General features: G+C 37.9%; 11 protein-coding genes and 1 long non-coding RNA gene across 18 annotated transcripts in view; 5 read left to right on the top strand and 7 right to left on the bottom strand.

Moving 5' to 3' along the window:
* Positions 1-3,984, top strand: part of fam89a (family with sequence similarity 89 member A) — a 7,996-nt gene extending 4,012 nt beyond the window's left edge. The window contains exon 2 of the mRNA XM_041064230.1: positions 1-3,984. This exon is cut by the window's left edge and continues 1,966 nt beyond it. The gene's annotated coding sequence lies outside the window, so the exon portion shown is untranslated.
* A 3,640-nt stretch (positions 3,985-7,624) lies between these two features.
* arv1 (ARV1 homolog, fatty acid homeostasis modulator) lies at positions 7,625-10,126 on the bottom strand. Its single transcript, XM_041064229.1, has 5 exons — positions 9,985-10,126; positions 9,566-9,685; positions 9,178-9,331; positions 8,864-9,088; positions 7,625-8,176 (listed from the first exon to the last, which is right to left on the bottom strand). Exons 1-5 carry the CDS (start codon positions 10,096-10,098, stop codon positions 8,049-8,051), a joined length of 741 nt encoding a protein of 246 aa, XP_040920163.1. The 5' UTR covers positions 10,099-10,126; the 3' UTR covers positions 7,625-8,048.
* A 445-nt stretch (positions 10,127-10,571) lies between these two features.
* ttc13 (tetratricopeptide repeat domain 13) lies at positions 10,572-26,163 on the top strand. The gene is made up of 23 exons (XM_041064222.1): positions 10,572-10,740; positions 11,782-11,876; positions 13,041-13,116; positions 13,224-13,294; positions 13,461-13,526; positions 13,918-14,010; positions 14,498-14,614; positions 14,709-14,819; positions 17,100-17,182; positions 17,328-17,469; positions 17,590-17,764; positions 18,132-18,288; positions 18,808-18,938; positions 19,029-19,161; positions 20,034-20,126; positions 20,352-20,435; positions 20,929-21,013; positions 21,213-21,322; positions 21,509-21,644; positions 22,118-22,197; positions 22,988-23,066; positions 23,402-23,481; positions 23,568-26,163. The coding sequence occupies exons 1-23, from the start codon at positions 10,572-10,574 to the stop codon at positions 23,680-23,682; spliced, it is 2,481 nt and encodes an 826-aa protein (XP_040920156.1). The 3' UTR covers positions 23,683-26,163.
* Positions 26,164-26,377: 214 nt separating this feature from the next.
* On the top strand, positions 26,378-31,493 carry selenol (selenoprotein L). Its single transcript, XM_041064224.1, has 9 exons — positions 26,378-26,523; positions 27,646-27,724; positions 27,874-27,927; positions 28,087-28,132; positions 28,427-28,554; positions 28,687-28,801; positions 29,589-29,711; positions 30,266-30,403; positions 30,701-31,493. Exons 1-9 carry the CDS (start codon positions 26,424-26,426, stop codon positions 30,866-30,868), a joined length of 951 nt encoding a protein of 316 aa, XP_040920158.1. The 5' UTR covers positions 26,378-26,423; the 3' UTR covers positions 30,869-31,493.
* Positions 31,494-31,621: 128 nt separating this feature from the next.
* On the bottom strand, positions 31,622-36,344 carry clec11a (C-type lectin domain containing 11A). Of its 3 annotated transcripts, none has more exons than XM_041064228.1 (5): positions 35,955-36,344; positions 35,541-35,655; positions 35,158-35,265; positions 34,568-34,651; positions 31,622-32,877 (listed from the first exon to the last, which is right to left on the bottom strand). In XM_041064228.1, the coding sequence occupies exons 1-5, from the start codon at positions 36,027-36,029 to the stop codon at positions 32,465-32,467; spliced, it is 795 nt and encodes a 264-aa protein (XP_040920162.1). In that variant the 5' UTR covers positions 36,030-36,344; the 3' UTR covers positions 31,622-32,464. The 3 variants fall into 3 exon arrangements, with proteins under 3 accessions (XP_040920162.1, XP_040920159.1, XP_040920160.1); XM_041064225.1 differs by having other exon boundaries at positions 35,966-36,344; XM_041064226.1 differs by having other exon boundaries at positions 35,975-36,340.
* On the top strand, positions 33,352-41,604 carry LOC121199495. Its single transcript, XR_005896453.1, has 4 exons — positions 33,352-33,428; positions 37,374-37,500; positions 38,882-39,301; positions 41,471-41,604. It is a non-coding gene; the product is annotated as an uncharacterized LOC121199495 (long non-coding RNA).
* Positions 39,299-44,484, bottom strand: c19h1orf198 (chromosome 19 C1orf198 homolog). The gene is made up of 6 exons (XM_041064223.1): positions 44,135-44,484; positions 43,158-43,208; positions 42,840-42,950; positions 42,417-42,584; positions 41,497-41,856; positions 39,299-41,175 (listed from the first exon to the last, which is right to left on the bottom strand). The coding sequence occupies exons 1-6, from the start codon at positions 44,438-44,440 to the stop codon at positions 41,119-41,121; spliced, it is 1,053 nt and encodes a 350-aa protein (XP_040920157.1). The 5' UTR covers positions 44,441-44,484; the 3' UTR covers positions 39,299-41,118.
* Positions 44,485-72,985: 28,501 nt separating this feature from the next.
* On the bottom strand, positions 72,986-75,788 carry LOC121200018 (gap junction Cx32.2 protein-like). Of its 2 annotated transcripts, XM_041065047.1 has the most exons (4): positions 75,654-75,788; positions 75,501-75,538; positions 74,370-74,508; positions 72,986-73,723 (listed from the first exon to the last, which is right to left on the bottom strand). In XM_041065047.1, exons 3-4 carry the CDS (start codon positions 74,496-74,498, stop codon positions 73,064-73,066), a joined length of 789 nt encoding a protein of 262 aa, XP_040920981.1. In that variant the 5' UTR covers positions 74,499-74,508; positions 75,501-75,538; positions 75,654-75,788; the 3' UTR covers positions 72,986-73,063. The 2 variants fall into 2 exon arrangements, with proteins under 2 accessions (XP_040920981.1, XP_040920982.1); XM_041065048.1 differs by lacking the exon at positions 75,501-75,538 and having other exon boundaries at positions 75,654-75,785.
* A 1,025-nt stretch (positions 75,789-76,813) lies between these two features.
* On the bottom strand, positions 76,814-78,769 carry gja13.2 (gap junction protein alpha 13.2). The gene is made up of 2 exons (XM_041065059.1): positions 78,640-78,769; positions 76,814-78,157 (listed from the first exon to the last, which is right to left on the bottom strand). The coding sequence occupies exon 2, from the start codon at positions 78,128-78,130 to the stop codon at positions 77,270-77,272; it is 861 nt and encodes a 286-aa protein (XP_040920993.1). The 5' UTR covers positions 78,131-78,157; positions 78,640-78,769; the 3' UTR covers positions 76,814-77,269.
* A 925-nt stretch (positions 78,770-79,694) lies between these two features.
* On the bottom strand, positions 79,695-82,126 carry LOC121199551 (gap junction Cx32.7 protein). The gene is made up of 4 exons (XM_041064342.1): positions 82,067-82,126; positions 81,160-81,312; positions 80,830-81,015; positions 79,695-80,306 (listed from the first exon to the last, which is right to left on the bottom strand). Exons 2-4 carry the CDS (start codon positions 81,286-81,288, stop codon positions 79,695-79,697), a joined length of 927 nt encoding a protein of 308 aa, XP_040920276.1. The 5' UTR covers positions 81,289-81,312; positions 82,067-82,126.
* Positions 82,127-83,181: 1,055 nt separating this feature from the next.
* On the bottom strand, positions 83,182-86,133 carry hsdl1 (hydroxysteroid dehydrogenase like 1). The gene is made up of 5 exons (XM_041064507.1): positions 85,701-86,133; positions 85,132-85,577; positions 84,739-84,822; positions 84,241-84,393; positions 83,182-84,083 (listed from the first exon to the last, which is right to left on the bottom strand). The coding sequence occupies exons 1-5, from the start codon at positions 85,918-85,920 to the stop codon at positions 84,012-84,014; spliced, it is 975 nt and encodes a 324-aa protein (XP_040920441.1). The 5' UTR covers positions 85,921-86,133; the 3' UTR covers positions 83,182-84,011.
* A 1,265-nt stretch (positions 86,134-87,398) lies between these two features.
* On the top strand, positions 87,399-140,481 carry tbc1d32 (TBC1 domain family, member 32). Of its 4 annotated transcripts, none has more exons than XM_041064540.1 (34): positions 87,399-87,553; positions 87,717-87,881; positions 88,329-88,506; positions 88,720-88,791; positions 88,947-89,072; positions 89,451-89,529; positions 89,895-89,998; positions 90,093-90,154; positions 90,382-90,532; positions 90,663-90,722; positions 91,197-91,296; positions 91,860-91,865; positions 93,004-93,135; positions 94,253-94,342; positions 95,079-95,221; positions 95,863-95,990; positions 96,482-96,683; positions 97,576-97,655; positions 98,536-98,674; positions 100,494-100,581; positions 101,180-101,298; positions 102,360-102,479; positions 102,752-102,840; positions 110,330-110,452; positions 112,648-112,756; positions 114,690-114,783; positions 114,867-114,992; positions 118,243-118,326; positions 124,826-124,895; positions 125,946-126,061; positions 128,164-128,318; positions 129,452-129,592; positions 133,289-133,477; positions 139,366-140,481. In XM_041064540.1, the coding sequence occupies exons 1-34, from the start codon at positions 87,399-87,401 to the stop codon at positions 139,483-139,485; spliced, it is 3,915 nt and encodes a 1,304-aa protein (XP_040920474.1). In that variant the 3' UTR covers positions 139,486-140,481. The 4 variants fall into 4 exon arrangements, with proteins under 4 accessions (XP_040920474.1, XP_040920473.1, XP_040920469.1 ...); XM_041064539.1 differs by lacking the exon at positions 91,860-91,865 and adding an exon at positions 91,500-91,509 and having other exon boundaries at positions 91,197-91,300; positions 93,009-93,135; XM_041064535.1 differs by lacking the exon at positions 91,860-91,865 and having other exon boundaries at positions 91,197-91,291; positions 92,978-93,135.
* The last annotated feature ends 372 nt before the right edge of the window (positions 140,482-140,853 follow it).

Below are 140,853 nucleotides of genomic sequence, written 5' to 3'. Positions count from 1 at the left end.
TGCTCTGTATCCTGCATAAAGATCTTAACCAATCTCATCCTAACGACACACGCTGGAGTTTCTCTGTACAGGCTCCAGCTCCAGCTGAATTATTTAAGACATGGCAGATGAATAGAATGGATATTATGTCAGTGTTTGATCATATCTGCAAACCACAAGGTTTTGCGTAACTATCTGAGCCTCATCCTGAAACTGAAGTAGTGTGGATTTTGCATTACTACTCAGTACTGGTCACTAACAAGATTGTAACAGCAAATGAGTTTTTTTTGTCTGTTTTGTTTAACGTAGGCATGTGAACAACACAGACAAGAACCTTCCAGCACACGGACATGATGCTGTACTGACAGATCTCTTCTTGCAGTCTGAAGAGTGTTTCCATTCACGTTATTTAACAGAAATACTCCACAGACGCAGCCTTACTTTAACCTTGAGGTATCTATTTTTGCTTTTGTCCTGCGCTGTGTAGGTTATCCTACGCCAGGCAAAGACATTTGGATGTGCAAATATTCTTACTCCTAATTCTCATACGAATGGTCTGTGCAGTCTTCCTTAATATCTGAACTCTCCAGCAAAGGTCTCAGCTGAAACTGTAGCACGTGACACCACAGCTCAATACTCAGCAACTGCTCCGGCACTCAAACGGCAATACTCTCAACGCCCACCATCACTTTGACAAGATGTAGAAAGTTGATATTTTCAGTCATGTGTAGATATTGTGTCTGTATAGATCATATGACGTCATCTGTTTGTAGACTGGTCCCACTACCTGTGTACTTATGGAACACAAACCAAAGAAAATACAGCACTCCGAAATGAAATGTATTTGGTTTAAGGTGCTGAAGAAGAAAACTTACTTATCATGAATGGTTACATTTCACTGAAAAGCTACAGTGCATAGCGATATCTGATGTCTTGAAGAATGTCTTCACAAGTCATTGTGTAGCTGAGTCGGACACTGACTATAAACACGCTGTCTCCGTCCTGTAGGGCGATCATTGTTGGAGTGGTAGCTATGCCTTGAACCCGGTCATAGAAACACTGACGTTTTCAGTTAGATAACACAAAATGTTTGATTTCTACTCACACGGTTATTGTGAAATTGATGTCACCGGCTGACGTACGAAAGTCTGAAAGATTCATTTTGTGCTGAACACCGTCACAAAGGTGTGATAACTTTAACTGTACAAAACATACAGAAGTTACTGCACAGACGTTACAGCCGTGTAATGTTTGACATTTTGGGGAATGTGCTTACTCGCCTTTTTGCTGAGTTAGGTTGATACCAGAGTCATGTCTGTACAGTAGATACGAATCCACCTCCAGCAGCTGGCAGGCTTAGCTTAGCACAGTGAAGGGAAACGGTTAACCTCACTCTGTCCAGTGGGGAAAAAAAAGGCCTCCTCCCAGCACTTCCAGAGCCCGCTAATTAACATGTTTCATCTCAGTGTTTAAATCTGTACAAACGTCATGGTTTGACTGGAAGCTATGTGAAGAACTAGATGAAGGAAAGACGGCTGGAGGGCGAATGAGCATATTTCACAAAATGTCAAATTATTCCTTCTTCAGTTTGATCATTTCTATCAGAAGTTTCCCTGTTCACATCCATAATGCATCTTCAAGTTTCTGAATACAACTACAAAACTAGCTAGTGGCCTCCATAGAATACAGTGTTTTATTATCTAATAAGCTGGAATTGAATGTCTGCCCTCTTTCTTCTACTCCTTTAAGGGCCACAGTTTATGAAACCTAACATTTTGTCTGTACAGTGAACCTGGATCTGAATCAGGATCAGCTAAACACACCTGCTTTATCGCTACGATCTGTGGCTAATCTGAAGCTCAGAGCACATTTGATCAATCAAACTGATGCCGTTTAAAACGTTTCAAAAAAATCTTCACCCAGGCTTTTTATTGGATGTCTACACAATTAGTGCCTTTAGACACCTTCAGGTCCCAGACCCTGTGGTTTTCAGTTCGAGGTGGAGATGAGAATTTACCATAAACTGTTCATCCTTTGACTTGCTTGACATGCACTTGGTTCTTAAAGCTGCTACATGTAGTGTCTCAGATTTGACGACTTTAGCGGCCCTCGAAAATCCTTGGTGGTGATGTTGTACGTCACTGAGATGACTCAATGTCTTTGTTATGCTCCAACTACAAATCCAGAAAAATCCCAGGAAGAGCTGATTAACAGGTGTGCTGAGAGGCTTGGCTGAATGCGTGTTCAGCCAAATGTGTCTGGATTTTTCCAGGCTCTGTTGTTTTTTTTTTGTTGTTGTGTTTTTGATGCTCCTTCTCTCGGTTCTCTTCCTGTCTTGGCTGATGCTTGCCGGATATAGAATAGAATAGGAGGCGATGGCTTCAGTTTCCTACAACATTCACTCTGTCAAATGATCAGTGTTAAGCTTCTACATGTCGCAGCTTTAACCTCCTAAACTTTTTTAACAGCCTTAAAAAAAATAATCAGTCATGTCATTTGCAGAATAAGCTACGTGGTGCACTCCTCACTTGTGTCAGCTGTGGTTTTGCACTTGTCTGTTTGTGGCTGTTATGTGCTCAATCCCCCCCGAAAACTACAACTACCTGATCCTCTTCGAGTCGGTCTTTCTTACACAGGCACACGGTGCTCCTTGTTCGCGAACACTACTGTAACTAAATCCAGCACAAAAGAGTTTGAAAGGAGCTTTAAATTAATCACCAGCAAACTGTGCCCGATATCGTTCCGTTAGCAATCGAATAGTGTGTGTTTTCTACTTTTACATCTCCCCCTCCCTCCTTTTCTTGAGATTACTGGATGTGAAATGTGGTGATGCCTTCTCAGGGTAAACTCGTGGGAAATTGTTGTTTCTGTTGTTGGCTCCTTAAAACAACTGATCGACATGTCTTCACCTTGGAGGGACAAAAAAATTCTTAAAACATTTCAACACAATTGTAATGTGACACTGTGTTATCCAGTTGTGTTTTTTGTGTGATGCCCCGCCCCCCCCCCCCGCTTTACTAAAACCACACAAACTACAATGGATTTATTCCTGTGGAATTCCTGTGTAAAGCAGTTTTCTGGAAGTTTCTTCTTTCCAGAGCCGCCATTTTACACCTAATTTGAACAATCACATGGATAATTTTTATACTTCAAGTGGCCTCAAAGGACCAGAATGCAATGCAACCACAAAGACACAATGTGTTTTGACTAAAGTGGAGGTATTGCTGTAATCAGACGTGCCTCAGCGTTCACACCCCTGCTTTAGTGGTTCTTCGGAAGTATTCTGGGAAATGTGGGAAGGATGTGGAAGTGGGTGCACCAAAAATAGAAAATCGAGACACTTCAACACAAAATAACTTGATCAGAGATGATGATATTTAACGAGTGGGTGTCACAAGGGAGATTTAGTCATATAACATGTTGATCTATGCTCAGAGGCGCCATGTTTCAGCCACTGAATAACTTTTTTTGCCTCCATAAAAAGCCTCAAATGTATTAAAAACACATAAAAAGTTCATTGAATCACAAGCTTCTTCCACAGCTGACTAAAACTGGCATATGTTGAGACATCAGTGTAATTTTAGCACATGAATCAGCCTAGAAAAACACGACACATGCAGCCAATTGTTAGCGTTGACAAACCGAATATAAAGATTATAATCTACTTTTTGTGTGTCCTGGCTGTAGCTGTTAAATTGGTTTGAATCTATCGTTGGTAACTTAATGGGAGACCAGAAACATTAAACGTCTGACTTCATATTTACACTGTATATCATAATCATTCATTAAATTACTATAGTTAAAACAGGTTGTTGTATTTTGTGTTGCATAGACAAATGTTATTCAGAAAACGTGTGTGAAGGCTGTGTTGTTACCATCCATCATTACTCCTGTTGTTTAATCCATGAGTTACAATACTACTGTTTCTTTCTGGACAATAGTCTCAATGCTTTTCCTCTCCTAATTATTATACTGATATTAATTTAATAAAGTGATTCAATACTTTTCAGGTTTGGAGTTTTTAAACTCAAGCGTTAAGTCTTGGTAGAAATGAGTTAGAGCCATATTTTGGGTAGAAATTGACCATAAATCAGCTCAGAGTTTGTCCTTGACAAGAGGAACTTTCTATAGGATGTAGAAAGGTTGTTTTCTTTGCACATTTCTTCTGCTTTAAATATTACAATTGAAGTGCAGTCTTCTTCTTCTTCCTCTCTCTGCTGCCCTACTTCTTTCCTTTTCCCGAATGCATCTCACTCTGACCTGCATCTTAATGCACCGATCTGCATTTTGGTCTTGAGAGGCTGCCACGCTGGTGCATTCCCAGTTTAACTGATCATTTCTGCAGCAGGACGTGTTGGCTTTGATGTAGCAGATCCTCGTGCTGTGAGGCTCTGATGAATTACTGACGCTGTTTATGTTTTCATGTTCAGAGACTGTATTTAAATTCTCACAGACCTCCCTGAGAGACTGAAGAAATGGGTCATGCAACAATCATTTCAAATCCATGTGCGGAGCACGTTCACTGGTGTTTTTGTCCACTGTGACAATCAGCTTTGAAATATTAGAGTCTGGCAGTGCAAAAGTCAGAAAGGTGACAAACCAGTTCAGCAGTGAGCAGATGGCTGATGAGGACAGTTAACTCTGTTGTTCACAGAGCAGAACGTACTGGGCGTTTTCACTGCCTGTTGGTAGCAGTGCTTTCCCTGATTGTGCTGAACACTGTCGTCTTTTGAATGATTTCCGAGGTTTAAATGAATGTTTGAAGTGAAATGAATTGACCAGTGCTGTAACTCGGTATCCACGGCACATTTACAGGTCAATGTTGTACATTTCATTCCACTACAGTCACCTGACAGATGCAGACAAATCAAAACAGATGTGGTTTTGATATTTTCTTTGTATAAAGGCCTTCTGCACAGATAGATCTTCAGTGTGCATCATCTGAGGCGAAGGCCATGTTGTCTCTCTCCGCTCTGTGCTCTGGTCTCGTGCTGCCTGTCTGAGCGTCTGTTAGGAGATTAGAGCAGATTAACATAATCTTGACTGAGGGAGCGAATCCAAGGTGCACATCACTCTCTCCACAGGGGACAGATTGCCAGAGCAGAGCTGGGCTGTGGGAACCAGCAGAAGGCCTGTCCATCACAGTAACATGTATATGCATGAAAGCTGTGCTTCTGCTGAGTGAGGTGGGACACTGGTGGATGTTTTTTTTACACTGAAAATGTCTGTTTTTCTCTATCTGACGCCCGTGAGTTCAGTCCTTTTTCTTGTCTCTCTCTGTTTCTGTTTGTGTGCTTCTTTTCTTTCCCATGATGCCAGTGAAGCCAGGTCATCACACACTGTACCTATCTGAGCTTCAGATTCTGCATGGACCCGTGACCACTAGTTAATGTGCAACTTATTTCCTGGCAATTTTAATAATTCATCACTTGATGAACAAATATTGAATATATTACATTATGACTCAACTGCACTGGAACAGCTTTCAGTACATTCTTTATAGCTCGTCCATTTCAGGTTGGTCTTATCGTCCAGCTCCAGTCCTCGGCCCGCACACTGATCAGGACCTGCTAAATGGCTGTGAGGTGACTGCTGTTACAGTAATCTGATTAGTCAGACTCAGATTAAACCGCTGCATGCCACAGTAATTGACCAACACTGTCCAGACTCCACATTTAGAAATTCTCTCAGAGGTTTGTTCCCAAAGATTTTGCCCAGGAGAATCAACACTGTTGTAAAACAACAGTGTTTTGTTTTACAAGTTACATGAGTAAAACAAAACTTGATTCCTATCTTTATTTACACTTTTGTGACTCGAGTTCCAGAGTGTGAGATTTTTCTTTTTTTTTCCAAAATTTCCACCAGCATTCTGCTGTGGATCACTGGTGAAATTACCAGTTCATCTTGGGCAGAATGAGATGATGATATGTGACATTTTTGCATTAGGAACTCTCCACAGAGACTGTATCACAGATCCACCCAGGGTGAGGACACCTAACAAACATTCCACATTCGCCTGCTGTCTCCTCAGCTATTCACAGACCTGTAATAACATGCAGCAGCAGCAGCGGCAGCACACACACACGCACAAAATCAAATAATCACATCCAAATCTGAGCAACTACGTAAAAATACATTTTATTCTCCCTTTTTATACCTTTGTGCAATAGACAGTTGAAACTGCGTATGCTGCAGTATTCATCTGCTTCTCTGCAGCCTGTGGCAACTCACTCAAAGTTTGTTTTACATAATTCATCACAGAAGCATATGTCCCTCCCAGATGTCATGGGCTGATCTATGGTAGAAAGCCACATTTTCATTTTTCAGTTTATATCTTTTTCAACATTTGTAGAAAGTAGAAAATCACAAAATATTCTCTGTGATATGAGCCTTTTTTTTTAATTCATCAAAGGACAGTTTGAAAGTGCTGTTTTAAAAACAACACCCCAACAACAAGAGGGCGCTATTCCTACAGCACAGAGATCTGACTCTGTGGTGATGGCAGATGACAGATAATAGCACTGATGGAACAGATAATTTGTTTATGGGGATTATGCCAAGATGTAAGTATTAATTTGACAATATACTGATGATAAATGCAGCAAATTTGTGAATGTACATCACATTTATCTCTGACAGTGTGTGAGAGATTATCACCACATCTCACAGGGTGAGTCCTCCGGCAGCGGCCACAGATGGTTTCGTTCAGCAGGAATTCGGCCTCACCTCTCGTCACGTGTCAAACTTTGCTGCTGCTGGGGGTGAGGCAGGTTCAGCTGTCCCTCCGTACTGTAGGTAAGTACAGTGAATACATTCCCCTCATTCCACAGACAGCTGGTCTGCTTTGGACGTTTGTTTTACTCACTGAATACTGTTCTGTTTACAGACACATTATCCACATTCCAGGGACAGTAGGTGGAGGTTTTGTAAAGTTTACCTACTGCAGCCAGTCAACATGTTTCCCAACGATTATTGTAAATCTGCTGCTGTTCAGTGTTTGATGATTTTACTCAGTATTCTGCAACAAATAAACCCCTCTGGCTGCCTTAACTTGCACATGACCAACTTAATGGTTAATTTCAAAATTAATCAACAACAGTTTTGATATTCCAAAAATCATTTAAGTCAAGCAAAAATGGATAAGATTTACAGGTCCCAATCTCTCAAAAGTGATCATTTTCTTCTTTTATTTGTTTCATAATATAGTAAATTACATATTTTGGAGAATCAGACTGTTGGTCAGATAAAACACAAATTTCCTGATGTTAATTTCTGGCATGTGTCCATTCCTGTTTTTGTTGTGGCCCATCCGATGGTTTACAATAGTAATTAAGACAAAAGTTATATAAATCATATAAGTGTGTGTTTACTCACACACACACACACACACACACACACTTATTTCATATAAGCGTGTGTGTGTGAGTAAAGATAAGCATTTCACCAATAAGCTACAGAATGTGAAGTGTGTTGTCTGGGTCTTGTCCAAACAGAGAAGTAGTTATTGTCAAATGACAACCTCAGGGTCTGTGTTTGTGTCATTCCAGTGGCCCTGGAATTAGAACATGTTTAACAGTAATTTAGATCACAGGATGTTCCCATGTAGTGGCTCCTCTCCAGGGCTGCAGACTTTTTGTTCAGTAGATTGTAAAAGAGTAAAACCACAGTCTCTCTTTATTTGACATGTGTATTGCAAGTTAACAAAAAGCCATCAGCATTTTCTGAGAAGTAAATTTCTCTTCTCCTGCTCTGTCTCCGACTGAGCAGCGTAACACTACCTCAATCTGTAGCCAGTTCATTAAGGCATTTGCACTGGGTGTCTCTGCCACACAGGAAGCAATGCTTCTCATGTTTCTAGCTGTTTTGAAATTAACAGAACTGACTGGTTGGCATGAGCAGCAAAAGAAAAAACAAAACAATAAAAAGGGAACTTGAAGAAAAACCACTTCTTCTCCAGCCCCGTGTGCAGAAGGTCCATCAAAAACTCCCTCATGCTGCCACAGCTTGGCATCCACGATCACTTGTTCATCCCTGAGATAAGTGACTTTCATCTCAGTCACAGCAGATGTTCATTCGAATGCCAACATGTCCTGGATGCTCCATGGAAGCTTTTTACAGGCCTGAGCCACACAGATCTCTGACAGCAGGCCTAAACACACAGCCATCAGTGATAGACGTCTACTGCTGTTCAGGATCACTGCAGAGAAGATGGAGGATAGAGAAAAGATAAGAAAATTATAAATACGCACACGTTTTCCATAGACAGTTTTTGTTTTTGCAATAGTTACAGTACCTCTGAAAAATCTAAAGACATACAGAGAACGAAAATTTAGAGGACTCAAAGCAGGGAAAAGGCTGAATTGGCTACTTCATTTGCACTTGGCATCAGTAATACTGTAACCGGTTCTTATTAATGTGACGTACAGAAACACCTCATCGGGGCAGCAGCCTATAAATCACTCAACAACATCTCATTGTTCTCATTGCTCACAAGCTAGCTTCCAAATACAATGAGCAGATTTATGTTTGCAGAGCTGCTGCTGCTGCTGAAGAAATAACTACACAACACAAGAAACGTTGACCCAAACCTTTCTGTTATGTAACACATTTATCTTCAATGTCTGAGTCTCTCTGTAGTGCAGAGCACAGGAGCAGGGTGATTTTCAAACAAAGGGAGGGTTAGTTGCCACCTGCTGGTGCTTTAAAATGTTTCTGAAGAATGAAGTACTGTTGCATCCCTGATGTCTTGCAAAGCACAAGCTGTTCTACTTTGGAACTGAGTAACTCATCAAACTAAAAAGATATTCCTACTTTATCTTAAACTGTTATTTTCTGGTCAGAGTTGGGTGAACATCCACAGTAACAGCGATGTGTGTTCTCCTACCTCTGATGGCCTGTGAGTTTGAAGTGAGCACAAACAGTTTGATGAGGCCCAGACAGAGCGGGGAGTAGTCATGCTCCCAGATGACAGCAGGTATGAGGAGGACCTTCCCGTAGCAGGACAGCAGCAGGGCTCTGATGACCAGGCTGAACTCTAGGTTCCCACCCTGCAGATGGCACACCACCACCCAAAGGACCCACAGTACAGTGCCACAGAACGCTGACAGCTCTATAGGACCAACATGAAGACTGATCAGTGTCTCAGAAACCATGTCAAATAGCATAGACAGACTGGTTTGTGTTATCATAGTGTCTTACCGAGGGCGGCTAATCCAAACATGCCGTAAAACTCCCACTCCTTGGTGTACCTGATAATGTCAGCAGGGTCACTGCTCTGCTCAGAGCCATGGAGCAGAGACCACCTGAGGTAAGCCTCACACAGCAGGCAGAACACACACAACTTCCAGTGGATCTAGAGATGTGGACAAGATGTACAAATATCACATGAAGACAGACACTCAGGATAGCACGTGGATGACAAAGCTGGGTATAAGCCCAGTGATCTAAACATAACAAAACAGATAGAATAAGACACAATATTCGTTCGCTTTTTCATAAGTTAAGACGTGCATACATCTGTACAAAGTTGTGTTACCCATGTCACAAAAGTACATTACCACAAACTAAAATAGTTGATGTTACTTACATTCAAGCTTGTGTTGAACAAAATGTGTCTGAAAGCCTGCGTCTTGCACAAAATGGCATCAATCAAGATGATTACAAGGTCATATTCTATGTACTTGTCCACTGGCTTCTGGCAGGACTCCTGGGGACACAAAGACAGGCGATGGTAACCTTTTTATCAGTCTGTTATTTATATGTTGTGGCCTGAGGATAATACTAATTAAGGGGGTTCACAGAAAAGCCGTCGTTTCTTTGTAATTTGTTAGCAGTTCAGAGTTAGTTCAGCTCTGTCGCCACATCCAACCAAAACAACCAGCCCTGGTGAGACACACAGGTGCACCTGTAAGGAATATCGCTACTCCTCGTTAGCTAGCATCCTCGTCATAAACAGTAACGTTAAACAAAACTACGTCAAATCTCAGAAGTTGATAGTTAACGCACACATATAGTTATCTTCAGGATCCCGTTACTGTAATCCCGGTGCAGCTCCGTTGCTTTTTCATTACATTCAACACACCTATAGACACTTTTGCCCATTCTTTCCTCTGTAAACATCTACGAAAAGCGGCTAACGTGAGACGATATCACAGGAAGTAGGGCGGATCCATACAGCTATCCCTTCAAAATAAAAGTTCAGACTTGTCAGCATTTGAAGGCTTGAAAAGAGCTTATATTTAAAAAAAATCCCATCTGCAATTCAGTTTATTTATCATGTTGGGGATTTGCACAATTTAATACTGTTTATGCTTCTATTACACTGCATTTCAGGGGGATTTTTTTTTTTTTACTCCATTGCATTTATTAGTGCAGTTTTAATTTAAAAAGTGTAACGGAAAACCGTTTTTGTTTGGTGACTTGACTTGAAGCTGGAGGAACCTGGGGGACCGGTTTGACAGCCGCGGAGCATGTCGGGACTTGTAGTGTAGTTGCCCTGCGGTTCTCTATGGTTCCCGCAGGCCGAGGGGGGCGTGTTGGGTCCAACAGCAGCAGCTTCCGCTCGCTGGCGTCACGCATGTAGTGAGTGCAACATGGCCCCTGCTAGCCGGGCTGTTGTTTTGGTAGCGTTCTCACTACTCTACCTGTGTCGGGCGATCATCTCCACCGAGTATTTCTCCACCCTGACTCTGTTCAACAATGAGCTCCACAAGCAGGGATGCAGCTCGCTGTCCGACTGGGAAGAGTACGCGGCAGACTGCGGTAAAGTCTCTCTTTTCGCTGTTACTTTGCCACGTCCTCCCCAGGTGCAACTGTCACTGTGTAACCCGGCTAGCTTAACCGTTTGTAAGCTAACGTTAAAGAGGCTAATAACAACAAGCTGTGACAGCCCAAAAGAGATTACTAAAATGAGCTCTTGCTCTTACTGCCGTGGAGGTCAAGTGGGATTTCAAGCCAAAGATCGAAAAAGGAGAGTAGTGAAAGTGTGTTAATGTGTACACAACAGCAGGGAAAACTCAGAATGTACTCACTTCACAAACTGTATATTTTAGGTTAACCGAAGAGGTCTCCACCAGACTCCAGTCAAAAAACGCGCAAATTTGGTGTTGCCTTGCCTGACAGTAAAATTACATATTTAACAGAGAAAAACTGAAACATTTTCTGTTGGTACTGAGCATCTGGTGAATTCTGCACATGCATTCAATTTGCATTTTAGCAGGAACACCCAGCTAAAAGTAATGTAGTCTGAATACAGCCGCCCTGCAACAAATCCTACCTTCAAAGCGGTTATAATGTCCCGATTGTGTTGGAACTGTTTAAGGGTGGTGGCGATTCAGCTTTATGCCCTTGTATTGTGTTGTACATACAGGTGTCCACCTCAGCAGAATAGAACTGGTTTGTGGTTATCTCTATAGCATGATCAAAATGTTTTTTTTTAATGTTCAAAAGGTGCAGTACAAAACTGTCAAAGAATTCTACAACACCTGAATTAAATCAGTTACCCTGTCATTCATTGCCATTTGGTCTAAGAAACGAGGCCTACATGGTGTTATTCAAACTTCATTGCTTACATGCCTTGTTGATTGAGAATCCGGTCTGAGTGGGGTGAGGCCTGCTCGACATCTCAGATATTTATGCAACTTGCAAGAGTAGTGGTTTGGCAGGATGGTGGCACTTTGCAACTGCAGATGTTAAAACTGATTAATCCATTTACATGTATTTAGATGTCTGAAATACATACATATAGTCGTACTTGTGTTAAGTGCTCCTGATGGTTACTGATTTGAATGTTTGTCTTTTCAGAGTCCTCAATTTTACAGTTGGAAGACCCCGACTGTGATGAGGGAAGCAACCCATCCTGCGAGTCGGTCTTCTCACTTAACGCAGAGAAGATCCTGGTGAGATCTCTCACATACACGCTAATCAGACCTAGAACAGCCTTTGTCTGTAACGGTTTGCTTTAGACAAAAAAATTGTGGTTTCCAGTTGAGTCTAAACCCCTTGATTTTATCAACACCACAACCCGCCACTGTGCCCTAAATGTCTGTGTGACAAGCCATCCGCTATTTCATTTCCAAATCAACGGAGACAGTTTGCAGGCTGTTTATTTTCCCTGTTGTTGAATAATGTTTGAAAAAACTTCACTATCTTGTGGTAATGTAGCATTACACTCCGGTTCAGTGGTTGGTTTGTGGTTTGATATTCTGATGTTTTGAGCTGTACCTGAATGACAAAAATTGTGACTCTCAGCATCTCTTTATTTCTGACCAAAAAAATATTAGTGCAAACAAAGTGACTGCCGGCATTTCAAAGATAAATAAGCTGAGACTACACCACCATCACTGGAGGTTATGGTTAGGTGTGATCAGAAGTCTGTTGTACTTGTAACTAGGTGAGCAAAAACAATACATTGAGCTGGTGTTTAAAAAATTGTAAAGTACATGTCAGAGCATTCAGGCAAATCGACCTCTGATATTTGACCATTTGTCTGTGGTTGATTTGGTAATTTTGATGATGTAGCTAATGTTACTATTGTTATCTGTCTCATGGTCTAAATTTTGCAAGGCTTTGTCTTGCCACTTGTCTTGTTCCTTTATTTGGTAAACCAGAATGGTGCCACAGCAACATTTGCATGTTGACAAATTTGCATCTGCTAATGGTGTTCTGGGATGTGTTGCTTGGCAGTAGTAAGCATCACTGACATTTGAGTGGGGTCTTTTTCACTGTCCTGTAGACTTTAATTGCTGAGTATAACCTTGAGAGAAGCTTTAAAAAAAACCTTTAATGTGCAAAAATGTCCCTGATAAATGTTTTAATTCACAGCTGTGCTTCTTTTCTGCTAGTGTCACTAGATATTAACTCTTTCAAAGAAAGAGAAAACATACGTTTTTAGCTTTTCCACCTTAGAGACTTACAGTGTTATGCTGTGTTTAACCTCCATTCTTTCAATTTGTCACTGGCTTCACACAGGAAATCATTATTTTGTTATTTCCTTAGCTTTGTGTTTCTGTGCTGTCTCCTTTACATGAACTTGTGCTGTTATTTTTCTCCATCTCTCACAGAACCAGGCCAAGTTGTTCATAGAACAGAAAAAAATCCCCTTCCCTGTAGATAACCACAACACAAACGAAGAACTTGGTAAGTTGGAGCGTTGTTCTAAATAGAAACCATATTTATCCTGAAGTGAACTATATGATTTTGCCAAGTTTGCCAGTTATTCATTATCATTTGTTCTCTCATTGCAGCTATAGGATATGTTCTGATAGGCAACGGCCTTTATGATGAAGCGATTAAACATTTCTCACTCTTATTACAGGTTTGTTTGCATCCATTTACGTTATTAAACCTGCCTCCTCCCAAATATTCACTCTTAATACACCTATCAGGAATAAAGCATGTTGCTATTTTTCTGTCAGAGCTAGAAATAAAACTTTGGGTTCAAACCAATAATATTTTCTTGACGTGTTTTGCCTTTGACACAGGGTGACCCAGAGCTGGTTAGTGCCATTTATGGGAGGGGGATAGCTTATGGAAAAAAAAGTCTACAGGTGAGTGATAGTTGTGGAATGTAACTGCACTGTGTGTCTGTAATAAAACACAACAGCTTTATTTTTTTTAAATAATAACACTGCTATGAGGCTGCATAGGGAGTTTTTGTCTAAATGCACCTTAGGTTTTTTTTCTCTTAAACTAAAAGGAATCCTGAATTTTGGTGACAGCAGCAGTTTCAGGTAAACGCAGAATGACTCAGTGTGACATTCAGTGAGTGCAAATTCAATCTGCCGGGACTCTGCGGTTATGGAAGTGTTCCACCAGAGAAAAGTTGGCAGTTTTTGCATTTTTAGCTGGTTGTGGTGTAATTCATCCTTTTGCTCACTATATATTAAGCTTTATGTCAATGAAATGTAACAGCCTCCCCCTCCTTTTTCTCCTTGCCAGGATATAAAGAATGCTGACTTGGCATTGTACGAGCTCAACCGAGTCATCACCCTCGAGCCAAACTGGCCGGAGGTCTACGAACAGAGAGCAGAGGTGAGGTCAAAAGAGGGAGTGACTTAGTGCCAAAACCCATCTATTCAGTGTAGTCTGCCCTCTGAAGTTCCTCCAGTATTATATAAAGTATGCTGAATGCTCCAGTAGAGTAGTTCTTAATTAGCAAAACACCTTTTTATGGTCTCCAGCTCTTGGCACCAATTCATCTGATTTTGAGTCCTTCCTGAAATCCTGTTCTTTGAGCTCCTACCTGTTCACTTTGAAAAAGCTGCCTCCACTTTTTTCCTGTGGAAGAAAAGTCACCCTCTCTAAAAAAACTGTAAGAAGTAAGAAATCTTTTCTCTGGTCTTTCGTGGGAAAGAGGAACATCAGAATGAAATTCCTCAAAAGGGACCACAAATGTATTTTCTAGCTGTAGTGAGCAAACCAGCTTTGAGCAAGTAAAGCTGTGTGATCTTCAGAAAGCGTTTCTTAATATGCACTTCTCATACATTACCGTTATGCGTGTTGATGTGTGCGTCTTTAGATCCTGTCTCCTCTGGGTCGTATCAGCGAGGCTCTGGGCGATCTGACCAAAGCCATCCAGCTGCAGCCCTCAGCTCGTCTCTACAGACACAGAGGAACGCTGCTTTTCATTTCAGAGGTTCGATGATCAAATGTTGTGTATGTGCGTATGTACTGTGCATACATGCCTGTGTGCACCACAGTGCTGACCCTGTGTTACACCTTCCCACCAGGACTACGTGGCAGCTATGGAAGACTTCCAGCAGTCTTTGGAGCTGAAGAAGAATCAGCCTATCGCCATGCTTTACAAAGGCCTCACTTTCTTCCACAGAGGCATGCTCAAGGTAAGTTGTTCACTGGCTCATTATATAAATGTCCACCCTGTTTAATATTGATTTTTTTTTCTTACCTAGAGGAACCCTAGTGCATAATCAGCACCTCATTTGTGCTTTCTTTATCTGTTTGTGTTCACTTTTTGTTACCAGAAGTGTTTTTAACAGAACAAGAGGCCTTTGTTTGCTGTAAATTGCCGTGGCCTGTATCATCTTTCCACTGGAAACATGACAGCTTTGGGTGGATAGAGCCATAAATCTTCATGAAAATCGTTTGTGAACAAGCTGCACCTTAAATGTTTTGGGGTGAAAGGAGCCATATGACTGTTATACTTACAACATACAGTATTAGGACAGTATCAGAAGCTCATTGGGTTGAATGCATATTATATGTTTAAGCTTATCTACTATTTCTAATTTGTATAGATTTAAATCATATATGAGCAGCTGCAAGGAATTGTTTGGTTTGGTAAAATTCTGTGTTTGGGTTTGTTTGTAAGTCTGAACCGAGTTTTCAGAGGTGACCACATCACACCAGCTGCTGCTTTTATGTGCTTTGCTCTCTCTGGCGGAAGTGGTTGCTGTTTTTCATGCCAGAGCTTCCTGGCGCTGTCTGCTGTAGCTGTCGGTGGTCTCCCTCCTTCAAATGTCATAAGAAACTAACAATTTAGTGAACTAAAGCCTCAGAGACCCCTCAGAGTGTTATTTCTCAAAGGAAAAGGCCACACTTATACTGTGTTGTGTTATTTTTCAGTAAATTGATGACAAAAGCAGATGCTTCTCTTAGCACTGGGGCTGCCAGCTACATGTTGACTTCTCACCTCTGTCTGGACTGTTCTTCCTTTGACAAAAATATTTTTTTTATATATCGCAGCAGTTCAAATAAAACTAAAGATGTTGCCCTGTGCATTATGATGAAATATAAAATTATAAATCTCTCCAATTCTCCCTTTAAAGGAAACTCTGACATAAAATACTACCTAACAGTTAATTCACAGTTTTCATTGTTTCTTCAGTCCCAGCCTAGTTTCACAGCACACTCACAGTGTTTCTCACATGATAAACTTATGTCAGATCAAGCTATTTGGTCTAGGTTTAGGTTTTCAGCTGCAAGGCTCGTCTGTTCTCTGCACAGTTCCTCTCGCTGCAATGCTTCTGTGTGTACAGAGATTTTTGGTAGTGTTTACCACCTCTGCCAAGCAGTTTCCTGGGGAAAATCCCTTTATAGCATCTTCATTCAGCTGACAGCTGACAACAGCAAAACATAATATACCAAACTGAGAGCCAATGTTACATTTAATACTAGCTGCTTGTCTGATTGTAAGGAGTACTATAGTGTACTGCTGAGTGTGAGGGTTGCTTTTTCATGATCGTTGAACCTGTGGCAGCAAGTCCTCATGGGAACAAAGTCTATATCTGCGTTTTATCAGCACAAACCTTTACTGAGGCAGTGCCTTTTCACAGAGGAAGAAAAATAATATGAATGTGCCATTTGTCTGCCGATTCAGTAGGTGCCCATGGTTCACTTCATGAAAAGATCATATAGTATCACTTTACTTACAGTGCACATTCTTTGATACTTCTGCTTGCAAAGAGTCAGTCTGGAAATTTTTTACTTTCACAGAGAAATATCTTAGCAACTACTAGAGTGATTGGCTTCAGATTTTGCACAGACATTTGTTTTTTATTGAAATATCTATATAATATCACTATACTGCAGGTTTGTTTTCCAGTAACAATATTTTTGATGGTATTGAGGTCTGGTCTTTAAGACAAAGAGCAAAAGGTCAAAGGCAATATAAAAAGAGAAAGTTGTGAAGCTTATAACAAGTTGATTGGCAGTGTCAGGCATCTCTCCAGTGCTCTGCTATCTCAAAAACATCTGCTGCAGAGGTGGAAATATCCCTAACACAGTTGATTTGCATTTGCCAAACAGCTCAGGTTTTTTGAAGTTCCTGCTCAGGGGGAGGCACCACATAGACTATTCTCTATCTGTGTGGCCAACCACCAACTGGCATTTTCTCTGTGTCACAGTATCTGCAGCTTCCCATACATGATATGAAGTGCGAGCATAGAAGTGAAATCCTGTGTGCGGTGGTCACTTGGGCAGCGTTTGAGTCACATTTTGATGATGAGCTTCAAATTATAGTCAAAATCTAGATTATGTCAGAGCCAAGGTCTGAATGATCTGCTGAGTCAGAATTTTAGGTCTATCCACATGATGCCTACTGCAATTTCCTGTTAACTCTGTGTTGCCACTGTGTGAAAGGTTGCTGTGTTTTCTCTCACCAGGAAGCCATTGAGACATTCAAAGAGGCACTGAAGCTGAAGTCTGACTTTATAGATGCGTATAAGAGCCTAGGACAGGCCTACAGGTACAGCAACCCTGTGGTATTATTTCTTTGAGCTGAATTCAGTGTGTCCTTTTTATTTAGGGAATTGAGAGTCCCCTACCTTCCCCTCTGCTTTGCTAACAGTATGTCAACTGTTGCTCTGTTGGTATCTTCTTCCTCCGCTCAGAGAGCTGGGTGATTTTGAGTCGGCAATGGAAAGTTTCCAGAAAGCCCTCATGCTGAACCAGAACCACATCCAGTCTCTCCAGCTCCGAGGCATGATGCTGTACCACCATGGCTCACTGCAGGAGGCCATAGGCAACTTCAAGGTAGAGGAATCCACATGATTCAGCCACATTTGAACAAAATAGCTTGGTCCTCCACCCCTCTGCCTGGGTGTAATATACAGTGCCCTCCTCATGTTTTCCTCTCGTTCTGTTGTCCTCCAGAGATGTCTTCAGTTGGAGCCCTATAATGAGGTGTGTCAGTACATGAAGGGGTTGAGCCACGTGGCCATGGGACAGTTCTACGAGGGCATCAAAGCACAGACTAAAGTCATGTTGAACGATCCTCTGCTGGGACAGAAGGCCAGCTCCGAATACCTCAAAGTGAAATACCTCAGAGGTTGGTGTGCCTTCATACATGCATGAATGAGCAAACACATTCGTATGAGGTTCCGTAATAGACTTTAAATTTTACTGAATTCCTTTCACTAATGTGCTTTAAATGCTCTGTGTTTATTTTTGGTTCTAAATCATGTGCATCATCTGCTCTATTAAAATGCTGTTATAACCTAATCTACTCCAATTGTGTTAACAAGTTTATACCATTGGCACCTTAAAATAAGCGATGATCCCCAAGTCAAAAGGAAATTGGATACTGTATTTTGGAAATGAAATCTTATCTCTAAACATTAACTTCTAAAATAAACCCATGCGGGTTGTTTTAGATTATATCATATTCTCTCTGTGCCAACTTGCTTTTCTTCCAGAGTACTCACGCTACCTGCACTCCCACCTGGATATTCCCGTAGCTGAATACAACGTGGACCAGGATTTACCAGGGAACTTCAAGAATCACTGGGCCAAGAACCTCCCTTTTTTAATAGAAGACTATGAGGAACAGCCGGGCCTGCAGCCACATATCAAGTAGGTCTGATGGGCAACAGCTGATTCATAGCTGAAACAAAAACTGTGACCATAACCTTTATTTACAGAACATCTTACAGCCTGCAAACAAAGCTGCTGGCAGACAAGATTCATTCATAAATTTGGTTTTATTTGAAATTAATATTGGGTGTCCTGCTCTTCACCTCAAGTGTGTCATCATGAGGAAATCTGTGAGATCAGGATCCAGCACCAGCCTAATTTCCTGAGCTGCAGTTGTTGCAGGTGTTAGCAATTCCTACGAGCTCAGAGCTGAGGCAGACAGTGTTTTGTGGTTGAAAGCTAACACCTGCCATCTTTTCCATATGACATGAAAGCTGGGAGATGTTTTTGTGCCTGTGTCAGCAGAGTGAAACTCGTTTCTTCTGTTTCATAAAGACTTTTCAGAAGTTTGACAGGTAGCCACAGTACGGTCCAGAAAAAATAAAGTCTGCACACGTTATGGAAGCTTTGATCGTGGTCATCCTCCATGTCTCCCTCCTCCCTCTCTGTGGTTTACAGGGACGTGCTGCCGCAGAACTTTGACAGCTACAGCAGTGAAGTTCAGAAGCTGATATGCACAGCCGACCATCTGGGGGCGCTAATGCAATATGACACTCCTGGTTTCTTACCAAACAGGAGAATACACAGAGGTACCAGTGACAAATGCTGTTGCTCATAAAGATTATTTCACTTTTAATAACAGTAGTAAAAAAAAATAAGAGTTGCTTGTACTTTTTCAGCCATGGGTTTAGCAACTCTGGAGGTCATGCAGGCCATGCATCGAACATGGAGCAACTCCAAAGTGCGAGTCAATGGCAAGACCAGGCAAATGCAGTGGAGAGACATGTTCGACATAGCTGTCAAATGGAGGAGGTGAGAGCATCTTAACATTGCCTAAAGCTTGAACACGCCACAGATTTCACATATTTAGAAAATGCCTCCAGACTCAGACTTTGGGGGAGAACATGACGTATTCAAAGCTTTGGTGTACCAGGTAATGTGATAGATTTTTCACAGATTCTTGGGTGGTCTAGACGACAGAATTACTGGATTTTCTTTGGAAAAGGGCAAATAATCTTTTGTTGTCATGAACTGTACAGACTAGAGTCAAATGAATACAGTGATTGTCATTTACTGAGTCAAAAAAGAAACTTTAGTTTTGAGTTACTGTTAAAGCATCCAAGTGTAACTTTGGTTTGGCTAGGTAAGATCAATGACCATAACACGCAAAAATTTGTGCCTCCATCATATTCCAAGAGAAATCGCAGTTCAGGAAAAACTGTGGAATCCTAATCATCTCCAGGAAATAACCCTAAAACTCAAGGGATTAAGGGAATAAAAAGAAGACAGATGTTGATACATGATAGTTACCAGTTCCTCAAGCTTCAACGGTCTTACATAACTAAATAAAGTCTAGACTCACAGAGCTCTAGAGCTCATATTGAGCTGTTTTTATTTGGTTTTACTGTGTGAGAACCAGAAAAGTAAAATTACAGTACAGCTAACTGAGAGGTCAGTCACTAAAATCCCCAAAAACAGTTTCATTTCACTCACTTCTGTTTACACGTCATGGTTTGTTTACATGGTGAAATGAAACAGACCAAATACAGAAATACAACCAAGTAAACTTTTCCTCTGTCCTTTTGACCAATTCAGACAAATCCCGTTCCACCAAAGAGTCTTTGGCCCTTAGCTGATTGGATTTCAGTGTTGACAGACTAAACAGGCTTCTTCTGTGCTCCTAGGATCGCGGATCCAGACCAGCCAGTTCTGTGGTTAGACCAGATGCCTGCCAGGAGTCTCAGTCGAGGCTTCAACAATCATATCAATCTCATCAGGTAACAGGCTGGCCCCAAAGATGGTGTCAGACACTCTCATGAGTCCCTTGAGTGACTTGAATTTCCATGTGACCTCGCTTAAGGTGTTTCTCAGCTTTGTAGTGCAAAAACATGTATGACCACACTTCTTCAGATTTTCACTGTGGCCTTGGTTCTGATGAGCTCACTGAAAACACTTTTATGCCAAAATGTTGAAATTCCTTTTTTCTTTCTTTAATTCTTCAGGGGACAGATCATCAACATCAGATACCTGGCTTACTTTGACAACATCCTTGACTTCATCAAAGACAGAATACTGGTGTACCATGGGTAAATTACACCAAAACATCCTTGAGTTCCTGTACACCACATTATTTTTCAAGTCTTTCTTTGCTTTTCATCACTAACTCTCTGTATCCACTGAAAAAAAAACAAAAATTTGATTCAAAGAAATCCAGGTCACCTCAGATTCTTCACCAGTCAGCCCAGCCTGAACCCAGTGATAGCTGCGTCTTTGTGGCTAGCATCAGCATGTCTCACCTGAATTATTTGACAGCCGTTATTTTAATATGCTTGCCAACTGAATGCTTCCTACAAAGCTGAATTATGCAAATTATTTTTTCCTCTGGGCTAGATTCATTTTGCAAGAGAATGTTGGGGAAGTATCTTATGCATATATATATATATATATATATATATATATATATATATATATATATATATATATATATATATATATATATAAAATTTCCCCCCCCTATCTGATGTTTCCTCAGTTTTCTTGCTGTTTCTTGAACTCATATGTTCTCATTTTCTGTCTCAGGGCCTACAACCCCAGAGGCTTACTGGAAGTCCGTCAGGCTCTTGAAAATGTCAACAAAGTCGAAGATCTTCTTCCTATAATGAAGGTAAAGAGTGGGAGAGGACAGGGACAACAGAGACAAAACTGGTTAAGAAATAATGAAATAAGTTATCAACTGATCATATTTTTCCATGTAAAATATGTAAAGGTGTAAGTGACTCTTGAAACAGCAAAGCATCTCCATCTCCATCAGCCGTTCAGCAGTGAAAACCCAGGAGGTTTGTCTGTGTGTTTATTTCCTGAAGCAGTTCAACAGTAAAACCAGAGATGGCTTCACAGTCAACTCCAAGGTGCCGAGCATGAAGGATCCTGGGAAGGAGTACGATGGTTTTACCATCACCATCACTGGAGACAGGTTCGATTTGTGCAGTAACACTTCCTTCAACACTGAGCCTCATTTTAAATGAATATGTGTTGAATTTGCCAGATGTCTTTTCTTGTGCAGAAGCTTTCCAGTCAGTTTGGATTATAATGACTGACGAAGGCCAAGCGATCACTGCTTTGTTTGATTTTTACCTCTGAATTGTTTTCTGTATTTTAGGGTGGGCAACATGTTATTCTCAGTAGAGACCCAGACGACAGAAGAGAGGACGCAGCAGTACCAGTCGGAGATAGAGTCCATCTACAAAGACCTCACCGCCAAAGGAAAGGCATTAATGCTGTCCACTGAACTAGGGGTAAGATTAATCTTTGCAGTTCGCTGGAGAATATCTCAGTAATTTTACAAATTTATGCAGAATGAATTTGTAGAATTCATGTTTGTAGATGTCTGTTAGTCTGAGCTGCAGAGAAAAACAGACTTTTACACCTTAGAGAAATATTATCACACCATGACAAAGCATTTTAACTTCATAAATCTTTGCTTTCCCTTTCCTTGGTTTATACTGATAACCCAACAATGTCCCTGTTGTTGTAACTACTAGACAATGTTATTCACTTTCTTCTGAAACTGATACCTGGAACCAAATGAACATTCCTCTTGTGTTTTGACTCTTGGTTGTTTTTATTATGTCTGCAGCCCTCTCCACTTTCACTCTGTCTAGATTAACTGTAGATGAAGACAATACACAGTGAAGATCGTTTAAAACCAACAGCCCTTTACCTGCTAACGACCGTCCTGTTGACCATGTGATTAATTTTGTTCTTTCAGGATGCAGATGCCTTGTGTAACCTGATCCTCTCCTTGGTTTATTACTTCTGCAACCTCATGCCCCTCTCAAGAGGATCCAGGTAATCTCTACATCGAAACAGCCTGCAGGTGTAATGTTAAATGTTGAATATGATATATATATGTATTATGATGTGCTGGGGCAGGGTTAATTATTGTGTTAGTAACTGTTGTTGTGGTTCCCGGCAAGGATATTTTACCTAGAGACAGCTGACTCATGTCCTATGACCCAGGTATCAGACAGGTTTCCATATTCTACATAAGCAGTTTAACGCTGAGTCAGAGCTTGCTTAGGAAACCTAAGATTGACTGAGGGGAACCAGCTTGGTTCTGTCAGGTCTCTCAGGCCACAGTGTCAGAGCCTCTCCTGATTCAACATGGCAGCCATCTTACTACAGCACTCACTGTTCTCACCTACCCCGTCAGTTTCAGGTTCACAGGGAACTGACTGTATTTGTTGGATTCCCCTTGCTTCTAAGAGTTGGATTACATTTGGATTTCTGAAATGTCTCCCATTATTCATCCTTAGGGACCTGACAGTGGGATGTTGGATCAGCAGCTGTGCAGTTCTCATAGGAAAAATGCTGGAATGAACTGTTGCATCAGTTTATGTTTACATTCAGATCTCCTTTGGCAGAAACATCTGAAACGCCTAAAAATACAAATAGAAACAGTTCACATCAAAAGACTGGCAGACGAAACAACATGAATAATATTACTAGAAAAAACATTACATGATAGCATTATGAGAAATTCAGCATGTGTATTGGAGGCCTCTGATCCTCAGACCTTGTGGATGTTTCATAGTTATTGAAGAAGTCAGTAACAGATCCCTGGTGTGTTTCTCCTCAGTGTGGTGGCCTACTCAGTCGTGATGGGGGCACTGATGGCCAGTGGGAAGGAGGTCATCGGCAGGATCCCTAAAGGAAAGGTAAAGATAAAGCTCCTTCAGACGTGCACCTCTTTACATAAATGTGATTTTACATTTTCGGTTTCATGGCTGAATAAGAGCCTGAGACACTTTAACGTAAAACTCACAAGGGAAATCTCACCAGGTCGGACCAAGTAATGTTTCTGCAGCGCTTCCAACACAGCACAAGTCTGAATTGAATTCTGTTATTTTAAAGTAAAGACCACAGACAAATTAGTCTTCCAGGTCTGATTAAGCTAAATCTAAGTATCTTGTCCTGTTCTTGAAGAAAACATTATTGTGTGTAATGTACAGTAAACGTCCTCTAAACTATGCTTATGTTAATACTGCTTCAGCTGGTGGATTTTGAAGCCATGACCACACCGAGTCCAGACAGCTTCAGTAAAACAGCGAAGACCTGGATGAATCTTAAGAGGTAGGAAGACAAAACATGTTCTATGTTTGTTGTTCGTCTGCTTTGCAGAAACGAGACCCTTATCTGTAACTGTTCTGTCTCCCCAGTTTACCAAACTGGTACCAGAGTCTTCCATCTGTAGCAGAGACCTTCCCGTCTACCAGAACGATGATAGAGGTTCTTAATACAGACTCGTCTTCACACTGTCCAAAGAAGTCTTAACGCAGCTTCTACGCAGGAGAGAAATCTGTTCAATAAAGTCTTAATAATAGAGCTTCTACACTGGGCAGAACAAAAGGGACTGTCTTCTTCTGCAGCCCAAACAAAACTGGACTAAGTTCTCCAGAATCATCTCAGCTTTAATGTTTATAGTTTAAATTTTAAGAAAGAAAATCATAGAGCTGCTTGACACATTTGGGAAACAGTCTCTTTCCCTACGTCCCCATTAAAGGTGAGCTGATAGTGATAACAAAGAGGCTTTTCCTCTGAGGTGATTTAGTTTTCCCAAAACTATCATTTATTTTATTTTGATACCAAAACACTTTTCCAGATCCTGCTTTGTTCTCTGTCATCTTTCCTTCAATACGTTTCACACACGTTTCCTCTCATCAGCTCTGATAGGTACCAGTATTTGTCTCCTGGTACCGCTTTGTCAACCTGTTAAATATCGAATCAGTCAGCAACAAAGTGTTGAGCTTTTCTTGCTGTGAATTCGTCCCTGTGTTTCCACACTCCACTTATTTTGGAGAAATGACAGAGAACATCACAGCAGGATATTTCAGTTAGTTTGGGATGCAGAAGTGATTCTGTCCACCCTCTCTCTTTCTCTGCTTCATAGGCCTCGTGCTGAAACACCCAAAGCACAAAATGCATCTCAAGAACCATCAGCATGAACAATCTTTTTGCTGCATAGACATAGACATGCCAAAATCACTAGATTTAGATTACATAGAATGTTAAATTGGATCTTAATTTGTTAACGATTGTTTGTTAAGTGTTGGATTGACACTGTTATGTTAAAAAAAAACTTTTTATTTAACATTGAAGATTGTAATTGGCACTTTAAACTTTACTTTAACCACTGCTGTGCTCAGGCACAGTCCAGCCTATCAGCAGAGAAGGAGCGCAGGGATTTTAAAGATATGAAACAAACCTTCAGGGCTATTGAATTCCACTTGGGATACTTGAAGCAGTTTCTTTTATTTTGTTTTCTCAACACTTGCAGGTAGTGTCACTTCTCTTTTCGGGTATTGAACCCCGCTTTCTTTTAATGTGACCAATAATAGGTTGGTTTAAAGACGGGTTGGCTGCTGAACTAAAACGAGAGGAACAGTCAGAGATTTTAGAGAATGATCAGAGACCTAATTGTTGGTTTACACTGAAAAGATTAGTCAGTTAATAAGTTAGTCAGTCAACAGAAAATTAAACCAGTTAGAAAAACAAGCTTAATCATTTAAATGATTTATCAAACAAAAACAGATATTTCTGCTTTTCTCTCCTATGATTTAAATATTTTATGGAGTTTTCTTTAAAGTTTCTTTGACATTTGCAATTTGACAGAAATGAAGAAAGCATCAGATTATTGGTTCAGATAATGCAGATTCATAACAATATTACCAGGCCATGTTACCTCAGGCTGTACTTTATGAAGAGAGAAAGAGCAAGGAGAGAAGGAGCAACAAAATTATTTTCTTTTTTTTGGATCTCACCTTTAAAATATAAGAAGCAGAAATCCAAACTACAAAGTTAAGGCTCCTGAATGTTCTCTGATATCTCTGACTGTTGGATCTTGTTGAGGATTAATCGTAGATGAGGAAAAGCACACCTCATACTGTTGTTTCCTTTGCTATCATTCCTTAAGCTTGCATTGAATGGCATCTGTGTCTCTCATATTTCTTTTATTTGGATTTCTGTAATATCTATTGTTATGTTTCCTTGTATAAGCTGTTCTTTATTTTACACCTCAGCAATAGTTTGGGAGAAAAGAGCTCTTGTCCCCTTTTTTCTCTTCAGGCTTGACAAGATTGAATTCTGGGCTGCACAAAATGAATGATTTAGTAAATGATTAGGTTTTCATAGATATCGAACATTGTTTTATTCTGGTAAATGGGGTGATCCTGTGAGGGAAGTTATGATGTGATGTTTACATGCAGCAGCCTTATGAAACTAAAGACTTGAGTGTCAGATATTGAGACTACGTTAGTGTGTATGCAGCTGCTGTCTGTGGTGTTTTTTAATGACTCATCAATGTGAGTTTAAGCACAAGGATAAAAAGGGGTCAGCAGATAATTCACCTGGAATGATCTAAAAATATCGAGTGGTTTGAACAAATTTTTAGCAGCGCTCATTTTTAAAATTGCAACTTTTATGATTTAGAGGCCTTTAAAATACCATCAGTGAATGTCCGGTTTGCTAATTTTGTCATTCAATCAGTTCATTTCCCACATTACTGACATCTGACAGCCTACACTCGTTTTGCTTTGTGTCACCTTTTCTTTTTCATATCGATGATTGTGCAGACTGGTTGTCATTTTATTTTTTTGCACTCTGTGACCCAGTCATTAAGTGCTACGGTGGGCTTTGGAGTGAGGAGTGCACGACCTGTCTTAAAGCTTAAAACTTGAAAGGAGGGATTTTTTTTTTTTTTTTTTAAATGAATGAGTGAATTGAATGTTCAGCAGTCAATAAAACTGGTTGACAGTTTTAACAGGCTCTCCTGTTGTTTATTTGGGTTAGGGTTAGGTTAAATTTAACTTTGAATTTTTTTTCTTTTTTTTTTATTTAAAATAAAGTCTAAAGAAAACTTCTTTAACCACTTCCAAACTTAAATCACGCTCTTGCAAATTGCAGAAAAACCGAAAACTTTGTCACATGATCTTTGTCACGTGGTCAGACGGATTTCGCTCACATGGTTCTTGATTTACTACCGGGTGTGTGTGGACCTGAGTCCGGAGACGGTGATCATGGCTGAAGATACGACAGTGGAGACACTAACAAGTGGCCTGAGTCTGTTGGTCAACTTGGGCAAAGTTCTTCTTCAGCAAGCCAAGCAAGATGCAGAAGGTAGGACTGATGTAGAAGAAAGATGACGGACTTCACTGAAAATCCCAAAGTTTTAATGCGCTTTGCTGCAGAGGAAGGTGGACGCAAGTTAGAAAACGACTTCTGTGTTGAGTGAATTTGCTTTGGTCTTATGAGTAATTCGGCATAGAGAAAATACAAATGAACACTTACTATTTCAGCTTTAGGATTTGCTATTAATTTTGCGCAGGTACGTTACGGGTTTAAAGTGCGTAGCAACACGGAAAAATACTGTAGTGAGCCAGTAATAAAAGGCAAGATTTTTCTTTTATTAGATTATATGTACGCCGAATTGAAGAGGAGATTGAATTGATCCAAAGATTATGTTTATTTTTGTTTTGCAATCAATATTTTGTTCAAAAGAAGCAGTAGAGTGTCAAAACATGAATGGAGTGTGGGGCTGACTAATTCATTGTCTAGGATGACAACATATTACCAAGCTGCAGGTGCATGTGCTTATGAACTCTCAGCTTTGATATTGCTCAGGTGCAGCATTGCTTTGCTGTTCGTTACGGATTTAATTGCTTGTTTAGATGGAAGAAGATGGGACATTTTACGTCAAATCATGCTCCTGAACAGATTGTATTAATGCCGAACTGAATAAGACATTAGATTAATTCAGAATCAATGGAATCAAGGAATCAATTTAATTTCGTTGTATAATGTACATCTTGTTCCCAGTAACCAAACAAGTACCAAAATAGCAGAAATTAGAATAGAGTCTGGGGTTGCATTTGTACTATGTAGGATTAAACGTCAGATCCAGTATAAAAAAAGTGAGTGACACTCTACTAACTTGCACCTGCATCTGCTTTTTCTCTGTTCACCCATTTCATCAGGCTGGGTTTAAACGTGAACCATGTTTATCGCGGTTACCATGTCATTTGCATGTAGTTCACAGATCTCCTTTTGAATATTTCACAACCTGGCTACAGAAGAACCTTTTTGTGCCTTGTTGAAGCAGATCATTGTGATCAAGTCACTGGATTAAAAGGCCCGCTGGCAATAAAGTGGTGTAATGTAATCCCTGTCATGCTCATTGCCAACATAATGGCATTGCGCAAATGAGCTCAGCCAATAATAAAGCCCTTTGTTCTCACACAGCCTCCCTGGAGAACTTAGTCCCATATAAGATCACCACTTTATTTGGCCTGATAACAGCTGGCACAGACTTCTATAAAAGGTAGGTGGGCTCTCAACACCTGCAGAAACACAGAAGCATTTGACTCTGTCTTTGGATTAAGTGTAACTAAGCCAATCAGCTGTTTTAATCACAATATTCACATATTTTTATGTTATTAAGTAATTTTGTGTTTTGTTATTGTTGAGCAGCATCGGAGTGAAGACGAAGAATGAGGCAGAGGCCATTTGGCAGAAGCACTATCAGTAAGTATGGGTATTTAACAACAACAACAATAATAATAATGATGTTAGCAAGTACAATAAATAGATAACCTATCATTGAACATGCAGTTGATCCAACATATTCTGCAGTCGATGCCCCTGTCGATGCCCCTTTATTGCACAATATTTTTGTTTTTCCAGCCATGAAGCAGTGAGAGAGCAGGTGGAGGAGCTTCTGCAGCTGGAGGTTTGTATGTGTGATTTATTTTCAAATTTGCATTTTTAAATCTTCAAATTATTTTTTGAATTTGCATTTATTTTATTTATTTTATAGACACGTTTACCCCTGCCTGCTGTTCTGGCAACATTTAACACTACATACAGTAAAGGTCCAAGTCCACACTTACATTATATTTCCTAAACAATTGATTAAAGTTTAATCGATAAAGAAAGCATTTTGTGTGTGTGTGTGTGTGTGTGTGTGTGTGTGTGTGTGTGTGTGTGTGTGTGTGTGTGTGTGTGTGTGTGTGTGTGTGCGCAGTGTGAGTGGGACTCCTTCCTGGAGAGCGTGGACAGAGGTCTACAGACAACAGATGGACAACTCGCAGGAGTAAAGGCTGCAGACAGTCTGAGCCCTGACACTCCATTTACTCATGGACGGAGTGGAAAGTGAGTTCACACACTGCTGGTCTTAGGTGGTGTTTGTTGTGTTTTTGTTGTATCAGACGCACGTATTTCTTTAAATCAGGTTTTCTCGTGTCCCTGTTGTTTCTCAGGCTGTTGTTGTGTTGTGTGTTTAAGGAGTGTGACTCTGGGTGAGTATCTGGGTCAGGGTCAGAAGCTGCTGCTGGTTCTCATCAGACATTTTGGATGACTGCCATGACGAGACCACGTGGCCGAGCTGGAGGCCAGTCAGGTCAGTTTACCTTTGATCGAGCTGTGATTATTTATTTTATTTTTAGGAGAAGTCAGTCAGTCTGTTACTGCGTCATCGCATTGCTCTGCAAAACTGCAGCCTGTGTGGATTAACAAAAGCAGTTTATAGCATAAGGTCAGAGGTTACATGGGGTCATAAGATAAATCTGAACGACTGAATACAGCAGTGGTTTTAGATTTTTCCACATGGGAGACATTTTTTCATGGGATTTCAGGTCAGGAACAGCCTCTACACAACCAGCACGTCCACTGTGTAGTATTACCCCACAGAGCGGGAGCCAGTCCTGGATGCTGTCAGAGTTTAGGATAACATCAGCGGCTCCTTATTGTATTAGGGAAAGTTAATACTCCCCAACCCTGAACAACATTACCTGAGATAGCATACATTTACCAAATTCATCAGTTAGTTCTCATCTCAAAAGCTTTTTCTCTTGCAATGTTAAAATTAAAATACATACAGCGATATATCCTGCTACCAATTGTTGTCGTTTCAGCTATCTGGGGACCCACTACTTCAAAAGTTATTATAGATTTTGAGTCGTAAACTTTTTTTTCTCCGCTCTGGCTACAAAGGGTTCCAACATTTTTTCCAGAGTGACTTGCGTTCACTCAGCCTTTCAGCCACTGCCCATTTACTTTTATATAAATAAGTTCCAGGCATTTAAACAAAAATGTGGAAAAGTAGGTCTAACAGATCCTGAAGTATTCTTAGGGTGGCTTGTAATTAGTGGTTATATTTCATCTTTTTTCATTTTGTTTCTCTGCAGGCTCTCCGCGAGGCTCGGTCACTGCGGGTCCTGGTAGTTGCGTACGGCAGTTTGGAGGGGGCTCAGCTGTGGCTGCAGCAGACTGGATGTACCTTCGACATGCTGCTGGATCCACAGAGAAAGGTCGGGATGGGTCTTTTTCACGCTAATCAACTTCTTAAAACCTGTTAAATTTGAATAACATGATGAGGAAATTAAGGGAATTCTTTAAATAAAATAGGAAAATTAAAATAATATTGTTAATATATCTGTATTCAGTGCTGGTGGGCAGGTGCATGAAAATGAAAGAGGCAGCTGTACTCTATGGAAACAAAATGTCTGACTCAGCACGGACACAAAATAAAGCCACAGCTGAGGGAAGCAGAGGATTTAGCAGCTGTTGGATGATGTGTCATAAAAGCCCAGTAAGCTGAGCCTCCAGACTTTTTATTCGGAAAAGGCAGTCACCAGATGTTAGCAGATGTGAGATGGAAACAAGGGCAATCAACCAAATATGGAGACAGAGAAGATTTTCCACAGAGGCAATCATCGATCATGATGAGTGTGTGTGTGTGAGAGGACCCTGATTGGATTATCCAGCACATATTTTTCATATTTCTGAATCCCAAGCGGATGTTTTCTCTCAAACGTGTGTTTTTGATTTATTCAAATTACGGTGGATGTCCTTCCTGCCACAGGTCTACAGGAGCTTTGGCCTCGGCTCGTCCTACGCCAAGGTGATGAAGTTTGGCTGCCTGTTGCGGTACTCAGAGTACGGAGCTATAGACAGAGACTTACCTGACTTCCCTCCTCACCTGCTGGAAGACATCTACCAGGTACAAATGGACAAGACAGAAAAAAGTTTGACATTGAGAAAATATGTGCTTAAATGCATGGCTGGCTTTTACCTGTGTAGGAGCAAAAATCAGCTGATGGTTCAGATGGTCTTAGGCAGTCGCAACTAGATAATGCATTTATAATCAAATCCAACACACTGAAGTATCCAGATCTGTATTTTTGCTATTTTATATATATATATATATATGTACTTTATATTGCAGATTTGCAGAATCCGATTCAATGTTAAGATAAAAAATGATTAGTGCATCTGTAACGTGTTTTTCTTTTTTCAGATGGGAGGTGACTTTTTGCTGGATGAAGCAGGGAAGGTGCTTCTTTCTCACCCGTGTAAAAACCCTCTGGACAGGCCGACTGTGGGGGACATCCTGCAGGCCGTGGTCTCTGCAGACCGCTCTGCCAGCTCCGCACAGAAACATCAGCGCATGGACCATAAGCTGTGAAAGATACGTGCACACGTGGGGACGCGGAGCCTGGGGGTGATTTAACACAACACTGACACCACAGAGGAAGAGCAGCTCTTTGACTCACTTTAATGACGTCACATCTTGCTCTCATGGCATCATGAAGAGGTGTGGCTGATGAAAAACTGTACGGCAAAGACCACTGATCTTCCTTGTTGTGTCAGTGTTGTGATGGCAGCCTTTTAAAATCAGTAGTACTTCCTGATTAGAGTGTAGCTCGGTCTAAATGTAATTTTATATTACATGAATGTTATTTTACTTTCAGCTCATAATTCAACTGCTTTCGATTTTGGCGTCAAATGAAAGGGAGAGGTTCATTTTTAATTTTGAAAGGTACAAATAACTACATTACCCAGAAATCATGCTACATGAAGTTAACATTGTCTGCTTTACTGAACTCATTTTCTTCCAAGTGCCTGATCAGAGTAGAGACGATAGGAAGAAAAGTCTTTGCTGCTGTATCATCTATTTCTAATTTCTTCTTTTTCGATCAAACTTTTGTCGACTGCGCTTTGAAATTTTTACAGCAGAAAAAAAGTACAATCACTGCTGTGCTACATATCTGACCTTTTCACATTTAAAATAAAATAATCATGAACTTTGACCGGTTTGATGTTAAAAATCACCCAGGATAAGTCTGGATTTCTGATGAGTGGGCTGGGTGTCGTCAGAATTGAAATCTTGTTTACTTATTATTAGATCAGGTTTAGTAAACCTTTAGAAAAGATTTATTAAAAACATTTACACTTAGACTTTTATGTACAGTACAACTTTCTCGTTTTATATATGGTTGGACTCAGCACACATTTACATACAGAAATGTGTCATTCTTGGAGGGTGAAAGGAGAATGAGAAATGAGACTACAGCTCTAAAACTGCTGGTCTGTTCTTGCCAAGGATGTTGGAGAACCAGCAGTTCAACAGCTCAGTTGCACCCTGCGCCAGATTTTGTTAGAACATCTTCAGAGATCTTAAGTAAGAGAGAAGCATTGCCTAATTCCAGTGAAACCCAAACACTCACTGATTTATATCTTCAAGAGGTTCAGTATGTGCTGATTCTGAAGAAAGTACCTCCAGCTTTTCATGTTTTCCCTTTTTTGGAAACTTTGAACAAATATTTAGAATTCCATGTGTGAAATCACAGCAGAGTTCTGACTGGCTTACATTCATATCACTGCAGCTGCATGAATAATATAATATTTATATTATAACATGATCTGATAAAGTCTCATTCTGTACTTTCAGAAGTTAAATAGAAATACATATATTTGTGCGCATTTGAGAGGTGTTTCACCTTAAAAACCTAAATCACTGTAAAATACTTTCATGACTGACAATGCTACACAAATTGTGTATCACAATGAAATTACACAGGCTGTTTCTATTAAAACAACTAGATTTCCGATGGAGAATTAAAGCAACCAATCCAGGTACGTTTAACATGTCTTTTAACGGGAAATAAGTTATTTTAAAATATATTGAACTGTCAATTTATAATGATCAACAGGTGGAGGTCAAAGGTTAAGTTAGTAGTAAGGTGGTGGGAGAGTATGGCTACCTTGAAAAGTGTTCATTTTAAAGTGCCACCCTGTCATCAAACTCGCAGAGATAGTTCATGGTCCGATCACAGTAGTGGTCCCACCAGTCCCCATCATCTGATGACATGGCCACACAGTTCTCCCGCCTCCCGCCATCAGGCTGGCTGGACAGAAAGTGCTTGCGCCACTGGAAGTACGAGACCCGCGTCCCATCATCAAAAAGGTACATGCCCTCAGACCGTAGGTCATTGATGCCCAGCCAGACGGGCCAGTTCCCCGGGTGGAAGAAGGACTTGACATAGTCGGCAAGGGCCTCCTGCTCCTTGCGGTCCCGGGGCATCGCCATCCGACCGCCACGTTCCAGACACTTTCTGGACGCTCCAGCGTAATCCTCAAGGCTGTTATACACCAGATAACATTTGTATCCCATCCTGCGTCCCTTCTGGCAGCCTGAGGAGCAGAGAAAAACAATAAATATGCTTCATCACGTTCAGAATTAGAATATTTTTGACTCTGTCGGCCTCCAGTGGAAGAATCAAAGAAGACAGCAGACACAGAGCTGTCAATCAAACAGACTTCATTTGTATAGCTCTTTTCATACAATTACATTGTAGTCTATAGCACAAAGTGCTTCACACAACCCCCCCACACCCCCTGTGCACACACAGATTTGTTGAAGTGCAGTCTGTCTTCTCCGAAGAGATGCCTCCTGAAGCTCAAACTGTGGGAATTACAGACAGAGGAGAGCCAGGTGTGGAGGCTGAGCACCCTGCAACAGGTGGGAGTTGGGACGGAGATGGAGACTCTATGGCCGGGTATTGATTGAGAAGAAGAGGTAGGCTGGGAGCGGGGGGTGGGACTTCCGGTTGTTCCTAATGACCATGGACCACGGCTCTTGCGCTGGAGTGTGGAATACAGCTCCAGCGAGAGTGGAGATCCGTCCCTTTAGCTCGGCGACTGTTAGGATTAAGTGGAAGCACCTGTCCCCTCCGGATGGAGAGGTGAGTGGTCGGAAGAAGACGGGGGAATGGATTAGCTGTGCAGTGCCGCGGGTCCAACAGGTTCCGGTTGTTGTTAAAGTAGATTAAAACCGCCAAATCCGCGGTCTCCGTTAGCTAGTTAGCCCACGCGCTAAAAACACGACGGGCTATGCTAGCAGCGAATACGCTAGGGACCAGCAAGTTTATGACTTAAAATCCGAGCAGCAGATGACTAAAATGTTTTGTCCTTGTTAAAAATAATTGGCAAAACAACCAGAGTCCAAACCCCGCGGCATAAAAAATGGTTTAAAATTGATAAAAATTTCAAATAGTATCGGAACTCCTTACGTTACGTAATGGCGCATGCGCGCTCTTATCTGTTATTTGGAGACGTGTTTATGTTCCCCTGATGAATCTAAGTCACATATCCACCCTCTTTCTACTTCTGTTTTGGTCTCTGCTAACTCCTGTCAGTAAAAAAGCAAATTCTCAGCCACCATTTCTTCTGTAATTTAAAGTATTACATTGAAGAAAAGAACGATCTTTAATGTTTTCCTTCATTCATCAGAGATGAGTCTTGTAATAGAAACACACTTGTTTGATACAAACATACAGTGAGACCCAGATTTTGCCTGAATGTGTTTGGCTCTTATACCACAGTACAACCATCCTGGGTATTTGCATAAAACTGAGCACTGATACTTAAGCTCTTGCATGTTGCATCATGTGCCTTGTTTGCCGCTCACCCTGTTATTGTCTGTACATGGTTTAACTCACAGGTCTCACAGACAATAAGCAGTGGTGAAGTGATTTCCTTGTAAAGATCTTATCTGGTCTGAAACACAGCATTTGCAACCGCATTTAAATCAAATACAAAGTGGAGAAATGACTGATAACTCACATGTCATTCAGTCAGTGTGGTAAATTATTAAAATTTAAGTGATAAGACCTATAAGTGTCACTGATGGTGTAGATTTTAAAACAGCATTTTGCTTGCTCTTTACAAAAATTGGACTTGCTCAGACAAACACATGCTGAGTACCACTCTTCACCATCCCTAATGCCTCCAATCTCAGGGACTCTTCTATGTTTTCGGCCACGGACATTTCAGTTATCTTGTCTAAAACTGTAACACCTGCCTGAAAATAGCCCAGTTATACCTTCCAGTCTTCCGATTTCCTTGCGGTTGTCCTTGCTGTGCTGATAGACCTCCCGGATGCTGTCCTCAAGCTCCCCAACTTTTGCTGCCATGTTAGTGACAGGGAACAACAGAGACAAGGAGACATAAATGTTATTACAGGGCGTCATTCTTATGAGTCTTCATCAAGTTGAAGCTCTGTAAGGACAAATAAAACTCCCGTCTCAACTTGATTGCATCGACAGAGGATATTAACAGGGAATTAATGATAATAATGAAGATGCAAATATAGTTACTTACATTTACTTCCTTTCATTTTCATTCACTGATTCATTTCCATTAATCTTATTTCATTCGTCTCTTATTAATCCTGTACAATATCTGTGACGATGCTAATCACAACTACAAAACACAGTTTGGAAAATTTGATTCGTCCCACAGCTGCATTTTCATTTTATGGCTCTAGGGGGCGCCACAATGATTCTTAATTTGTCCAATTGAAAATCTGACCGATGAAAATGTGCAACTTACAGCTTGAAAAATGGAAACAGTCCACCAAGAAAGAAACGTGGGTGTCATCAGTAGATTCATGGGAGAAAGTGAGCATCTTACCATCCATCCTGGACAGACGGTCCATCAGCTGACTGACTTTCACATCCAGTGTGTAGTGACCAACATTCAGCTTGTGGATCGCCTGGTCCATACCGGCTAGTCTGGATACTGTGTGACAGAATGCAGTAGAATACAGTCGAGCATAAGAGAGGAGGAAATGAAATAAAGTCAGGAAAGAGAACATGAGATGTGTTTAAGTAATAAATGAAATATTACTGTGCTAATTTAAAGTAGAGATAAAGATAGAGATAAAGCTTCTGGCTATAACATTTATCTGATGGCTGATATGTTATACAGATATTTGCCTATTATGACAAAACCATAGAGTGTTTGGCTCTGCAAGGCTTTAAACATGATTTGTGTGTGTGTACATAATGACGTACAGACGTAGTTGTATGAGTTTTCAAAGTCTGACACTGGGCTGGTTGGCTCTGGTTCAGGCTCTGGAAGAATATCAGGAACATCTCCTCTTGCCTTCTTCACCTCTGGCAGAGAAGCCTGAAACACACACACACACACACACACACATATACAGTGATATCAGTGTTTGTATCATGTAACCAAACCCAGCTTCATTAGAACTAATCAAAGCCCCTAATCAGAGCCCCTCCTACACACATGTATAGTGCAAACCACTAGAGTATTGCAAATACAAGCAAAAATACATGATGTGAACTATGGTCAAGAAAATGCAAGATTCAGCAGAAACTTCAGCAGGAACTTCCCCAATAAAAAAAGCAGTTTTAAATTAATTGAATCCATGTTTTAGTAACAGAAAAGAGAAAGAACACACATACTGTGCACGTACAGTCCTGACCTGTGTTGGTGCAGCGTCGGCCGTCCCTGTAGGAACACACACACCCAGAGAACATAAACACAGGAGAGCGAGCGAGGTGGCAGCCGGTCCCATTTTCTGCTCCCTAATAACTCTGCTTTTCCCTCAGCAGCAAAAACTCCCTCTGCACCTCTGGCTCTCGCTCTCTCTCCACTCTCTGTTTCTCTCTTCTCTTCTCTCTCTTTCACTTTTCTTTCCCTCCTGACCCTCGTGCTTCCCTCAGAGATGCAATCCAGAATGCAGCAAAGCAGGAACAGCAGCAGGAAAGCAGCAGGAATCTCCCATTACAAATGTGAACGGGAGCTGGTGTACACTCCCCTTTTAGAAAAACAGAAACTAGGAGAAGTGTAAACACTGGGTCTGAAACAACAAAAATCAAAATGACATCCCTGTTGTCTGCTTGCTGTCTCTCTCTTCTCTGTGCCTTGTTGAAGACGTCTCTCCTTTCTTGCCAAACAACAGGAAAGCTCTTTGTTTCTGCTCCCACCTCCCATTTCTTTTTCTCTTTGTGTGAACACTGCAGATTTACACAAGGGGCTACCATCACCATGTATCTCCACACTGTTCACACTGTTCAGGAACAAAGAAATGCAGCCTTGATTTAAGTTTTGTGGTCAATCTCCTCTTTTAAGCAGCAGTGTAAACTAGAGTGAGTTATAATGTCAGCAAAGCATATTGTAATCATTTTAATGCTCACAACAATGATGTGTAGTTTTTCAAAACAATCCTAACTCAAGATCTACTTACTGTGTTTTCAGAGCTTTCAGGTGTATTTAATGGTCTTTATCAGCAGATAGAATTTGCTCTCTTGTTCTGTTACAGCGTCTGTTGATATGTGAGCTCAGGAGCTGTTATGATTTGACCTATGGCACTTTAAGGACTACATGTTTACTGAAGTCGAGATGACAACTTTTGCTGAAAAACAGCCACTGTGGTCATAAGCGACAGCGTAATATTAAATACTGAAACACAGAGTAACAGTAGCAGAGGAAGCGAAGAGTCAGAAAGTCAAAGCAGACTAACACAGTCCTGCCAGGTGCACAGCTGGTATCTGTCTAAAGTTTGGTAACTTCAGCCACTTTAAGCCACAGGTCATACCAGACCAAGTAAGGCTGTAGCAACAAAACCCACAAGTGTATTGAATAAAGCAGGAGTGTGTTTTAGTGCTTATAAATCCAATATATATAAATACACACACAAGGCCTTTTTTATTAATTTGGCCAAATATCATGTCTGCTTGACCTGTATAATCATATAAATCAGTAGTAAGAGAAATAGGGTTTTGTGAATGTGTTCCAGGGAAATGACATAAAAAAACAAGAGAAAGACCCTATGTGTAAATGCCTAAGCCTGTGTTTGTGTATGTGTGTGTCTGTAACAGGAGGTATGCCAGTTAAAATGCCACAAGAATTCAGCAGAGTTTCCAGGGGAAGCGACTGAGGCAGGGCTCAGGGATCTGGAGACTGGGAGGAGCTCCGGCAGCGACTGGGACTGCTCTCAGCAAAGAGGTACAGATGTGTTTTAAGTCTGCAGGATGGCTGCACATACACAGCTGTTCCAGGACACAATGGTTTCCAAAACCTTTTCCAGACTCCAGTTTGGGTTCAAACAAGGGTCTGGAAAAAATTAGTGACCCTTGAAAAAATGTGTATTCCTTATGTTGACTTTGGCAGTTCTTGTTGATTTTCATGCCAGGACTTTACACTGAAAATAATCAAGCAAAGGTGGTGCATTCAAATGAAACTAGAGCTGAAGTAATTAGTTGATTAATTGAGTATGATTTATTTTGGATTATTCATTGAACAATAAAAGCAATTTGATTTTAAGAGGTCACCCTGGGCTTTAGCAAATTACAATCTGAACTTTTTCACCATTTTCTCTGATTTCTTAAACTAATTGATTCATCGAGAGTACTTATTTAATGTATGCACATTACATTTGAATGCACTCTCAAATTTACACCGTAACTGTTGAGCACGTTTTTGTACATATGAAATTAAACACATGTACAAAAGCATCTGAATGGCTCTGCTAAATTTCCTAGAGATTCTATCTGCATACCTCTCAGACTTTTCACAGTTTTTCAAAAATGACTCAGCATCTGTCAGAGCAGTTGTTTTGCTTTGTAAGGAGGGCCTATGGTTTTTATTTACAGTTTAATAAAGTGTCATGTCTGTGGCTGCCTTATTAGCCTGCTAGACAGAGGCTAACACACTGTTTCACAATAACAGTCCTGTTTCTGTTCCGTTGTAATTTTGGTACCATGCAATGCTTTTCGTTCACCCAAACATTTGTTGAAAAAAGTAGCGGAGAGGGAACACAAAGCAGCTATTCAGGGCCTGGAAGTGTTGGGTGGTGCTTCTGGGAGGCGGCTGGACTGGACAGAGCTGCCTCAGTTCAACACGAGGGATGATGAACACAAACATACAGTTCCTTGAAGACCAACACCGATAGATAGTATATGTAGATATAAGCTGTTTATGGCCTGATTCTAACCCCAGATTATTGTTAAATGTTTAGTTCTGCGTCCACACTGTAAAACACTGAAATGCAGTGCAGCTTTGAGAGGAGTTGCCAAATTTACACATCAAAGCCTGTTTGCAGGTCTTGTTCAAGCAGTGCTGCTGCATCTAAAAGTTGTGTGAAGCCTTTTGTCTCCATTGGGATCTGTGTGAAACGTGATTATTTGCCTGAAATGATGTCACCTGAGTCAGCTTTGGTTAAGATTACAAGTATGAAAAAAAATCTGGGGGTGTGCAGTTAGAAAAAACTGAGCTTTAATTTAGTTACTAAATTAATTACATACTGCAGAACGGCGGCTTTGCACCCGAGGGAGACAGTGGAACAAAGTCTGATGATTCTAAGCTTGGCCAATGTGTTGTTTAACAGAACGGCACAAAGTTTCCCCTGAGCACCGGACATCCTTTCCTCCTCTTTTCCTAAATGGCATTTTGGATCTGGTAGAAATTACAGCTGGAGGAACTGACGTCATGGATCCAAGAGGGAGGTCAACGAGACTGCAAACAAACAGGAAAATGGTCCTGATGGATGAAAAAACAACTCTGCCAACCTGAAGCGAAACGTTTGGGTTACCAGTACAATGTTTGGCTTTTTTCAATAATTTTTTCTCATATTATGAAATCAAATCCACAACTGATTGATGATGCATTTGCAGTCGTAACAGAAGCTCACGTGGTGACTTCTCTTTTCCCCTCCCATGTGAACTTCAGCAGGAAGAAGGCAGAAAGCACGACCTACTACCAACTGTGTCCAAACACCTTAAAAAGAAAAGATGAAGATAAGAAACAGGTTTGACTTTCATTTATTTACTTCCTTCATATCTGTGACCTCAAAATGCATGAGCACAATATACATGTATAGCAGAAGATACAATCAGCGGATAAATATAAAATTCAGTAAAATAGTACTCTAGTCATGTAAACTCTGTGACACAAGTGTTACAAATCACTACATGCCTGCCTGTTTACCTAAAACACAACATCTGAGTGCGTCTTAGCTTTGCTCAGCGCTACTTTGAGGTCAAGGGTGAAAGTTGGGAGGGGTGAGGTGGTGAGGAAGCGTTGTCAAGGAGCTAAATCCATACAGGACATCTGTGACAGGTTCCCACGGCAGCCCAGACGCACAGTCCACAGGTTTTCCATGACTAAGTTTGAACACTTCCACGGCTGTTCTTCCCTCCTGTTTCTATTCTCTTAATGTCAAAGAGCACAGTCTGGTTTCCACTTCAGTTAGGATGAAAACCACCACCTAATTCAATGAATGTGCTAAAGCTTGACATTAATTCTGCAATATTCCCATAGAGTGATGTAATGGTAAAATTCCAAGATGTTCTCCATCTTTCAAGCAACCTCTTTCAAGCTTCCATGATATTCCAGGCATTCCATAACCAGCAGGAACATTATCTGTAGTAACTGCACTGTGTGGGTCAGGACTGCAGCACTGAGCACTACGTTAACTCTAAAACTCTTAGTTTTACTGGAATATATAGGCATAAATAAAAGTACATCAGAGAGCAAAATCTTCATAACAAAAAATAAAAACTTAAAAATGGACTGAGGGTTTTAGTGTTTGCACGGGTGAAAATCTGACATGCTTGTGGTATTAAATTGTTCTTGCTTCCTAGGTTAGGATCTAAAAGTTACAAGAGACTAAGAGAAGGCAGCAAAGTCACACCATTACTGAGCATTCACACAGCAAGCAACATGATGAACCGGTTACCAGAGTTACAAGGGATCTGAGGCCAGTGCGTGCAGTGGTTAAAGTTCTGTGCATATGAAAAAATGTCGACACAGCTGAGCTGGTATTAGCCAATAAAAGCCACCAGACTTCCACATTATTTTATTCCCCCGACAGTTAGAATGTGTTTTCATGTACCATAGCTATTAATAGCAAGTGTAAAACTGGTTAGTGGTTTAAACTATTTAAGCCTTTCCATTTCTACTCTAACCTTTATTTAGGCTGCAGAGTAACAAAGATGACACGGCTATCCTTGGGGAACAATTGCAGACATAGCTGCAGACATAGCTGGGATTGGTGGTTAACTTTGTTTGTAATGTGATTTAGAGTTTCCTGATTTTTATTTTCTTATTATTGTGGCTGGCTAGCAAGAAATGTTAACAAAACACTGTACCATTATGAAAGGCAAAATTTAAGAATGGAAAAGCAAGTCAGCAGCATAGACCCCATTTATACGTGTCACTTCAAATGTCTCATATCGGAATAAAGTCCAGATAGCAATTAATACACTCAAGTTGATTGCAGTGTGAATGCACAGTGTGGAACAGTGTGTACCTTCTATGAGGTTAATTCCCTGCGTGCTCTACATTTAGTGGGCAGGGGGTGTTTGGCAAGACATCTAAGAAGATTCAACCCTTGTCAGAGAGGAGAGGGAGCTCTTCTACTGGGGGAAAAATACCAGCACACAGGCAGTGAGATAATGTCTTAACAAGCCACTGAAGATGATTACAAGAACATAATGTGGTCATTTTAAAGACTGGTGTTTTCTTAAATCTAGATGTGGATGTCTGTCGTCATGGCAGTGTGGTCCTTCTTAGAGTGATGATGATGATGATTCACTCAGAGCGGTGACTGGTCTTGGCTGTGGTTTACCAGTTGTCTAGGAAGTCAAATCCAGTCTTCAGGATACTGCTGCTTGTGTTGAACTGAAGAGAGGAAATAAGAGAGACAGAGAGACTTGTGTTAAACACAGAGGCTGTAGATATTGTATAGTGCACTATGACTGGCTCAGATTTCTTTTACTCTTATACTTCATGTGATATGAAAGATTGATAATGGATTCATTTGATGACTCAATATTATTTATTACATTATGGGATCTAATCAAATGAATTCTGGTGTGTTTGCACATTTGGTTTGGGCTCATGTGAAAGCTGAACTGAACACAAATTGAAAGGGTTGGTTGTCTACAAAGCAAATGTTGTACTGTGCTCATTTCAGCTTAAAACCTCTGTCTGAGAACTCACCTGAGAAAAGGTGGGGCTGGTGTCAATGCTGGATGGCCCTTCTTCCTCTTTCTCCTTCTCCACGCTGGTGGAGACATTGGAGGGCTTCGACATCAGGCTGGAGGAGAACACTTCATCCAGGGTGTTGCTGACCGACGGCAGAGTGCTCTGGGATCGCTCCCATCCTGCCACTGTCGACGACACGCTGACAGGTGGGGCAGGGTTTGGGGAGATGGAGATGGATGCCGGTGTTGCACTAACAGCAGTAGGGACAGGGGGCTGGGGAGCAGGAGGCTTGGGTGCTCTCTGCTTTGTAGACCTGGTAGGAGCTGGAGCGTGGGACTCTGCTGACTCAGGCTCTTTGGGGGTGACAGGGGTCTCCTGCAGAAAAATGACTAATTTACTGTGGGCGTTTTTTTACTGTCAATGATACAATTAATATTTTATTATTTTTAAGGATTGTTATTTTATACACGTTTAAGATAAGTTAAAAGTTACACAAAGAACAAATGCTGATGTTGTGAAATGGTTCAAAAAGAGAGGTTGGATAGTTGTTGGCTCTCCATTTAGGGCTCTTGTATTGGCATTTCAAGTAATGTAGGTGGTGGAGGAGGCTGTGCAGTGAAAAATCACAGTAACAAAAAAGTGCAGGAAAGCAGAAAAGAAAAGAGAAAAACAGAACATTCAGAATCAAACTAGACATCATTGTTGATTTTTTTTACAGCAAATTGGCTTCATTCGCCATCTGCTTCTCTGACACTTGTGGAGGCTTCACAGATGCCATTTATCTCAGCTTCAGGGTAGACTCTATTTCAGGATACACAACGTGATACCGCAAGTGACAAGTGTTGAGGTGGGAAGTTGTTTTCAATCTGTTGTTTCTCAGAAACTATTAGAGACCAGAAATGGGACACACAACACAAGTAGACTTAAATGCTTACTTGTCGGAGATAGGAAGGGAGGGATTTCTCTCCTTTCTCAAGGGATTTGATCTGGCTGGGGGTCAGGGACTGGAAGTCAGCTTTCTCCCCCTCCAGCCTGGACCTCTCAGCGCTGATCTTCCAGAAAGATGACTCTTCCTCTGTCCTCCGTCCCTCACTGACAGACACCTTCACAATCACACAATAACACACTGTAACTGTCCTAAATATTAAAAGAGGAATTAACAAAACTATCCCTTCTGGTGAAATTCCTAAAAGAACATTAAGCACAAACACATATTAATCTGGCTTTATTAAACTTAGTGGGTGGAGAGTCCCATACAACTATGCATTAAAATACAGTATATAAATCCAAGTTAAGCTTAATGCTACATCTTTAGTTATATATACAGTCATCTCTGCCCATATAAAAGCTAATCATACCTTGGTTCCAAGCTGGCTGGAATGAGGAGTCTTTGCGGACTTTGAGTCTGCCTGTGAGGCAGAGATCCCCTGGTCTGCAGAGCTTGGTGTCAAGCTGAAGTCCAACTGACTCTGAAATGTAGAAAATAAGTTATATAACAGTATCTAACTTAAACTAAGAAACATTCACTTATGTCTATGTCATTCCATGTATTTCAAGAACAGTAAAAGAAGACAAACTCAGTTGATAACTTGTTAAAGCAATATTTTTGACAATGGCACATAAAATTCCGTCTGAAGTCTCTTGTGTAAAATTTGTGAATTAAATGTTTTCTTTACCTTGGTTTCCCATGAGAAGGGGGCAGAATGCTCATCTTGCCAGGTAATATCCTGAACAGACACACACATGTTGTAGCTACAGTCTCAACATACATACTGCACTCATTAAAGAATGGTATAATGGAACTCATACTCTTTTTAATAAATAAACAAGTACATTTGTTTTGGGTGTAAAATCACAGTATCTCTTTACAAAAAAGGGCATAAGATAATTATACACTGATGAGCCAAAACATTATGACACGCCAAGCCATGATATTGCACATAATGTAATAACTACATGTTAAGTTCTGGGATGTGCTGATCGGTAAGTGAACACAGGTGCTTTTTGTAGTCAAAATGTTGGATGCTGGAGAAAAGGGCAGCTGTGAAAACCTGAGGGACTTTGACAAGGGCCAATTTGTTACGGCAAGACGACTGGATCAGAGCACCTCCGAATCGGCAAAGCTTGTGAGGGTGCCCTGATGTGTCCTGATGCCAGATACCACTGGGCACCTTCAGAGGTCTTGGTGGGTCAGAGCTGTTTTGTGTGGCACTCAGAGGGCCAAGAGCATATAAGGAAGGGATGGTCATAATGTTTTGGCTAATAAATGTGTGAAAGAGAAGGTAATAATGAAAAAATGAAGACAAAGGAAAAACGTGTCTAGGTCAGCCTATACATATGTTACACAATTTTGTAAATATTCAACAAAATAAGAGCACCAGAATTTCTGGGAGACGCCATTATTCAACAAATTATTATAGTCTTTTCTACAAATAGACAATCATTATATTCTGTAGGACAGTTTTACAATAGGCTACTATCGGTCTGTGTTAGAGGATAAAATTTATTTTCACTTATGTTCATGGAGTCACTCTGACGTTTAACGACCTATTTCAATGGCTACGTGGCTAGTTAGCAACAATGACAACACAGGCTAATCTGTCCTTTAAACACTCTCACAAACCTAATATCAGTTCAGATGTGGTTTACATACCTCCTCTCCGAAATGAACTATCTTCTGACCGGTTTGAATGAGCAGTTTGGGGTAACAAACCGCTCCTTCACGGTCAATTCTGTGCATAGCGTATCGGGCTCGGATATGGGGATCCATCATCCAGTTGTCGATGGCGCTGTCCTGCTCTTGCGGCGTCATTTTCTCCCAAGACGAACCGTGCTTGGCTTTGATTTTCTCCCTCTCCTGCATTATCTTCTTTGCCATGGAGTTGATGGAGGAAAAGTATTCGAACTTCTTTTCCTCCATCCTGTGGGCATCAAGCCCCGCTACGGTCGCGGTGGCCATCTTTAGCTGTTACCAGCTGTTGTTATTGTGAGGAAAAGGAAACTGGTGTTCATCGTTCCGTGGGCGGTGGGAAGGAGGGCCGCGGCCCGTTTCGATGAGTGAATTGGCGGCGCCATCTTGTGGTTCTTTCCAAATGCCCAATGGCTGAGATTTACGATGGGAACTTAATTAGTGATGGCTGATCGAGGCTTTGTTGAAGCTTCCACACCTGATTCAAAAGATGGTTCATTACCCGAGGCTTCAATGACACAGTGCTCGAGTAGGGCATCTAGTGCTCAATAAAATTAAGTGCAATCAAGATGTGTCATTTATTGGTTCGTGGATTGTTTGGGATTTGATTCGCCATGCACATTCTTGTTCGACTACACTACATGCTTGTATAGTTAAAAGCTGACACAATAAAATACAAATATTAAATATAGCCTATATATTAAATACATAGGCTATATTATTGGACACGTCTGATTGTTGTAGGAAACAGCGATATACTTGGCCTGATATTTTGTGTTATGAATCGTAATCTATCCTAAAAAAAAGACTATATAGTCCATATCTTGAAAGGTGTTGAATACTGAATAAAAACATCATAGTATACGAAGACGTCAAAATATGCCAAAAAATGATTTTTTAGGAAGACCTCAAAATGTCATAAAAAATGTCATAGTATAGTATGGCGTTTTTTTCGGCCAAAAAAAGTCAAAAATTTTTTTGACCTCAAAATGTCATAAAAAACGTCATAGTATAGTAAGGCGTCAAAATTGGACAAAAAAAGTCAAAAATTTTTTTGACCTCAAAATATCATAAAAAACGTCATAGTATAGTAAGGCGTCAAAATTGGACAAAAAAAGTCAAAAAAATTTTTGACCTCAAAATGTCATAAAAAACGTCATAGTATAGTATGGCGTTTTTTTCGGCCAAAAAAAGTCAAAAAATTCTTTGACCTCAAAATGTCATAAAAAACGTCATAGTATAGTAAGGCGTCAAAATCGGACAAAAAAAGTCAAAAAATTTTTTGACCTCAAAATGTCATAAAAAACGTCATAGTATAGTATGGCGTTTTTTTCGGACAAAAAAAGTCAAAAAAATTTTTGACCTCAAAATGTCATAAAAAACGTCATAGTATAGTATGGTGTTTTTTTCGGGCAAAAAAAGTCAAAAAATTTTTTGACCTCAAAATGTCATAAAAAACGTCATAGTATATTAAGGCGTCAAAATCGGACAAAAAAAGTCAAAAATTTTTTTGACCTCAAAATGTCATAAAAAACGTCATAGTATAGTATGGCGTTTTTTTCGGCCAAACAAAGTCAAAAAAATTTTTGACCTCAAAAATTCATAAAAAACGTCATAGTATAGTATGGCGTTTTTTTTCGGCCAAAAAAAGTCAAAAATGTTTTTGACCTCAAAATGTCATAAAAAACGTCATAGTATAGTATGGCGTTTTTTTCGGGCAAAAAAAGTCCAAATTTTTTTTGACCTCAAAATGTCATAAAAAACGTCATAGTATAGTAAGGCGTCAAAATCGGACAAAAAAAGTCAAAAATTTTTTTGACCTCAAAATGTCATAAAAAACGTCATAGTATAGTATGGCGTTTTTTTCGGACAAAAAAAGTCAAAAAAATTTTTGACCTCAAAAATTCATAAAAAACGTCATAGTATAGTATGGCATTTTTTTCGGCCAAAAAAAGTCAAAAAAATTTTTGACCTCAAAATGTCATAAAAAACGTCATAGTTTAGTATGGCGTTTTTTTCGGCCAAAAAAAGTCAAAAAACTTTTTGACCTCAAAAATTCATAAAAAACGTCATAGTATAGTATGGCGTTTTTTTCGGCCAAAAAAAGTCAAAAAATTTTTTGACGTCAAAATGTCATAAAAAACGTCATAGTATAGTATGGCGTTTTTTTTCGGGCAAAAAAAGTCCAAATTTTTTTTGACCTCAAAATGTCATAAAAAAAGTCATAGTATAGTATGGCGTTTTTTTCGGGCAAAAAAAGTCCAAATTTTTTTTGACCTCAAAATGTCATAAAAAACGTCATAGTATAGTAAGGCGTCAAAATCGGACAAAAAAAGTCAAAAATTTTTTTGACCTCAAAAATTCATAAAAAACGTCATAGTATAGTATGGCGTTTTTTTCGGCCAAAAAAAGTCAAAAAAATTTTTGACCTCAAAATGTCATAAAAAACGTCATAGTATAGTAAGGCGTCAAAATCGGACAAAAAAAGTCAAAAAATTTTTTGACCTCAAAATGTCATGAAAAACGTCATAGTATAGTATGGCGTTTTTTTCGGGCAAAAAAAGTCCAAATTTTTTTTGACCTCAAAAATTCATAAAAAACGTCATAGTATAGTATGGCGTTTTTTTTCGGCCAAAAAAAGTCAAAAATGTTTTTGACCTCAAAATGTCATAAAAAACGTCATAGTATAGTATGGCGTTTTTTTCGGGCAAAAAAAGTCCAAATTTTTTTTGACCTCAAAATGTCATAAAAAACGTCATAGTATAGTAAGGCGTCAAAATCGGACAAAAAAAGTCAAAAATTTTTTTGACCTCAAAATGTCATAAAAAACGTCATAGTATAGTATGGCGTTTTTTTCGGACAAAAAAAGTCAAAAAAATTTTTGACCTCAAAAATTCATAAAAAACGTCATAGTATAGTATGGCATTTTTTTCGGCCAAAAAAAGTCAAAAAAATTTTTGACCTCAAAATGTCATAAAAAACGTCATAGTTTAGTATGGCGTTTTTTTCGGCCAAAAAAAGTCAAAAAACTTTTTGACCTCAAAAATTCATAAAAAACGTCATAGTATAGTATGGCGTTTTTTTCGGCCAAAAAAAGTCAAAAAATTTTTTGACGTCAAAATGTCATAAAAAACGTCATAGTATAGTATGGCGTTTTTTTCGGGCAAAAAAAGTCCAAATTTTTTTTGACCTCAAAATGTCATAAAAAAAGTCATAGTATAGTATGGCGTTTTTTTCGGGCAAAAAAAGTCCAAATTTTTTTTGACCTCAAAATGTCATAAAAAACGTCATAGTATAGTAAGGCGTCAAAATCGGACAAAAAAAGTCAAAAATTTTTTTGACCTCAAAAATTCATAAAAAACGTCATAGTATTGTATGGCGTTTTTTTCGGCCAAAAAAAGTCAAAAAAATTTTTGACCTCAAAATGTCATAAAAAACGTCATAGTATAGTAAGGCGTCAAAATCGGACAAAAAAAGTCAAAACATTTTTTGACCTCAAAATGTCATAAAAAACGTCATAGTATAGTATGGCGTTTTTTTCGGCCAAAAAAAGTCAAAAAAATTTTTGACCTCAAAATGTCATAAAAAACGTCATAGTTTAGTATGGCGTTTTTTTCGGCCAAAAAAAGTCAAAAAAATTTTTGACCTCAAAAATTCATAAAAAACGTCATAGTATAGTAAGGCGTCAAAATCGGACAAAAAAAGTCAAAAATTTTTTTGACCTCAAAATGTCATAAAAAACGTCATAGTATAGTATGGCGTTTTTTTCGGGCAAAAAAAGTCCAAATTTTTTTTGACCTCAAAATGTCATAAAAAACGTCATAGTATAGTAAGGCGTCAAAATCGGACAAAAAAAGTCAAAAATTTTTTTGACCTCAAAATGTCATAAAAAACGTCATAGTATAGTATGGCGTTTTTTTCGGACAAAAAAAGTCAAAAAAAAATTTGACCTCAAAAATTCATAAAAAACGTCATAGTATAGTATGGCGTTTTCTTCGGCCAAAAAAAGTCAAAAATGTTTTTGACCTCAAAATGTCATAAAAAACGTCATAGTATAGTAAGGCGTCAAAATCGGACAAAAAAAGTCAAAAATTTTTTTGACCTCAAAATGTCATAAAAAACGTCATAGTATAGTATGGCGTTTTTTTCGGGCAAAAAAAGTCCAAATTTTTTTTGACCTCAAAATGTCATAAAAAACGTCATAGTATAGTATGGTGTTTTTTTCGGGCAAAAAAAGTCAAAAAATTTTTTGACCTCAAAATGTCATAAAAAACGTCATAGTATAGTATGGCGTCAAAATCGGACAAAAAAAGTCAAAAAATTTTTTGACCTCAAAATGTCATAAAAAACGTCATAGTATAGTATGGCGTTTTTTTCGGCCAAACAAAGTCAAAAAAATTTTTGACCTCAAAAATTCATAAAAAACGTCATAGTATAGTATGGCGTTTTTTTCGGCCAAAAAAAGTCAAAAATGTTTTTGACCTCAAAATGTCATAAAAAACGTCATAGTATAGTAAGGCGTCAAAATCGGACAAAAAAAGTCAAAAATTTTTTTGACCTCAAAATGTCATAAAAAACGTCATAGTATAGTATGGCGTTTTTTTCGGACAAAAAAAGTCAAAAAAATTTTTGACCTCAAAAATTCATAAAAAACGTCATAGTATAGTATGGCGTTTTTTTCGGCCAAAAAAAGTCAAAAAAATTTTTGACCTCAAAATGTCATAAAAAACGTCATAGTTTAGTATGGCGTTTTTTTTCGGCCAAAAAAAGTCAAAAAAATTTTTGACCTCAAAAATTCATAAAAAACGTCCTAGTATAGTATGGCGTTTTTTTCGGGCAAAAAAAGTCCAAATTTTTTTTGACCTCAAAATGTCATAAAAAACGTCATAGTATAGTATGGTGTTTTTTTCGGGCAAAAAAAGTCAAAAAATTTTTTGACCTCAAAATGTCATAAAAAACGTCATAGTATAGTAAGGCGTCAAAATCGGGCAAAAAAAGTCCAAATTTTTTTTGACCTCAAAATGTCATAAAAAACGTCATAGTATAGTAAGGCGTCAAAATCGGACAAAAAAAGTCAAAAATTTTTTTAACCTCAAAAATTCATAAAAAATGTCATAGTATAGTAAGGCGTCAAAATCGGACAAAAAAAGTCCAAATTTTTTTTGACCTCAAAATGTCATAAAAAACGTCATAGTATAGTATGGTGTTTTTTTCGGGCAAAAAAAGTCAAAAAATTTTTTGACCTCAAAATGTCATAAAAAACGTCATAGTATAGTAAGGCGTCAAAATCGGACAAAAAAAGTCAAAAATTTTTTTGACCTCAAAATGTCATAAAAAACGTCATAGTATAGTATGGCGTTTTTTTTCGGCCAAACAAAGTCAAAAAAATTTTTGACCTCAAAAATTCATAAAAAACGTCATAGTATAGTATGGCGTTTTTTTCGGCCAAAAAAAGTCAAAAATGTTTTTGACCTCAAAATGTCAAAAAACGTCATAGTATAGTATGGCGTTTTTTTCGGGCAAAAAAAGTCCAAATTTTTTTTGACCTCAAAATGTCATAAAAAACGTCATAGTATAGTAAGGCGTCAAAATCGGACAAAAAAAGTCAAAAATTTTTTTGACCTCAAAATGTCATAAAAAACGTCATAGTATAGTATGGCGTTTTTTTCGGACAAAAAAAGTCAAAAAAATTTTTGACCTCAAAAATTCATAAAAAACGTCATAGTATAGTATGGCGTTTTTTTCGGCCAAAAAAAGTCAAAAAAATTTTTTACCTCAAAATGTCATAAAAAACGTCATAGTTTAGTATGGCGTTTTTTTCGGCCAAAAAAAGTCAAAAAAATTTTTGACCTCAAAAATTCATAAAAAACGTCATAGTATAGTATGGCGTTTTTTTCGGCCAAAAAAAGTCAAAAAATTTTTTGACGTCAAAATGTCATAAAAAACGTCATAGTATAGTATGGCGTTTTTTTCGGGCAAAAAAAGTCCAAATTTTTTTTGACCTCAAAATGTCATAAAAAAAGTCATAGTATAGTATGGCGTTTTTTTCGGGCAAAAAAAGTCCAAATTTTTTTTGACCTCAAAATGTCATAAAAAACGTCATAGTATAGTAAGGCGTCAAAATCGGACAAAAAAAGTCAAAAATTTTTTTGACCTCAAAAATTCATAAAAAACGTCATAGTATAGTATGGCGTTTTTTTCGGCCAAAAAAAGTCAAAAAAATTTTTGACCTCAAAATGTCATAAAAAACGTCATAGTATAGTAAGGCGTCAAAATCGGACAAAAAAAGTCAAAACATTTTTTGACCTCAAAATGTCATAAAAAACGTCATAGTATAGTATGGCGTTTTTTTCGGCCAAAAAAAGTCAAAAAATTTTTTGACCTCAAAATGTCATAAAAAACGTCATAGTATAGTATGGCGTTTTTTTCGGCCAAAAAAAGTCAAAAAATTTTTTGACCTCAAAATGTCATAAAAAACGTCATAGTATAGTAAGGCGTCAAAATCGGACAAAAAAAGTCAAAAATTTTTTTGACCTCAAAATGTCATAAAAAACGTCCTAGTATAGTATGGCGTTTTTTTCGGGCAAAAAAAGTCCAAATTTTTTTTGACCTCAAAATGTCATAAAAAACGTCATAGTATAGTATGGTGTTTTTTTCGGGCAAAAAAAGTCAAAAAATTTTTTGACCTCAAAATGTCATAAAAAACGTCATAGTATAGTATGGCGTCAAAATCGGACAAAAAAAGTCAAAAAATTTTTTGACCTCAAAATGTCATAAAAAACGTCCTAGTATAGTATGGCGTTTTTTTCGGGCAAAAAAAGTCCAAATTTTTTTTGACCTCAAAATGTCATAAAAAACGTCATAGTATAGTATGGTGTTTTTTTCGGGCAAAAAAAGTCAAAAAATTTTTTGACCTCAAAATGTCATAAAAAACGTCATAGTATAGTATGGCGTCAAAATCGGACAAAAAAAGTCAAAAAATTTTTTGACCTCAAAATGTCATAAAAAACGTCATAGTATAGTATGGCGTTTTTTTCGGCCAAACAAAGTCAAAAAATTTTTTGACCTCAAAATGTCATAAAAAACGTCATAGTATAGTAAGGCGTCAAAATCGGGCAAAAAAAGTCCAAATTTTTTTTGACCTCAAAATGTCATAAAAAACGTCATAGTATAGTAAGGCGTCAAAATCGGACAAAAAAAGTCAAAAATTTTTTTAACCTCAAAAATTCATAAAAAATGTCATAGTATAGTAAGGCGTCAAAATCGGACAAAAAAAGTCCAAATTTTTTTTGACCTCAAAATGTCATAAAAAACGTCATAGTATAGTATGGCGTTTTCTTCGGCCAAAAAAAGTCAAAAATGTTTTTGACCTCAAAATGTCATAAAAAACGTCATAGTATAGTAAGGCGTCAAAATCGGACAAAAAAAGTCAAAAATTTTTTTGACCTCAAAATGTCATAAAAAACGTCATAGTATAGTATGGCGTTTTTTTCGGGCAAAAAAAGTCCAAATTTTTTTTGACCTCAAAATGTCATAAAAAACGTCATAGTATAGTATGGTGTTTTTTTCGGGCAAAAAAAGTCAAAAAATTTTTTGACCTCAAAATGTCATAAAAAACGTCATAGTATAGTATGGCGTCAAAATCGGACAAAAAAAGTCAAAAAATTTTTTGACCTCAAAATGTCATAAAAAACGTCATAGTATAGTATGGCGTTTTTTTCGGCCAAACAAAGTCAAAAAAATTTTTGACCTCAAAAATTCATAAAAAACGTCATAGTATAGTATGGCGTTTTTTTCGGCCAAAAAAAGTCAAAAATGTTTTTGACCTCAAAATGTCATAAAAAACGTCATAGTATAGTAAGGCGTCAAAATCGGACAAAAAAAGTCAAAAATTTTTTTGACCTCAAAATGTCATAAAAAACGTCATAGTATAGTATGGCGTTTTTTTCGGACAAAAAAAGTCAAAAAAATTTTTGACCTCAAAAATTCATAAAAAACGTCATAGTATAGTATGGCGTTTTTTTCGGCCAAAAAAAGTCAAAAAAATTTTTGACCTCAAAATGTCATAAAAAACGTCATAGTTTAGTATGGCGTTTTTTTCGGCCAAAAAAAGTCAAAAAAATTTTTGACCTCAAAAATTCATAAAAAACGTCATAGTATAGTATGGCGTTTTTTTCGGCCAAACAAAGTCAAAAAAATTTTTGACCTCAAAAATTTATAAAAAACGTCATAGTATAGTATGGCGTTTTTTTCGGCCAAAAAAAGTCAAAAAAATTTTTGACCTCAAAATGTCATAAAAAACGTCATAGTATAGTAAGGCGTCAAAATCGGACAAAAAAAGTCAAAAAATTTTTTGACCTCAAAATGTCATAAAAAACGTCATAGTATAGTATGGCGTTTTTTTCGGGCAAAAAAAGTCCAAATTTTTTTTTGACCTCAAAATGTCATAAAAAACGTCATAGTATAGTATGGCGTTTTTTTCGGGCAAAAAAAGTCAAAAAATTTTTTGACCTCAAAATGTCATAAAAAACGTCATAGTATAGTAAGGCGTCAAAATCGGGCAAAAAAAGTCCAAATTTTTTTTGACCTCAAAATGTCATAAAAAACGTCATAGTATAGTAAGGCGTCAAAATCGGACAAAAAAAGTCAAAAATTTTTTTAACCTCAAAAATTCATAAAAAATGTCATAGTATAGTAAGGCGTCAAAATCGGACAAAAAAAGTCCAAATTTTTTTTGACCTCAAAATGTCATAAAAAACGTCATAGTATAGTATGGTGTTTTTTTCGGGCAAAAAAAGTCAAAAAATTTTTTGACCTCAAAATGTCATAAAAAACGTCATAGTATAGTAAGGCGTCAAAATCGGACAAAAAAAAGTCAAAAATTTTTTTGACCTCAAAATGTCATAAAAAACGTCATAGTATAGTATGGCGTTTTTTTCGGCCAAACAAAGTCAAAAAAATTTTTGACCTCAAAAATTCATAAAAAACGTCATAGTATAGTATGGCGTTTTTTTTTCGGCCAAAAAAAGTCAAAAATGTTTTTGACCTCAAAATGTCATAAAAAACGTCATAGTATAGTATGGCGTTTTTTTTCGGGCAAAAAAAGTCCAAATTTTTTTTGACCTCAAAATGTCATAAAAAACGTCATAGTATAGTAAGGCGTCAAAATCGGACAAAAAAAGTCAAAAATTTTTTTGACCTCAAAATGTCATAAAAAACGTCATAGTATAGTATGGCGTTTTTTTTCGGACAAAAAAAGTCAAAAAAATTTTTGACCTCAAAAATTCATAAAAAACGTCATAGTATAGTATGGCATTTTTTTCGGCCAAAAAAAGTCAAAAAAATTTTTGACCTCAAAATGTCATAAAAAACGTCATAGTTTAGTATGGCGTTTTTTTCGGCCAAAAAAAGTCAAAAAACTTTTTGACCTCAAAAATTCATAAAAAACGTCATAGTATAGTATGGCGTTTTTTTTCGGCCAAAAAAAGTCAAAAAATTTTTTGACGTCAAAATGTCATAAAAAACGTCATAGTATAGTATGGCGTTTTTTTTCGGGCAAAAAAAGTCCAAATTTTTTTTGACCTCAAAATGTCATAAAAAAAGTCATAGTATAGTATGGCGTTTTTTTTCGGGCAAAAAAAGTCCAAATTTTTTTTGACCTCAAAATGTCATAAAAAACGTCATAGTATAGTAAGGCGTCAAAATCGGACAAAAAAAGTCAAAAATTTTTTTGACCTCAAAAATTCATAAAAAACGTCATAGTATAGTATGGCGTTTTTTTTCGGCCAAAAAAAGTCAAAAAAATTTTTGACCTCAAAATGTCATAAAAAACGTCATAGTATAGTAAGGCGTCAAAATCGGACAAAAAAAGTCAAAACATTTTTTGACCTCAAAATGTCATAAAAAACGTCATAGTATAGTATGGCGTTTTTTTTCGGCCAAAAAAAGTCAAAAAATTTTTTGACCTCAAAATGTCATAAAAAACGTCATAGTATAGTATGGCGTTTTTTTCGGCCAAAAAAAGTCAAAAAAATTTTTGACCTCAAAATGTCATAAAAAACGTCATAGTATAGTAAGGCGTCAAAATCGGACAAAAAAAGTCAAAAATTTTTTTGACCTCAAAATGTCATAAAAAACGTCATAGTATAGTATGGCGTTTTTTTCGGCCAAACAAAGTCAAAAAAATTTTTGACCTCAAAAATTCATAAAAAACGTCATAGTATAGTATGGCGTTTTTTTTCGGGCAAAAAAAGTCAAAAAATTTTTTGACCTCAAAAATTCATAAAAAACGTCATAGTATAGTATGGTGTTTTTTTCGGGCAAAAAAAGTCAAAAAATTTTTTGACCTCAAAATGTCATGAAAAACGTCATAGTATAGTAAGGCGTCAAAATCGGACAAAAAAAGTCAAACATTTTTTTGACCTCAAAATGTCATAAAAAACGTCATAGTATAGTATGGCGTTTTTTTCGGCCAAACAAAGTCAAAAAAATTTTTGACCTCAAAAATTCATAAAAAAACGTCATAGTATAGTATGGCGTTTTTTTTGGCCAAAAAAAGTCAAAAATGTTTTTGACCTCAAAATGTCAAAAAACGTCATAGTATAGTATGGCGTTTTTTTTCGGGCAAAAAAAGTCCAAATTTTTTTTGACCTCAAAATGTCATAAAAAACGTCATAGTATAGTAAGGCGTCAAAATCGGACAAAAAAAGTCAAAAAATTTTTTGACCTCAAAATGTCATAAAAAACGTCATAGTATAGTATGGCGTTTTTTTCGGACAAAAAAAGTCAAAAAAATTTTTGACCTCAAAAATTCATAAAAAACGTCATAGTATAGTATGGCGTTTTTTTCGGCCAAAAAAAGTCAAAAAAATTTTTGACCTCAAAATGTCATAAAAAACGTCATAGTTTAGTATGGCGTTTTTTTCGGCCAAAAAAAGTCAAAAAAATTTTTGACCTCAAAAATTCATAAAAAACGTCATAGTATAGTAAGGCGTCAAAATCGGACAAAAAAAGTCAAAAATTTTTTTGACCTCAAAATGTCATAAAAAACGTCATAGTATAGTATGGCGTTTTTTTCGGGCAAAAAAAGTCCAAATTTTTTTTGACCTCAAAATGTCATAAAAAACGTCATAGTATAGTAAGGCGTCAAAATCGGACAAAAAAAGTCAAAAATTTTTTTGACCTCAAAATGTCATAAAAAACGTCATAGTATAGTATGGCGTTTTTTTTCGGACAAAAAAAGTCAAAAAAAATTTTGACCTCAAAAATTCATAAAAAACGTCATAGTATAGTATGGCGTTTTCTTCGGCCAAAAAAAGTCAAAAATGTTTTTGACCTCAAAATGTCATAAAAAACGTCATAGTATAGTAAGGCGTCAAAATCGGACAAAAAAAGTCAAAAATTTTTTTGACCTCAAAATGTCATAAAAAACGTCATAGTATAGTATGGCGTTTTTTTCGGGCAAAAAAAAGTCCAAATTTTTTTTGACCTCAAAATGTCATAAAAAACGTCATAGTATAGTATGGTGTTTTTTTCGGGCAAAAAAAGTCAAAAAATTTTTTGACCTCAAAATGTCATAAAAAACGTCATAGTATAGTATGGCGTCAAAATCGGACAAAAAAAGTCAAAAAATTTTTTGACCTCAAAATGTCATAAAAAACGTCATAGTATAGTATGGCGTTTTTTTCGGCCAAACAAAGTCAAAAAAATTTTTGACCTCAAAAATTCATAAAAAACGTCATAGTATAGTATGGCGTTTTTTTCGGCCAAAAAAAGTCAAAAATGTTTTTGACCTCAAAATGTCATAAAAAACGTCATAGTATAGTAAGGCGTCAAAATCGGACAAAAAAAGTCAAAAATTTTTTTGACCTCAAAATGTCATAAAAAACGTCATAGTATAGTATGGCGTTTTTTTCGGACAAAAAAAGTCAAAAAAATTTTTGACCTCAAAAATTCATAAAAAACGTCATAGTATAGTATGGCGTTTTTTTCGGCCAAAAAAAGTCAAAAAAATTTTTGACCTCAAAATGTCATAAAAAACGTCATAGTTTAGTATGGCGTTTTTTTCGGCCAAAAAAAGTCAAAAAAATTTTTGACCTCAAAAATTCATAAAAAACGTCATAGTATAGTATGGCGTTTTTTTCGGCCAAACAAAGTCAAAAAAATTTTTGACCTCAAAAATTCATAAAAAACGTCATAGTATAGTATGGCGTTTTTTTCGGCCAAAAAAAGTCAAAAAAATTTTTGACCTCAAAATGTCATAAAAAACGTCATAGTATAGTAAGGCGTCAAAATCGGACAAAAAAAGTCAAAAAATTTTTTGACCTCAAAATGTCATAAAAAACGTCATAGTATAGTATGGCGTTTTTTTCGGGCAAAAAAAGTCCAAATTTTTTTTTGACCTCAAAATGTCATAAAAAACGTCATAGTATAGTATGGCGTTTTTTTTCGGGCAAAAAAAGTCAAAAAATTTTTTGACCTCAAAATGTCATAAAAAACGTCATAGTATAGTAAGGCGTCAAAATCGGGCAAAAAAAGTCCAAATTTTTTTTGACCTCAAAATGTCATAAAAAACGTCATAGTATAGTAAGGCGTCAAAATCGGACAAAAAAAGTCAAAAATTTTTTTAACCTCAAAAATTCATAAAAAATGTCATAGTATAGTAAGGCGTCAAAATCGGACAAAAAAAGTCCAAATTTTTTTTTACCTCAAAATGTCATAAAAAACGTCATAGTATAGTATGGTGTTTTTTTCGGGCAAAAAAAGTCAAAAAATTTTTTGACCTCAAAATGTCATAAAAAACGTCATAGTATAGTAAGGCGTCAAAATCGGACAAAAAAAGTCAAAAATTTTTTTGACCTCAAAATGTCATAAAAAACGTCATAGTATAGTATGGCGTTTTTTTCGGCCAAACAAAGTCAAAAAAATTTTTGACCTCAAAAATTCATAAAAAACGTCATAGTATAGTATGGCGTTTTTTTTTCGGCCAAAAAAAGTCAAAAATGTTTTTGACCTCAAAATGTCATAAAAAACGTCATAGTATAGTATGGCGTTTTTTTCGGGCAAAAAAAGTCCAAATTTTTTTTGACCTCAAAATGTCATAAAAAACGTCATAGTATAGTAAGGCGTCAAAATCGGACAAAAAAAGTCAAAAATTTTTTTGACCTCAAAATGTCATAAAAAACGTCATAGTATAGTATGGCGTTTTTTTCGGACAAAAAAAGTCAAAAAAATTTTTGACCTCAAAAATTCATAAAAAACGTCATAGTATAGTATGGCATTTTTTTCGGCCAAAAAAAGTCAAAAAAATTTTTGACCTCAAAATGTCATAAAAAACGTCATAGTTTAGTATGGCGTTTTTTTCGGCCAAAAAAAGTCAAAAAACTTTTTGACCTCAAAAATTCATAAAAAACGTCATAGTATAGTATGGCGTTTTTTTCGGCCAAAAAAAGTCAAAAAATTTTTTGACGTCAAAATGTCATAAAAAACGTCATAGTATAGTATGGCGTTTTTTTCGGGCAAAAAAAGTCCAAATTTTTTTTGACCTCAAAATGTCATAAAAAAAGTCATAGTATAGTATGGCGTTTTTTTTCGGGCAAAAAAAGTCCAAATTTTTTTTGACCTCAAAATGTCATAAAAAACGTCATAGTATAGTAAGGCGTCAAAATCGGACAAAAAAAGTCAAAAATTTTTTTGACCTCAAAAATTCATAAAAAACGTCATAGTATTGTATGGCGTTTTTTTCGGCCAAAAAAAGTCAAAAAAATTTTTGACCTCAAAATGTCATAAAAAACGTCATAGTATAGTAAGGCGTCAAAATCGGACAAAAAAAGTCAAAAATTTTTTTGACCTCAAAATGTCATAAAAAACGTCCTAGTATAGTATGGCGTTTTTTTTCGGGCAAAAAAAGTCCAAATTTTTTTTGACCTCAAAATGTCATAAAAAACGTCATAGTATAGTATGGTGTTTTTTTCGGGCAAAAAAAGTCAAAAAATTTTTTGACCTCAAAATGTCATAAAAAACGTCATAGTATAGTAAGGCGTCAAAATCGGACAAAAAAAGTCAAAAATTTTTTTGACCTCAAAATGTCATAAAAAACGTCATAGTATAGTATGGCGTTTTTTTCAGCCAAACAAAGTCAAAAAAATTTTTGACCTCAAAAATTCATAAAAAACGTCATAGTATAGTATGGCGTTTTTTTTCGGCCAAAAAAAGTCAAAAATGTTTTTGACCTCAAAATGTCAAAAAACGTCATAGTATAGTATGGCGTTTTTTTTCGGGCAAAAAAAGTCAAAAAATTTTTTGACCTCAAAATGTCATAAAAAACGTCATAGTATAGTAAGGCGTCAAAATCGGGCAAAAAAAGTCCAAATTTTTTTTGACCTCAAAATGTCATAAAAAACGTCATAGTATAGTAAGGCGTCAAAATCGGACAAAAAAAGTCAAAAATTTTTTTAACCTCAAAAATTCATAAAAAATGTCATAGTATAGTAAGGCGTCAAAATCGGACAAAAAAAGTCCAAATTTTTTTTGACCTCAAAATGTCATAAAAAACGTCATAGTATAGTATGGTGTTTTTTTCGGGCAAAAAAAGTCAAAAAATTTTTTGACCTCAAAATGTCATAAAAAACGTCATAGTATAGTAAGGCGTCAAAATCGGACAAAAAAAGTCAAAAATTTTTTTGACCTCAAAATGTCATAAAAAACGTCATAGTATAGTATGGCGTTTTTTTCGGCCAAACAAAGTCAAAAAAATTTTTGACCTCAAAAATTCATAAAAAACGTCATAGTATAGTATGGCGTTTTTTTTTCGGCCAAAAAAAGTCAAAAATGTTTTTGACCTCAAAATGTCATAAAAAACGTCATAGTATAGTATGGCGTTTTTTTCGGGCAAAAAAAGTCCAAATTTTTTTTGACCTCAAAATGTCATAAAAAACGTCATAGTATAGTAAGGCGTCAAAATCGGACAAAAAAAGTCAAAAATTTTTTTGACCTCAAAATGTCATAAAAAACGTCATAGTATAGTATGGCGTTTTTTTCGGACAAAAAAAGTCAAAAAAATTTTTGACCTCAAAAATTCATAAAAAACGTCATAGTATAGTATGGCATTTTTTTCGGCCAAAAAAAGTCAAAAAAATTTTTGACCTCAAAATGTCATAAAAAACGTCATAGTTTAGTATGGCGTTTTTTTCGGCCAAAAAAAGTCAAAAAACTTTTTGACCTCAAAAATTCATAAAAAACGTCATAGTATAGTATGGCGTTTTTTTCGGCCAAAAAAAGTCAAAAAATTTTTTGACGTCAAAATGTCATAAAAAACGTCATAGTATAGTATGGCGTTTTTTTCGGGCAAAAAAAGTCCAAATTTTTTTTGACCTCAAAATGTCATAAAAAAAGTCATAGTATAGTATGGCGTTTTTTTTCGGGCAAAAAAAGTCCAAATTTTTTTTGACCTCAAAATGTCATAAAAAACGTCATAGTATAGTAAGGCGTCAAAATCGGACAAAAAAAGTCAAAAATTTTTTTGACCTCAAAAATTCATAAAAAACGTCATAGTATAGTATGGCGTTTTTTTCGGCCAAAAAAAGTCAAAAAAATTTTTGACCTCAAAATGTCATAAAAAACGTCATAGTATAGTAAGGCGTCAAAATCGGACAAAAAAAGTCAAAACATTTTTTGACCTCAAAATGTCATAAAAAACGTCATAGTATAGTATGGCGTTTTTTTCGGCCAAAAAAAGTCAAAAAATTTTTTGACCTCAAAATGTCATAAAAAACGTCATAGTATAGTATGGCGTTTTTTTCGGCCAAAAAAAGTCAAAAAAATTTTTGACCTCAAAATGTCATAAAAAACGTCATAGTATAGTAAGGCGTCAAAATCGGACAAAAAAAGTCAAAAATTTTTTTGACCTCAAAATGTCATAAAAAACGTCATAGTATAGTATGGCGTTTTTTTCGGCCAAACAAAGTCAAAAAAATTTTTGACCTCAAAAATTCATAAAAAACGTCATAGTATAGTATGGCGTTTTTTTCGGGCAAAAAAAGTCAAAAAATTTTTTGACCTCAAAAATTCATAAAAAACGTCATAGTATAGTATGGTGTTTTTTTCGGGCAAAAAAAGTCAAAAAATTTTTTGACCTCAAAATGTCATGAAAAACGTCATAGTATAGTAAGGCGTCAAAATCGGACAAAAAAAGTCAAACATTTTTTTGACCTCAAAATGTCATAAAAAACGTCATAGTATAGTATGGCGTTTTTTTCGGCCAAACAAAGTCAAAAAAATTTTTGACCTCAAAAATTCATAAAAAACGTCATAGTATAGTATGGCGTTTTTTTTGGCCAAAAAAAGTCAAAAATGTTTTTGACCTCAAAATGTCAAAAAACGTCATAGTATAGTATGGCGTTTTTTTCGGGCAAAAAAAGTCCAAATTTTTTTTGACCTCAAAATGTCATAAAAAACGTCATAGTATAGTAAGGCGTCAAAATCGGACAAAAAAAGTCAAAAAATTTTTTGACCTCAAAATGTCATAAAAAACGTCATAGTATAGTATGGCGTTTTTTTCGGACAAAAAAAGTCAAAAAAATTTTTGACCTCAAAAATTCATAAAAAACGTCATAGTATAGTATGGCGTTTTTTTTCGGCCAAAAAAAGTCAAAAAAATTTTTGACCTCAAAATGTCATAAAAAACGTCATAGTTTAGTATGGCGTTTTTTTCGGCCAAAAAAAGTCAAAAAAATTTTTGACCTCAAAAATTCATAAAAAACGTCATAGTATAGTAAGGCGTCAAAATCGGACAAAAAAAGTCAAAAATTTTTTTGACCTCAAAATGTCATAAAAAACGTCATAGTATAGTATGGCGTTTTTTTCGGGCAAAAAAAGTCCAAATTTTTTTTGACCTCAAAATGTCATAAAAAACGTCATAGTATAGTAAGGCGTCAAAATCGGACAAAAAAAGTCAAAAATTTTTTTGACCTCAAAATGTCATAAAAAACGTCATAGTATAGTATGGCGTTTTTTTCGGACAAAAAAAGTCAAAAAAAATTTTGACCTCAAAAATTCATAAAAAACGTCATAGTATAGTATGGCGTTTTCTTCGGCCAAAAAAAGTCAAAAATGTTTTTGACCTCAAAATGTCATAAAAAACGTCATAGTATAGTAAGGCGTCAAAATCGGACAAAAAAAGTCAAAAATTTTTTTGACCTCAAAATGTCATAAAAAACGTCATAGTATAGTATGGCGTTTTTTTCGGGCAAAAAAAGTCCAAATTTTTTTTGACCTCAAAATGTCATAAAAAACGTCATAGTATAGTATGGTGTTTTTTTCGGGCAAAAAAAGTCAAAAAATTTTTTGACCTCAAAATGTCATAAAAAACGTCATAGTATAGTATGGCGTCAAAATCGGACAAAAAAAGTCAAAAAATTTTTTGACCTCAAAATGTCATAAAAAACGTCATAGTATAGTATGGCGTTTTTTTCGGCCAAACAAAGTCAAAAAAATTTTTGACCTCAAAAATTCATAAAAAACGTCATAGTATAGTATGGCGTTTTTTTCGGCCAAAAAAAGTCAAAAATGTTTTTGACCTCAAAATGTCATAAAAAACGTCATAGTATAGTAAGGCGTCAAAATCGGACAAAAAAAGTCAAAAATTTTTTTGACCTCAAAATGTCATAAAAAACGTCATAGTATAGTATGGCGTTTTTTTCGGACAAAAAAAGTCAAAAAAATTTTTGACCTCAAAAATTCATAAAAAACGTCATAGTATAGTATGGCGTTTTTTTCGGCCAAAAAAAGTCAAAAAAATTTTTGACCTCAAAATGTCATAAAAAAACGTCATAGTTTAGTATGGCGTTTTTTTCGGCCAAAAAAAGTCAAAAAAATTTTTGACCTCAAAAATTCATAAAAAACGTCATAGTATAGTATGGCGTTTTTTTCGGCCAAACAAAGTCAAAAAAATTTTTGACCTCAAAAATTCATAAAAAACGTCATAGTATAGTATGGCGTTTTTTTCGGCCAAAAAAAGTCAAAAAAATTTTTGACCTCAAAATGTCATAAAAAACGTCATAGTATAGTAAGGCGTCAAAATCGGACAAAAAAAGTCAAAAAATTTTTTGACCTCAAAATGTCATAAAAAACGTCATAGTATAGTATGGCGTTTTTTTCGGGCAAAAAAAGTCCAAATTTTTTTTTGACCTCAAAATGTCATAAAAAACGTCATAGTATAGTATGGCGTTTTTTTTCGGGCAAAAAAAGTCAAAAAATTTTTTGACCTCAAAATGTCATAAAAAACGTCATAGTATAGTAAGGCGTCAAAATCGGGCAAAAAAAGTCCAAATTTTTTTTGACCTCAAAATGTCATAAAAAACGTCATAGTATAGTAAGGCGTCAAAATCGGACAAAAAAAGTCAAAAATTTTTTTAACCTCAAAAATTCATAAAAAATGTCATAGTATAGTAAGGCGTCAAAATCGGACAAAAAAAGTCCAAATTTTTTTTTACCTCAAAATGTCATAAAAAACGTCATAGTATAGTATGGTGTTTTTTTCGGGCAAAAAAAGTCAAAAAATTTTTTGACCTCAAAATGTCATAAAAAACGTCATAGTATAGTAAGGCGTCAAAATCGGACAAAAAAAGTCAAAAATTTTTTTGACCTCAAAATGTCATAAAAAACGTCATAGTATAGTATGGCGTTTTTTTCGGCCAAACAAAGTCAAAAAAATTTTTGACCTCAAAAATTCATAAAAAACGTCATAGTATAGTATGGCGTTTTTTTTTCGGCCAAAAAAAGTCAAAAATGTTTTTGACCTCAAAATGTCATAAAAAACGTCATAGTATAGTATGGCGTTTTTTTCGGGCAAAAAAAGTCCAAATTTTTTTTGACCTCAAAATGTCATAAAAAACGTCATAGTATAGTAAGGCGTCAAAATCGGACAAAAAAAGTCAAAAATTTTTTTGACCTCAAAATGTCATAAAAAACGTCATAGTATAGTATGGCGTTTTTTTCGGACAAAAAAAGTCAAAAAAATTTTTGACCTCAAAAATTCATAAAAAACGTCATAGTATAGTATGGCATTTTTTTCGGCCAAAAAAAGTCAAAAAAATTTTTGACCTCAAAATGTCATAAAAAACGTCATAGTTTAGTATGGCGTTTTTTTTCGGCCAAAAAAAGTCAAAAAACTTTTTGACCTCAAAAATTCATAAAAAACGTCATAGTATAGTATGGCGTTTTTTTCGGCCAAAAAAAGTCAAAAAATTTTTTGACGTCAAAATGTCATAAAAAACGTCATAGTATAGTATGGCGTTTTTTTCGGGCAAAAAAAGTCCAAATTTTTTTTGACCTCAAAATGTCATAAAAAAAGTCATAGTATAGTATGGCGTTTTTTTCGGGCAAAAAAAGTCCAAATTTTTTTTGACCTCAAAATGTCATAAAAAACGTCATAGTATAGTAAGGCGTCAAAATCGGACAAAAAAAGTCAAAAATTTTTTTGACCTCAAAAATTCATAAAAAACGTCATAGTATTGTATGGCGTTTTTTTCGGCCAAAAAAAGTCAAAAAAATTTTTGACCTCAAAATGTCATAAAAAACGTCATAGTATAGTAAGGCGTCAAAATCGGACAAAAAAAGTCAAAAATTTTTTTGACCTCAAAATGTCATAAAAAACGTCCTAGTATAGTATGGCGTTTTTTTCGGGCAAAAAAAGTCCAAATTTTTTTTGACCTCAAAATGTCATAAAAAACGTCATAGTATAGTATGGTGTTTTTTTCGGGCAAAAAAAGTCAAAAAATTTTTTGACCTCAAAATGTCATAAAAAACGTCATAGTATAGTAAGGCGTCAAAATCGGACAAAAAAAGTCAAAAATTTTTTTGACCTCAAAATGTCATAAAAAACGTCATAGTATAGTATGGCGTTTTTTTCAGCCAAACAAAGTCAAAAAAATTTTTGACCTCAAAAATTCATAAAAAACGTCATAGTATAGTATGGCGTTTTTTTCGGCCAAAAAAAGTCAAAAATGTTTTTGACCTCAAAATGTCAAAAAACGTCATAGTATAGTATGGCGTTTTTTTCGGGCAAAAAAAGTCCAAATTTTTTTTGACCTCAAAATGTCATAAAAAACGTCATAGTATAGTAAGGCGTCAAAATCGGACAAAAAAAGTCAAAAAATTTTTTGACCTCAAAATGTCATAAAAAACGTCATAGTATAGTATGGCGTTTTTTTCGGACAAAAAAAGTCAAAAAAATTTTTGACCTCAAAAATTCATAAAAAACGTCATAGTATAGTATGGCGTTTTTTTTCGGCCAAAAAAAGTCAAAAAAATTTTTGACCTCAAAATGTCATAAAAAACGTCATAGTTTAGTATGGCGTTTTTTTCGGCCAAAAAAAGTCAAAAAAATTTTTGACCTCAAAAATTCATAAAAAACGTCATAGTATAGTATGGCGTTTTTTTCGGCCAAAAAAAGTCAAAAAATTTTTTGACGTCAAAATGTCATAAAAAACGTCATAGTATAGTATGGCGTTTTTTTCGGGCAAAAAAAGTCCAAATTTTTTTTGACCTCAAAATGTCACAAAAAAAGTCATAGTATAGTATGGCGTTTTTTTCGGGCAAAAAAAGTCCAAATTTTTTTTGACCTCAAAATGTCATAAAAAACGTCATAGTATATTAAGGCGTCAAAATCGGACAAAAAAAGTCAAAAATTTTTTTGACCTCAAAATGTCATAAAAAACGTCATAGTATAGTATGGCGTTTTTTTCGGCCAAACAAAGTCAAAAAAATTTTTGACCTCAAAAATTCATAAAAAACGTCATAGTATAGTATGGCGTTTTTTTTTCGGCCAAAAAAAGTCAAAAATGTTTTTGACCTCAAAATGTCATAAAAAACGTCATAGTATAGTATGGCGTTTTTTTCGGGCAAAAAAAGTCCAAATTTTTTTTGACCTCAAAATGTCATAAAAAACGTCATAGTATAGTAAGGCGTCAAAATCGGACAAAAAAAGTCAAAAATTTTTTTGACCTCAAAATGTCATAAAAAACGTCATAGTATAGTATGGCGTTTTTTTCGGACAAAAAAAGTCAAAAAAATTTTTGACCTCAAAAATTCATAAAAAACGTCATAGTATAGTATGGCATTTTTTTCGGCCAAAAAAAGTCAAAAAAATTTTTGACCTCAAAATGTCATAAAAAACGTCATAGTTTAGTATGGCGTTTTTTTCGGCCAAAAAAAGTCAAAAAACTTTTTGACCTCAAAAATTCATAAAAAACGTCATAGTATAGTATGGCGTTTTTTTCGGCCAAAAAAAGTCAAAAAATTTTTTGACGTCAAAATGTCATAAAAAACGTCATAGTATAGTATGGCGTTTTTTTCGGCCAAAAAAAGTCCAAATTTTTTTTGACCTCAAAATGTCATAAAAAACGTCATAGTATAGTATGGCGTTTTTTTCGGGCAAAAAAAGTCCAAATTTTTTTTGACCTCAAAATGTCATAAAAAACGTCATAGTATAGTAAGGCGTCAAAATCGGACAAAAAAAGTCAAAAATTTTTTTGACCTCAAAAATTCATAAAAAACGTCATAGTATTGTATGGCGTTTTCTTCGGCCAAAAAAAGTCAAAAATTTTTTGACCTCAAAATGTCATAAAAAACGTCATAGTATAGTAAGGCGTCAAAATCGGACAAAAAAAGTCAAAAATTTTTTTGACCTCAAAATGTCATAAAAAACGTCCTAGTATAGTATGGCGTTTTTTTCGGGCAAAAAAAGTCCAAATTTTTTTTGACCTCAAAATGTCATAAAAAACGTCATAGTATAGTATGGTGTTTTTTTCGGGCAAAAAAAGTCAAAAAATTTTTTGACCTCAAAATGTCATAAAAAACGTCATAGTATAGTAAGGCGTCAAAATCGGACAAAAAAAGTCAAAAATTTTTTTGACCTCAAAATGTCATAAAAAACGTCATAGTATAGTATGGCGTTTTTTTCGGGCAAAAAAAGTCCAAATTTTTTTTGACCTCAAAATGTCATAAAAAACGTCATAGTATAGTATGGTGTTTTTTTCGGGCAAAAAAAGTCAAAAAATTTTTTGACCTCAAAATGTCATAAAAAACGTCATAGTATAGTATGGCGTCAAAATCGGGCAAAAAAAGTCCAAATTTTTTTTGACCTCAAAATGTCATAAAAAACGTCATAGTATAGTAAGGCGTCAAAATCGGACAAAAAAAGTCAAAAATTTTTTTAACCTCAAAAATTCATAAAAAATGTCATAGTATAGTAAGGCGTCAAAATCGGACAAAAAAAGTCCAAATTTTTTTTGACCTCAAAATGTCATAAAAAACGTCATAGTATAGTATGGCGTTTTCTTCGGCCAAAAAAAGTCAAAAATGTTTTTGACCTCAAAATGTCATAAAAAACGTCATAGTATAGTAAGGCGTCAAAATCGGACAAAAAAAGTCAAAAATTTTTTTGACCTCAAAATGTCATAAAAAACGTCATAGTATAGTATGGCGTTTTTTTCGGGCAAAAAAAGTCCAAATTTTTTTTGACCTCAAAATGTCATAAAAAACGTCATAGTATAGTATGGTGTTTTTTTCGGGCAAAAAAAGTCAAAAAATTTTTTGACCTCAAAATGTCATAAAAAACGTCATAGTATAGTATGGCGTCAAAATCGGACAAAAAAAGTCAAAAAAATTTTTGACCTCAAAATGTCATAAAAAACGTCATAGTATAGTATGGCGTTTTTTTCGGCCAAACAAAGTCAAAAAAATTTTTGACCTCAAAAATTCATAAAAAACGTCATAGTATAGTATGGCGTTTTTTTCGGCCAAAAAAAGTCAAAAATGTTTTTGACCTCAAAATGTCATAAAAAACGTCATAGTATAGTAAGGCGTCAAAATCGGACAAAAAAAGTCAAAAATTTTTTTGACCTCAAAATGTCATAAAAAACGTCATAGTATAGTATGGCGTTTTTTTCGGACAAAAAAAGTCAAAAAAATTTTTGACCTCAAAAATTCATAAAAAACGTCATAGTATAGTATGGCGTTTTTTTCGGCCAAAAAAAGTCAAAAAAATTTTTGACCTCAAAATGTCATAAAAAACGTCATAGTTTAGTATGGCGTTTTTTTCGGCCAAAAAAAGTCAAAAAAATTTTTGACCTCAAAAATTCATAAAAAACGTCATAGTATAGTATGGCGTTTTTTTCGGCCAAACAAAGTCAAAAAAATTTTTGACCTCAAAAATTTATAAAAAACGTCATAGTATAGTATGGCGTTTTTTTCGGCCAAAAAAAGTCAAAAAAATTTTTGACCTCAAAATGTCATAAAAAACGTCATAGTATAGTAAGGCGTCAAAATCGGACAAAAAAAGTCAAAAAATTTTTTGACCTCAAAATGTCATAAAAAACGTCATAGTATAGTATGGCGTTTTTTTCGGGCAAAAAAAGTCCAAATTTTTTTTTGACCTCAAAATGTCATAAAAAACGTCATAGTATAGTATGGCGTTTTTTTCGGGCAAAAAAAGTCAAAAAATTTTTTGACCTCAAAATGTCATAAAAAACGTCATAGTATAGTAAGGCGTCAAAATCGGGCAAAAAAAGTCAAAAATTTTTTTGACCTCAAAAATTCATAAAAAACGTCATAGTATAGTATGGCGTTTTTTTTCGGCCAAAAAAAGTCAAAAAAATTTTTGACCTCAAAATGTCATAAAAAACGTCATAGTATAGTAAGGCGTCAAAATCGGACAAAAAAAGTCAAAACATTTTTTGACCTCAAAATGTCATAAAAAACGTCATAGTATAGTATGGCGTTTTTTTCGGGCAAAAAAAGTCCAAATTTTTTTTGACCTCAAAATGTCATAAAAAACGTCATAGTATAGTATGGCGTTTTTTTCGGGCAAAAAAAGTCCAAATTTTTTTTGACCTCAAAATGTCATAAAAAACGTCATAGTATAGTATGGCGTTTTTTTCGGGCAAAAAAAGTCCAAATTTTTTTTGACCTCAAAATGTCATAAAAAACGTCATAGTATAGTATGGCGTTTTTTTCGGGCAAAAAAAGTCCAAATTTTTTTTGACCTCAAAATGTCATAAAAAACGTCATAGTATAGTATGGCGTTTTTTTCGGGCAAAAAAAGTCCAAATTTTTTTTGACCTCAAAATGTCATAAAAAAAGTCATAGTATAGTATGGCGTTTTTTTCGGGCAAAAAAAGTCCAAATTTTTTTTGACCTCAAAATGTCATAAAAAACGTCATAGTATAGTAAGGCGTCAAAATCGGACAAAAAAAGTCAAAAATTTTTTTGACCTCAAAAATTCATAAAAAACGTCATAGTATAGTATGGCGTTTTTTTCGGCCAAAAAAAGTCAAAAATGTTTTTGACCTCAAAATGTCATAAAAAACGTCATAGTATAGTATGGCGTTTTTTTTCGGGCAAAAAAAGTCAAAAAATTTTTTGACCTCAAAAATTCATAAAAAACGTCATAGTATAGTATGGTGTTTTTTTCGGGCAAAAAAAGTCAAAAAATTTTTTGACCTCAAAATGTCATAAAAAACGTCATAGTATAGTAAGGCGTCAAAATCGGACAAAAAAAGTCAAAAATTTTTTTGACCTCAAAATGTCATAAAAAACGTCATAGTATAGTATGGCGTTTTTTTCGGCCAAACAAAGTCAAAAAAATTTTTGACCTCAAAAATTCATAAAAAACGTCATAGTATAGTATGGCGTTTTTTTCGGCCAAAAAAAGTCAAAAATGTTTTTGACCTCAAAATGTCAAAAAACGTCATAGTATAGTATGGCGTTTTTTTCGGGCAAAAAAAGTCCAAATTTTTTTTGACCTCAAAATGTCATAAAAAACGTCATAGTATAGTAAGGCGTCAAAATCGGACAAAAAAAGTCAAAAAATTTTTTGACCTCAAAATGTCATAAAAAACGTCATAGTATAGTATGGCGTTTTTTTCGGACAAAAAAAGTCAAAAAAATTTTTGACCTCAAAAATTCATAAAAAACGTCATAGTATAGTATGGCGTTTTTTTCGGCCAAAAAAAGTCAAAAAAATTTTTGACCTCAAAATGTCATAAAAAACGTCATAGTTTAGTATGGCGTTTTTTTCGGCCAAAAAAAGTCAAAAAATTTTTTGACCTCAAAAATTCATAAAAAACGTCATAGTATAGTATGGCGTTTTTTTCGGCCAAAAAAAGTCAAAAAATTTTTTGACGTCAAAATGTCATAAAAAACGTCATAGTATAGTATGGCGTTTTTTTTCGGGCAAAAAAAGTCCAAATTTTTTTTGACCTCAAAATGTCATAAAAAACGTCATAGTATAGTATGGCGTTTTTTTCGGGCAAAAAAAGTCCAAATTTTTTTTGACCTCAAAATGTCATAAAAAAAGTCATAGTATAGTATGGCGTTTTTTTCGGGCAAAAAAAGTCCAAATTTTTTTTGACCTCAAAATGTCATAAAAAACGTCATAGTATAGTAAGGCGTCAAAATCGGACAAAAAAAGTCAAAAATTTTTTTGACCTCAAAAATTCATAAAAAACGTCATAGTATAGTATGGCGTTTTTTTTCGGCCAAAAAAAGTCAAAAATGTTTTTGACCTCAAAATGTCATAAAAAACGTCATAGTATAGTATGGCGTTTTTTTCGGGCAAAAAAAGTCCAAATTTTTTTTGACCTCAAAATGTCATAAAAAACGTCATAGTATAGTAAGGCGTCAAAATCGGACAAAAAAAGTCAAAAATTTTTTTGACCTCAAAATGTCATAAAAAACGTCATAGTATAGTATGGCGTTTTTTTCGGACAAAAAAAGTCAAAAAAATTTTTGACCTCAAAAATTCATAAAAAACGTCATAGTATAGTATGGCATTTTTTTCGGCCAAAAAAAGTCAAAAAAATTTTTGACCTCAAAATGTCATAAAAAACGTCATAGTTTAGTATGGCGTTTTTTTTCGGCCAAAAAAAGTCAAAAAACTTTTTGACCTCAAAAATTCATAAAAAACGTCATAGTATAGTATGGCGTTTTTTTCGGCCAAAAAAAGTCAAAAAATTTTTTGACGTCAAAATGTCATAAAAAACGTCATAGTATAGTATGGCGTTTTTTTCGGGCAAAAAAAGTCCAAATTTTTTTTGACCTCAAAATGTCATAAAAAAAGTCATAGTATAGTATGGCGTTTTTTTCGGGCAAAAAAAGTCCAAATTTTTTTTGACCTCAAAATGTCATAAAAAACGTCATAGTATAGTAAGGCGTCAAAATCGGACAAAAAAAGTCAAAAAATTTTTTGACCTCAAAAATTCATAAAAAACGTCATAGTATAGTATGGCGTTTTTTTCGGCCAAAAAAAGTCAAAAAAATTTTTGACCTCAAAATGTCATAAAAAACGTCATAGTATAGTAAGGCGTCAAAATCGGACAAAAAAAGTCAAAACATTTTTTGACCTCAAAATGTCATAAAAAACGTCATAGTATAGTATGGCGTTTTTTTCGGCCAAAAAAAGTCAAAAAATTTTTTGACCTCAAAATGTCATAAAAAACGTCATAGTATAGTATGGCGTTTTTTTCGGGCAAAAAAAGTCAAAAAAATTTTTGACCTCAAAATGTCATAAAAAACGTCCTAGTATAGTATGGCGTTTTTTTTCGGGCAAAAAAAGTCCAAATTTTTTTTGACCTCAAAATGTCATAAAAAACGTCATAGTATAGTATGGCGTTTTTTTCGGGCAAAAAAAGTCAAAAAATTTTTTGACCTCAAAATGTCATAAAAAACGTCATAGTATAGTAAGGCGTCAAAATCGGGCAAAAAAAGTCCAAATTTTTTTTGACCTCAAAATGTCATAAAAAACGTCATAGTATAGTAAGGCGTCAAAATCGGGCAAAAAAAGTCCACATTTTTTTTGACCTCAAAATGTCATAAAAAATGTCATAGTATAGTAAGGCGTCAAAATCGGACAAAAAAAGTCAAAAATTTTTTTGACCTCAAAATGTCATAAAAAACGTCATAGTATAGTATGGCGTTTTTTTCGGCCAAAAAAAGTCAAAATTTTTTTTGACCTCAAAATGTCATAAAAAACGTCATAGTATAGTAAGGCATCAAAATCGGACAAAAAAAGTCAAAAATTTTTTTGACCTCAAAATGTCATAAAAAACGTCATAGTATAGTATGGCGTTTTTTTCGGGCAAAAAAAGTCAAAAAATTTTTTGACCTCAAAATGTCATAAAAAACGTCATAGTATAGTAAGGCGTCAAAATCGGACAAAAAAAGTCAAAAAATTTTTTGACCTCAAAATGTCATAAAAAACGTCATAGTATAGTATGGCGTTTTTTTCGGGCAAAAAAAGTCAAAAAATTTTTTGACCTCAAAATGTCATAAAAAACGTCATAGTATAGTATGGCGTTTTTTTCGGGCAAAAAAAGTCAAAAAAATTTTGACCTCAAAATGTCATAAAAAACGTCATAGTATAGTAAGTCGTCAAAATCGGACAAAAAAAGTCAAAAATTTTTTTGACCTCAAAATGTCATAAAAAACGTCATAGTATAGTAAGGCGTCAAAATCGGGCAAAAAAAGTCCAAATTTTTTTTGACCTCAAAATGTCATAAAAAACGTCATAGTATAGTATGGCGTTTTTTTCGGGCAAAAAAAGTCCAAATTTTTTTTGACCTCAAAATGTCATAAAAAACGTCATAATAAACTAAGAAGTCAAAATCGGGCAAAAAAAGTCAAACATTTTTTTGACCTCAAAATGTCATAAAAAACGTCATACTATAGTAAGGCATCAAAATCGGGCAAAAAAAGTCAAAATTTTTTTGACCTCAAAATGTCATAAAAAACGTCATAGTATACTAAGGCGTCAAAATCGGACAAAAAAAGTCAAAATTTTTTTTGACCTCAAAATGTCAGAAAAAACGTCATAGTATAGTAAGGCGTCAAAATCGGTCAAAAAAAGTCAAAAAATTTTTTGACCTCAAAATGTCATAAAAAACGTCATACTATAGTAAGGCGTCAAAATCGGTCAAAAAAAGTCAAAAAATTTTTTGACCTCAAAATGTCATAAAAAACGTCATAGTATAGTAAGGCATCAAAATCGGTCAAAAAAAGTCACAATTTTTTTTTACCTCAAAATGTCATAAAAACAACATAGTATACTAAGGCGTCAAAACATGCAAAAATAAGTGATTTTTTTAGTAAGTTATACATATACATATATTTTTCTTTTTTTAAATCAGTGTTTTATATCAGGTCAGCTGTCATTTTAGTGATCCCAAGCAATAGAAATCATGAATTATGCATAAGTATGATGACAATGATCATGAAACAGGAACGGAGATGTAGGAGTTTTGCACTAAATTCCAAACATGTTTTAAGAAACATTTCCTTAGTGAGTGAATCAATTTGACAATCATTTATAAATACAATGCACATACAGAAAATATTAAAAAAACAATTTATTTCTAATTAAAATATTTACAGTTTTAAAAGTCGCCCCAGAAATTTTAACAATTTAGGAGAAACTGAAAAATCACATTTAAAAAGAAAAGTAGCACTAACAGCCCTTCAACTTTGCTTTAGAACAAACAAGCTTTTTGTGCTACAAAATGGCTTTTAGCCAACGCAAACTGGAGACAAAGGCATCTGGTCAGGTCACTCTGACATTCAGCACATATGTAATCCCAGGCCACAGCAGAATGATGCCAGTTAACAGCCTCAACATCAACAAATTTTAAAAGTTTGCTTTAGTTACACTGTACCATACATTGTATTGTTCTTGTGCATTTTAAAAATATTCAAATACTTAATTTTCTAAGCATCACATAAATAAAAAACTCTTTCACTTTTAGTTGTTTTTTTTTTTTTTTCAAATTTACCCTCCTGTTTGCTTGGTTACTATTCGACTGTTTAAATCTAATCTTACACACTGGATCTGAAGGGTGTTTCTCAGGCTGTGCTGTGACTGGCATCATGGAGGCTAAGCTTCTCATTTTTCATCAGACTGTCACTGTTGAAACGTGGGTGAATGGAAATAGCAGCAGCTGGAACAGTTTTAGACCTTCGTCTGGCTGAGCGAGAACATGCCAGGTAGAAGATCTCTGCTACGTTGAATAGAAGGGAGATACAGGACACTACAAGCATGAAGATGATGAAGATGGTCTTCTCAGTGGGCCGAGACATGAAGCACTCTACAGTGAAGGGACATGGAACTCGGGTGCAGACAATTCTTGGGTCCATGACAAACCCATAAAGATAATACTGCCCCACAATGAACGCTACCTCTAGAATGATTCTGAAAAATATGGAGACCATGTAGGTTCCCAGCAGGTTGCCTTTAATCTCGACGTGGCCTTTTTCGTCGGAGTACTTGGGAGCTTTGTTCGTTTCGCTCCAAGAGTGGGTCTTCAGATATTCTCTCAGCTTATTCTCTTGGTGAATGACATGGAGGACATGACCGAGGTAGATCAGCGTTGGTGTTGAGACGAAGATAATTTGGAGGACCCAGAATCGAATGTGCGAGATTGGGAAGGCTTGGTCATAGCAAACATTCTTACAACCAGGCTGTTTGGTATTACAAACCATGTTGGACTGTTCATCACCCCAAACCTGTAATGATCATATGAGACATTTCTATTATTACATGTAAAGCAAATGTACTAAGTGCTAAATTGCTGTTATTAATAGGTGTTTTATTTAGCTTATACAATAGCACAAATCTCCCATAATCCACTGCTGGCATTATTATGGAGGTGTACTTAAGTTTTGCTGTGTGCAACTAGGAAATAAGTATTAAATAAACGGGCTACAAAATGACATTCTAAACATAAAATGTTGTGGCCTTACAAATATTTAGTAATAAAGTTAAAAAGGATTTTTAAATAGGTAAAAGCCCAAATCAAGTAAAGGAAAACACACTGGTTTTGTTTTCACACTTTACCAAATTTGCAGACTGGTGGATGAACAACTCTTATTTTAAGATAAAGAAACTAAAGAGCTTTGAAAATGTGAAAGTTTCAATAAAACAAGAAAAGGTCTTGTCACAAATTAAAACCGGATGATTTGTTGTCAAGTTGAATGTAATAGTATCCAAATATCCTGAGGTTTTCTCAGCTATTGTTGCTCAGGAGCTGTGGACCTCCATTACTATAACAGAGGGTGTTATTTCATCTAAAAGTCCTAAGCTCACAGAAGTAATTCTGTGATGCACCAGTTGTTTGCGATGCTAAAAAATAAGCAATAAATAGAAGCAGACCTTCTCTGCTCCAGCTCCGAGGATCATGATCCTGAAGATAAAAAGCACACTGAGCCAGACTTTCCCGATGACGGTGGAGTGGGACTGGACCTTGTCCAGCAGAGAAGACAGAAAACCCCACTCTCCCATGGTCTCTGATCTGATGAGGAAAAGCAAATGAAAATGTCTACTGATTAATAATTTGGGCAAAACCATACAGAATGAATTATGATATTTCCAGCCTCTGCAACCTTCATACACCAGTCAGATAGAGATGAAGAAAAGAGTTTTATTGAGAAGATTTTTTTTTTTGGTTATACTATATATTAGTAATAAATAATACATACAACCAGAGACCAATTAGAGGCTAAACTACAAAATATACAGTTATGCAATTATTTGCACTAGTTGTCAAACGTATTGGCTGTAAATAGTAAATGCTATTAAACAGGTTTCAGGTTTTGTGAGAAAGGTGCTAAATTTTATGAAAATGTAATTAGTAATCTTTTATTAGTGTGTATATATATGTGTGTGTGTGTGAGTAAAAGATACAAGCATTATTAATTAAATATATGTATTTTTTGGGTACTTAGTCATGATTAATTTTAAGTGAGTGCATATGGCACAAAAGTTTACAACATTCAACATTATTTTTTAACAGGTGAATGAATGATTATTGATTGGCGCAAATGGCAAAACAGCATCAGCAGAAAGTCTTGTTTTTCGGGACACAATCACATGTTGTAAAATCCCTAATCTATAGAATGTTCCAAAAATAAAGGAGCTATAAAATCTATTACATTACAAAGGTGTATCTAAAGCCATCTTACTATATTTGCCTATATGTGACTTTCAACTGCTGCATCCATAAAATATTTTTATAAGCACTTTATAGTAATTTTACTATGTATCCAAACTACACATAATCCCTTTATCTAATCACAGAAGCATAGAACATGTGGAAATACACAGATAATGCAGATTTTTATCCTGACGGATTATAGACAGTGCCAACATAATCGATCTGATCGGTCAAGCAGTCTAAAGAAATTGTCAGTGCTCAGGTTTATACCCACTTATACTGACACGCTTACAACACTCCACCAAGGCAAGAAAATATAGTAATGAATGCCCATAACCATCTTAACATACCTTTGTGGCTGAGATAATGAGAGGATGTGTATCTTATCCTAAAAATAATAGCAGGAAATTTAAATTTGAATCATTACATTTTATAATTTCAGTTCTTCTTTGTGCAGCAAAAATTATGCCAAAATTAAAAAAAAAAAGAGTTGTACATCTTACCTTTGAATTTAAAAGGTCTCCTGTCAAACAGACCAGTCACCACCTGTAGAGCTGAATGGTAGAGAGCCCAGTGCAGCAGATCTGTCTGTGGTACCTTGAACTTTAGATTACGTGAAGTGGCGCAACAGTGTGTGCTGTCACGTTGTCCTGACATCTGAAAATGATAAATTTCAAGTGGACAATTTTTAGGCTGAGCACTGAATAGATTGTACAGGTTAATGATTGGCATTGCTATAAACCAAAATCAACAGCTGTCTAATACCATTGTCCATTATTATCACTTTAGTTTTTTACCGTATGTATTTACACAGTAAAAGGAAAGAATTTCACAAACTAGCCCTTGACCCCTTTGGCATGTTACATTTAAATAGGTTTGCCAGTTACATATCTACAAAGCCAGTAAATAAATGAGATAATTGCAAGAGTTAGGAACTAAAGTGTACGAGCATAGTCTGCACACCTGTACGGACTAATCCAATCTAGTACAATAACCCTGCAATGAATACAATGTGAGGACTGAGCAGTCACGTTCTTTTTTTTTTTGTTGCAACTGTGTCAACAAAAACGTTTTTTTTTTTTCATACAATGTTATTTACACAACGTCGCAACAAACTGAGGAAACCTCTACCTGCTCAAAGATAGAGAATTTGTATTGAATTGAAATCTGTTGAGCAGGTCCTCATGATTTTTATGGATGTTTTTGATCCCCTTAATATATAACACATCGTTTGGGTTCTGTCTTTAAATTTTCTATCTGATGTAAGTGTCCTTAGCCTTATGTGAAGCCATTCAAATTATAATTCAGTCAGCAGTGGTGGCTAACATACACTATTGCAGAGCTGCAAAGATTAGTCAGTTAATTGATAAGACAATGCCCACAAAATGAATCAGCAACAATTTTGATTATTAGTTAATCATTCAAACATTTTTAAGATAAAAATGGCAAGAAAAATCACTGGTTTCAGCTTCTCAAATCTGAATATTCTCTGTTTGATATACTTTAAAAAACTAAACAATAATGAAAATAGACATCAGTTGTGGCCCTACAGTATTAAAAAATAAGTGTAAGTCATACTCATACTCTTTCAAAGTAAGTTGTTTGACTTGGACATGGAAAGAGTGAACTTGTCATATAAAATTAATAGATTGATGAAACAATATTTTTTGTCCAACTTTTTTTTAAACTTTATTAAAAACAACAAAGCATACAGAAATGTATCTACCATATCAGCAGAGACAGACTCTTCACCACAATCATCATCAATATCATCATCATCATTTAGTAAGGAAATTATTTCAAGTCCCAGATAATGAACATGACAATAACTTAGAGGACAAATTCATCAACTGACTAGACAAAATTCTGCTCAGTCACAGATAAATACATTATCACTATTGCACGCCTTCCATTGTTCGATTTTCATTAAAAAAACAAAACAAAATGAATGTAAAATTCCAACAAAGTGGCCCCTTTTATATTCTCACATAACATGTACACCATGTAGTAAAAAAAATCTTTACTTCAGTCTCTTAGATGTATTTGAACCAGAAACCACGATGGAAAATCTGAAACATGATAAAAATATTTTAATGGTCAAATCTTTTTTTTTATTTTTTTAGTGACCACTCAGTAGTTGTTTCTCCTCTTTGGCTCCGTCCAGGCTTCCTCCGATACTGCGACTGCTCTCTCGCTCCATGTTCATCTTGTTCTGCTTGAGTGCTTCATCTGCAGTCGGCCACCTGGGAGCTGACAGGCCCGCAGGGTTTTCTGCTGATGTAATCTTGTGTCTGCGCTGCTTGGACCCACACCTGACCCTGGTACAAATCAGGTAGAACATCTCAACGATGTTGAGGAGCAGAGAGACGCAGGCCACCACCAGCATAAAGATAATAAATATGGTCTTCTCTGTGGGTCGGGACATGTAGCACTCGACAGTGAAGGGACAGGGCTTCTTAGAGCAGGGGAACATGGGGACCATGACAAAGCCATACAGATAGTACTGGCCCACTATGAAAGCAGACTCAACGATGATCTTAGCCACGAGCTGAGTCAGGTAGCTTCCCAGCAGGTTCCCCTTGATCTTCACCTTTCCCTTTTCATCTGTGTATTTGGGCACTTTACTCAACCGGCTCCCACCGGGGCTCGACAGCTGCTCCCTCAGCTTATTTTCCTTGTGGATGACGTGCATGGCGTGGCCCAGGTAGACCAGCGTTGGCGTGGCGACAAAGATGATCTGGAGGACCCAGAAGCGAATGTGTGAGATGGGGAAGGTCCAGTCGTAGCAGACGTTCTCACAACCAGGCTGCTGAGTGTTACAGATGAAACCCGACTGCTCATCACCCCACACGCTCTCAGCACCTGCACCCAAAACCATGATCCTGAACAGGAAGAGGACACTCATCCAGATCTTCCCAATGACCGTGGAGTGGGACTGGACCTTGTCCAGCAAGGCTGAAAGGAATCCCCAATCTCCCATCTTTATGAGTGATGTTCAATTACTGATCTGTGATGAAAAGGAGAAAAATACAGTAAATACTCAGATAATGACATAATTTAATGACCCTACACCACAACTTATAATTTAATCAATATGCTGGTGTTGGAAGAAAAGGACTCATTGTTCTGTTTAATTTAGATAAGGAATTTGCAAGAGACGGAAAAAGACATCAGCGTCTCCTTAGCCTTGAGCTAGTTGGCCAGTTTTCCAAAGTAATCATTAATCAGAAATTTGAACATAAAAATGAAAGACTCAGTGGCAGTGTGCTGATGAGGCATGGTAGAAATAAACAAGAATGAACAGCGGAATGAACATTCAAAAGTAAATTAAGAACCATCACTTTTTTTTTTTAATAAAAAAAAAATGTTAACATTTGACTGGACATTTCAATCTGTATAGTGTTCCTTACAAATATGGCTATTCACAATATCTGTCTTTGTCAAGTGATCAATTATTTGTAGGAGAGAACAGAAATCGTTGCATCTTACCTGCGGACTTGGTCAGAAAGGACTGTCTCTGGTTGGGACAGATCACTAACTGAAGTTGGACCTTGGAATTTTGCACTGAGTTTGGACAGCAGGACTGGTGAAGGATTACATTGCACAACGTGCATCTGGCATGTCACCGTGCACCCGTCAGCAAATGAGAGTGGAAAAAGGTGAAAGATGAGAGCAAGAGGAGTAGAGACTAATAACTGACAGGGGCCAAGATCTGTCTCCGGGAAATGACTTAGAATTTTTGAAAATAAATAGAAAAGGTGTGTAAATCAGTAAAACAAGGATAAACAAAGAAGCTGCTCTTATTTACATATTCTGTGGTTAGAAATGATAAAAAGCTATTTAGCTGAATATAAACACACACACTGTATTGAAGCATTTTGGTGACACTGTTAAATTCAGTTCAAGTTGTCTCTGGGTGAAAGGAGAAAGCAAATATCCTTCAACCAGATGCAGTGTTATTAGCTCTTCACCCACTTAATTTCTAGCTAGTGCCATCAGTTAAATGCTTAGGGAATCTGCTTATTCATTTTTTTGGGAGTTTGATGAGAAGATAGATACAGGTGTAATATGTGTGTGCTAAATACAAGAATATGGCCAGAATGCTCAGTTTAACAGAAAGATCCATCCAGTGAAAAACCCTAATAATTCACTGTAATTTAATGAGGCAACTGAGTACGGACCTTGTTTATTATTACAGGGAAGCATTGTCCGAAAATGTAGCATTCAAACATGAGAACACGATAAGAAAAGGACAATTGTCTGACAAATACTGAATATCAAAAGTTAATTGAATCAACATTGTTAGATTAGTGTTTTAAATCAGTCCAACAAAGTCCCCTCAACAAAATCTATCAAAAACCTTTAGGATTTTAAAAAGATGGGCAAGAAAAGACTTTTTTTTCGTAATCTGTCAAAGAAGTCATATGAAGTAATTTTAAGCAACATGTGACTGAGACCTGTTTACCGAAGCTGACGCTTTCCCTGCCCCCACCTGTGTTTACTGCGCACACACTCCCTGCATCAACTATCACTACCTCCACGCTTCAGATGTGGACCTCCCCCATGTTGTTCCCAGATGATGCATTCTTTTTCACCCCTGCAACCTTGTTCAGCCCACCTTTGACTCCGTTCACCCCAAACTTTTGTCCTTGCAGCTCCAGCTCCAAATTGACACAATTCTGGACGATCCCGTCCCGGCTTTTAAAAGCTTTCCTTTCCAAAACTGGAGGCGTCACCGGGGTCACGGTGTAGTCCTGCCTCCTCGCCATGCACTCCTTCACAGCTTTCACGCACAGATAGAGCAACTCAACCAGGCTGAGGATCAGGGAGACAAACGCTGCCACCAGCATGAACCAGATGATGACAGATTTCTCTGTAGGCCTGGAGAGGAAGCAGTCCACTTTGTGTGGGCAGGGAAACCGGGTGCAGACATAACGAGTCTGGAGGGTGAAACCGTAAAGAAAATACTGACCCACAATGAACAAAACTTCCATGACTATTTTGGCCACAAGATGGATGACATAACTGTGAAGGAGGCGGCCACGGATGTTGATCTTGCCACTGCTCTTGATGTATTTGGGAACTTTGTAGGCCTTACTAAGGAACAGACTGGCTTGATCATCCAGCTCTGCCTGCTTCTTCATCTTCTCCTTCACCTTTGATTGGAAGAACAAGAAGACAAGTTTAGAAATTTTCCAGTAATTTGACAAAAGGCAAAAGAAGCAGGAATTAAAGACTCACTTGGTACTAGTTTGTCAAAATATGTCCGAACACTTATCTAAGTGTCATGTGGTGATATCTCCCTCCTCAAAACTTCAAAGCAGCAATGGAAGTTGTGCTTTTAGCAACATTTTGGCGTTCATTTTGTCACCTGAAGAATATTCACATTCCATTTAGGTCTGGCTTAGTTTCCATTTACTCCTGCAAAGATATCTGCATCTTTAGCTGCTAGATGCTCCACAGTCTTCACCAGAGAACCACTTACTTCTGTGCAGACAAGTAGCTTAAAGTAGGCTTAATATGGTAAATACCATATTGTTTAAAGACCCTAAAAAGATCCTAACAGGATGTTTGGAGACAACCTGGCACATGCCTTTGCCACTCTACAGCTATGGCATGCCCAACAAATCAGGTATTTACCAGCCACGCTATCATACTACACCCACTGCAGTGACATACCTTCTTCTCAATGTGGATCACATGAAGGACATGACCAAGATAAAGCAGCTTTGGAGTTGCTACAGCAATAATCTGCAGGACCCAAAAGCGAACGTGAGAGATGGGGAAGGCGAGGTCGTAGCAGACGTTCTCACAGCCGGGCTGCTGAGTGTTGCAGACAAAGTCAGACTGCTCGTCCCCCCACACCTGGACGAGATGAGCAGAAAGGGATGATAGAAGAGTGATATTGTAAGTGATATTGTTTCAACTATTATGCCCCTTTAATACTAACATATATTTTCCACTATTCTGAAGTGTGCTGAAAATAGTAAATTCAGTGTGTTACCAGACCTTCTCAGCGCCGGTGCGCAGGACCAGGATGCGGAAGACAAACAGCACGGTGAGCCAGACCTTGCCGATCACTGTGGAGTGGCTCTGCACTTTGTCCAGCAGACGGCCCAGCAGATCCCATTCGCCCATTTCAGTCGCCAGTTGTCCTGCTTTCTGTTTGGGCAGCTGTATGATAAAAAAAAAAAAAACATTATGACTTACAGAGACAGTTCTATCTAATACAATCATATCTTAAGGTACATAATTTGACAGAATTGTAGTCTAGTTTTATTCATTTTCTGAAAACTAACAGCCCTTGATTAGACCTGTTATTTGTTATTTTGCAGTTCAAAAAAGGTGACACATAAGTAATTTTGTAGTTGTTAATGTCAGAACAGACAGACTCTCTCACAAGGCCAAAGTTTTATCATTTCTTGCAGTCTTGTGACTTTGCTGATAGAAGCCACAGCTGCTGATTTCAAGTCTCCAAAACATACTTATCTTCTGTAAACCGAGGCTCTAACCTTGGTTAATTTCTGTTTTAGAGCTTCCTTTACATGGCTTCAACGCCTAAAATTATATTGTTTAGCTTGATTTTTTTACAGGGTTATAAACGTTTGATTGTTTGGTAGCTGTTTAAAAGTGATATCCTCATACATTGTCACACTTTCTGCACTTGTCATGATTGTATGCATTCACACTGGTGTACACAAGAATAAATGTCATGCGTATTTATTTTCAAATAGTGCAGGGTACAGAACTTAACACAGATAACTATGTATAACATAAACATATTCCTACACAAATCCATGAATCTACAAAATGTTATATTAATCCATATACATTATCAGCATCATTTAAAGTTTTTGACAGGGTAAAATTGGAGTTGGGTTGGATTATTAGAGAATATTTTTTGAAATTCACTCACCGGTGGAATAAACCCACTGAAGAAAAAGACGATTGAAGCGAGCGAAGCCTCAAGAGGACGATGAAATGAATAAGGGGAAGAAGAAGAAGCTGTCCTCCTTTCATTGTTCCTGTGGCATCTTATCTGGAAGGACACCATCCTAACCACAACAACAAACCTCCAGTCCTAACTCTGAACATGTATGGCTGGTAAAAGCAAAAACTACATTGAAAAAAAAAGGTTGCTGAGGAACCGTCTTTGGTCGTCCTGTTCCATAGATTTCATTTCTTTGGCGTTGCTGCTTCTTTGGACAGTGGGCAGAAAACAGCACAGGGCGAAGAAAGAAGTCTACATTTCATACTTTGGTGACTTTAAAAAGGATGTGAATCTGTTCCAGACTGTGGACACTGGCTTGGGAACCTCAGTGAGTGTTTTGAAGAGGTGATGCTCTAGAACATGCTGAATTTCAGTTGGTTTTTTCAGCATTTGCCTGTACCTCTATTAAATTGTTTTTTGCTATTACCAATGGTATTTGTATTTTTTCAGTTCATTTTGAACTCTATCTTTTTTTTTTACAACTGTTACTTATGTTCCTCTTATTTTATAGCCCTTTGGCCTATTTTATTTGGATGAAAAGAAGCTATATGAATGTTTATTACATTTTTTTCATGTTTCCTTCTTTTCAGCACTGTTTATTACATGGAGAATTTCAATTTCACCAAATGCTTCTGAAAAAAAGCAACTTGTTTTCAGTGTGTGGATGATCTACATAGATCCTGGTGTCTGGTTCTTCCTACAAAAGAAGCCCTGGCTTTCTCAGCACCATGTGCATTCACAGCAAACTGCATGTGTGTTCATCAGGTTTACATACAATCTCTGACTCTGCTGATCTTAGGGGGGTCACAGGACAAACTATGGTATCTGGCACGTTGTCTGTTCATGGATGTAAATGATTTACACCACCCTGAGAGAAAAACAGTGTGTGTTGCCTGCCAGTCAGATAAAGGCCTCACCTTCAAAGACAGATACTATGACCATTATGAAAACATATCTGTAGTCACCATTTAATTAAAATAAAAGACAATAATATTGCAATGAAGAAAGAGTTTATTGGTCCAATTTTGTGCTATGATGATAAATATATTTAAGTCAACACTTACTGTATGGTTGGTGCCATATCACTAAATGCTTATACTATATATTGTACTGCATGATTCAATTCAATTCAATTCAATTCACAGTAAGCACTATATATATATATATATATATATATATATGAATCTGGTTGAATATTAATACAAATACTTGAGCAACATCTACAAATACCAAATGTGTTTTAAATATAGTTTCTCAAGAAAACAAAACGTCACAATTTCACTTTTCATTGCTTTCACTCCTGGAGATGCTTGACACCACATTCACCTAAAGCTGTCACACTCTTCATTCACGTCAATACTTTTTTTTATTAAGAATGTGTAATACCCTACAGGCACATCTTGGTTTTATCTGAACTCTGAAATAATAAATATGTTCTGTTTTATACTTACATTTTAGAAAATGTGTCTTTTCCACTTTCAGTGAACAAGATTTGGATTAGTCTTTGCATAAATATACCATTGAATTAAGAATATTACCTATCTGAACATTCTGTCTTTGTAACTTTAAGTGACATTGCAAAGACATTGATTATCAGACTGTCTGGTTTCTATGGTGAATTTAGAAATTTGTCAGATCAAAATCCAGTACTAAAGGAGTATTATGAATATATTCACTCATTATTTCCAAATCCCACCGCAGACTACCCAGAAGTTGAAAACTACAGCCCTCAACACAGCCTGAGTTATCAAACAGACCTACTCTTCACCAATCACAGAAAGAAACTAAAATAAACCTCTACACATGACTCCAGTAACAAGAAGATCCAGTGACCAGTTTAAGTCTTTGTGAAGAGAGGAGAAACGAGCTCTTAGCTTGAACTGAAGAGCACACGTGATCTGAGAACCCAAATCCACTCTGGCATACACCTCATCAATCCATACTGCGAAGAAAAAAAACAGCAGAGAGAAACAGATTATCAAACAGAAACATCTTATGTTTCAGATCCAGTTTTCACAAAGGCTGAATATGAAACAACTGTGAGCAACAGATCATATAAAATTGTCACAAACTGGCAGCACGACTTAGTTTGTCCTGACCTGAAGTGTATGAGGCCAGTAGCCGGTGGTCCTATTAGAGACACCCAGGGTGGAGATGGCATGGCGAGCATAAACGTCTGGTTTTGGCACAAACCAGCCTTCTCTTGATGATGTTGATGCAGATGTTGATGGTTGTCGCTCACTTGAAGCTATCTAGATACACATACAGTATATAAAGAACTGTCATACATGCTACTTTATACCTTTGATACCTTACTTTGAGAAATAATGTTTTCCCCACCACATTTTTTCATGCAGCAAAAGAAAGTTCTCAAATGTTAAATGTTCTCTAAACCCAAACAGTAGTACAAAAATTTGGGATAAATAAAAAGGTCTAGAACTGGCAACATTTTAATTTCAGTCAGGAGCTTAACAAATTAGTGTACACAGGTCTGAACAGGATATGACGCTAGACACATTTTGGACAGTGCCAAAAAATGTAGTGACGCATGTTCGAAATCCAGACGTTCTTGTTAGTGGTGATATTAGGCATCTTACCTGGAAAGGAATCAGACTTTGAACAAAGATCCCTTTGCCGCTGTACTCAAGGTGAAGAGCTCTTGAGAAATGATCTAGATAGCCCTGAAATGTCATGAGAAGAAAGTTGTTATTGTCTGTATAGAAAAATATGCTTGCGATTATGTTTTTACTTGGAGGACAGAGGAAGAAAAAAAAAAGCAGCCGGTAAGAAGGATGCAGGTTGATGTTAGGCTAGATTTGACTTTGAAAAGTTATCCACTCTGCATCATTTAGAATATTTATTTACAAATGGCTCTTCATCCTATAACAGATCAAAGTACCTCCTACGGAAAAGGCCTATAGAGGCTATGAATATGTTTCTTGGTGTTTGTGCGTCTATTAGAGGCTGATATCAGCAGTGTTTTGTCTTACAGTGGAGGCTGTGAGTGTCACTCTCCCAGGCAGCGGTCTGCAGCAGGCGCCCGATGATATATTGATCACAGCACCTCGGCTGCGCTCCACCATCCCTGGCAGCACCAACCGGGCCATCAGCGTAGCAACCGCAACGTTCTTATTCACCAAGTCCAACAGGCTCTGCTCAGGCATTTCAATCAGGCTCTGGGGGGAGGTCAAAGAGTCACCCACACAGTTCACCAGGAAGCCGATATCTTTACCCCTCATGGCTTCTTTAATGGGCTTGCTGGCGGCGTGGTCCAGAGAGAAGTCAGCAAGGACAACAACAGTTTCTACTCCGTAGCTTTGGGAGAAGGATGCCGCGGTGTCTCTAACAGAGGTGTGGTCCTGAGTGACAAAGATAATGCTGATGCCGTGCCTGGCCAGCTCCTCTGCATACGCTATGGCCACAGGCTCTGATGCTCCTGACAGGAGAGAGGACAATATGAATGAAAGTCATGTCAGGAACCTGATTTACCTGACTCGTCTCTGCCCTCTGTGACATGCATTATCATGGTTTCTGCTGTGATCACCTGCTGCATCCTTACCATAAATGACAGCCCAGTCACCATATCTTTGGGACAGCTTCGTACTCGGGATCATTCTTGGCAAGAAATGTACCCTGACCAGCGTGCAGCAGTCTCTCAGCAGGATCACAGCCCTGCTGGCCGTGTACAGAGCACCGACCAGGGCCAGGGTCTCGAAATAAGAACTGCACGACCGAGAAATTTCTCTATACAAAAACTGAAAGCTGTCAACTGCCGCCATATTCAGCACGATAGCGATGCTGACGCTAATTTGCTAGCTAAAGATTATTCAGTAGTAGATTTAACGTTATGATTATCTGAAAGTAACGCTGACTAACAATTCAGGCGTGTAAATAAAACATGTCGCCGTCCCCAAATAGTATATTCCTGATAAAACTGAGATGTGACAGACGTTTCAGCTGGCAGAAGTGTCACCTATTCAAGCACCCGGTGAAAGCAGCAAAACATTGGGTCATGTGACAATGTGTTAGTGTACGTCAGCAGTGCTGCATTCAGGGCCCCCTGAAAAAAAACACCCTCATTGTTTTAAACTTTAGAGTAACGCTTTTTTAGGAATACCCTAACTGGTCATGGTTGAAATTTGCTACAGAGGATATCAACGTTCACTGTAACTCATATTCCTGCCATATTTAATCTTTGGTTATTCTCATCATGTACGTCTTGGATGGGACGTCCATATTTCTAACGCTCTTTAAGGCAGTGCGTGCTTTCTTTTGGGCATCCCACAATGCACAGCGGTTAACGCTAAGTGGTTTCCATAGAGACGCGGCTGTTGGTTGAACGATGCTATCTGGATGAAAAGCTTTGAATAGTCCAAAAACAAGGTGACAATACGGTTTTCTGTTTTCGGTGTTCTGCGTAACATCGTTTTTGGTTTTCTCTCAGCTTAGGTTTCAGCTAAATTCGGGCAGTTTTGCAAATAGCTAGCTGCGTTACAATGCTGCATTTAGCAGCGTCAGGCTAACCACGGAGAACGGAAAGTCACTGGTTTTGAGTCCAGAAAAGAAACGTAAAAATATCACATAATCCTCTGGAGTGTGAGTATAGACCAAGTCGTTATGGCTTTCAGCTTTTTGGGTGGATATTTCACTTGAAACGCTTGCGTTGACTGTTGCAAATAAATTATTTTCACTGTGGAATTACAACCCCAGTGGTATTTGTAAAGAGAATAATACTAAGAGACGAAGCCTTAGAATAATAAATAGAAGCCAACTCTGAAGGCACATGTGTTAGCATAGCCAGTGCATTCCTTCTTGACACACCTGTAGGTGATTACATTGATGGACTCATGGTGTTGGTGACGGGTTTCAAAAGACTCAGGCCTTAATTGCAGAAGATATAGCTGAAACGTTTGAGCATTTTACTTCTCTGTGCTGAAACTGATATATCTAATTTAAAGATAAATTTAGGTGCGTGTACTGGCTGGAGTTTTCCTGAATATACGCAACCAACTAATTTTGTCTTTGGTTGAGCAGAATGTTTTTTTTCTTTTCACAAATTGCTCCATATAATGTATAATTTAGTGATTTCTGACTGAGCACGTTGCTAATCTTGCCCATGGTTCCGAAGACAAACTCAAGTAACACATGCTCCTTCCTAATCTAAAGTTATGAGACATGCACTACACAGGGAATTGCCCCCTCACTTACCTAGAAAACCTGTTCCTATTCTATTCCTTCTGAAGGGCCAGCTGTAGCGATGTCTCAGTTGTCAGCTGAAGATGAGGTGGAGTTGCAGTCCCTGCTCAAGCAGCTTCTGAGAAGCATCAACGACAGGATCTCTGGTGCTCCATCAACTGAATGTGCCGAAGAGATCCTCCTTCACCTGGAGGAGACTGACAAGAATTTTCACAAGTAAGACCACCAGACTCTGATAGGATGGCATTAACTTTAAGGGTCTGGTTTAAAAAGAATTTAGACTTTATTCTGTCTGTGTAGGTATGTGTTCTCTGTAGGTCAGGCATTGTTAAAATTTATGTATGCAGTGGATCAAATTCTGTCATTGCTCTCCTTTCAGTTATGAGTTTGTCAAGTATCTCCGTCAGTATGTGGAAAGCTCTTTGGGTACTGTGGTGGAGGAGGAAACCAAGAACTTGACCAGAGGAGATGGACAACATGCAATTGGCTCAGGTCACGACGCCCTGATCCATGCCATCACCCGAAGGACCAGAGACTCAGCTGAGTGGGTGTAGCACAGAAAAGTCTTGGAGCTTTGTTTGCTATGTTTTCTCCAAATCTTAATGATAAAAAAATTTGAGATAAATTCTCATATAATCATTATGTTTGTGTGAAATGTGTGGTTCTCTGAAATTTACCAGGGTCTCTCTTTATGATACTTTTAGTCAAATTGAGAGTCTGTTTATGTTTACGCTGCAACATATTCTGTAGTAAGAAACTTGCAAATACCATCGTTGCCACTGACTTAGCTTCAGCTGTTGGCTGAGGGACAGTTTTTTATACTGGGTACTGAAAATCTCATTGACATCTACAATATGTTTCACATATCCATGTTGACAAAGAGCGATGCCCCGAGGTCAGTGCATGGCTTCTCACTCTCAGTTAAATATGGAATGCAGTGGTTACAGTGGACATTAGTATTACATTAATGTACTTTCTTTTTCTGTGACAGATATCAGCAGATGATGCAGACCTTGAAAAACACCATGATCATGGTGGTGGAGTCTTTAATCAATAAGTTTGAAGAGGACCAGATGAGGAAGGAGGAGATGCACAGAGAGAAGCAGCACAGTCAGTCAAACAGCCAGTACACTGACAACTGCTCTGATAGCGACTCCTCCTTTAACCAGGTCAGAGATTCAGATGTCATTGAGCAATCACATTTTATTTAAATATTTCGATGACCCATATAAAGGGCCAGAATTGTATCAGGAGACAGTTTATAGTAGCTCCCACCCAGTGAACTCAGAAACTGCTGGTGTCCTGCTATCAAGCAATAATGGCTCTTTTGAATTTAGGTTTATGGTGGATCCTAATTATTTTTGTTTCCTCTTGCTTTTCAGAGTTATGCGTTTATCCGACAAGAACAACTACAAATCTTGGCTGAAAAACTTGACTCCAGCAGACCCAAAGAGGTAGAAAGCCCCACTTCCATATTTGCACATTGTCATTTCATGCCTACTGGGTACTATCAGATGAACCAGGCTAAGTAGACATGCAACCAATGATGAGGAGTTGCAGATTGACACTGCTTTGTTTAAGAGGGTCACATGCTTCACTTTGTGCGTAGGTACGTTGGGAGGCTCTTCAGGCCCTCCGCTGTGCCCCTCCGTCTGATGTGCTCAGCTGTGAGAGCTGGAGCACCCTGCGCAGGAAGCTCTGTGCAGCTCTGACCGAGCCTGACCCTGACCTCAGCGTGAGTCCTCAGCAGCCTCGTCTACTCAATACACTACAATCAGTGTCCTACAAATTCACTTTTTATTCACTTGGAAGTGACTCAATAATAATCATGTCATTTTTATGAACAGTTACTGGCTTTTATAGTTGCTAATAAGAAGCTAAAAAAATTCAGTTGTCACACTTAATTGAGAAGAAAACAAGATAACAGTGTTGTTGCTAATGACTGAGAGCTAATTGGTAGTAAATATTCTAGCCAGTATCTCGGCAGAGGCAGCGAATCTTTCTTGTGATTATCTTTAATTTCTTCTTATTTTTCTAATCTGACATCATTGATTATCTGTATAAATGATTGTGTGTGTGTGTGTTTGTGTTCTTATGATCTCACCTCCCTCAGGATAATGTCCTGCAGTTCTTTGCTAAAAGCTTCTCCTCCTCTCCTATGAATGTGACACGAGAGATCTACACCAGCTTGGGTAGGCCACTCTGAATGGACATTACTTTGCTTTGATGTGCATGTGTAGCACCCTCATGTTTGAACTGAACAATGAAAAGTATTTTTTGTGAATAAAAAAAATTAAATTTTAAATGGTCAGCTCTTCTTTGTTTACAGTCCCAAAAGAAGAAAGAGCTTTTTCCCACTTCCTGCTTGTAACCGGAGTGTTTTCAGTTATCTGGCCAGGCAGACACAGTAGTTTTGAGATTAGATTTTTCTAATAATGTTAATGACTTTGAATTGTTAAATATGTGCACTGTACATTTATTGTGTGTATATGCTACATTATGTATATGAAAATCAATATTATCTTTGGTTGTAATAAGTATATTTGATCTTTTTCAGCTAAAAGTGTGGAGTCGAGTTTTCTGTCTCTCAAGCTGAGCTTCCCAACGGGCTCAGCTACCATCGACATTAACAGGCCTGAGATCATTCGTCTTCTCAAACAGGTACAGTATCTTGTCCTTTACACCATGTAAAACATCACCATCAATCACTATAAAAACACATTATAGCTTTTTCTCATCGTCTTTCTTCTATCAGATTCGATTGATGAATGACTTTCAAAAGGAGGTGACAACCTTTTGGATCCGTCATCCAGAGAAGTAAGTTGTTGTGCACAGTGAGTTCAGGGTTGACAGGTTTCTCTGCCACTGATTGAGCCATGATAAATGATGACTCAAATGGTGCAGTTTAAAGCAGCATGAATTTGGTGTACATGTTTTTACTCCAGTCTCTACAAAATTTCTTCTTTACTTTTCCTTATTGCATCTACATTGATGTCATGCTTTCAGTACATGTGTTTTGGCCTTGTTGTTTTTCCTGGCTTTAGATACATGGAGGAAGTTGTAGAGAGCACCTTCTCCCTGTTGTCCTTTCATCATGAACATGTCTCAGCCTCTCCGGAGACAGAGAAAGCCCTAGAACCGATTCACTTACTGGCCTTACTGGATGTTAAAGCTACCTGGTTTAAAAAGTGGATGGTGTGTATTGCAGCTGAACAGGTGTTTTTGATTTGCGTAGAATGCATTTTTGAATCTGCTAAATAAGCTCTTGTTTATATTGCACTCTGTCTCTTCTCTTTCTTGATTGGTTTAAATCTCCCTATCTCAGCATGGCTACTACAGTAGGACTGTGGTTCTAAGACTCCTGGAGAGAAAATACAACTCTCTGGTGAGTGCTTCACACAATAATCAATATCTCTCACTAACTCCTTTGTGTTTCTGAAAACGTGACACAGGAGAGAAACATCTTAGCAAATAAACATCAGAGGTATTTCCCCTTCATCCCCTTTCAGGAAGCAGAAACCAGGGCAATGTGCATGTAGTGGTTTGACATTTAAGAATTGATTGTTTAAACCTAAACCTCCCGGTCCACTCTGACTTTAGAGAGGATTACCATGTAATCACCCCTGACACTTTCTCTAAAATAATCTAAAACTCTTGATTAAGAGGTTCGATAAGAGGAGGTTGCATTGACATTCTGATTGAATTCTTTAGAAAGCCAGGTTGTTTTTGGCCCGTTCACAACAGCATCTAAATTTGGCTCAGCAGATTAGGAGCTGTGATTTCAGTCAACCAATCAAATATTTGCAGCACCCGCAGACACTTGCATTATTTTCATCTCTTTATTTATTTATTTTCCCAGATTGTTGCCGCTCTTCAGCAGTGTATCCTTTACAGCGAATCCTGTGAGCGCTTCACAAACAAGACAACTGATCCCCAGTCAGCAGAGCAGCAGAACACTGGTAAGTAAAACAGTCCACAGACTCACGATTTCCTCCACAGGTTTATGTACTCTCTCAAGCGAATCCGAATCCTCACTCTGTGTGGTAAACATCAGCACATTTGCAGTAATGCTGATTTAATGTATCCTATGAAACAAACCAAAAAATAATAGGCAGGCTGAGCCTCTGTGAAAGCCTAATGAGAAAGTAATGCTTCATTTGAGGCCTGTGGGTGTTAAATGTATTTGTACCTAGACTTTGCCGTCATCATTTATTCAGTTTCCGTAATGTGCACACACTGTTCTTGCTGTCATTACAACAGAGGAATGCAGAGAAAAACAGTGGAGAGAAGAAATGAAAATGATAAAAGATAAAACAGACAGAAAAAAATGTTCAGAGTAATGGACAGAAAAGAATGATGGAAGAAAGATGAACACTTGAAGCTTAAGCTGAAATTAAAATGGACAAGACAGAGGCATTTATACAGGTATTATTTCTAACCACTATTACAAAAAGGGGGAACTATTTGGCTCATACATCATATTCTTATTCTATCACATTCTATAAGCAAAAAACAAAGTTAGGATTGGGTTCAGGTAGCTGCTATTATTTTGGATCCAGCTCCTAGGTAGACCAGATACCTGGATTCACTAAGTTTTGATGGTAATGAATCTCTTTTCAAACCTTTAATCACTCCCTGATCCTTTGTATTAGAAAAGAGAGGGGTTGAAAACAGACTACAGGATACTCATTTTATCATTTTAAGAGGGTATTAATAAGGTGTAAAAGTCAGGTGACATATTAAATCAACATTTCATATCATCTGCTGCTGATCTCATTTCCAGGTTGTCAACATTAGTTGGGTCACCACTCAAAACAGTTTCTTCCTCCTCGGCCCATTTTCCAAAAAAACCCTCTACTTTCTCTCAGCGGTTGTTTGTTCGTTTGTTTACATTATTTAATCTAATTTTGCAAAATTAACATTAAGATTAATAATAAACTGTAAAGTGCTACCCATCCCGTTGCACATTTAAAATGTGAAAATTCATTAAATGCGAGTGAATACAGAGGTTGATGGGGTGTAAGGGACTAGCGGTCTCAGTGTGTTATCTCCTGTAAGCCAGCTGGCTCCTTGAGACTGAACATTGTGACCTTGTCTTGGATGAGCAGAGATATTCCGCCCCCCCGTCCTGCCACTGATACACTCCTCCATAAAAGAAGAGTTTTCTGAGCTGTGCTGCTTTTTGATTTTCTGCACCCCAGAGGCACTTCAAGGTTGCCACATAGGATTTTTTTTTCACTTGTCAGTTTCATTCTGTTACAGAAGCTGCAGGCATGAAATATCTGTCCACCACAACATCACAACAACCATTTCACAACATTCATTGTAGTTTTATGAGTAGTAGTTCACATATTAAAATAAGTTTCACAAACTTCACAAATACTAAAGCAGTCCTCAACTTTTCTTTTTTGCTGTTGGATGTTTTGTGGATTCTACCTGATTCTTAACAACCATTCAGGTTATCTTTGAAAACCTGAACAAAATTAGTTTGCAATGAGATTTCTTTTACATTTCTCCTTCTGTTTTTTTCTCAGCCTTGCTCCTTCTATCATCTTTGAACCGTATCAACAATATTTGGACATCATGGAAATTAGAAATGTGACTACAGCAAAAGTCAGACAGTTTAAATAATATATATATATTTTTACTTTCTGTTGATGTTTCAGTCCAGAGGAGTGTTTATTCAGGAAAGGAGCTTGAATACGCCTTCTTTGTCCATTCTGTGTGTGTCCTGGGAAAACTCCTAATCTACACCAATGGAAGAAAACTATTTCCCATCAAAGTGAGGAAACGCAAAGGTACAAAGCGAGCTCTTTAAACACTTTGCAACATCTGTCACTGCATGTGTGGTATATCACTTTGTTTTTTACATAGTTTCTCCACTAAAAGAAGTACAAAGTCTGACTCTAGCTGATCCTGAGAGCCTGATACTTTATATTGTCCATTGCTGTCAGCTGCAGGCCTCAGACATTCAGTGGTGATTTAAATGACTTGCAGTTAAAGGGACAAACAGATGTGCTGATAGTTTATTGCCCTGTGCTTTCATCTTGTCATCTCAGATTTTGCAGCAAAACATTCTCTCCAATCTTTACAGCAGATAATCTCACGTAGGAATGTGTCTGATCAGCTTACACATGGTACCACTCCCTCCAATCCTCCTGTGCCGGGATTTAGCTCACTCTACCCGCCCCATCTTAATCATTGATAAAGTTATCTAACATGATCGATGTGTAGTTAGACATTTAAAACAGACTCACTGTCTGCTGCCACAGCAACTTGGCCTTTCTTTATTTAGCCATTATTCACTCTCCTTCCAAGTTAGTCAGGAGATCGTTAAATCACTGACGTTAGAATGTTTTATATCAATCACAAGGCCACTCTACAGGTGGAGACCTACTGATGAGTCTCTCCACACCTTGAAGTCGCCACCAGGGTATCATAATATTCCTGAACCAGTTTCCACTGCAGTTTTGAGTTCTGATTTAACTGTTGTCAACACATATTTTCGAAGATTTTCTCCCTCTGTTTTAATTAATCACACATTCTCTTTTTTTTTTTTTTCTCCACAGTGGAAATTGATTTTGTTTAAAATTTGGCTCAATTTAGTGTCACAGCAGTCAGAACATGAAGCCCACCATTCAGCCTGAATGATAGTGGTTCATGGATAGCAGTCGTCCTTAACATTTCTATTGCAGTGTTTTCCTTACAATGTGGGAAATGTTGCCTGAGATGCAGGAAGAATAGACACATGATGACAATTCATTTATCGAATTACACACCAAGAACGACCTTCGTCTCCAAGGCTACCAAAACTTAGGTTTTCCTTCTCAGCAGTAACCATTACTTTTAGTGTCCCTGTCTAGTCAGTGAGTCACCACATTCGTTTACTCATCTACTCATCTGTCTGTGTTTCAGACCCAGTCAGCCTGACAGACCTGGTTGTCATCCTGATTAACATCATGTATCAACACCCTAAACCTCCACACAGTGACACCTCACACACAGGTGGGTCCCACTTACTCATGCACAGACATAAACTACGTCAACAAGTGTCAACATTCTTCCCTGTCTTTGCAGTCTTTGAGTCTGGAATCGATGGACTGAAGGAACATAGTGACCCTCCCTGTAGGGCGTAGCAGCATTCTTCAGTACCTTATCTTTTATCTCTTAACCTTGTACTGAGTCATGCAGTACTGTGGTTGTCTCCTGGAAGACCTTGCTTTATTGCCCCATTCGTTCTCACGAATTACACTGCAGCAACTTTGTTGCCAGTGATCAATAGTGTTCCCTTACCCTGACTGTGACAGAGGATCCTCTCCTTTGGCTGCTGCAGGGTGTCAGGCAGAGCAAATCATAGATTTATATTAATATTTTAAACGTAGGCTGAAGATAACACGTTGCACCTGTGAGAGTTTATTCTGAGCAGGACGGTGATACTGCAGAATGAAGTCAGAAGTAGATGCAAAAGTAATGATAATAAGGACAGTAAGGGTCATGTACATCTCCACTTCACATAAAGCAGACAAAATGCAAATTAACTTAATCATTGAAGCCCACAAGTATCCATCAGTTCTGCTAAAAACCACTTTGACAGGATTCAATTTCCAGGATTCTGATGAACAGGAAAGAAGCAGGACAGTGTGTTTACTGTCAGCCTTAAAGGATATAAATATTATTGAATAAGTACATATGTACGTAATTCAGTTGGAATAAGGTTATAATTTATTGTTTGTGTGTTCAGACTCCTTGTCGCCCAGCAGTCTGGTGATGGAGGTGCTGTGGATGCTGTGCGAGAGGACAGAGTGTGCTGCAGAGTGTCTCTACCAGACTGCTGTCATAGAGACACTGCTGGCTCCTGTTATAGCTCTGCTCAATGGACAGCAGGTCAAACACCCCCACACACACATACACCAGTATACAGGCAGGTAAACTGCATCACCCTGCTTTATAACTTTATATATTATAAATATATTATAACTTTATTTCTTCATTTTTCACAATTCAACAGATATACTGGTATGGGAGTGCATCACAAAGCTTTATACAATTATTAACCACACATTTTATCATTGGGAATTTTCAGGTTTATCAGGTTTTATTCCCTAAACATTAGCTGTAATTTTAACTCTCAGTATTAAATACATAAAATTTGCCTTTACAGTGTTTCTATAATGTACATCTAATTCTAATATTATGAATACAAGGCCCGTAGCCACATTGTTATCCTAACTTTAGCAGTTACCTCAGAGTTTTTAACCTTGATTCCACCACCGTGTGTGTTTGTTACAGTCACGTTAGAAGGACAGAGAAGAATATATGTTAGTCAGCAGAACAGTTATTGTTACTAGTGAACCTTTCACCACCTGTTTGAAATTGTGGAAGCATCAACTATGAACATAAAATAGCTTACAACGTTGTCAAAGTTAATTATGTTATTTCAGTTTTCAGTATCTATTCATCCCTCCTGGGATTCCACTTGTTTCTGTGTTGGGTAATTTTGTCTGTTTATTCTTTTTGGTTGGCAGGCCAAATTAAAGTCTCCCGCGGCAACACTGACTCTTATTGCTGACGTTCTGGCTCGCATCGCAAACACAGACAGAGGATTAGCTCTCTTTTTATACGAGAAGAATCTCCTTGTGGCCCTTAGTGAGAGGTGAGATGGTGTGATTAAATACACAGTGCAATTTTGTATTTTTGATGGTAATGAATAAATTACATGTCCCTGACTGAGCTTGAAGACTTCAACAGATATATCAGTTTGCGTAACCAATCCTCATGGTTCTGCACAGAGAGCAGATTAGACCCGAGGATGTTGAGCGTTTGTCAGTCACTGCGATAATGTCTTTGATTGACTCAAGTGTAGCTACAGCAAAACCTTGGGGAAATATGTTTTCTTAAAGTTGGTCAGGGTCACTCAGTGGCTCCAGGTAAGTTTGGTATTCTGTTTTAATTGGCTGACCATGACAGTGACCTTAGCTGGTTCAGTCTGTCTTACAGCCTGTTGGCTACAACCAAAACTGAGTATTCAACTCTGGTTTGACTAATTCACTTAACTGTGCCACTCAGTTTTGTATGTATGCAGCCTCCCCCAATAATGTTGGGCTAATGAATGCCGTCTTTGTCTGTTATCTCTCTACTCTGCAGAACCTCTGCTGCTCTCGTCATTGTACAGTTTACCCTGAAGCTGCTAAACAAGGAGCTGTCATCACTAAGTGAATCGGACACGTCCCATACATTATGTGGAGCTTTTATCTTTGTCTGTAGACAGATATACAACACCTGTGAGGGTCTGCAGGTCCTCCGACCCTACGGCTTGCACAAGGCTGTAGCTGCTGCATGGAAAAAGGTAGCTGCACTCGTTGACAAAAGGCCACACTCCATGATTGGCATCTATAGCTACTTTGTGCATGAATCTTTTGTTTCTACATTATCTAATGGAGGGTTGTCCATGTCTAATGATCAGTTTCACTGGCTAGAGTACTCCTGTCATGTTTCATTTGCTTGATGAGTGCAGTCTTCTCTCTTTATTCATTCACAGCAAGAAAAGCATTGCAAATTCTTGCAAATGGGAAGAATTAACTAACATCATAATCAGAACGTCTTCAGTAATACAGACTGAACTGAAAACAAAACTGGAAAAACAAAACTGAAAACAAAAACACAACCGAATGTGCAACCAAAAACCGTTACCAGTTCAATGTTCGATTGTCCAGAATGACAGTTTCAACCCAGCTGTCCACTGTTTTCAGATGGTGTTATGGTGCCGGATGGTTTACAAACTTTTAAACTTTTCCTAGTATATACATTATTATACCATTAGAGTAATGGAGATGAATTATATACTCACAGTATAAATGTCTAATCCAAACAGTGGGTTCTTTCCTGATTTTTTTTCATCAATTATAGACATTACCAATATCAAGACAAAATGGAAAGGCTAATTGTAGACCAACAGCACAGAGTACACTGAAAGTTACACAAAAGGAATAGCAAGGTTAAACGAATTATGAAATTAAAATTCAGTGGTGGTTTCCATGGTTTCCATAATTTATAGCTAGTAGAATCTGAATCTGTGAGTTGATTTAATGTTGAATAAAGAAAACAAAGGCAACTGCTTTTACGTCTCTGACTGTAGCAGCATGATGTGAATAGCAGCATGATGTGCCCACACCCTCACACACTGATGGATAAAAAGTAATACTTTAACTAATACGGTACGTTTTTCTTATTATTTCTAGACCAGTTCCTTGTCAGAAAGGATACCTACTCCGGTACCTGGTGCCACTGCTGCAGCATCCACCCAGGAACTGCAGAATATGTGAGGCTACACACACACACACACTCACACACACACACACACACACACATCATGGAAACCATGGAAACATGGTATTATCATATCATGGTAGTATCATGTGAGCACTAACTAAACAAAATACTGCATAGCAACATACTGTCTCACAATAACAGGCCTTTGTACCTGTTATAAACAGTTCTAGTATTTCCAACACAGTCCACATAATGACCTGAATTAGGGTTCAGAAATAAAGCAGTCAATGATTGTCAGGAGACCATAAAATTGGATGGACTGATGTTGTGTATTTTCACATCTCCATCCACAGAAAATCACATATCAAAGTTCAAGAGCAGAATACCCGAATGTTTCCAAAAACTGATTTCTCGATGTTTAGTTTTGGCCCTGGCTCTGGTTTTAAAAACAAAGCAAAGCAAACCAAAACAACAACCTGGCATTGTCAGTAAACATGAGTTGGGTGGAGTTTATTGAAGCCACATCATTTATGGGAAGTAATGTTTAAATTATTCAGACAAACTTGTATTCCTTGTGCAGCAGAGAAAACCTGACACTGTAGCACAAGAGACGTAGCTTAGGCAGTAACTAACAACATAATATGACAGTTGTTGCTCTTGTGATCAGTATATTTATATTATTTATGCCAATACTTGTCCCTTAACACAACAATGCTTGATCAGACCACTGAAAATTAGACAAGATCTTTTTTTTTTCATTCATTTTACCCGCATCAATTTTTGGAGGGATCACATTACTACATTACTTATTTTTCCGATTGCTCACGTGTGTAATGAACTGACTTCCAGTGACTTGAACCTTGTGTTTCTCACAGTGTAAATACAAGATGCTGCAACTCATTCCATCTTGCTTTCTGTCTTTGGAACAGGCTCATCTGGGAGGAAACGTTGTTGGACAGCCTGCTGAACTTTGCTGCAACTCCTAAAGGCCTGCTGCTGCTCCAGCAGACTGGGGCCATCAATGAATGTGTCTCCTACATGTTCTCTCGCTTTACTAAAAAACTACAGGTAATAACAAACACTGAATTTTGCAATGCTACACAGTTGTAACTGTGGTAGTTTTCAGTTTGGTCCTTATCTTCCTTTCCTTTTCCATCATTAAAAAAAAGAAAAACCACTTATATAGTTATACCCATTTTGCCAGTTACACTGTGAGCTGTTTTCCTCAGCCTTTATTCTGTACATTTTCTGATCCAAATTCACTTTAACAGCAGCACAGTCACTCCTGGAAACTGCCCATTCCACAGTAACTACAGTAATGTGTCTAGACTCTGGGAGGCCTTGTTGAAGCAGTTTGGGAGTTAAGTGACTTGCTCGAGGGCACAGTGCTGACTTTGCAGCAGCTGATATAAAATACTACTACTGAGGAACTCCAGATGTTGCCAGAGTCATTTAGTTTTTAAAGCACGAGTAGCCAGTTCCAAGGTAAAATGTCAGCTAGAGAGATAAGTCTACCTTACCACCTTAACTTTTAGAAAGCATTGGACTTAGGTGTAGACGTACTGATAAGCACTGATGCTGACATACAGTAGTTTGATGGTACTGTTTCATCACCTTTATGGAAGCCCTGGCAAAATTAACTTTGGCAGTGTCTCGATTTAATCTTTAACGCTATCAGTGTGCCAAAGTAATATTATGCTGTTCAAGTGATTCTTTGCTGCACTTAGTCACTGTAAGACAACCCCACAGCCATAGCAGGGTTTGGAAAAAGTCAGTCATTTCACACAATTACATCAAGTATATTTATTTACATTGAATTGTAATGTAACTGGCTCAGAGAAGCACACCTTTGGCAACAGACCATAGACCATCATTATACCATTAACAGGTGTAAGATTCTGAAGTTTAATTGGGGAGAAGTGGGCGAAGTGTGATTGTTAAACTATAGGGGAAAAAAATGTAAATTTTAAATGTAGTCAAATTTACATGTACAATTAGATCTGTTTTTTTTGCAGGTATAGTTTCATGTTCCTCTCATTTTTGTGTGCACAGGACTTTTAAAGCTTGTAGAATAAAATATGCATGCATCCAGTGTATCTAGGCTTTTGTATTGCATAATGTCCCATCCAGCAGAACATAATCTATCTTAAAAACCTTAATTAATTCTGTTGGCCTATGTCATCAGTATCCCTAATTCATTCTGCAGAATATGTGGTAATTTGTTGCTCCTGCTGCTCCTCAGAGCCACGGTCACATTTCCTGAAGACTGTTTAGTATTCACTAGTAGCCTGGAGGCTGTTACATGCTGCTACTTTCACACTGGGTTTGATTTATTAAACTCTGGCCTCTACATATCCCTTACATACAAAGTACTGTCCATGATTTATATTGTAAACACACACAGACACACTCTTACTCTTCATGCAGACCTTAGCTAATCCCCTATGGGCTTAATTTACTTGCCATTGTTTGCGCACTTTTGTAATTGCTTCTCTTGTTTGGCATTTCACTTTAATTATGGAATGTAATTATATTTCTGTCTATTTTAAGTTGTGACATTGTGTTGTACTTAATGAAGTGCCCGCACACCCTAAAATCAATTTGCAATTTGATTTCTCCTCACCATACTAAACTACGTTATGTAGTGCCTTTCCAGGATTCTAGCAGTGTCATAGCAGACTTTGCATTCTGAATCACAAATGTCAAAATTTCTCTCAAAATAGAGCTCTGTTTGATCCAGATTCAGGTCTTATTTTCTACATTCATCCTTTATTTTTCCATCTTGTCTCAGCCTCTCATTTATTTGTGACTGATGTAAGCAAAAACTGCAAAGATAAAACTGAAATGTTTTTGGGGATTGTGGGGTTTCTGTGTGTGTTTTCCACAGGTGAGCCGCTGTGAGAAGTTTGGATACGGGGTGATGGTGACACAGGTGGCAGCAACTGCTCCGGGGGTGGTGGCTTTGCACTCTTCAGGTACTAATGCACTGACTCGCACAAACAAACACTTGCCATCTGTGATGCTTAAGGCTTGTACTCCAAGTTGTTGTTGTCTAGTCGACACAAAGCAGGCATCAAGCAGCCCAGGGAGAAACATCTTTGTCAGATTGTTTGTGTCAGGATAAATGGATAAAGAGAGAGTGAGAGAAGATATTAACTGTCAAGTTTTTGTAATGATTAAGACAGTATGTGATGTGAGCAGCTGTCAGATTCATTGTCTGTTTCTGAGATGCATTTAAAAATAGCATAGTAAATCATATGTGAATGCTTTCCACTTATCACAGGTAGTGGAAAGCGGGAGGTATAGACATAGGCAAAGGCTTAGGTAGTGGCATACAACTCAAACAGTTTAAGTGTAAACATGGGAGATTAAACATTACCATGTAAACATTTTAAAAACTATAAAGCAGATTTTTTGACGATGAAATCTTTAATGCTTAAAATCTCAGTTGCACTCCTGTGCTCCTGTGGAGCCTTATAATGCCAAGCTCACAAATTAAAGCTTTAGAGTCAGAATTGAGAATTTCTCTGTACAAATCCATATTGAAACCAGTGACTTGATGACGTGTTGCAGGTTTTGTCCGGGCGCTGGTGATTGAGCTGTGGTCAGCTCTGGAGTGTGGAAGTGAAGATGTGACGGTGGTCCGTCCCAAACCAACACCCATGGACCCTATCGATAGGAGCTGCCTAAAGGTACCGTGTGTGAGCAGAGGGAGTAGGATAGAGATAAGAATTAGAGTAGAGAGAGAATTTGGCACAAGTTTGGGCAGAATTCCCAGGTTCAGTCTGGAAAACTAATAGGAATTTGGAAAACTAATGCTGTGCGTAGTTGTATGATGGGAGGATGGCTGGTATGTTCACCTTCTGTGAGTTTATAATTTTGCTGCGCGTGTTGGATTAATCTCTGTTGAAAAACATGTAGAAGTCTGTAATGCACCTTTGAAACATCAAACAGGAGGAGATGAAAGAATTGAAAATTCAACCTCAAAAAAAAAAAAAAAAAAACATTTTTGGGCTCAGAGCAATAGTTGAAGGCTTTTTTTGTTCCTTTCAAGCTGTTTCATAGAATTTTAAAAACTTGACTTATGTATATGTGTGTGTGTCTGTCCTTTTTTTTCCTTTGATGCCCATGATGAGAGGGGCTTCCTCTGTTTCAGGTTCTTCAGATGACTGTTCTATTCACGTGTTCATGTAATTTCATGCTGTAAAAGTGCTCACACGTGACCATTTTTTTTGTTTCCATTTTCATGTTTGCCTTGTTTTTGCATCAATTTAAACGTCTATCATGGGCAAAATACACTGTAGATTTCTGAATATCAACTCGTTAATCAAGCCATTATTTTTTTATACATTATTTTCTTTTATCATACTATCTGTCTAGTATTGCTATTTTAAAGGTTTATTTTTATAGGGATGCGTCTCATTGGACCAATGCCACATACAGTGTTTAAGTCTCTAGTTTCATATTTCAAGTCAGCTAGTTTCATAACCAGTCCCTAGAAAGTATTTCTAACACACATAGCATAACAACCACACTCATTAAAAGTAAATGGGTGGCTGGCACAAATTACAATAAGAGTAGATTTAAGCACTAATGATCTGATCAGCAGTGACTCGCTGTTTCATCTACACTGTTTCAGCCTGAATTCAAAAAGATCTAAATGTTAGGATCAGTTTTGAGTTCTGAGTTTATTTCTAATTTCACCCTTTGTGCCTGTTTTTCTTTCTTGCCGTTTGTCTTTCTGTCTCCCCAGTCCTTCCTGTCCTTGGTCAACCTGCTCTCCTCTTCCCACTCAGTATGGGAGCTGCTGGGCCGACAGCCTTTAGCCAACAAGAGTGAATACACCCTGAGAGAAATGCCAACCTCTGTTCCTGTGAGTGTTTTTTTTTTTTTACACTGTTGTTCACATTTCATGCAGTGCCTCTTTCAGCCATTTGAGGGCATGTTTGCCCTTTTTATTTTGCCTTCAACCACCACCCACGCATTTTGTTTTACCTTGCACAGGGCTCCTCCTAAACCCCCAATACACTAAGGCTCATGTACATTTTTCGCCTCGCACATTTTAAATATCCACACAGTTTTCATTTTGCACCATGTTTTGCAGCTGCTGTATTCCCTTTCACAGCCTCTCATTTTACTCCGCAGGATTTGACTGACAGGCTGATTGCTGTGAATTCAGATGCGAAGATTCATTCCCTGTTCCACTATGAGCAGTCTCACACATTCGGCCTGAGGTGAGACTGATATATATATATTTTTTTTCCATATTACTTAACATCAGTGGGGAAGCACACAATATCGGATTAGCACCTGGTGACTGCACATACACTTCAGCCTCTGGCTACAGCAGACTGACATGGTTCTTTATACCTTGATTACTCAGCATTGAAAAGCTGATGAAAGGATTTCTCTGGATAAGATAGAAATAAGCTTAGCTGTGTGGGTGTGTGTATATGTGTGTGTGTGTATTTCTATATTTATGAAGAACATCTAAACAAGTGAGAAGGATGGCGAAGGAGGTGAAGGAATTCGTGAAGAGCTACTTCAGTGCTGATTCTGGTTTTGATTTGGTTCAGATTAGGGTTAGGGCCACACTAACGGTTAAAGTAAGACTGTACTATGAAGATGACAATTATTGAAAAGGATTTAATATCTGTCTGAGAAAGGTTGCATGTTGTAGCTTTAACATTAGGTAAGCTAAGGTTTGTTGTTAATAAGTTCAAGCCTAAAAATGTGTTTTAAGAGAGACATAAAGCAATCTGCAGGAGAAAGGTACATATGTGTCCTGGTTGTGTGTGCAGAGCCTTTTCAAAGTCTTTCTTAATCACAATAGCTTTGACTTGTTTGGAGCCATGCTGAGTCACTCTGTCTGTGCCTGTCAGTCAGCCCACTCCTATTAACATCCAGAAACCAAGTGAAAGGAACAAGAGCCTCTATTCACTTACCACCCAGACTGATGGATTAAATGACAGACTTAGACTCTGTGCCTATCTTTGGGTCGCCAAATGTAGCATATTACTATCAGTAAGTCAAGTCAAACCATGTTAAATTTGAGGTATTAGTATAACTCCATTAAACCAACAACTTCTGAGTAAATATATAAATTTTTGGTCATAAACACGGCAAATTCTAATTTTGATGGTTACACGCAGCTTTATTCCGCTTCATTTCAGTTCCTTTTTTAATTTTCTTGCTTGGGAAATGTGGCTCATCTAACACAAACGGCATAACAACAAAAACAAAGCCCTGAATTAGAAGTAAACAGATACCCAGAGAGCATTAAAAATCATCAAAACATCTCGGATACAGTGAGTAAAGGTGAATTAAATTTCCAGTTTAAGTTTTTGACAGTTGTGTTCAAAATCATGTCACTGTAGAGTTTTATACTGTAGAGCAACTACAGATGAACAACAGATGAACCTTAAACACGCTTGCAACACATGCTTTTTTAACTCTGCTTCACCCACAATGCAGTGCTGCATGTTTTGATTCGATTTTCTGATTATCCTTTGCCTGAAGCGATATGACAGCATGGTATAGGGATAGTGCTTTATTGATCCCAGAGGGGAAAATTGCATTATTAAAAAAGCTACTTCACACAAGGACATGGCATTGATTAATCAGCAATGTGGTGAAAAATATATAAGAATTCAAATGAAAGAATTAGATTGTGAGAATTAAAAGGCTGCTGTAGTATGTACAAACATGTGGAGTCAGTACCCTTCCCCCTCTGGCAGATATCAAAGCTTGCAAACACTTAATCTTTCAGCTAAGAGACTTTCTGTTCTTGATTTAGGAATTTTCACCCACTCTTCCTGCAGATCACTTCAAGTTCAAGTTCTTTTTAGATCCACCCACAGATTTTCAGTGATGATCAGGTTAGAGGACTGTGAGGGCGGTTCCAAAAGCCTCAGTTGGTATTTCTTGAAGTGGTTCAGTTTTCCAAGGCCCCCCTAAAACTCCTTAATTTATTTTTCTGTGACTGTCTACAATGAAGGGAACAGATTCCCTGCTGAAATTCAAAGCAAATTGCTTTGTTAGTACAAAAAGCTGCTTATTAGCCTACACACAATTATAGTGGCCACATGATTAAAAACAAGAAAATTAAATCCACACTAGTCTACTTCATGGTCAAACAATCACACATGGTATAGGCTGGTCTTGTTTTTAATACTGTAACTGTGATGATAAAGGATTTTTTTTTTTTTTTTTTTTTTAGGGGAAATCTGTTCTCTTCCCTGTAGATAACATCAGCCCACCCATGCATCAGTTGCACCTGCTTGTATTTCATCATGGTCAGATCCAAGTAGCTCTTCCTCCATTGTGGGCCATTATTTTTCTGCCTTCCTTTATTTGACACTGGCTCATTTGTATTAAAGTGAATTACAGGTAGCATGAAAAATGTATTAAGGTTGTCTCTCAGAAACCTGTGCGTATCTTCACGAGATACTTGGTGCTGCAGATTTTGCATATATTTTTGGATTTTCCACTGAAACACAAAGCAGGTTAAAAAAAACCAAAAACCTCCAATTACACCAACTCAGACAACCTGGAAAACAAATGCCTGTCTGATTAAGAGCCCTTATGTTATTTATGTAGACGGTATATCACTGATAAGTAGATGGCACAAAAATGCAGGTTGAACCGAAAAAAGATGTTCTTATTTTGTTCTGAGCTCACTATCAATAGCAAAAAAAAAAAAAAAAAACATTATTCTTGACTGTGTTATTCTCTGCACTCGTGTTTAAATATGAATCTTGTCATGGACAAACCCTGAGCTGTGTGTCAACGTTAAGATGAGAAACAGAAGCTTCTCTTCGCCTGAGGTCAGACAACCACACATTTTGCCACCTTGTGTGATGTTGTGACCACAGTAGATGTGGGAGTGAGGGGCCTCAGCCTCTATAATTTGCTCAGGTGTCGATCTATCACGTATGCTACATAATGAATAATAGATAACAGCTGCAGGTTGTTCTTCTGTTGGAATGTGTGTTTCCTCTTATGGAACTGACAAAGCCAGTATATTGTTTTCATGTGCATCTGATTTTCACATTAATATTTGTTTTACTTAACCTTTATTTAACCAGCTGAGTCCCACTGAGATTAGAAGATCTCCTTTTCAAGGGAGCCGTGGCTAAGATAGCAGCAATATGGAGTTCCATACAACATACCACAAGCATTTTAAAATAAAATATACTATAATAACTCACAGAAACAGACAACAGTAGACCTAATTAGCAAAGGAAGAAAGCGATGACAAACTCCAACAGCCTCCAAACCCTTCACTACATAAATGAATATAGGAATACAAAGTGCAGGTGTATTTTAAATAATGGAGTCTTTTCCATTTTTTAGCAGCTGCACATTTGTCCTCTGCCAGCCAGTTTTATACTGAAGGTGCTTGTATTCCATCAGATGTGGTGCTTGTTGAAAGGACAAGGCTGGGGTTATTCTGTATTTTTCATATTGTCAACAAGTCTCAGGATAATTTTCGGCTCTCCTACCCTGTCTGCGGCTCACAGCTCCAAGCCCATTGGTTCCTCAAGACACACAAATCTTTAAAAATGGATCGGAAATGCATAGTGGCAAAGTTATTTCAGTTATTTCCAGCTGGGCACTGTAGCTCTCAGCAACCATTACTCAAACAGGAGAACAGGGTATTTGATGGGCACTCTCTTCAGCTGCAGTTTTATACACTTTTAATGCACAGTAAGCACTTATGGCAGCATGACGGTGTATCTTGAACAGACTCAAAATACACTGCAGTTTGCACGTCCACTGTAATGACTGAACATGTCAGCTGCTTCTGTGGTACATGTTAGTACAATACATTTATTGTTGATATTAGTCTTTTCATGGGATTTGCTGACAAATGTTAACATAGTATAAATATTATATAAATATTATTAAACTTATCCGTGAAGCAGCCATCTGATGGAAACCTCAGGAGATGGTTTTGAACTATTCGCAACTTTCATGAAATTGGGCCAATTCTGCAATTGAGTCTGGTAAGAGTTCACCACGAAGCAATTTGAAATCAGCCTCGAAATTTCCCCTATGGCACCATATCACAACATTTTTGACCTTTTCTACCATATTTTCAGTCCAAGTCTAATCCCCAGCATCGCTGTCGAGCAAACATGCACTGAGCATTCCTGAAGTGCAGGCCCCTTGGAAAAAAGAGAAGCCCCAATTTCCACCCCTCTTGATCTTCACAAGCTAATGAGCTAAAATCCCTCGGCCCTTTTCTTTGTTGCTAAAAGCCTCTTTGTTGTCATGGCAACCGGCACTCTTACCCCTTGTTTTTCTCCTTCTGTCTAAATTGTTTGGATGCATCTACTCCACTCTCTCTGCTATTGATGCCTCTAAACGCATCAAGAGCGTGCACTGGTGCAGAACTTCAACCTGCTTTGATTCGATTTGATTTTTGTTTATTAATATGATCATACAACTTTAAAAATGATCCAGGATTGAAGAGAAAGACCACAGTCACTGTTCATCTGAATCTTAACACAGATGCTCTATGCACCATGGGTGAAGCAGCAAACAGTTGCGGTCTTTATTGTATCTGAAATTCAGAGATGATGAAATTTTGGTTTGTACTACAGGAAGGTCCAGAGGTTCTCAGGTACTGCAGAGAGAGAACGGCTTCGACAACAACTAGCACAAAATCTTTATGGCAGGTCAGAAAGTTATTTCGTCCTCATCATAGTTCAGCTGTGGTCGTCTCAACTCCCCAGACAAAGGAAACTAGATTAAAATAGATAAGGGAATAAATAAAAGAGGATAAATATTTCAGAGTTTTATTCTCTGGCGTCAAACAAGTCAGATGTGAAAGCACCCCGAGGTGGACGAGAAAGTGAAAGAGATTGCTCTGTTTTGTTTCAGGCTCAGTAATGACAGATTAAAAAGTTGAGATTCCCCACAGTATAATAAAGTTTCATGGTGTCGGCGGGAGCTGCATGCTGTGTTAAAGCCCAAATTAAGCTTCTAATTGATCTTTGATGATGCATAGCCTGTGGGCTTTTCATGCTGATACCTTGATATGTGCAGATCATTAACTTAAAGCACTTGTTTTCATTTGTGCAGAGTGACGCTAGCGATGGTAGCGCACCAGCTTTCTCTGCTTTGTACTATGTAAGGTTCACATTTCCAGAGATTAACTTTTCATTACTATGCTTTTTAATTACTATGGATTTTAATCGGTTTATACATAAGTCTTCTGCTGCATGTGGCCACACAATCAAGGGAGTAATCATCGGTCACAAATGGGTGTTTCAATGTAAGTCTTTCAGCGTAAGATAAAGTGAACGTGAACGAGTTAGATTCTTAATTCTTCATAAACTGAACCATCCAGCCTCAGTGTTTCTCTTTCTGTCTTTGAGTTCAGTTTGAACATACATGTCTTTATTTACAAACAGGACATTACACGCTAGAAATAATCCACAATCACTCTGATTGAATTTGGTCATTCAGTTACTCTCCTGATGTTTCTTTTTCAAACTGCTGTTTATGCCAATTTAGTTGTGCTGCCCCACTGTCCTACTTTGTGCTGTTAATTAGCATTTGCATATTACCCACATCAGGGTGCTTGGCCTCCCATGGAGCTAACTGTGCAGTTTATTGTGCCTTGTCAATCAACCGGTATTTACCATAGTGCTTTGCTGAGAAGTTATTAGGGTTAACTGGGTAGAAGCAAATGATAAACTTGTTGGCATTTTCTTGTTAAAAACAGTATAGAAATAATTTCTGCATTCTTGCTGAAAACAAATCTTATCGTATATTGTCTTGTATCGTCATATCATATAACTTTAATATAACTGATAATAGAGACAGCTGTTAGTTGCAGACCTAGAATATAAACTCCTGTAGGCAGTAAGGTTGGAAGCAGGCCTGGTTCTCCGTTTCTTTGTTTCAAACAGTGAGAGGTCAGAAGGCCTGACAGACTCTCAGCCTCTTGCTGTGTTGCTGTCAGAAGGAGTGAGTAGAGTTGTCAGTCAAACATGGGTCCAAGCAACTGCCCAGTATCATGAGGAAATGAAGCAGCTGCTTAGAAGGAGAGATGTTTCTCTCAAGGACTAACACATTCAAGAATACACACACACACACACACACACACACACACACACACACACACACACACACACACACACACACACACACACACACACACACACACACAACACCAAATAACATGCAGAGCTAAACACTACTGTAGCTCTTTTATTAAAACGCATTCATACACCTAAAGGCTTAGAAACTGAGGTGACATTTTGTGAAATCGGGATTCAGATGGTAATTTTAAACAGCTTCTAAATGTTCAAAAATAACCCTGACATTTCTGTTCATTTCACTAGTCATTTGTTATTGATGGCTTATCTTGGAAAAACTGTGGTCCACTAATAGCAGTGATGATGAAGCAGGAAACCAACTTGCACATGCATAAATCTGTCAAAAAGCCCAATAATATACTGCTCATGTTGTAAACTAAACGTTTTTCTTTCTTTTGTTTATTTATTTTTCTAATTTTAAAACTTGAATGACCTTAAGCATCAGCCTATCTGCACAGAACACCAAAAGAAGGTCAGAGATGATTCTGTTGATTAAGCTCAGACAGAGGCAGTCAAACCATCCTAACAGCATTTCCTTGCTTTGTCGTCCATATTAGTGCTGCCCCGTTTTAGCCTATTAGCTGACTAATGGGTCGTTATGGACTTGGTCAGCTAAGAAATGTGTTGCTTTATATGGGTAATTGGCAATTAGTCATTACTGGAACAATATAATCCCACTTCTGATAGTCACACAGTCTTCAATGACAGTGGTATGAGTCTTCTCATGTAGGCCCACTTCTCGGCAAGACAAAGATTAAGCACATTTCCCAAAAACTTTCACTGTTCCGTGGGTTTAAGTTCTGTGGGTTCTTATTATCACCAGCTTAATCAAAAGTGGGAAGAATGGGTTAAGTGAGAAGAACATAGTCGACCAATTTGATAGAAACCTGATATGCAAGACCAATTTTGGCATAATTAATTGCAGGGGTAGTCTGGGGAGCAGGGAGACAATAAACATAAGTAGATTGTTGTGATTAATGCTGCACACCGGTGACACACATACGGGACCTTTTTAATAAGCAGTTAATGCAGTCTAAATTAAGCTTTGGTGCTAGTGGGAGGAGGTGGTGGGGACGCTCTCTTGGGAATTCTATGAGATATAATATTCCTTCAAAATACAAAAAATTGTTACTAATAAAACTGTGACCAGTAGCAACGCTCAATTTAAAAAGTCATTGATGCATTTTATGAAGCTTCTCCTCTCCACAGGTGTTGGACCATATAAAACAAAGAGCTTTCTCAGGCTCTTAGTTTTCTCTGCCACTTTAGCGTCTCAAAAATGCCACTGGAGCCTAACAGCCTGCTTGTGCCTGGTGTCATTACCAGCAACTGAATATGAACCATGAAGCTTTTCCCAGGGGCTCCCACTTAACAAAGCTCACGATTGGCTACGGCAAGCTGCTGGAGAAAAATTGTGTTGACTGATCCAGACATACAAGAACAGAGGGAATAGACTACCAAAGTCCAAATGGGGTCTGTCTTCTTGGTTCTAACCTGCTGTACATATATTCCAGATTACAGCCCTAACTGCTCCGTGCTGCTGTTTTGCTTCAGTATCTCACAGTGTCAGTCCTCTCTGTATTTTAATGTGTTTGTGTTTGTGTTGCTGCAGACTGCTCAGTGTGCTCTGCTGTAATCTGGACTCATTTCTGCTGTTGGAGAGCCAGTACAACATCTGCTCCATGCTGCTGCAAAGTCAGAGGGAGAACGTCGCTGAGCCAGACACTAGTGAGGGGTATGAACTAATAAATGCATACTTTAAAATGTGTTGTTTGGGAGTTGTTAGCTATTAGTTATTATGTAGAAATCTTACCATTGACATTTATTTGTACAGATTAGCATGATAGCCCTTTATAACTTGCAAAAACAAAATAGTAGTTTGTATTAAAGTGACTTTAGTTCTGCTATAAATCCTGAATATGTTCAGAAATATTTAATATTAGTAAGATGATGCCGTTTCATTATTGTCTTTTTCACAGTCCTTGACATCTGAGCCAAGTGTATGCAAGCACATCATTTAACTGAAGCGCTGTGGTGGTTGTAACTAAATTTGGAAGGGAATAAGAGATGAACTAATAATTTGTTGGTTTTGGTCTTTTCATGGGATTTGCAGACTAGAATAAAATAATGAAATATAACACAGAAAGGCTTTGCATCTAAAGGTTTCTTTGACTGTTATAAAATAGTCTCTTCTCACTTATACATAGTTCAACATTTTGGGAAATACACTCTATGCACTTTCTGTAAGTGACTCAAGAAGATCAATATCAGTCTCATCTCTGTGCATTAAGTATGGAGCTGAGGCAAAGAGCAGGTTAGCTTAGCTTATGTTAGCATGAAGACTGAAAGCAAGTTTGTCCTTCTGCGTACTTAGTGGAGGCTTCTACAAATAGCCAGGCTACATGAATCCAACTATGTTCCTGACACACAGACACAAAAGGTTTATTCATCTTATTTTCTAACCTTAGGAAAGAAAGGAACTAAAAATATTTCTCAAAATGCTGAACTATTCCTTTAAAATTCTTCCTATACCTTAACATTACCCTATGGCTTTTCTCAACATTTTAGTCTATGCATGATTCCTATAGAAAGTTCAATTTACTCCAGCTAGAGCAAGTTGAACTGAAGGAAGTTATGTCAAACATTTAGATGTTTCAGTAGCTTCCACATCCGGCATGTGGATGCATGCTTTCACACAGTCATTCTCATGTTCTCATTCATGCTTTTTGCTCCTCTGGTATGACAGAACTCTTTCAAATTTAATCATTTCTCAGGATGGGAAATTGTTTGTTTGTTTGCCTTGTCTCAAATAAAATGAAATACAGGAGAAAGAAAGTTAAAAGGCCATTTCTGAAAGTGGGTGTTCAAGAGCCCCTCTCCCTTTTGTAATAGGTGGCAGAGCCATGGCTGTTGGTTATGAATGGAAATGGCCCTGAAATGTCAACACGCATTGCATGTCTGAGTGCTGGCTCAATTTTGGAGAATGATGACTTGTTAATTTATCCTCCCATCTCCCTTTCCTGCTGTCTCTTCCCCTCATGCTCCCATTACCATCATATCTTCTTTCCTTTTACCCTCCTCACTTCTTCCTCCTCTTTTCTCTCCTGTTCAATGTCCTCTAAACTTTTTGCTGTCTTGCTCTTGATTTACCCTACTTTTTTTCATTCTTTGCCTCTGTCTTTATTTCTTCTTTGCCCTGACCTTTTTAATATCAGTGACACCCAAATTTGCCAAAATTGCTTTGTAAGGGCAATCTGCGCATTTTATTTTACTTCAGTTGTTTGAGCCACATGTGATGTTGCTTTTTTTTCCCTGAAATGTATGCAAATTACATTTTGTGGCAAACAGACTCTTGGAAAGAGCACGGTACAAGAATATAGTCCCTTTTTATTACCAATTTCAAGTCCAAATTGCCTCAGTAATAAGAACTATCCACCAAGGCTGACACCCTTCGACCCCGAAGTGCCTTCATAATTGGAATATTCTCTGATCTTATCTGAAATTCAACATGGAAACCGTCTCTCTGTCTTTTCTAACTTACCTTGCAGCAATGATAAAGTCGCAGTCATTCAGATACTTCAAACCCTATGCAAACTTTTATGACTTTTCAAAGAAACTCGCCTGAGCTACACTGAATTGAGGAAGTTCTGAAGTGTTAGTGATTTGGTTTCCATATTAATTAGCATCACCTTGTCTACCAAAAATATTATGGGACCAAGAAAATTTTTTATAAATATCTTATTCTACATATGCACATGAGGCCTAATGTGCTTTGTTTTTTAAACCTTTTTTCCCAGATGTCTTTGTTGTTGATATTACACAGCTCAGTACACGTTACATTTATTACAGGAGGGCATGAGTCCATTATAACTTTTGTTCCTTTTCACCTGTCTCACTTCCATCTTTGTCAAATCCCCTCTGCCTTCTCAGGGAGTTCATCATAGACAGTCTGTCAGTGGAGAGGAATCATGTGCTAGTGCGTGTGAGTCTGGTGGGAGGTCCATCTGAGAGAAGGCTTCCTCCTCGAGCCCTGCAAGAGGTCAGCTTTTATTTTCCGTTCTAACGTGGTTTTTTGAATTGTGGTGGTTCCTCTCCACAGGTTGAGTAAATTGACTACTCTCAGCATACGTGTGACCATTGTTGGCCACTTATGTGTGTTTCTTTTACAGGAGCATGAAGGAAAATGGCATCTTTTATGTCAGCAAATATATTTTTTAAAAGTGGCAGCAAGTGGTTAGGGGGTGGACAGGATGCTTTTTCCCCTTTATTGTCAGCTGTAAACAGACAATTTTTATAAACCAGCTAAATGCTATACAACCACTCAAACAGCTGCATTTCTCTGAAGCTGTATTGGACAGATATTTGGTCAACATTTCAGGCAGCAAAGAATCCTAACAACTATCCTTTGTGGAAGACAAATACCGGGACTCCTTACAACCGCTGGTATTTCTGAACAGTTTCATATTCAAACCTGCATCTGCATTCATGCTTTTTATCACACTGTTTCACTGTGCCCGGTTGATTTTCTTTGCTCTGAGTGGAATAACCTTTGTGAAAAAAGAGAAAATTTACCATTCCCACTGTATGTAGTGTTTCTTTTAAATCTTTCCTTTCACTTTTCTTAATTAACACAAGCTTAGTCTTCACTGTGCTTGAGAGCCAAACCTCAAACGAACCCATCCATCCATCCATTTCTATTTTGACTTTTCACTACTGGTGATTTTATTACAGATTAAAGCAGTCCTGCTGATTACCAACTGGGCTTCAGTTTGAAGCCTGCAGCCTTATTTACTCAGCATGTTTTGGGATAGATATCAATTATTTAGGTGTTGTTTACACTGAGTGCAAAACAGGAACTGATTTTCGTTGAGGTCAAGGAAAGCATATGAAAAAGGTTTCCAAAGGGGAGAGTGTAAATTAGTTTAGTGAGTGTTTCCTTCATGCTTCACAGGTGTCTTCTGTTCATCTCTTCCGTTACTTTTAGAGAACACAAGAAGCAAAAAGCTGTTAAATAAGTACTGGTTTTGTTTACAAAACAAATGGAAAATGAATCCATTCTTGGTGACAAATGAAAATGCCTGTGTGTCCTGTTATCAGGCTTCCAAGAACAGTGTAGGAACTGTGGAGAGGGATGAGCAATGATACCACCACAGAGAACATTTTGATTGCAAATGCATGCACAGAATCATTTCCTACAACAGTAAGACTCTAAGCTGTACACCCCACCCAACATACCCCATTCATCTTTTCCTCATGTCATCAGGGAAGCACATCACCTGAGTGGCAGACTCAAATACCAGCAGGGATTATCACGAGTGAAAGGCACAGACAATTGGATAAAGAGCCCTGCTTTCTAAACCCCATTACCATTTAGAGCACATTATTTTGGCAAGTCACATGCTGAGTCATGACTCGAAAGTTATGGTTCTTCAAAAATAAGTTATGACAGGCGTAATGAATGCAACGCTAAATGGCAGTGGATTACAAAGAAAGGAATAAATGAACGAAGAAAGGAAGAAAAGAATGGAAAGGAGGAAAGAATTGATAGCATAGAAATATGGACAAACACATATTGTGATGAACTGCTACCAGCTCGACACTAAACAATTACTTGGTAATGAATTTGTTTACAAGTCACTGTTTCAAATGTAAAATGCTGTCACCACAGATTTTTAGTATATTCAATTACAAACAAATGGTAACAATCCCACATAATGACCCATCAATAACCCAGCACACAGGCGTAACAACTATCTGGTCAGCGCAGTGCAGAAATGAAGCCAAGAAAATAATACAAAATGCAATGCAATCATGTAGGTTTGAAAAGGACTGGTAGTCTGATTCATGTGACATTTGAAGCATGTGATGAATATGGTTTAAATCCAGAACTGAAATATTATTTATCATAATTACACTGAGGTGTAATGAGGTGGTCAAATAGTTAACTGAGTTTCTTTATCTGCTCACTCCAGGGTGAACATCCTTACCCCTGGCCCATGTTTTCAAGCTATCCTCTACCTCACTGCTACACCTTGGACCCACCGCAGATCCTCCATAACTCACAGGGTAAGAGGAAAGCTGCTCAGGTTGTCCGTATTCACTGGTTTGTTGTTGGGATTTTTCACCAAGTGTTTTTTCTCCTTGTACAGATTCTGAGATCAGTGCATTTCTGGCATCATCTAAAGACACAAAGAGCGAAGGGAGCTGGATGAAGATCTGCCGTCAGCAGTACTGCAAAGTCATGACCTCCAAACCCAGTGTCCTAACTGGAAAGGGTAAGCTGCCGGTTCACTGGGTAACTGTGGATTTGCCTTGAAGCCAAGATTTTCATGCATAGCATGGTGATAATATAACATGTATATTATGTTATATATTATATTATGTCTTAAATCAATCTTAATTTCTCACGTGCATCATTGTACAAGTACAATGTGTCTCTTGGCTAGAAGTTTCAATTGTGGAGGCAAATGAGCGATAACTAAGGCACAGGAAGAATTCACTTCTAAACATTAAAAAAGAATAAAGGTTTAAGTGAAAAACGGAGATAAATAAAGACTTTAAAAAACATCCATACTCTCTGGACCACAAATCAATCAAAGGCCAAACTTTTCAGAAGTTAGATAAACAGCTGCAGTTCTGTTCACTTTCTGTGTAACTCTGTGACTCTTCTGTGAATTTGCTGGAGCCATTTTTCTCTCCGCCTCAAGCAACAGGGAACATGACGTCCAATTTCAGTATAATTCCAGTGTAAATTTAACTGCCATTATCAGACCCTGTAGTGTAGATGCTGCTTTCACAGTCAGCTTACTGCTGTAGTTAGACTTTGGAGGAGTAAAGATTGTGTATGCATCTTGGTGAGATGGATGTATTTACACCCTTTCAACCACCTTCCAAGATGGTTTGTGCAATCTGTTTTTTTTTCTGCCTCAAATGCCTCTTGGCTGCATTTAGACTTTTTTTTGAGATTGGATAACTGTCTGATTCGCCGAGGCTCATGAGGTGACTGTAAATGGGCTCTTTGTTATCATCATAAAAGATGATGAGAGGCAGCCTCAGAAACAGTAGGATAAGTTGACCTGACAGCATCAAGTCAAGTGGTTATAATGGCAGCTGAATATAATAATCAGCTGTGAGGATGCAGGGTAAAATACCTTATACAATAACATAAGCTTACATGTATAAGTGTGCTATTCTGATCCCAGAGGAAAAACAACATATGGGTCTTTGAGATAAAAAAGTTGAACTGTCCTTCACTCAGTTATATCCAGACCTGTTTTACCAAGGACCAAATATACAAGTCATATGTGTGCCATGGAAACTGCCATTTTCCACACACAATTAGTATTTGTTGTAAGGAATATGCAGCAGGAATGTGTGTACCTGTACATGTTCATACTGCACGCACAAACGCAAATGAGTCAGCTGAGTGTGTCACTTATTATTTTCCTGTGGAGCTACACGTTAAATGTTTTAATAATATAAATATAGGAATAATAAGAACAAAAAAATAATTCACCTACACTGCACCGTTTATTCTGCATTTCACTACATTGCCTGGTGATGTCTTCAGTCGTGCTGCAGGTGCACCATCCACACCTCCTCACAGAGATTACATCAATCTAACGTGCATGAATCTTTTAACAGCTCATCATCACTGCCATTGACAGCCACAATGAAATGGTACTGACGCCCACTTTTGCTATGTAGGAGTAAATAGCTGTGATTAAAGGACAAAAATGCACTGAAATGACGGAGGGTTGACAATCTTGTCATTAATGCATGTACTGTACAGTGATTGCTTCCTTTCATCAGTCCACTGTTGAACTCAGCCTGTAAACGCACCATCTCTCTGCTCCTCAGTGCTCATTTAAAGACTGTGATCGAGATTTATCTGTTGAGCTTCCCTCTGCCGTAGAAGTGCTATTTTATTTGGCACATCATTAATCACGCAAAACCTGGCATTCTAATGTTTCTACTAAGAAACATTCTGTGACGGAAATTGTTGCATTTATAGGCTCAGCACTAAATTAACCTACTTCCGAGGCAACTCATTGAACGTTTACTTACGTCTGGCGCTGCGTACGAAGATGCTGTGATTAGCACTTGTGTCTGTTCTATTCAGCTGCAAGACGAAAAATGATTAACCATGGTATCTCTTCATCAAAACACTCATGATTAGAACTGTTTGCATGTTCAATACCCTCACTATCTTGTCAGCCTATTGATTGCTTAATTGGTCTCCCTGTACCGCATGTCAATGAGAGGCATTCAGAGTTTGGCTCTGAATCCTGCTTTCAGTTATGATCAGCACTCATGTTTTTTAAACTGGCAGCTTGTGGAATGATTGTAAGGGAGGGATTCATCCCTTTGTTGCCTGTTAAGCAGTTGCCTGAACATGACTTCACTAACATCCTGTTTCACTTAACTCTTTATATGTACGTTTTTACGTTGAAGTGATAGAAACCCTTGAATGCCATCATACGATATCTGCTTTTCTTTAATGTAATCCATGTAATCAGCTGTAACTGGATCTGATTAGGAAGCGGCTATCAATGGTGACTGAATACCAGAATATATAATTACATCTAAATACAATTTTAAATATGTTAAATTGAGGCAGTGTAGAGCTTCAAGTGGACCAGAAGCGGTGCTGTGACTCTGCACATTAGCATTTTAGTACATGAGAGAGCTGGGTGGTGAGCTGGTACTTGGATATTTACTGTCTATCAGTGAAGGTAGACTTTATAATATTTCCCATCACAGTGCAATTTAACAGCACTGCAAACTGCAGCCTCCAAAATAACTATGAAATTGAATCAACACCTCTCTGAAACAGCTTTAAAAAACTATGAACATTAAAACCTTCATGAAGGCAGGATTTACTGCAGGAAAAAAATAAATATTCAAGAAGCGCAATGTAGAAAACATCTTACATTTTAAGTGTCACTCAGTTCTCATTCATATTTATTTACATTTGGTGCAGTGAGGTACAGTCTGTTGGTGAAAAATTAGATATCAGATGAATACATTTAAATGTAAAACCGTATATGACAGAGCTTGGTGTAAGAAATTAAGAAAGAAATGAAAACAGATGCTGTACAATCCCAGCTCTGCTCCTAGGCCACTGTGTTGTGAGGGACTGGTACTGTATTATCTGAATTACCTTCACAAGTAGCCCCATCACTCAGGGTTCCCTTCTGTTTCCGCAATTAGATCTACAGTGACTGTGGGTGGTTTTTTGCATAGCAGTGTGACACGACACTAAAAGGGTTTACTCAGGGACAAATAGGGGCAGTGAAGCCATAAATTGAGTGGATGCATATTTGCAAAGCATAGTGATATTACTGTACATGTGTTTTTGCAGCTGAACCATGATCTTCTGTGTCAGAGCTGTAGAGGGAAATTATTTGTAAAGTAAAGCAGCTGACGTATTTGAATCAGTAAACTGGATTTGCCTCGAACACAAGATTTATTGTAGCTGTTCTTGCATAAATTTTAGATGTGCCTGTTTTTTTTTCTCCTCAGTGCTGGGTGACCTTCTGGAGACTGTTGTGGCCCATCTATCCAACTCCGCCACAGAGTGCTTCTTCTCTCCAGCTCAGTACAAAGGTCAGTGCAGAACAGCAACACCAGTTTTTTTTTTCTTTACAATTTAGACAAAGGAAAATAACTAAAGGGCACACTGTGGATCGGTGGAGTAAGCCAGATTCTTTGTACGTTGTGTGCCTGTTACTTTCTAGATTCCGAAAAGTAAAATAATCCTTTCATAAAAGGATTGAAGAGTTCAGTTGTTTTAACCATTTCATAATGTTCAGTTTATACTAGTGGGATCTTGTTGAGCTCTTTTTCAGTCGACATTACATTCATTTTGCCTTATTGTGCTGCTTATATATACATAAAGTTGCTTATATATACATCAACATCTTTATTTTGGTAGAGCGCATTGAAGCTGTGACCCTGGGGATGTGTTGTTTTGGTCTCTCAAGCCAAATACTTGTGAATCTGGTGGCCAGGCTTGTACTGTTAGGGAGTCCTCAGGCTCCACCAGGCTAGGTGTGCCTCAGGCCAAAGATCAGGGATCGACTTTAAAGCTTTATGATCCAATCTGTATTTAAATGCCTTGGACGCTTGGCTGAACCTGTTTGGTCATGTGATGGGGGGAGGCTGGCCCAGTAAAGCCAGACATGCAGTGAGGGTGAACTGGGAGTATCTGGAAGAGCAGGCATTCCCAGCCAGGGGTATGTGGTGGCCCAGGGGATATGTCAGTAGTCTAACAGTGTAATATATATACAGACTGTAAGGCCCTTAGAGGAAGATTTGTGATTGTAGTCTATAAAAACATATTTAACTTTACATGACTTCAACTCCCACCTTCAGAAGAAGTTTTTCTACATTGCAGGAATGGGTTAGTCAAGTGTTTCTAGCCTGGTCAGCTCAAGGGACTCCGTAATCAGCAGGTGGGTGTCACAAGGTCTGAAGGACTTAAGCTTTTGGCAAAATGTCAGATGACTCAGGAAAGGAAGGTCCCTCAGCAGGGGAACTGTTGACCCTGACTGGGGATATTGCCTTGTCGCTGGTGAAGGTCACTGAGGTAGCTGAACAGCTCTGCAGTGACAGTGTTGAGGATTGTGAATAGTGTCTTTGTTGACACACCTCTTCAGAGTTGTGAGGAGGTTGGGGATGGTCTCTGTGGACTGGCAGACATTGGGTAAAAAAGTGAAGAAATTCTTCACTAATTTTCAGAGCAGTTTTTACCCCAGGATAAAATGTGTTATGTTTCCCAAATCAAACACGTGAATGATTTCTGTAGCCTTGCTTGTTTGGTAGCCGGTAGGCTAAACAACCCGATCATACTGATAACAGCCGCAACGAGAAGCTGCTAATTAGCGAATGCTCAATCTTGCAAACTGTAAATTTTCCTAAAGGTAATGAAGTGCTAATAATAAACATATTTTTTACAAGACACAGTTAAACCCCATGGTATCCTCACGACCTTCACCTGGAAAACTCTTCTCAAGTTGCACTAACAACAAAAAGTAGTGTTCTGCCTGTGTTACCTTCAATATGCAGTAACAAATCCCCTCCCACGTCCTCTCAGTAAGACATAACAGAAAACTACATTTGAATTGAATCAGCAGCACTATATGCCTCTGCTCAAATAATGTTTTGAAGTCTGAGCAGTCATCTGGCTCTGATTAGTAACATTATGATAATTATGAGGCTGTCATTACTTTAAGAGTGCGAGGTGATGAACCCAAATGCAGGGATCAGACAGTCAAGTACAGTTTTAATGTATTTATGTAGAGCAAAAAGGAAAAAGGTGAACAGCAACAAAAACTACAGCGAAGAGCAGAAGAGGAGAAAAAAGGAGAACACAGACATGTTTATATACTGTAGGTTGTCCAGTGACTTTACATAAACTTAATCATTTAAAAAATAGGAGGTGAGGTGCAGTATAGGTTGTGTCAGTGAAGATCAAGTAGCAAAGTGCAATTTTATTATCGAGAATATTCAGGCTTTCACCTGTGCTACTAATAATTGCCAACAACTATTAGTGTTACTGTAGGTATTGTCACCGTAGGTCTCAGAAAAGCAGCACCTCTCTCAGCAGTAAAGACATTCCAGCAATTAATATGCCACTCAAACACATTCAGTTTGACTCACTTTGCAGTTTAATTGATTTTTATGCAAATGCATTGCCTATGGTAATAGCTTGTTTTCTACATGATGACAATATAAAACCCTTGGAACAGTTTGTGTCTTAAGTCATTTTTCTTGTCAGATGTAAACAAGTATTATATTTTTTTACTTAAGCTGAAAAATAGAATCAATTATCAACCATGTTAAAATGCTAAAAAAAAACATGTAGATTCAAGCCATGTTGGTTTGGCATATTACACAAAAGCTAAGAGCTGGTGTCTGAGCTGTTACTCATTTCCCAGGCAAATAGCACAGACAGTATAGTCCATTAATCACACAGTCGTTTTTTTTTTTTAAAAACCATAATCATTGTTCTACATTAAATCTAAGCTTGTAACACTTAAATATGAGCCAGCAAGGGCACTTCAGCTATTAAAAGAAATGTGTGTGTGAAATACTGAAATAACATTAACAGTACATTACATTAGCTACAGAAGTGTGCTGTGTACACTTCCTGCCAACTTCATCAAAAAAAGAGCATTTTCCATGTCATGCTATATGATACCGTTACTGCAGCAAGTAAGACCTGAGTAATACAAGTTTGTGAAGTGTGGTGCAGAATTTGAGGGGTTTTGTCAGTCTATATGTTCCTGAGCTACAGAAGACGAGCAGCTGAGAGCAGTTAAAGAATTCAGTAGGATCAGATTTTATGAATTAGTAGTTGTTTGTGGCAAGAAGACAGCAAATAAAAGGCAGTATCTGTCAGTAGTGTTTCTGAAAATGCAGTGTAAATAATGAATAATAGTAAATTAAAAAGGATATCTGGAATGTGTTCAGTATGGGGTTTTTTTTATGCATTTTTCAGGAGAGACTTGTCAGCTAGCTTTTTTTTCCCATTGCAGACTGAAATATTTGCCCACAGTGTGCTGGATGTCTTTTATCAGCCTGTCTCTGTAAGTCTATCACGTCTCCTCTGAGGCCACACTGATGAAGAATCTTAATTCTGAGTGTTTGTTTTAATGATTTATTTATCTAAGTTCACTCACATACTTCAAAGTTGTTGATTTTTTATTTATTTATTTTTTAACTTTATAATTTTTTTATACTCCATTTTTAGAAATCAGACAGACTCATTTGCATAATTTTATTAATGCCGAACAGTTTTGGGGAATAGTCCAAATGCAGTCAAGGAGAATAGTGTTGGACAGTGCTGTTGACTTTTTTAATGTTAAAGTGTCGACCACATTTTCTGCCCAGAGAATTCACCAGTGTGTTTGTTACTGCTGTTTCAAAGATGCTCGACAGGGATTTTATCAGGTCATTAGCAGTGTTTTTTTTATTGTATGTATTTTTTGTTATATTTTGTGAGCATACTGGGAGTTTATCACTAAAGTTGTTATACAATCTTATACTGTACGATGAGAATTCAATTGAAACTTGAATCTTGTTCTCCAGCATCACAACAAGCATCTGTTATGAACTTTTCATATTATCCTATGTCTCTACATCTCTTCATTGCTTTAAAATGAAGGTTCTCTGGTGTCCTTTCTATTTCATCACACACACACACACACACACAGACACACACAGACACACAGCTATTCCATTTTGCTGTCTAATATTCCTCCCTCCAAATAGCCTCTGAGGAGACCAGGGACCTGTCAGGGTCTTGTTGAATTGTGCCGTCTCTGCCAGTTACATGCTGTGTGTGTGTGTGTGTGTGTGTGTGTGTGTGTGTGTGTGTGTGTGTGTGTGTGTGTGTGTGTGTGTGTGTGTGTGTGTTGGGGGGGGGGGGGGGCGGCACCTATGTGTGTTTGATTGACGTTGACTACAGTCTCAGCTACTCTGCCCTACTTGAGTGCTCCCGTTGAATGGAGAGAGTGGACTCATTTGCCAAGTGTTAACCTCTGTCAGTTCAGTGTTCTGAGTTGTATCTCCTCACCCTTCATGGCCCCGACTCCAGAAGGCAGCTGTCCAGCAATCTCATTTATTTCACCTGCCTGTCGAAATTGGGTGAGTGGAAACAAAGAGAGAGAGCACCTTTTATGCGACCGTTACATCTTAATAGCCCAGACGGCGATCTGCGCTTTCTCCAATGAATCCTAATTTAAGTCGATTTTTTTCCCCCCACCACATTCCACCTTTGTTTAGAGCTCTCTTCATTATTTATCCAGGTGAAGAGCAAAAATACCAGAAAAACACAAGGAAAAAAAATTAAGCTTTACTGACATTACATGTATTTGATGTCAAGTTGATCTTGTCATTCCATTTTTAGCAACTTGCTGAAAAAAATAGGGAAACTGAAGGAAACACAGATGCTACCCTCTCTTCTCTGACAGTGTTTGAGGTAGATGTCATGAATGGATGGTACACGGATAATGAGCAGTTTTAACAAGCCGCTGCAATAACTTTCAGGTGTGCAGCTGAACAGTTACTGTAATGAAGTTTGTTAGGAGCCTCTCTCTGATGCTGTGGTAGAAGCAGAACAAGAGCTCAGGGGAGAAATGGTTCCTCTACAAGAAGCAGAGATGTTCTGTGTCTCATTTAGCACAGAGGAGGTGCTGAGGGAACGGTTGAGGTCCTCCGAGTGGGAACACAGAGGAACTGGAGATGTCTGCCTGGATAATGTTCATGTAGATGCTTGTGTGTGAGATTTTAGAGTTTCTGAAGTCCACAGTAAGCTCGTGCAAGGTTGTTATCAGAGCTCTGAGGTGATTCCTGCAGACTTTTACAACCTCTCTCCGTGTTGGCTTGAAAGCTGATCTTTGCAGTTTGTTCTTGACCTTGGAAACCCTCACCTCAAAATCCTCTGACTTCTTTCTTCTGGAGCTTTCAACTGGGTCACATCATATTTATTGTTTCTCTTAATGTGACTCAGTACCCTAAGCCCTTAATTCTGCAGGCTTCTTTATTTTCAAGATTACATTTGTTTTACTTTATGTGAAGCACAGAGGATTGTAAAGACTCTGGGAACTGAATCAATGCAGAGCCGCAGATTCCTGATGTTACTCATAACTTTCACAGTCACTTTGCTCGGCAATTAAGAGCAGATTCTCACGACTAATGTCAGAGATACATTGCATGTGCCATCTTTCCACAGTGGCTCTTTTTAACAAAAGTTAAATGGTTGTGATTATAGTTATTACAAACTGTAAAGTAGACTTCGGTGGCACAACGCTGAGGAAGAGAGAGGAACAGGGATGGAGGGAATAAATACAACAAGAGAGCATTCATCTTCATTAGACAGTAATTGCCATCAGCAAGAGGTTTTTAGAGATGTTAATATGTGAGGAGAGAAGGGTGAGAGAGGAAATTCAGAACTAGTTGTCCTGGCGCTGCTTCATGCCCTCATCAAAAGCTATTTTCTCTCAATTAATATACGATTTGATGCCCTGTTATCAATCTGCATTGCCAAGCTCTGACTTTCCGATGGAAGCAATGTTGAATTATCACTTCAATATGTAGATTACAGCAACCATATTATCATTTCCCTTGCATATTTCTGCACCATTAGTCTGTAAATTGGATTTGAAGTTTTCCCTGCCACTGACAAACTGTCTGAAGCAGGGGATCCTGTTGCTCACGTGTGCTCACGCTCCGGCTGGGAGCTGGTCGTTTGACTCCATTTCTAAGCTAACGTGAGTTAGTGCTGAACACTGTTGGCACTGTAGGGGAGTGAAAGAGAGGGATTGAGGCAAGAGGGCGAGCATAAACCTCTCATCCTTTGGATTTCCCCGGAAAAATTTGTCCCAAGTCCTTTACATAAAAATTAGTCCACAGGCTGTAATGGGCAAACGAGACAGTCGGGGAAGGTCTAATTTTTTTAAATGACATTACAATCTGTTCACACATTGGCAATAAAAAAGTGATTAATACAAGCAAAACATCGCGCCTTTAATGGTGCAAAGTAAGAGCTCATGGGAGCAGCTGGAGAGTGATAGCTCAACAGTCTGTACAAAGCTTCGGCATGTGGATGTAAAGCTGCCCTGCTGCAGTGTTTTCAGCAGCTGCATGATGTCTCTGTAGGACCCAGCAGATTAAGTCCGGAGATAAAGTGTTTCCTTACAAGGCTCAAAATTTTTACGCTGCACTTTTACCAAAACTCCATCATACTCCTTAAAATCATGAGCTATGACTCAACCGCCCCTAAACCATCAAAACGCCGCTGTGAAATTACCCATGTCACCTTGGTACCACAGGGCCTCACAAACATCACAATTAAATGCCAAAAGACTGTTATAAAACAGGCTACTACAAAATTACCAAGCACATCATCACATCTGTAGTGTCCTGAAAGTAGCAAGTCATGATCCGTTGTCATGCTTTTCCATTCTCCACTGTCGTAATGCACCGTGTTACGGACACCTGGGGAGTACTTCTCCAAACAAACCTCCGTCCACATTCCCTCCGCGGGTATTGCCTTGCTTGATAATAACCACCTCTCATCTTTAATCGCCTTGTTTTACAGCAGAGGAGAGGAGTGTGAAGAGTGCCGTGTTATCATCTGTGGAACAGCTGGGAATCAACATCTGTCTCAGGTATGTAAAGTGTTTTTCTATAGCTCATAAACCCTTATTTAATAAGACAGTGTTCTTTCAGCAGCAGCCTAGGATGCTGAACCTGCTGTGTACAAACTCTTTCACTCAACTTTTATACTAACTGAGCAGTAAACTTCATTTAAGTTACTGCAGTATCTATCGTCACACAACCAAAATACACATTTGTCTACTTATTTTCACTCACTCACACGCGTGTACTGAGCTCTGTGAAAACGTGGTGTGCATGTTCCTAGCATGTGAGAGGTAAGCACGGAGCGGCAAATGTGCACCAGAGATGAAAAGAGAGAGGGGGGCCATTGCTGAAGAAACAGAGAAAACAGTTCCTCCAGAAAGACAGATTGAAATGTAGTACAACACAAGAAGAGATGCTAGTGGTTTCCCAATTCAGCCACTGGATCCTGTGAAGGACACAACCCTGGCTGTGTCCTTCAACTAGTTGTTGAAGGCAACAGAAAACATGCTGCCACATACACGTGAATATTATTCATCTCTGCTTCCAGAGTTGAATCCCCACACCTGCCAAAGGTGTGTAAGTGTTCTCCTGCTGTTCTGTTTTCACTCTGATGACGCCAGTGTGCATAATGCGTGGTCGTTCTTTATTGTTCCATAAGTAGGCCCCCTGAGTTGTGTTACTGTTCTCACGCTGCTCGTTTCTATCTTTAATGACACCCCGCTGCTACATTACATAGTGGATATAAGTCTTTCCTCGACACTTTCCCTGAAGGGAGCTTTGCTGCTGAACATTTTCAGAAGATGTAAAAAAAAAGAAAAGTCTGTCATGTTTGCATTTCTGGCATCAACAGAACGCACTGCGTGTGTGACCCACAGAGCTCCGTGTCTTATGGGATTAAAAGTTGTTGGACATGAATTTGTAATTAATCCTTGACTTTGCAAATAGCACAGAGTTTCTGAGCTAAATGGGACTATGTTGAAAATAGTTTTGATGAGTCCTTCTGGGTATTTGCATGAGGCCTCGGTATTTGTCTGGAAGATGAAGAGATCTAAGTCTGTTTTGTTTTATATCCACAGGTACGGCAGCTACCTCAAGCTACTCAAAGATGACGCTGTGCACGACTTAACGCTGCTAATGAAGCACATAAAGATCTTCTTGTCCTCGCAGAGAGTTAAAACGTCCTCAGAGCTCAGTATCCTTTCCAGAGATTAGTCTGTGGTACAGTAGGTAGAAACACTGGAGCTGTAAAAGGTTTTCACCCCTTTGACAGTGTGCACATTTTCTTGGACTTACTAAGCTTGTTTAAACACATTAATGTGGGATTTCCATCATAAAATTTATAGAAGGGGTCTCACCATGATTTTAAAATTAAATTCCATTACCACATCAAGTTCATGAATTAAAAATGTTTTTAAAGTTGTCAGAAAAATGACAAACTAATGTACTTCCCACATTTCTGAGACCCACAGTGTGTGAAACAAGTTGGAAAATGTGTCACTTTAATCCTTAAAATGAGCCTCTTTTAACTTACTGTGCAAAATACAGTATATACATATTTCTTCTCGAATTACAGATTCAAAAGTTACATGACAGTAAAAATTATGTTTTATTATACTTCATTGTCAGATTCTAATCTGTTATGTCGATACCGTGCTGTGCGAAATACTTTGCACAGCAGGATACGCTCTCGTCATAAAGCTGCTTTAATCTCATAACAAACTGTAAATAATTCTAATAACTGACACTGAACATTAGTTAGAACATTAGCAACACTAGGTTTACTTTGAAATGTGTAATATCAACTTTAATTTTCACTCTTTTGGTGGAACACAGAAATGAGATGAGCAATCAAAAATCAATGTATGCTATTTTTGATTTAAAAAAGAATAGCAAAAAGGAAAGAAAGGGGCTGATGGAAGGGAAAGTAAAGTTTTATACACTCACTGTACGTACATTCAAATACAAACTGACACAAGAAGAAAGCCATGCAGACTTTGCCTTGCCATAATTCTTATTTTTACATATATTTACAGTATAGTTTTGTCTGACTCAGTGTTTTACTGTTACTTCAGAGGTGGAGAGGAGCAGCGTCACTTTGACAGCTCCACAGATCTCACTCTGAGAGAGACGAGGAGGGACAGACAGTGCCCATCTCTGCCTGATCAACACAATACAGGTTATCTTACTCCATCTGTGTCTAACTGAACCGACGTCTTTCATCGATAGGCCTCCTCTCCTCTTTAGAAAGTTTTCTTTGTATGTGGACAATTGAACATGAAAACACAGAGCAGAGATAAGGTGTCTTTGCAAATATAAAACAGGACGACATTTTCCTGGTAAAGGAGCAATAACACGGAGACCACACTGACATTTGAACTGATATGAAGTAGTTGGTTGTGAAGATCTTTTATGCTAGATGATTAAATGGTACCTTAGCTGCATACACGTTTCTGCAGCTGAACCCTGTCTGTTAGGGTAAAGCCATATCAGGTATAAACTGTGGTGCACGCTGTACAGTATATTGATTAAAAATGTTTTAATATATTTTTCCATATAGTTTTAAATATATAGATCTTTAGTTGGTGGATGACGCCCTTACACAGAAAACCAAGTAGTTCACAATCAAAGGAAGGAAATCCAAAACAAAGCATTGATTTTAGAGGGAAGATGTTGTTCATGTCAGTGTATTTAAGTGTGAGCTTTCATTCATGCCATTGATTGATGCTAGATGAAAATGCTGTCGTTTCCATGGGGGCTCTGCTTTATTTATAATTCTTTATCATTCAAAGTGATGTCTTGACAGACTGTATTACAAATGGATGAGAATTGTCAGTCAGTCGTTTTCAAAGAGCAAGTACTGATGTTTTGCTGGATGTATACTGCTTTATGATTACGTTACTGTATCTGTACTGTACTTTAACACTTATCTCATTTCATCTCAAAATGTCTGCAACGGACAGCAACACAGGTGCACTGCCATTTACCTTAAAACCTTTAGAAACTAGAACATTACCTAATACTGGACCCACACCAGAGGATAACTGGGCAGATTCTGGGGTTTGATTCAACCCTCCTGGGCCACGGGGTCATTCCCAGTTCAAGGCTGGTCTGAACCAATTATCTGCCCAACTGATCCTGCAGTTTGAGGGATTTACAGACATAATGTTGAACATGTTATCAAACATGTCAGACATCATGTGTTTGGGAAAGGCTTCAGATAGAAACCTTGGAGTCTGACTGTGCCGCGGCCCTTGTGTTTGGTATCATGTTTGGCTCTTTAACTCTCCCCACTAGTCACTCAGCAGGATGGTTATCCAGGCCACGACTGGCTGGCCTCCACAGTTTTCCTCATCATGGCTGGAGACATGGACCGATCTCTGCAGCTGTTACTAAGCCTCTCCTCTCTGCTTACCTCCGCATTCATCTGGCCCGCAAGGATACACTCATCTGTGAGTATAATGGCATGCAAATACAACTACAGTACAATGAGTTTATGCACATACACAAAAGGACTGAAGCCAGAATTAAACTCTGCAGTAATACTGCACCGGAAATGGGAGCGAAACAGGTTTAAGATCTAAGTTCTCTTTCTATTGCTTTTGGAAACATTCAGTAGCACGAAGTACATGGAGGAATGTAAACACGGGTAATGTACAGCCTGATCATGTACAATACGTCCATCTAGTGTTGTGGATAAATCCAACATTGAACTGCCCATCAGAACCTGCACTGCAGGTATCTACAGAGGGACTCGCCTTCAGATGTTAACAGCTTTGTCTTATCCTCATTTAATCCCACCTTTATCATACACAGCATTTCAACTATCACAGCAATGGAATGGCAAAAAAAAAACATGAATAACTGAAGATGATAATGAATCCTAATAATATTTTTTCACATAATGACTTTCAGTTTGAATCAGTCTTATTTTTCAACAAGGTGAAAAACAAACAGGATGGTTTTTTTTTTTTTACTGAGGGGATGAAGTCTAAAATGAAGTGTAGTTTCAGTTGTTCCAAATTGCAGGAGAGAACTGAGGTGCTGATATTAAGTTTTGCTATCATTATACCCACCTCTGTCATCTCGTCGTCTCTTGTCTAAGTCAATTACAGCTCAATTGGACTCGATTGAACGTGTGCTACGTGCTCTCAGTGTCTTTGATGCAGATGCAGCTGGTGAATTTCTCCACACAGCAGTTAGCTTCTAACTACACAATGTGGTCGATTTAGTCAATACCACAGAAAACAGAAAGGGCACAAATAATTAAGAGGCAGAGGCGAAATGTAGGAGGGAATGTGGGTGTTGTTGATACACACAGACACCTGTATGTGCATCCAAAGCAGCCGACTGTTTCTGTTTCCATTACTCAGAATGAAGGTTGTGTCAAGTATTCAAGACTGTTTTCATCTCTGTATCAGCACCAGACACAACACATGAAAGCTATAATTGACATTTCTATTGTTTTTGTGTTTAAAACTCCAACAGCAGTGGAAGTAATATCAAACATTATTTAAAGCTCTACAATAAATCCAGAGTTATTCGAAGACCAAGAGCGTTAAATACCTTGTGTTTGTCGTGACAGGTCCACGTTCCTGTGGAAGCAGCTGAATCAGGAATCCCTCCTGTCTACTGGTGCACGGCTCACTATGTGGAAAGGCTGCTAAAAGCTGAGGTTCCTCTGGTCCACTCCGCTTTCAGGATGTCTGGCTTCACCCCGTCACAGGTAAGATCTGTAAAGAATCAGGCACACAAGCAGTTCACGTAAAGGTGATGATTTCAGAGGTTTCAGGTTTCATGTCTGTATTTTTGAGGGAAAACTCAAAGTAACACTGCCCTGATGTTAGTGTGATCTTTATTTTGTCACTAATATACAGAATGGCTCCAAATTGTTTTCCCCTCTGTTAAATCCATTTGGAAAAAGACCTGCGGTCCACTGAGGATTTCAAGCTTTAATTGGGTCTCTTTATCAAGATCTGTTCCAGTGAAACTGTTGAGCTTTGCTGTAAGAGTCATGCTGCTAAAACCAATGCATTATTCAACATAGAGCCAAGAGTGATGACAATGTGAATTCACAGAAATACTCACAGACAGTTAGACTGAAGTTTGAAGACAATAATTTATGTCTTGACTCCTGATAGTTTTAGTCAAATATTTAATACTTTCTTTAGTATCTGTGTATGATAATATCCAATTTTTCAAAAAGACAACAATTCTTAGTTTAAGGTGATTCTATACTAAAGAAAACAATTATTAATATAATCAATTTCTATCTATAAATCCCTCTAAATCCTGCTCACTGGTCCTTTACTGATGAGACCTGAAACCTTCAGAGCCACACCTTTGGGTGCCCTGTGAATGACTTCCCTTTTTATCCTGCTTTGACATCACTTGACTTTAAAATATGGCTTTGACAGTAAATCGTTTTTCTTTTTTTTTCATAACAGAGCAGTTGAAAAGTTCGGTCTTTGCTCCTCTGCACTTTATTCTTTTGACACAGACTTTTCTCTCACAAACAACGAGTTAGAGAAAAGGTTTTTCACCTTGAATCCTCTTAGGTTTGATCCTGTCTTCCCTGTGTCGGCATTTGACAGTTGAGTCTCACATAATGTACGGCAGCGGGGATGTTTATAAGGCTCACCGCATTTGCATCAAAGATCTGAACTTGCCGTCTCCCGGCTGCTGTAATAAGTTAACATTCAGCTCATCTCTCTGCTCTTCAAGGTAATAATGGGCACCTGTTTTTCAGTCAGAAATGGAAATGTCTGTTCCAAAAGTTTGAGCTTTGAAAGCCTGACAAAAAGCAGCAGTGGTAAATGAAGCATTATACACCTCTGACATTCATACAGTAGAGGTTGTGTGTAAATGTGTGTGTGAGCGCAGGCTTCAGTCAAAATCCATCTACAGAATGTTTAAACATCTAAAACTGTCTGACTGTTTTGAGAGTAGCAGTGTGAGACAGACTTTTAAACAGAACTGTGAGCAGCAGCCGGTGGTTAGGAAAGGATAAATAAGCTGAATCATGGGAGGAAACTTGGAGCGTGCATCTGAAACCCTTGTATTCAGGTGCAGTAACATGTTTAGGCCTCATTCTCCACAGTGTACCCAGAGACTACTGGCTTTAAATATCCTCAGTTTTCCAAAAGTAGTTTTCATCTACCACTGAATGAGTTGAGGGCTGCGACTAAAGATAGATGTCATCATTGATTAATCTGCCATCTGTTTTCTCGATTAATCCATCAAATGTTTTTTTTTCTATTAAATCTCAGAAAATAGTCCAAAAAAATGTCCATCAGTTTCTCAGTCTGTGAAGTGACGTCTTCAAATATTTTGTTTTGTGTAAAACTGAAAAGCAGGAAATCTGAAAACATTTTCTTTGCATTTTTTCTGAAAAATTAGTAGATTATGAAAATAATCTGCAGTTATTTTTATGTCGACAGAGTATTTCGATCTGTTGTTAATGCGTTAGTGTGTTACTGCAGCTTGAAGTAGCAATACATCAAGGTCACAGTAGGGCTTGGGGATATGACGAGGTCAAATCAACCTTGGAGGGGTTTACAGTCACAGTACAGTGTGTGTGTGTGTGTGTTTTTCTGCCTGAAGGTTGAAAAACAAAGGGCAGCATGAATCCAGTCCTTCCCTGTTTTTATTACAACACACAAATTAGGATGTCGGTATTTTCATTATAGTTGAACTGAGGAGGAGGTGAAAATAATGGAATAGGTTTGTGGTGCTTCTTTGTATGCTTGAGCAGTCTTGTGTTGTTAGTGAACACAGTGGATAATTACTGGCATGACAACTAGTTAAAAACCTAAGGTGTGCATTTTTTTCTTGTCTGTTGGATGTTTGGAAAAACTGCATGTAAAGGTGCGAAGCTCAGTCAGATTCTAAAGTAGATTCTACAGAACAGGACGCAGTTAAACACCGCTTCCCTTTGAGGCTGTGCACTTACAGTACATGTACAGTTTTCAGCATGCTGTCTTTTTATTAGACATTCTTAGCAGCACGGCTTTAGGGACGGCAATGTCAGTCCACCACTTTGATCCAGGCTGAAATATCTCGAGCCATTTGATTTCCCATTAGCCTCAGCTGTAGCACAGTTCAAATTTTTTACTTTGAATTTGTGGACAAATTGAACATTTGGGTTACAGAGGGACCAACTGTGTGACCGATTTGTGCTTGTTTATCTGTTGACCTAGGTTTATAATCAGCTGGACGAATCACCACGACGACGAGTGCAGAACAATACTGTTGTCAGTCAGAGGACCTACACTGCTCCAAGTGCTGTCTTGATTTTAATTTGTTCTTTGTCTTTAATAGATTTCACAGAGAACAGGTGGGAATCCCCTGTTGAGCCACTGCAATAATATCACAGATCTAAACTCAGTCATCAGCCTGAGAAATAAACATTAGGATGCATCTGCTCGTCTCTTTGTCCCCTAATCCCACCCCAATATTCCAGACTGCTGTGAGTTATCATTTCATTTTTCAGTCTGAGTAAACAGAAAGATTGTTTCAGAAAAGCTGATGAAGCAGAGTCGGCAAATAAAGCAAATATAGTCTTCAGACGTATTCTGAAGAAGAGGGCAGAGCCACAGCTGTGTTAGTTCAGGTAATTAAAGCGTTCTCTGATTAGGCAGCTGTGTCAGAAGTTCAAGTTCAAGTTAAATCTGCAGATCAGTAAAACTTCAACATGAACAAACTGTTGTGTAACATGTTTCCATGTGAACAAAGGTTCTTAATAGCACAGTAGGTTTTTGTGTGTTTGTTTTTCCCCTAAATCTAATTGGTCTTCCGTGGAATATACAATTTAAAAACTGGCATCCGGCTGCATTGTATTCTAGCACCATCATGGGTGTCAAAGACAATCCAGTGCCATTCCAGCCTCTCTCTCACGTGTGTGTGTGTGTGTGTGTGTGTGTGTGTGTGTGTGTTTATTGCCTATTGACTTGAAGATTAATTTTTAATGATGCATTTTATTTGTTTTTGAACACAGAGCAGCACAGAGTTGCTGAGCTGCAGATAAAACCATTATTTTATGATCAGAACATTGTCAGACAAAACAAAAAAAAAAAATCATATAAGTAAACTTACATGGAAGCACTTTACGGCTTTATCCATATAAATAAAGCAAAAGGAAGAGCGGCATAAAGATCCATGAGAGAGAGAGAGAGAGAGAGAGAGAGAGAGAGAGAGAGAGAGAGAGAGAGAGAAGTGACATGCTACTGTGACAGATGTGATTTATCACATGGGAGAGGAATGACTGCCTGAAACATGATTCATCAAGTGGATGATTCAGATTCTAACTTCATCATTTCTTTCACCTGTATTAGATGTAACCCACCGAGACTCACACAGCAGAATCTGTAATATTCAGTTGACGGGTAAATTCTCAGCAGCATTTTCATCTTTCTTTCCACAGATGTGCCTCCACTGGCTGACTCAGTGTTTCTGGAACTATCTGGACTGGACAGAAGTCTGCCACTACCTTTCCACCTGTGTGGTGATGGGTCCCGACTACCAGGTGTACACGTGTGTGGCCATATTCAGACACCTGCAGCCGGACATCCTGCAGCGCACACAGTCCCAGGAGCTGCAGGTCTTCCTCAAGGTGAGATGGTGCATCAGTACTACAGCATATTTTATCCTTTATTTAAAACTCAGCTTGAAGAAGGCGGCCTTGTCTATCAGGAAGTGTGTACTCTGTTGTTACCTTGGAAATGGCAGCTGACAAAACCATTTAACCACACGGTCCATTTAGAAGTGGCTTTGTTGAGCTTTCAGTCTGCTGTTTCTGAGGTCAAGAAGCTTTCAATCTTCACAATGAGTTTGAGATTTGAGCTCTGATTTGTTACCACCTCAGGTAAATTTAACCTCCACAAGCAATTTCTAAACGTGAATAGCTTTAAACTGGAGCACCTGCAGATACATAAAACTATTATATAAAACATAAACCTTGAGGTAACAACTGTGCATCAACTGGAATTTCTCTGAGTGAATCTGAGAGTCTGCTGAGTAACAACATATGAACTGCTGTAACAACACTCCAAAAACATAATAAATCTCAATACAGTGACCTCAGTTTACCATTTTATATTCTTATGCTGATGTGTTTCCTTTCCTCAGACTCGCTTTAATCACATCATCACGAGAGCTGTATCTTGTAATATTCTCCAGATTGCTTGTAGAGAATAAGAAATCATTCCCAGGAATTTAGGGGCACTACAAACACTTGTTGTTTCCACAGTGAACAACAACAACATACAGTAGACACTCTTAATCAAAAGGAGACAAACAGACATTACACCACAAAATCAAAGTCCATTCTGAAACCACAACATCTTTGAACTGTATACAAACTCTGTGTACAGCTCGAAGATACACACAACCAAAAAAAGACTTATTATAATATTACAGCCGTCACTTTTTCAAAAACTGGAACCTCAAACTAACATGTACACTAAAATTATCTTAAAAAATGTAGATATGAGTCTGCAAAGCACAGGAATTATTTCATGTTTCTTGTTCTACAGCATCTGAGCTGCACTGCAGAACCACGTTGTTATTTGGGCTCAAATATCTGCATTTTTATATTTGGTCTTATGTAGTTGCTGCTGTAAGACTTGTACAGCTCCCCTTTTAAATTCAGCATCATCCATGATTCACATCCATAATGAATAAAAAATCAGCTTTTAGAATTTGTTCACTAAACCTCACACTATGGTGTATTTTGCCATATTGTGAAAGGAAGCTTATTCTAAAGGTTAGTTTCACAGAAATAAGGTGCGCTTGGTGAATTGCAGGGACGTTGAATTGAAGAGTGACCCCAGAGATTTCACAGATGCCTAAAGTCCCGGCCTCCGAGACGTCTACTTTTACTAACATCCGAAGCAACATTAAACAGCAGCACTGTGAATGAGACGCGGCTTGACGTGACGCACTCGTCGTCATTACTCATTAAGCATTTCACTCTGTCTAGTTTCCGGCTGATAGCTCCTCTGGTGTTAACATCACCATGCCACTGACACTTTTTGTGAATAAAAGATCAGTTATGGAGGCTTTATCTGAGGAAGTTCTTCTAATGAGCCGTAGCATCAGATACTGCTGCAAGAGACAGCTTTGAGACAGAGTGTGTGTGTGTGTGTGTGTGTGTGTGTCTGTCTGTCTGTCTGTCTGTCTGTTTGTGTGTGTGTACTTCTATCTCTGTGAAGACCAGTTTGAGTTATAGATCTTTACAGAGTGAGGACATTTTGACTGGTCCTCACTTTCTAATACACCTTTAGACAGCAGTTTGGTTTCAGGGCTCAGGTTAGATTTAGGATTGGGTTAGGCATCCAGCTGTGATGGTTAAGGTTAGGGTAAGGGGCTAGAGAATGCATTATGTCAATGGGTGTCCCCACAAAGACAGAATTACTAGTTTGTGTGTGTGTGTGTGTGTGTGAGTAAGAGAGAGAGAGAAACAACTTGCACAACCCTCGTCCTGAGCTGAACTGTTAAAAGTTTTAGACATGCTGGTTTGGTTCTGACGACCTTATCTCTCATCCTCTCCTCTGTCTCGCTCTGTGGGAACAATGTGAAGGATGTATTTTACTCAGACAGATGTGGTATTAGAGGATTTTTTTAAACATTCACACACACACATACTTGCAACCCCTCTACAGTTATCCTGTCTCACTAGGGGGTATATCTATATTTCATCTAAATTAAAATTTGAAAAGGCAAATGACTTGTTACAATCGCTCTGAGTCTGGTTGGAGCTTAACTATAGTGCAGCTGAAGTGGTGAGAGTAAAGTAGCCAGAAAAGAGAGGGGTTATGTCTGCCACTGACTCAGAGGCTCCATGAAAACACAAACCAAAATGAAACTTTTTGTTGTCCTTAAATCCCAAATGCAAAGCTGAGAAAATAAAGTGAAAATGCTGCACAGGTCTAAGTGCTTCTATGATTTTGGAGAGAACTGCTTGGGTGGAACGGTGGTTGTCCTGCAGTAAAAACAGCTCTTACAGAATTGGCCGGGGTATTCTGATTGGCTGGTCTGTAGACGTGTGTCACAGCAACAGTCACACTGTTGATTTGATCCCAAATTTCTGACTCTGAATCTGAGTCTGAGTTTTGCCACAGGCTGTCTTTGTTCTAAGGCTGTCAGCGGACACGGCTCACAGTGCGACGTGGGTCCACCATTTTGGACTGACAACCACAGATTTTACCACTTTTCTCTCACGGCTGTCAACATACATCTCAGATAGCTTAAAGTCGCACAGCGTAAAGGGGCTTTAACACACATCCAGCACAGCCGTTTCCACTGCAAACCTTTGGCTCACCATCATCTCTAATATCTATCACAGTGAACGAAAAAACAGAATTACTCTAACGAGATAAGACAAAAATAAAAAGTTACCTGGATGTAACTCACCATCACAGAATCTAGCAAGAGCATAAAAGAACCTGATCATAAGGATCAGAGGAACACATGCAATTATCCAATCAGCCAAACGTGTCATCAGTAAGAAATCATGCAGATACAGGAGCTTCTTTATGGCCACATCTTCTAATGGCTACCTCCTACATGATAATGCACCATGTCACTAAGCAGAAGACATGACAGTGGCCTCCTCAGTCACCAGATCTAAGTCCAGTGAAACACCTGTGGGACGTGGTCGGACAGAAGAATGACAGCATGAATGTGCCACTGACAAATCTGCAGAAATTACACGATGCATCAACAATGAGCAGAACATTTCTAACATGCCGCTGAATCCATGACACAAAGACCTGCTGCTGAGATTAAAGGGAGGAGCTACCCAGTATTACTATGGTGTTCCTAATAAAGTGCCCAGTGAGTGAATATTTCTATTAGTTTCACCTTCAGTGCAAATCCAGACTCACAGTGAATATTAATACGACTCATTTATCATATGAGGACAAGGCTAAGTAAACATCAGTGAAAATCTTTGGTAATTAATGCATTAATTAGTTTACCTAATGATCTCCTCACAGCTAATGGTCAATATATTGTGAAGATTATGTGGAACATTAAGCAGCTCGCGTCACCTGTCCAGCATGGACATGTTCAGTCCCAGCAGCGCTGAACATCGGCACAGTGTACATCCTGTGTTAAAGGGAAGGAATCCACATGAGTAAAGACCATCATTCCTACACGCTCGCGTCCTTGCATCTCCTTTTTCACCCTCCCTAATTCTCCCGGAGAAAATAACAGACCAAAAATACTCTCCCAAGTGATTTATACTGCTTATCTCTTCTCTCCTTCACGGTTTTGACTGTGTCAGCAGCTGTTTCCCGTTGCGATTAATGAACGGGCGAACTAACTTTAGTTCCGATGATTCTTCAGGAATTAATCTCACTCTGCACAATCTTGAAATAAAGAATCTGACAGACCGACTGCCCTCCAGTGGGAGACTTTTCAACTTATGTTTTGACAGTAAGAGTAGTGTTACATACAGCACACCATCTGGCTATGTACCTCCACACCAACAAAATACAGATTTAATAGCTCTGAAGTTATGTAGCTGATACTACTGACAATAAAACCCCACTTTATTAACTTCAGTAGATCAAAGACGTGTCGTTGGTGACCTCTAATTCATAACAGTATATAATTAAAAGATGATTTTCCTCTTATAAAGTGTGTTTTATGTAGTAATGCATAGCTGCCTGGAATAATCACAGGAGCAGAGTCCTCCATCAGACAGAAAACTCATTTCTTCCTGACATTACTTACTCCCCTCTGAACGATCACCCCTCTGTAGTCACTCTATTTGCTCCCTTTAAATAATAAAAACCCATCGCTCCATTTGCTCTTAATCTATTTCTTCTCTGTGCCCTTCACTCCTCTGTGGCTTTTCTACAATCACAAAATCATAACCTTATAAAGGACACCAAGATCCAGAACTGCACGTGGTCTTTGGTTGACGATTATCTTTGGTGATCTAAGGCAGGTGCAGAAAAGCCATGAGATGAATTTAAAGAGCAGTGAGATGATTTCCAGAGTAGTAGATAAGAAAAATAAATAAATAAACGAGGGGTACGCAAAATTCTGCTGTTATGACCAAAGTGGTGGACTGAGTGACAAACTGACCGGCTAAATATAAGCGTGCCAATGCCAGATAGGCAACGTTTATATTTTTAATATGTGTGTGAAAGTCTTGAGTCTTATTAGAAGGGGAAATAAGTGATCAGGATGAGTCTCCAACCTTAAATTGTACTGACAGTGCTGCCCATGTCTATTATTTACCTGCTAAAATAAACCTGTGATTACGTTTCCCCAAAAACACATTCGGCAGCGTGATGAAAGAAAACAAGTCTCAGAAGTCATTAAACAGACCCTGGATAATGACAGAGGGACAGATTGTTGTCCTGAATGCACAGTGTCCTCCGGGTGCATCGTTTCTCAGGCTGCTAACTGATGATACCACTTGCAACATAATGCACACCAGTCACAGTAATTTGACCGTGTTGAAGTGTTTGCATTGCCCATGAGGTCGGGTGCTGTCATGACAGATGCATGCACCAGTTATACAGCCGAAATTAAAAACCCAGGCTGAACAAATGAGCCAAACAAAATCGTCTGTCTGGTCTGATCCGTGTTTCTTGGACAGCTAAGACATGGCTACATACTGAGACATGTCTTGTTACATGTGTTCCTGGGTGGTGGAGACGCTTGTGTGCATCAAGGTATCTCTGCGACCTGGTTTGTTTTGCTTTTCCTACATGTAAAACCTAATTAACTGAACGCTAAGCGGGGATGTTGTTTACAGGCACGGTGCAGAGATTTAATTTGATTTCCTCTGACTGTGAAATAGATTGAATGTAAAATATTTTAATGAAGGGGTTGTATCGAATTATTCACATTTCACCTCCTAACAAAGCGAACGATAATAAAGTGAACCATCCTCCACCTCAGTTCCACCAAATTCTACCCAAACACTGTCTGCACGCGTATTTCCATCTTCACATCTTAGGACACTTCAGTTTCTCTCTGGCTCTAATAACTGCAGATCTTTAATAAAACTAATGAACAAACAGTGTGGACACAAATCTGTTCCAGGTTTAAAGTGGTACTGCAGCAACTGAATATTGTTCTCACATAAGACAGACACGCAAGAGACAAAGACAGTCTGAAATCACTCCCTCACTCATTCACTGCTCCCAATACAACAGACACAGTAGTTTCATAAATAATAATAATAATAATAAATTTCATATTCAGAACTCAGATAGTAAATATGGTGAACTGTACAGTAAACAGAGTGGCTGGTCGAAATTGAAGATCCTGAAGCCAAGACGTCCTTACTGTTTAGTCCCTAGTTTATGCCAAGCTTAATCCAACATTTCCCATGATGCCATCTGCACCATCTCTTTGTTACACCCTCTCTTCTCAGTAAACAGCCATGTCTTTCAAAGTCCATGCCTCCAGTTTGTAACTCAGGGTCATGACAAGTACGATGTTTTTAACTACAATCAACTTTCTTTTCGCCTGCAGGAGGAGCCAATCCAGGGCTTCAAGGTCAGCGACTACCTGGAGTTCATGGAGGGACTGGAGAGAAGCTACAGAGACACTGTCCTCGCTGACATGAAGATTATCCAAAACCCTGTTGAGTAGGAACAAGTCGAATCTGTCTGTGGTTCACGAGGCACCAAAAAAAAAAAAAAAAAAAAAAAAAAAAAGTTTTCTAAACACGTTGGGCAACTTTTAATCTGCTGTAACTTCACTGAAGAAGTGACTAAATTCTGTTGTTCACCACTCACACAGAATCAGTCAGTGGACTGTGACTCACTGAACATGCAGAGTATATGCACCATGATTTCATGCTGATCAAACCATGCAGTGGACTCCTACCCGGCAGATGGGGATGTATCATGGACGAGAGCGTTGCCAGAGGAATTAAGATGCTTCAGTTTGTGATGACATTGGTGGAAAACAGAATTCACGATAGAACAATATCTCCAAATCAGTCGCTGTTTACATTAGCACAAGAGAGAAACACCCTGTGGAGACATCGGCTAAGACGTAATTAGCCTATAGAGCATTAACAAGAAGTCCACATTCTCTAAAACGTGTCATATCATAAATCACAGAAATCTGCAGAGGACTGAACTCTGTTACTTTCCATCACTTTCTACAACACAAAAGATTACCACACTAATTTAATAATTCAGTTTTCCTCTTGTCCTACATGACATTACTGTACATGATGTAAATACTGTATGTGAAGGTTATGAGCAGCTTGTTCAGAGGATCTAAATCAGATTTATAAAGTACGCAATTCTGTATTTTTTCTTACAGTGTAAATATATAAATTTCTAAGAGCTTTTGTACATGTGCTCCTTAAACTGTTTTCAGCTCTCAGTTACAAATGTGAATAGATTTGATTTAACATGAATCACATAAAGTATTTGTCCAGACTTGTAACAGCCCTTTGAATTCTCTGTTGCCATGGTCTCCTACATGATCAGGTCCTCTGCAGAGACTCGCCATCTCATGGCTGCGTCACACATCATTAATGCCAGTACACGCAACAAGGCATCACACAGCCTCTTGTGTTTGTGTACTTCTGCAGGCCTTTGTATGAAAGATGCATGAGGAAGGTTGTATCATTGTGGTAAACTCTCATTAGCAACTACAGCCTTTTCTCTCTCTCTCCCTCTGTCTCTCCCTGAACTGCTGTCCTGTTGTCCCTCTTCAGACACGCTGAGGCGTGAATAATAAAAGAGTTCATCACATCATCCATTCATCTCTCCCCCACAACAACTGCATTTATCAGGGGAATGTGCAGGGCACAGCAGAGGTGGTGGTTTACAGTGAGAGCAGCCGATCAGATGTTTACCCTGTAAAACACAGCACTTCATGCAAAGCGTTTCACTGCTGAGGGTGTTTAACATTTGGGCCACCGTGGATTGAGCCTGAAATTGAATTCTGAAGCTGCATTAATCCATAGTTTTTGGCCACTAGGGGGCAGAGCTCCACAAA

Source organism: Toxotes jaculatrix, chromosome 19 (genome assembly GCF_017976425.1).
Source record: "Toxotes jaculatrix isolate fToxJac2 chromosome 19, fToxJac2.pri, whole genome shotgun sequence".
Classification (NCBI taxonomy): Eukaryota; Metazoa; Chordata; class Actinopteri; family Toxotidae; genus Toxotes; species Toxotes jaculatrix.
Note: the sequence above shows the minus strand (reverse complement) of the source record. Positions and strands in the feature narration are given on the sequence as shown.

Coding starts and splice junctions, on each gene's coding strand:
- arv1 (XM_041064229.1), bottom strand. CDS start 10,098: ATGTTTACAGAGGAAAGAATGGGCAAAAGTGTCTATAGGTGTGTTGAA. Junction 9,686..9,984: donor TCCTGAAGATAACTATATGT/GTGCGTTAACTA, acceptor TTGTGTCCCCAG/GAGTCCTGCCAGAAGCCAGT. Junction 8,177..8,863: donor AAACTCACAGGCCATCAGAG/GTAGGAGAACAC, acceptor TCTTCTCTGCAG/TGATCCTGAACAGCAGTAGA.
- ttc13 (XM_041064222.1), top strand. CDS start 10,572: ATGGCCCCTGCTAGCCGGGCTGTTGTTTTGGTAGCGTTCTCACTACTC. Junction 21,014..21,212: donor ATCTTCTTCCTATAATGAAG/GTAAAGAGTGGG, acceptor TATTTCCTGAAG/CAGTTCAACAGTAAAACCAG. Junction 21,645..22,117: donor TGCTGTCCACTGAACTAGGG/GTAAGATTAATC, acceptor TTGTTCTTTCAG/GATGCAGATGCCTTGTGTAA.
- clec11a (XM_041064225.1), bottom strand. CDS start 36,067: ATGGGACCGGCTGCCACCTCGCTCGCTCTCCTGTGTTTATGTTCTCTG. Junction 35,656..35,965: donor CACCAACACAGGTCAGGACT/GTACGTGCACAG, acceptor TGTGTGTTTCAG/GCTTCTCTGCCAGAGGTGAA. Junction 35,266..35,540: donor AAACTCATACAACTACGTCT/GTACGTCATTAT, acceptor TCTGTCACACAG/TATCCAGACTAGCCGGTATG.
- c19h1orf198 (XM_041064223.1), bottom strand. CDS start 44,440: ATGGCCACCGCGACCGTAGCGGGGCTTGATGCCCACAGGATGGAGGAA. Junction 42,585..42,839: donor CCAGCCAGCTTGGAACCAAG/GTATGATTAGCT, acceptor GTGATTGTGAAG/GTGTCTGTCAGTGAGGGACG. Junction 41,857..42,416: donor TCCCTTCCTATCTCCGACAA/GTAAGCATTTAA, acceptor ATTTTTCTGCAG/GAGACCCCTGTCACCCCCAA.
- LOC121200018 (XM_041065047.1), bottom strand. CDS start 74,498: ATGGGAGAGTGGGGTTTTCTGTCTTCTCTGCTGGACAAGGTCCAGTCC. Junction 73,724..74,369: donor TCGGAGCTGGAGCAGAGAAG/GTCTGCTTCTAT, acceptor TGATCATTACAG/GTTTGGGGTGATGAACAGTC.
- gja13.2 (XM_041065059.1), bottom strand. CDS start 78,130: ATGGGAGATTGGGGATTCCTTTCAGCCTTGCTGGACAAGGTCCAGTCC.
- LOC121199551 (XM_041064342.1), bottom strand. CDS start 81,288: ATGGGCGAATGGGATCTGCTGGGCCGTCTGCTGGACAAAGTGCAGAGC. Junction 81,016..81,159: donor TGCGCACCGGCGCTGAGAAG/GTCTGGTAACAC, acceptor CATCTCGTCCAG/GTGTGGGGGGACGAGCAGTC. Junction 80,307..80,829: donor TGATCCACATTGAGAAGAAG/GTATGTCACTGC, acceptor TTCCAATCAAAG/GTGAAGGAGAAGATGAAGAA.
- hsdl1 (XM_041064507.1), bottom strand. CDS start 85,920: ATGGCGGCAGTTGACAGCTTTCAGTTTTTGTATAGAGAAATTTCTCGG. Junction 85,578..85,700: donor TGACTGGGCTGTCATTTATG/GTAAGGATGCAG, acceptor CTCTCCTGTCAG/GAGCATCAGAGCCTGTGGCC. Junction 84,394..84,738: donor AAAGTCTGATTCCTTTCCAG/GTAAGATGCCTA, acceptor ATGTGTATCTAG/ATAGCTTCAAGTGAGCGACA.
- tbc1d32 (XM_041064535.1), top strand. CDS start 87,399: ATGTCTCAGTTGTCAGCTGAAGATGAGGTGGAGTTGCAGTCCCTGCTC. Junction 89,073..89,450: donor AGCCTGACCCTGACCTCAGC/GTGAGTCCTCAG, acceptor CACCTCCCTCAG/GATAATGTCCTGCAGTTCTT. Junction 95,991..96,481: donor CTTGTGGCCCTTAGTGAGAG/GTGAGATGGTGT, acceptor TCTACTCTGCAG/AACCTCTGCTGCTCTCGTCA.